The sequence below is a fragment of the Barbus barbus genome, assembly GCF_936440315.1.
Source record: "Barbus barbus genome assembly, chromosome: 2".
In the NCBI taxonomy this organism is placed as follows: Eukaryota; Metazoa; Chordata; class Actinopteri; order Cypriniformes; family Cyprinidae; genus Barbus; species Barbus barbus.
In genome coordinates, this window is record NC_136730.1 from 5,400,698 (window position 1) to 5,544,876 (window position 144,179).

Sequence of the window (144,179 nt, forward strand, 5' to 3'; positions counted from 1 at the left end):
AGCGTACCAGGATCGGGTTCTTCCCTTCGGCCTAGCACTCTCACCCCGCTCGCTCGATCGGAGCGCTTGGCGATTCGGCATTGAGATGTCGCTCTCGCCCATTTAAAAGACTTGGGGTTAAGACTAAACGCCAGGAAAAGTGTGCTTTCTCCGGCTCAGAGAACCACTTATCTAGGCGTGGTGTGGGTTTCGACGAGTCGATCCTCACGACAGTCAGAGAGTGCGAGAGGGCCAGCCATTCACTGTCAAGCAGTTTCAGAGACTGCTCGGGCTCATGGCAGCTGCGTCCAGCGTGATACCTTCTGGCCTGCTGTACATGAGGCCCCTACAGTGGTGGCTCAAGACCAAGGGGGTTTTCTTGAGGGAAAACTCGCTCCACGCTGTCAAAGTGTCACGCCGTTGTCCGTGCCTTAGACATGTGGAGGAAACCTTGGTTCTTGTCTCAGGGCCCGGTGCTGGGAGCTCCTTGTCGCCGCGTCTCGCTAGCGACAGGCGCTTCCCTCACCGGTTGGGGTGCGGTCATGAGTGGCCACCCTGCCCGCGGTCTGTGGAGTGGTCGCCACCTGATGTGGCATATCAACCAGCTAGCGATCCTAGCTGTGTTCCGTGCGCTCAAGCACTTCCTCCCGGACCTGGGAGATCACCACGTGCTGGTCCGCACCGACAGTACGGCAGTGGTCTCTTACATCAACCACCAAGGAGGTCTGCGGTCGCGCCCCTTGTAGAAGCTGGCACACCAGATCCTTGTGTGGTCCCAGGGCAAGCTCCTGTCACTGAGAGCTGTGCACATTCCTGGGCATCTTTATATGGGAGCAGGCGTCCTGTCGAGACAGGGGCCGAGGCCCGGGGAATGGATGCTTCACCCCGAGGGGTGAAGCAGATGTGGAAGGTTTTTTGGCCAGGCACAGGTGGACCTCTTCGCCACTCGAGAGTCAGCGCAATGTCCCCTCTGGTTCATCCAGCTCCTCCGGGACTGGACGCTATGGTACAGACGTGGCCGAGGCTCCGTCTGTACGCCTTCCCCCCGATCGCTCTGCTCCCGGGAGTTTTGGCGAGAGTGCGCCGGGACGCGGTAAGCCTACTGTTAGTAGCGCCGTTCTGGCCGGGCCGAGTATGGGTCTCGGACCTGATTTCGTTCCTCGACGGCGCCCCGTGGCCGGCGCCGATCAGGAGCGATCTCCTCTCACAGGAGATGTGGAAGCTGTGGGTATGGCCCCTGAGCGGGCGCAACTCATAGCGTCCGGTCTGTCAACCGAGGTTGTCAAGACCCTCCTCCAATCCAGAGCTCCCTCCACGAGGAAACTGTACGCCTTGAAGTGGAAACTCTTCACTTCTTGGTGCGGGGACCGCAAGCTCGACCCAGTCAACTGCCCGATTCCCGCAGTTCTGGAGTTCCTGCAGGCCCATTTCTCCGCAGGGTTAACCCACTCCACTATTAAGGTCTATGTGGCAGCTATCTCTTCGTACCACACCCTTATTGGTGGCCAGTCAGTGGGTAAACACACCCTGGTTACACGTTTCCTCCGCGGTGCGCTGAGGCTGAAGCCGTCTGTACGACCCCGTGTCCCCACGTGGGACCTGGCTGTGGTACTGGAAGCTCGGTGCAGAGCACCTTTGAGCCTCCCGAGGAGATAACAGATAGACTCCTCACCATCGAGACCGTCTTCTTGTTGGCCATCACTCCTCTGAGGAGGGTGAGTGACCTTCAGGCCCTTTCTGTGGCCCCTTCGTGCATTGACTTAGCGCCCGGTTCGGCGAAAGTCTTTTTCTACCCCCGTGTGGGGTACGTACCGAAGGTTCCGACGGTCATATCACAGCCGGTCGTACTCCAGGCCTTCCGTCCTCCTCCCTTCTGGGAGCACGACCAGGAAAGGCACAACTGTATGTGTCCAGGGCGATCACTGGACGCATACATCCACAGAGCTGCCCTGTGGAGAAAGACGGACCAACTGCTCGAGTGCTTCGGTCCGCCTAAGAGGGGTCTTCCGGCTTCGAAGCCCACTCTTAGTAGGTGGATAGTGGATGCCATCAATCTGGCGTACGAGACCTCTGACCTTCCCCCGCCGTTGGGAGTCAGAGCACACTCGACCCGAGGTGTGGCGGCCTCCAAGGCCTTCTGGGCAGGTGTCTCCATGCAAGACATCTGCAACGCTGCTGGGTGGTCCACGCCCCTGACATTCGCCAGGTTCTACAGCCTCGACATCAGAGCCACTCCAGGCTCCTCTGTCCTTTCAGCCTGACACCAGGCAGGGACTTGTCAGTCTGGCGGCGTTGGCATTGCGTTCCCATAACGTCTTCGGACGTAGCTCGAAGTTCCTGGAAGGGAACGTACCAGGTTACGTATGTAACCCAGGTTCCCTGAAGGGAACGAGAGCTACGTCCCGAGCCACACTTCCGGCATCCCTGCCAGCGCTTGCTTCATGACTTGAAGCTGATGCCGGCTCCGCCGCACGTGCTTATATAACTTCCTGGTCGTGACGTCACCCCGCCCGTGACGCCTCGCCCATCCTTTAGACTGTTGTATAAAATATTCAGAGCGCCGGTTACGCTGATGGCGTTCCCATAACGTCTTCGGACGTAGCTCTCGTTCCCTTCAGGGAACCTGGGTTACATACGTAACCTGGTACGTTAGCGTGTCTCTAATAAGATCGGTCACAAACATGATCCCTGCACGATCTAATGTGTAGCGTCTTATTAACTCACTGTCATGCATTGTGTGCAACACATTTCTTCTCCCTCTTCATGTTTCGTCCATTTTCTCCACTGCTAAAAAACTCTTAAGCCCTTTAAAAGTCCTCGTCCGTACTCCTAACAATTTTGGACCTTAAGACCTCTTTTAAGGGTTAAGATACTTTCTGAATTACTTTTTTCTTTACTAGCATCTTTTCTTTAATTTCAAGAGGAACAGGCCCAGTTATGCATATTACAAGAATATTAGCCATTTATTAGTAGTAATTAAGCACATATTAATGCCTTATTCTACATGATCTTATTCCACATCCCTAATCCCACCCAATACCTAAATTTAACTACCTTACTAACTATTAATAAGCAGCTCATTAGGAATTTATTAAGGGAACATTCGTAGTTAATAGTGTATAAGTGTTCCCTATTCTAAAGTGTTACCATGCTCGCATTTGCAGTGCACTGTTCTTATCAGAAAAGGTTCAATAAAGTATAGTCTTTTGTTTTTATGAGTGCGTCTAAAGATTTCTTATGCATCTCACTATGTCGTGTATGAAATAATATCTGTGTGCATGTGTGTAAAACAACAAACGATTTATATGCTTAATCATATGTAATCACATTGTTGTGATTAATTGTGGCTGGAATAATAATGTAGCTGTAAAAATAGTTGCCTGCTGAAATTGAAATATATATACACATCTTCATGACTAGATAGACACGGTGAGTTTGTCTTAACTATACACGTTAGATGTGAGTCACTCAACCGAAGGGAATGCTGTCCGATCGACCATCCTTTGAGTAAAAGTGTGTACGGGTCGGCCAATCTGGTTTCATCCATTAAAGTTAACCTTTTCAAATAACAATCGCGGTCTGGGACAGTGCATCTATACCTTACATATGCAGGTAAAATCAGAATTTATCCAGTTATTATTAAAAAAACAAGCTAAACAGACTTCATAGCTAGCGTTAGTGAAGCAGTCAGTGGAATCTTTCTGCCTCCACCTAAGCTCCACCCACAGAAAAACATCACAATGTTTACTAACAGAAAAACAAAGGGTCTATATTACACTTAATATTTTTGGGTAGTTTTTAAGGCTTGGTCTTTTAATGGAATCTACCTGAATAAATCATGTAAAATCTCCTAAATTAATTAATCTATGACACAATGAATTTAATGTAATTTGTGAAATGTGCTCAGTGAGGCCTGTTTGTATTTGAATTTGAGTTATTTTGTACATTTAAAAGACATACAGCCAAACGGATCAAGTAGGAACATAGAAATACTGGAAAGTACTGCACTAGCACTAGCAGAGCTACTGCTCATTGAACAAGTATTAATGCATTATAGAAGTACTGCACTAGCACTAGCAGAGCTACAGCTCATTGAACAAGACTCAATGCATTATAGAAGTACTGCACTAGCACTAGCAGAGCTACAGCTCATTGAACAAATATTAATGCATTATAGAAGTACTGCACTAGCACTAGCAGAGCTACAGCTCATTGAACAAGTATTAATGCATTATAGAAGTACTACACTAACACTAGCAGCGCTACAGCTCATTGAACAAGTATTAATGCATTATAGAAGTACTGCACTAGCACTAGCAGAGCTACAGCTCATTGAACAAATATTAATGCATTATAGAAGTACTGCACTAACACTAGCAGAGCTACAGCTCATTGAACAAGTATTAATGCATTATAGAAGTACTGCACTAACACTAGCAGAGCTACAGCTCATTGAACAAGTATTAATGCATTATAGAAGTACTGCACTAGCACTAGCAGAGCTACAGCTCATTGAACAAGTATTAATGCATTATAGAAGTACTGCACTAACACTAGCAGAGCTACAGCTCATTGAACAAGACTCAATGCATTATAGAAGTACTGCACTAGCACTAGCAGAGCTACTGCTCATTGAACAAGTATTAATGAATTATAGAAGTACTGCACTAACACTAGCAGAGCTACAGCTCATTGAACAAGTATTAATGCATTATAGAAGTACTGCACTAACACTAGCAGAGCTACAGATCATTGAACAAGTATTAATGCATTATAGAAGTACTGCACTAACACTAGCAGAGCTACTGCTCATTGAACAAGTATTAATGAATTATAGAAGTACTGCACTAACACTAGCAGAGCTACAGCTCATTGAACAAGACTCAATGCATTATAGAAGTACTGCACTAGCACTAGCAGAGCTACTGCTCATTGAACAAGTATTAATGAATTATAGAAGTACTGCACTAACACTAGCAGAGCTACAGCTCATTGAACAAGTATTAATGCATTATAGAAGTACTGCACTAACACTAGCAGAGCTACAGATCATTGAACAAGTATTAATGCATTATAGAAGTACTGCACTAACACTAGCAGAGATACAGCTCATTGAACAAGACTCAATGCATTATAGAAGTACTGCACTAGCACTAGCAGAGCTACAGCTCATTGAACAAGTATTAATACATTATAGAAGTAGTATCCATAACCATACGATCTTCTCTTCTGCACAATGGAAACTTCAATGTAACAGAAACTCTTTTAAATGTCAAACATAACTGAACATTAAACATTAATAGATGTTTCCCTTCACTCAAAAATACATAAAATTGCATTTAATTTCAAAATTTACTCTCCATATCCAGCCATATGCAAAGCATGCTGGGAACTAACAATCACCTCTAAAATAAAACCGCAAAACTGAGCTAATTCTCTTTACTTTTTTTTTTTTTTCAATCAGTTCCTCAATTCAAGCCTCAAAACTGCTCAAGTTTCCTTTAAAGTTTCCACCTCTTGGTTTTATTAGTAAGAAGTCCTCAATATTTTCTATACAACACTGAATCACAATTTATTTAATGAAATATACTCACTATTTTTAATTATCACCTTCATTTTTAAATGAAAATTACAAGACCCATAATTCATTTTTTGCAGTGTATTGTGGCTTTAGCAACTCGTCACATATTGAAGCTTGGTCAGGACCACTTGGCGTCGCTTTTAGACACACAAAGTAACCCTTTAGCAGAGGCGGACAGTAACTAAGTACATTTACTTGAGTACTGTACTTAAGTACACTTTTTGAGTATCTGTTCTTTACTTGAGTATTATTTTTTCTACTTATGAGTTTAATTTCACTACATTTGAAAGACAAATATTGTATTTTTCACTCCACTACATTTTTATCAAGGTCCTCGAAGTAGAAAGTCTATGTAGCAGGTTTGTAAGTCAGTGGGTAATTTTTTTTTCTTCTCTAAAACGTGACTTTCTTGTTTTCAGACAGTTTATCAGTAATCACTCTTGTAGGGATACATGAAGTGATTTCCCAGCATTTTCTGAACACTGACCAGTTGCAAATGTGATATTTATTTACAACTATTCAATAATAAGAAGTTAATATTGTGGTATATATTAGACTGATTTTGCTAAATTGTGTATGTGAAAATATTACCTATAAAGCCACAGAAGAACTGTTGTGCGTCTCCTAATAAAACACAATACGTGTTGGACTTGATACAGCACTGCACAGACCGTTCTGTGTGTGACATCAAAATACTGAGAGAGCGATTAGACAACATTTTTAAAATATATGTTTTGATGTCAAATAAGTCTTGCTGTTTTGTTAAAGCAGTGTTGCTGTTGTAAAGTTATACAGCTACAGTTGTGTTGCTGGGTTTTAAAGCAGGGTGTTTACTTTTCTTACTTATCACTTATCACACAGGATTTCACTGCCCACTCTGTTTAAATGTGGATGAATGGCTCCACATAGATGTGTGCACACACTGTCAGAGCTGTGTGAGATCACTACCATCCTGCTTTTGTGCTATTCATTTAATGTAATGTTTAACATTCTAAAAGCTCTTTTATTCCAAAGATCCTGCAAGCTAGTCGGTGTATTCAGGAGGTGTAATGTATAGTAAGTTGAGGTATTGCAAGTATTACATACAGCAAATAAAAACAGTGCATTGACATAAAAAAGGAAATAAGTACTTTTAAAAGCAAGTACTTCCGTACATTTACTTAAGTAACAATCTGTCTTTATAACTTTCACTTGTAATGGAGTAATATTTGACCAGCAGTATCTGTACTTTCACTCAAGTAATGTAGTGTACTTTGTCTGCCTCTGCCCTTTAGCATCATTTTGCAACTTCTGATGCTTTAAATAAGAAACCCTTGGCGTCAATATGCCGACGCGAAAAGTACTGGGAATGTTATTGTCATGATTAAATTATATATTGGGTAATGATATTTCCATTATTGCATATATGTTGGGGTGTGATTTTTCTATGTAAACAGTCACAACAGTTTTATTTATATTACATTATTTACACATTTAAGAGCATGTAACCCAACCCCTGCCCCTAAACCTACCATTTTTCAATAAAACACAACATATAACAGCCAGATACAACTACCGTCATAATTTACTCAAAAAGTATTAATATTACAAGTCTCGATTCCCAGCCCCAGGAGTATGCTTTAGAATGAGATGTGTTAATGGAGCAGGATCATTTTCAGCGATTAAAACCTTATGTTTTACACTCTTCTCTGCATCAGAAGACTTGGAATGCAACACGACTTGTTTGTAATGCTTTTATACTGCTTGTTTATGGTCCGTTTTTGCAATAAATACCTGTGACTGCACTTATATTTGCCCGTTACATGTTTTATATTGTTCAGAAGTGGGCAGGTTTAGGGTAGAGGTGGGGTTAGGTGCTCCAATGAAAGTATATACATTTATATAAAATTATTTCTATTTTTTACAAATGCATGCAAACCATTAAACTAAGACAAGCAACTGAAAACAACGAAGGACTCTGGATTTTACATGGACTCTGACATTTGGGCTGTTACCAGGCAAATTAAATCAGTATCAACAAAATATATCTTTGCAATGCAGAGGAAACCCAGAAGCTTCATCTGAAGTGGCATTTAGATGTATTTACACACTGTTTAATGCAGGACATGAATGCATTTAACACCAAGTCACTGTTCATAAGTGAGTCATTGCGACTGAACTGAATCATTTAGTTGATTCATTCAGGAACGAAACACCGTCATGTTGCTCAGAGACACAAAACCGTGCTGTGGCTGTGTTTGGGAATATTTTTGTTGTCGAAATAGAGCAAAAACAGGCAATATAGTGTCTAAAACGCGTATCTTTATTAATTTCTTGTTTATTGAACTGTAATATGCTGAATATGTAATCATGCTGATTTTTGGAGAAAAACGGCACTCTTCGTGTGATATTGATTTACTATATGAAATAATATATGAATATACATTTTCTGCACCTATATCTTCAATGTTGTGATCATTTAAAATGCATTTTAACACACTCTAAATGCGTGTATGCACTAGTCTAATCTACTAGACTTCACACACGGTGGAGGAGTGTTTTGTTTGGTTGTCAAACCCTGCACCACTGTCTTTTTGGCTAAATTGTGCAAAACCTTTTGCTAAACTGCCAAAGCTTCATTTTAACCTCCAATGCAATGATGCAAGTATTAATAAATAGTAATAATAATAATAATAATTCTGCTGATACCTTGTATATGGTGAAATAAAATTACTTCCTTCATATTGTATATATTTGTGTATTGAAAATATTTTTGAATGACGATTAGACTCCTATCTGATTTTATTACAAAAAAATATATAAAAATTGGGCTAGTTAAATTAATTTCCGGGCTACCAAAATCTGAAGAGTACCTGTCCGAAGAGCTACCAGGGATTTTTAAATGTTGTGAGCCCTGTTACATGTTTGCTGCATGTCTTCGTTGCTCAGATAGCGGTGACGCTTCCCCCAAAAACATGGTATATATACATATACTATTAACATGTTGTTTTAAACTTGCTGCTGCTCGGGGTGTATGCTTCCCCCTTTATGATCAGATAATTTGCTATAAGCAGTTTAAAGCAACACGCCTCGTTAATCAGCTCGGGGTGACACTTCCCCAAAAAATATGGTACACGTATACTAGGGTTGTCACCATAACATAAAAATGTCTTACTATGCTATACCAGCTGAAGTATCACGATACCATGCAGTATTGTGTTAATTTAAAATTCAATTCTACAAAATGAATCAATGTCATAAATAGATGTAAATGAAAACAGACAATATGTTTCTCTGAATACTTAATTAATGTGAATGAATGACTATTGACTATATGGCTATTGTTATCCATGAGATGATCTAAACAAAACTTATCTTAGCACAAAAGCTGCATGTGGCATTTATACATTTAGACTGTATTTATAATTGCATAAAAAATGCTATGAGATGAATGTTTTAAATACTAAATTCTGAATATAGAAATATGTTGGAAAATAATATAATATGCCTACTTTTAAATGGGAAACTTAAAACGGCCAGCAAGTGGCAGAAGTTCGTGATTGAATCACTGAGCCATTCCTTCAGAACGGCTGAATCCTTCAGGAGCGAATCAAAGGACTGTTTTTAAGAAAGTTTTAGTGAATCAGTGATTGGTCCAAGCCGACGCTGATTTGGATTCAAACACAGAAACGAAACAAAAACAGCACTCTTGCTCGTGTCATATTGCCGAACTGTCAGGAGCATTTTTTGCTCTCATATCTTGAAGTTTCCAAGTTAGCAGCATGCATATTAAAACATAACATTATAAATGAATTAAAAATAATAATAATATAATTATTATATAATGATTGATAAGAACCAGGTGCAAAGCTGCTATGTTGATGAATGGAATTGCATTCGTGATCACAAAGATGGTTCCAGAAAGAAACTATTACACCTGTTCTAGAAGTGGTCAAGTGAATAAAACTGTGAGAATACTTTCTTGTAAGATATTATGATGCTGAATAAGGGATGCTTGAGCTGCTGTTTTTTAAAATGACAACTATAGTGTCACGTTCCCTCTCGGGATACAAGGAGCGAGGAGACGTAGGAGTTCCAATAATCACATTTATTATAATCCAGCAGACAAACAGGGATCATGGGGAGAGACGAACACATCTGACGTGGTGACCGGACACAGGGGCTAGGAAACACAGGGCTTATAAACACTAGGAAAACAAGGAACAGGTGTGGACTAATCAAACACAGGGCTAGGGACTAATTAAACTAATGAAGACAAACGAGGACAGGAACAGGAAGGCCAAATATGGGCACGGGAGGAGGGGAAACACAAGACGAGGACTGACATATAGGGTGTATTTTCCTATTTTTAAACGAGATTTAAATAATCAAATAATAAATAGGATTATACAGCAAATCGTACATATTTTACGAGGTGGCTAATTCGTATGAATTTGTACGAATGACCTACACCTAACCCCGCCCTTAAACCCTTATACCCGTCACTGGGGTTTAGACAAATCGTACGAGTGAGGTCGTATGAATTCGTACGAATTAGCCACCTCGTAAAATACGTACGAATTGCCGTGAGATAGCGTTGGATTATACATTATAAAATATGCTTGAAATAATAAGAATATATTTTAAAGTATTTTTAAATACATTTTACACAATCAGAAGAATAAATTAATTTTATTTACAGCACATAATCATGTGGCTGACCACGTGAGCAGCACGTTCTCGGGTTCGTAGGATCACAGAACTCGCTCCTCCCCTGTGAATAAATCACTGTCCGAATCCATGAGTTTTATCACTGAGGTGATATGTAAATTAATTTTATGAGAAACAATTACCGTCCGAATCAGGCTTATGGCTCATCTGCTGTTCATTAAACTTATCCGTCTATTATTTTCCACAAGCTGTGTTTAAGTCAGCGATATGCTGTTGCTTAAGCTATAGTGCATTGGTAACGTGCTCCATACTCAACGTGCAGTATGTAGATTTTGCTACTACAGGTTGTTGTTTATGCTAATGATTATCTGGATAAGGGCAATATGCCTGTTGCCTAGATTTGGGTATACACAAATGCTGTACTGCACAAAGGGGCATGCTGCACTTCTCAGCTGCTTTTTAAAGAAGAGTACCCCTTCACTAATGCTCTCCTTCTGTAAGGGCATGCTGCCCCAGTCTTTACTATTCAGAAGGTCTTGCTAAAGCTATCAGGGTATTGGGATTTTGCTGCTTGTTAAGGCTTATCTAGTGTTCAGTATCATGTTTGTGTTAGAACTGCTAGGTGGCTTAAGCGATTGGTTGTTACTGCAAGTGCTGGTACCCGGTAAACTTTAACAGTAAGAAGCTAATGTTAAGCTGTTGTTTAAGGAATATGATTGTTCCCGAAATGGCTCATCTGGTATTGGGAATGCTATTTCTAATTTCTTTGATTATTTCAACACGCTGTGATTAAGCAAGCATCAAGCTTGTTGCATAAGCATCGAGCGTATTGAAAAGGAATTTGTCTACGCTCACGTGGGTTTTAGTTTGTGGACACGTGACACAATGAGCGCAAATGACCTGTAACTGGAGAATTGATTTATTGATTCATTATGTGCTGTTGTTATAGTTTAAATGGATTCTGAAGCTTTAAGTCAGGTTGAATCTGTGATTAGAACCAAAGCATTCGCTCGCTCTATGGCTGCAGTGCGTTTCCTGCAAACTAGTCCGCCAATTCTAGTGGGTTTTCTGCATCTTTAATCTTTTTCAGGTGCTGCATTAAAGAGGCTTGCTGCTCTTCTTAAGCTGCTTATAAAGAGCACCTCTTCACTGCTGCCCCAGTCTCTGTTATTCCAGAAGGACATGCTTCTTACAGATTGCCATAAGTTGTGGTTTGTGGGGTTCTGGCATATCGTTTGTGTTGGGGGGTTATTATTGCTCCCCTCCCTGCTCATTCATGACAGGCTGCATGGATGGGCAGGGTGTTTTTGCCCAGAACAGAACCATACCCCCAAACCAAACTGTATGCTAAGTGTCTATTATTGACGATAGTGGTCCTGACAGAACTAATAATAATTTACTGAAGTTAGCTACACAATCCCTTAAACAAGCTGGGAAGATGTAAATAAACTAAGAGAGGAAAAGCAAAGTAAGGGCTACAAAAGCACATACAGTCAGGTCCATAAATATTGGGACATCGACACAATTCTAACATTTTTGGCTCTATACACCACCACAATGTATTTCAAATGAAACGAACAAGATGTGCTTTAACTGCAGACTGTCAGCTTTAATTTGAGGGTATTTACATCCAAATCAGGTGAACGGTGTAGGAATTACAATAGTTTGCATATGTGCCTCCCACTTGTTAAGGGACCAAAAGTAATGGGACAGAATAATAATCATAAATCAAACTTTTACTTTTTAATACTTGGTTGCAAATCCTTTGCAGTCAATTACAGCCTGAAGTCTGGAACGCATAGACATCACCAGACGCTGGGTTTCATCCCTGGTGATGCTCTGCCAGGCCTCTACTGCAATCGTCTTCAGTTCCTGCTTGTTCTTGGGGCATTTTCCCTTCAGTTTTGTCTTCAGCAAGTGAAATGCATGCTCCATCGGATTCAGGTCAGGTGATTGACTTGGCCATTGCATAACAGTCCACTTCTTTTCCTTCAAAAACTCTTTGGTTGCTTTTGCAGTATGCTTTGGGTCATTGTCCATCTGCACTGTGAAGCGCCGTCCAGTGAGTTCTGAAGCATTTGGCTGAATATGAGCAGATAATATTGCCCGAAACACTTCAGAATTCATCCTGCTGCTTTTGTCAGCAGTCACATCATCAATAAATACAAGAGAACCAGTTTCACTGGCAGCCATACATGCCCACGCCATGACACTACCACCACCATGCTTCACTGATGAGGTGGTATGCTTAGGATCATGAGCAGTTCCTTTCCTTCTCCATACTCTTCTCTTCTCATCACTCTGGTACAAGTTGATCTTGGTCTCATCTGTCCATAGGATGTTGTTCCAGAACTGTGAAGGCTTTTTTAGATGTCGTTTGGCAAACTCTAATCTGGCCTTCCTGTTTTTGAGGCTCACCAATGGTTTACATCTTGTGGTGAACCCTCTGTATTCACTCTGGTGAAGTCTTCTCTTGATTGTTGACTTTGACACACATACACCTACCTCCTGGAGAGTGTTCTTGATCTGGCCAACTGTTGTGAAGGGTGTTTTCTTCCCCAGGGAAAGAATTCTTCGGTCATCCACCACAGTTGGTTTCCGTGGTCTTCCGGGTCTTTTGGTGTTGCTGAGCTCACCGGTGTGTTCCTTCTTTTTAAGAATGTTCCAAACAGTTGTTTTGGCCACGCCTAATGTTTTTGCTATCTCTCTGATGGGTTTGTTTTGTTTTTTCAGCCTAATGATGGCTTGCTTCACTGATAGTGACAGCTCTTTGGATCTTATCTTGACAGTTGACAGCAACAGATTCCAAATGCAAATAGCACACTTGAAATGAACTCTGGACCTTTTATCTGCTCATTGTAATTGGGATAATGAGGGAATAACACACACCTGGCCATGGAACAGCTGAGAAGCCAATTGTCCCATTACTTTTGGTCCCTTAACAAGTGGGAGGCACATATGCAAACTGTTGTAATTCCTACACCGTTCACCTGATTTGGATGTAAATACCCTCAAATTAAAGCTGACAGTCTGCAGTTAAAGCACATCTTGTTTGTTTCATTTGAAATCCATTGTGGTGGTGTATAGAGCCAAAAATTTTAGAATTGTGTCGATGTCCCAATATTTATGGACCTGACTGTACTTGGTGTGTTGGGGCCCAATACCTGGAATTTGTTTAGGACCTCCAAATTACTAGGTCTGCCCCTGCATCCACTAAAAAGGACATTGACACAAACTGGATTGAACAAAATAATAATTTAAATAGTGTCTCAGAAAAGAGAAATTGGTTCTGAGAAAAGCCTGAGCATCATTTCCTGGCAGATTTAACTTGTTTTGACACATTGTGTTTAATGCAATGAAATTCACCCCTTTTAAAGTATATGATTTAAGTGTCCAAAAATATTATTGGGCCGTTATATGGACAATTCATTTTCAATAATTGGGGCAGAGACAATGAAACACGATAGAGAAACTTGCATGTTTTGTCACCGTTCTCAAACTCTCTGAGCCTCTAATGGAGAGTCTATTTAAAGATGCAATATCATATAACACCACACTCATAATAACACAAAAATATGTCTGATTTAATTGAACTGCATAACATCAGAAGAATAGCAAAACAAACCAAGCAAAAGCACGTGTCCACCTTTCACATGCAGCACAGATAAATGTTCTCTGAAACTGTATCTGATCCACACATAACATATCATCACATTACATTTGAACAATAAATAAAACAATAAGCACCGAGACCCTCCTACGCACAGGACAACCATTATTTTATCTTAAGCTGAATAAATTGTATAAACAGCAGAAAAAAAGGGTGTAAAAATATAGTAGAAATACTCACATAGTATGAGAGGCAGCGCACCGGACCCCATACTGACACATTAATAGACTGTTTTAACAGTGCTGTGTGCGCTGAAACAGAAACTTCCTGTGTTTAAACAATTTCACACTTCAAGAAGAGATGAGGGAGGAGACAAAACTCTACACGGAAATAGAGAGAAAAAGACATCCATTGTAAGATATTAATTATTTTAGTGCATACAAGTTGTTAGAGCTCAGTTTCTCTCCTTGAAAAAATAGTTTCAAAATTCTTCTGGTAATTGTTCTTGAACTGTGTTATTTTTGTCGTTCACAATGCCACAACCACATGCATAACGGACAGATCATAATAAATTGGAATCACAATGTGACATCGAATGTAGGCCTGTTCAAGTAAGGCAAGATCTTTTTGAGTTACTCCCTTATCAATAATTTATAAATAAACTGTATATAGAACACATGACTGAAATTGGACACACACACATATATATATATATTGATTCAGATTAACTAATGATCCACCACAACAAAATATAAAATATTAATTTCTTCCTCTTTAAAAGAAATGCAGTTTCATGACAGCGGTTACTTTTAGAAGTGAGAAGTGGTGCTTCATTCAGGCCTTCCTGAACACAGACAGATGGAAATATAATAAGGGGAAGTCAATGAAAATGAAATGCACGTTTCTGTGAATCTTTTGCTCTTCTGATAGTATGTTGAGGTTTATGAAACTAAAGATGCAGAAAAAGCACAAATATCTTCCCCACTCTGGTTAAAACCACAGAGCAGAAAGAGAGCAGAAAGTCAAACCACAACCATCGGCTCAAATCAACTCTTTATTCGGACCTTTTAAACTAAAGACATTTTCTGTCATTGTCTCGCTAGAAGCAGCTTCTGAAGATAGAAATTCACAAACAACAATGTGTCTTCAGTGATGAGCTGGAAGAAGCCGGTTCAACATGTGAATATATGTGATGTGTTTGCTGTTACTATGAGCTGTCATTAGGCCCACTATGGCTACTTTTAGAAACAACCCACAAAATGCTGTGACTTCCACTTCAACCTACATCTGCTACCAAACCACACAAACTGAGAGAAGTGCCTGCAAAACTCGCTTTGACATTGAACACTGGGGAAAAAAATAATAAATAGAATACTTAAATAGAGGTACTAAACCTAACCATAGTGTTCAGTGTCGGTTCACCAAAACAACTCCAGATTCTCAATACATCATCAAATAGAAATATTAGTGTCAAATGCCAACACGAGGCTGAAAAGAACACAGAATAAGCAAGGAAACTGATTTTTTGAAATGCGTATGTTGATGAAAATAAAATACAAAATTCTACATGATGTTTGTGATATAGCTGACCAATATTAGATCACAGTAAACTCACACTAAACTAACAGAATGAGATTTTAACAATGATGTGGTCTCACATAGTGACCACTAGCACACAGTTAGTAGGCTGTGCTACGCTGTGAGGTTACACTTTTAGCTCACTGTGACTTCACATTGTGATCGTCATGAGTTTCCTCGGAGCTCATTATGAAAACTATCTGCTGTCTGGGTTCCTTGTCCAGTGTCTGCACTATTTCTCTGTAAAAGGTACGAGTGATAAAAATGTCTTTGTACTCGTTTGCACTAGTGTTACAGGTATCTTTTAATTACCTCCGATTTACTGGAGCACATGGGAAACACACCAAAAGCCAATGAAACAGCACTACCTGATTAAACCACACAGCACATAATAATAATAATAAGTTTTACGCTGAACAAAATTATAAACGCAACACTTTTGTTTTTTGATGAGCTTGTCTGAGACGGTTTCGGACAGTTTGTGCAGAAATTCTTTGGTTATGCAAACCGATTGTTGCAGCAGCTGTCCGGGTGGCTGGTCTCAGACGATCTTGGAGGTGAAGATGCTGGATGTGGAGGTCCTGGGCTGGTGTGGTTACATCCCGTACATCCAACCGGTCTGCGGTTGCGAGGCCGGTTGTATGTACTGCCAAATTCTCTGAAATGCCTTTGGAGACGGCTTATGGTAGAGAAATGAACATTCAATTCACGGGCGACAGCTCTGGTGGACATTTCTGCAGTCAGGATGCCAATTGCACGCTCCCTCAAAACTTGCAACATCTGTGGTATTGCGCTGTGTGATAAAACAGCACATTGTAGAGTGACCTTTTATTGTGGCCAGCCTAAGGCACACCTGTGTAATAATCATGCTGTCTAATCAGCATCTTGATAAGCCACACCTGTGAGGTGGATGGATTATCTCGGCAAAGGAGAAGTGCTCACTAACACAGATTTAGACAGATTTGTGAACAATATTTGAGAGAAATGGGCCTTTTGTGTACATAGAAAAAGTCTTAGATCTTTGAGTTCAGCTCATTAAAGATGGGAGCAAAAACAAAAGTGTTGCGTTTATAATTTTGTTCAGTGTATTTATATGGCGCCTTCCCAGGGCTCAAGGATGCTTTACAATATACATGCAACAAAGAAGGGAAAAAAAACAAAAAAACACCGAAAGGGTAGACAATGATGACAAACAGTAATTAGTAGAAACAGCAAAATAGCATTATATAGACAGGGCAGCATACGGCAAAGCAGAATGAAAAAACAACTTAACGTAAGAACACACCGGTGTCTCCTGCACAGAGATGATGAGCTTACCACCTTCGCAGCACCATTGAAGTGATAACCAGACAGCGCTTGATCCATTTAAATTCAACACGACATTTATAACATTATATGTGAACCGTAAAGGCTCTTAAACCAGATTAAATGGCTCTGATCATGTAAACTGAATTATCGAGGTAAGCGGTACAAAAGGGTAAATACATTTGAATACACACAGCACCAATATTTACCATGCTAAAGCTGTAGAGAGATGGCATTATGGTATTTATTATAGTGCTGTCAAACGATTAATCGCGATTAATCGCATCCAAAATACAAGTTTTTGTTTACAGAATATATGTATATGTGCTGTGTATATATAAACACACACATGCATGTATATATTTCAGAAAAATATATTATGTTTATATATAAAATATATTTATTTATAATATAAATTATATGAATATAAATATACACATGTAATAACATTTTCAAAATACATACTGTATGTGTGTGTAGCCTATTTATATGCATAATAAATATACACACAACACATTATGCAAACCAAAACCTTTATTTTGTATGCGATTAATGATGATTAATCGTTTGACAGCACTAATTTATTATTAATGTCACTGCTATTACAGGCTACTTATATTTGTCAGTCCTGTGTCTTGTTTCCCCCTCCTCTTGTGTCTCTGTTGGACCTTCCCCGTTTCCCTGTAATTATCAGTTCATTCGTTTCAGGTGTTTGTGTTAATTATCTAGTTTAGTCTGCCTTTTATAAACCCTGTGGTTCCCTGCTTTTGTGTCGGTCCTTGAATTGTCTTCCTGTCAGTTATGTGTAATCCTCTGGACATTAAAGACCCGTGTGTGAATTCCTCGTCTCCTGGCTTCCGTGTTTCCCGTGAAACGTGACAGAAGGACCGACCCAAAACAGTAAGCAGCGCTTCTCCTCCCCCGTTTTGTTTTCCGGTTTTGAAAAGTTTTTGTTTGTCCTGTTTGTTTTTCCCCCTCCACGGCGATGGAGTTCGCCGCCCGACTCCGCGCCCTTCTCCTGCGCAATCTCCCGTTTGTGGAGTACGCCGGGGAGTTCTGCGGGCTTGCCGCGGTGACGGGGCTGCATGACGCGGCCATCCTCCACCTCGGGGCCTGTTGCAACTACCCCATGGACCTTCCAGGCCCGAGCCAGAACCAGCCCGTCATCGTCCGCGACTCCCCCAAGCCCACCGCTCGCGCTTCCAGAGTGCCCCCGCGAATCCGCGCTTCCAGAGCGCCCCTGAGACTCCGCGCTTCCAAAGCACCCCCGCGAATCCGCGCTTCCAGAGCGCCCTCCTGTGTCTATGCTGGTGCCGTCCAGCTCTCCTGCGTCTGGTGCCGTCCAGCTCAGCTCCTCAAGAGCGCCCCCAAGTGTCTGCGCTTCCAGAGCGCCCCCAAGTGCCGGCTCCTCGCACGTGCCCTCCCGCGTCTCCGCTGGTTCCGTCCAGTTCCGCGCTGCAAGAGCGCCCCACAGAGTCCTCGCGGCAAGAGCGCCCCACAGAGTCCTCGCGGCAAGAGCGCCCCACAGAGTCCGCGCGGCAAGAGCGCCCCACAGAGTCCGCGCTGTGAGAGCGCCCCACAGAGTCCGCGCTGTGAGAGCGCCCCACAGAGTCCGCGCTGCAAGAGCGCCCCACAGAGTCCGCTCCGCAGTGGCTCCCAGGGGGGGACTTCCCCAAGAAAATTTTGGGGAGTTGGGGGGGGGGGGGGGGGGGGTAATAGGGTCACGGCCTGTGTGGCCGGGCCAAGGGCCAAGGCCACAGAACACCTCGGGCGGCCCAAAAAAGTAAGGCCGTGGCCTCCCGAGTCCCCTGACCCGCCATGGCCTCCCGAGTCTCCCGTCCCACCATGGCTCCTGGAACGGGCCCCGCTCTGGAGGCAGGTTGCCCTGCCCCCTGATCCCTGGAGGCCTCCAGAGCGCCCACCCCACCTCCCCATTGGATGGTGTATGGCGTGGGGACACGCCTTCCGGAGGGGGGGGCGTAATGTCAGTCCTGTGTCTTGTTTCCCCCTCCTCTCGTGTTTCTGTTGGACCTTCCCCGTTTCCCTGTAATTATCAGTTCATTCGTTCCAGGTGTTTGTGTTAATTATCTAGTTTAGTCTGCCCTTTATAAACCCTGTGGTTCCCTGCTTTTGTGTCGGTCCTTGAATTGTCTTCCTGTCAGTTATGTGTAATCTTCTGGACATTAAAGACATTTGTTGTTGTTATCTACCTTATTTTTCAACACAAAAGTAAGCCATTTTCTGTGAATGTATGAGACTTCTGGTTCATCAGACACTGTAGAGAAATTACAAGAAGAACAATGAAGTGCAGTAAAAGGTAAAAGTGTTTGCGCTAAACCAGTGTGTTCATAATTAAGATAATACATTAAAATAATATGGTACTACACACCAGTTTGCAATATCAAGCAACAAAACAAGCTGTCTTTTACAGCTAAAACTAGCTGGACACTGGAAGCCAGTCCCATAAAATGTACAAATGTCCATGCCCAGGTGGATAGAAACCATAAAACCACGGTAATGAGGAGGAATGTTTTTGCCTGATTCATGGTCGTACCTTTGGGAAGTCGTGGCCTAATGGTTAAAGAGTCGGACTCGTAATCCATAGGTTGCGGGTTCGAGTCTCTGGTCGGCAGGAATTGTAGGTGGGGGGAGTGAATGTCCAGCGCTCTCTCCACCCTCAATACCACGACTGAGGTGCCCTTGAGCAAGGCACCAAACCCCCAACTGCTCCCCGGGCGCTGCAGCATAAAATGGCTGCCCACTGCTCCGGGTGTGTGTTCACGGTGTGTGTGTTCACTGCTGTGTGTGTGCACGTGGGTGGGTTAAATGCAGAGCACGAATTCCGAGTATGGGTCACCATATTGGCTGAATGTCACTTCACACACTACCTTTAACTTTGGATCCAAGGCATAACATTAGCTTCTCATTAGGACAATTCATTTTGTAGTTCTAATTAACTTTAATTGAAATAAAATATTAATTAAAAAATTTAGAGCCTGTAATATAGATGAATATTACTTTTTTTTCTTTTTTTAAAATGCATTTGCAGTATATTAAAGGGATAGTTCACCAAAATAGCTCCATGACAAGCATATAGACAGCAAGGGTCCTACCATGATCAAGGTACCAAGAACATCGACAAAATGGTTAATCTGACATCAGTGTTTCAACCATATGAAGGAGTGTATTGCAGATTGACAAAGGCCCTCATAATAATGTGACATCAGTGTTTCAACCATAATTTTATGAAGCTACGAGAATACTTTTTGTGCACAAAGAAAACAAAAATAAAGAATGTATTCAACAATTATTCTGCATAAACCAGATGTGTTCTATGTCAGCAGCATTTCATGCATGCTTTGTTTGCGTGCAGATCAAAGCAATACAATTACGCCTTAACCACTGTTGTCACTATCTTGCAAATGTTCTTGGTACCTTTCTGGGCCTTAAATGTGGTGCTGTCTATGGAGGGTCAGAAAACTCTCAGATTTCATCAACAATATCTTAATTTGTGGTCCGAAAATTAACAAGGGTCTTACGGGTATGGGTGAGTATTAATGACAGAATTTTAATTTTTGAGTGAACTATCCCTTTAAAAAAATCTATTAATTGTTTCCATCTTTTATTTATTAATAAATAAATAATTTATTCCAATTTCCCTAACCCAGCAAAATGTTTATGGGGAATGTGTGGGCCAGATGGGCTCTAGGGACAGAACGAAGACCTTCTAATAATAAAATTAAAGTAAACTCCTTAAAGCAGTCACATGTGCAAAAGTTGTTGCTGTGTTCTTTGACCTCAATGCATTTGTGCTTTTAATGTGTTGCATCCAGGACTATTTAGTATGTATATTTTCATTGTATCACTGTGTTTGAAATTTGATTGGATTAAAAAAAAAAAAAAAAAAATATATATATATATATATATATATATATATATATATATATATATATATATTTATTAATTGTTCCTGTGGTAGAAATCATTGTGGCACCAAGATAGGCTATATATGAATGTGGGCCCTTGAGTTTGCTGTAGCCCCACGGCCCTATGGCACTGTCCCAAATTGCTCCCTAAACGCTTGCAGCCTTCCTCATGAAAGTCCACACTTTCATGACTGTTGGAGCCATTTTAATGCAATTATGTGTTTCCCCATTGGGTGGTGCATTGGAAATAGTATGTTAGGGCAGTTGGTAAATGAGACAACAGGTGTGTATTGGTAGTAGGGAAGCACACAGTTTTTGACCGTTTTGGACGGGCCTGGATCGTGCTTCATCGTGCCAAATTATTGGATTATGTGTTTGGACTGAGCTGAATAGTCTACTTTGTCTACACAAGGTATGGAGTTTCGTATCCTGTGGAGCAGACAAAATAACACCACAGGAAGCTAATTGCAAGCAATATTTATTCATTGGAGCACAATAAAGAAAGACGCTGTTGCATTTTACTTCAGTTTTGCATGGATTTATCTTTACGCATCAATTACTTGCTCGCTCCTATTATCAATACTAGCGCCTTAGTGGAAGCTGCTACAATGACGTAATGCCACTTTGACTGTCCGGTTGAAGTCTTCATGAAAACTACAAGTGCACATGAAAGTGTCCCATTTGGGACAATTCACAAACGCACATTTCAGCTGTTTCACTTGATAATTAGGCTAATTAATATAATTAATAAAATAAATTCATTCAAATAAATGTGATCTTACTGCACTACATTTATTTCAATAAATGTAAATTCGCCCAGTATCAGAGTGCAGAACCCTGTTACTGTAAGTCACAGCCTTTGGGTTAAAGTCGTCCTGGAAACAAAACAAAGAGCATAACTGTGACAACGTCTCGAATGTGTAAAACCACATGCCATGAGGCAGCAACAGCTTCACAGTACTTAGAAATCTTCAGAAAATAGCAGACACTGTCAAACAAGCAGATGGCAAACATCTTGCAGAAAAATAGAAGGAAAAAAAATATGTGTTAACTTCATCTTTCAGCCATAAAGCAGGACTGGAGAAGCAGCAGTGACTGGAGATGAAGAGCTGTAACACCAAGTGTCTCATGCTTCAAGCTCCCCAAAATAACTTGGGAATGTTTTGCTGTCTAAATAAAATGGAGTACCTCTACTCAGTGTGTGTGTGTATATGGAAGCCCGTTCCCACCACCTTAAGAAAAAATATAATTCTGTAAGTCATAATAATGAGATACTTTCTCATAATAATGACTTTCTCGTAAGAATGACTTACTCCGCGCATGCGCAATGCATGAGTGGCGGCACGCTAGCGACATCTGCTGGTCAAAGCCATGCAGGAACACCGCAAACATTGCTTGTTCTGTAATCTAAAACTGTATAATCTATCATTAAATAACGATTTCAGATAAATGACTAATTCAGCATACAGTATTATTGATCATGCATACAGGCAAGCATAAGAACCCAGAATTTGAACACAACACCCAAAGTTGCATGTTAAGCATTTTCCCATAGAAAACCGTTACAGAAAATGCTACATAAGAGTTGTTGTTTTGCGTTGCATTCATATTTTGGGTCCACCTAAATGCCTGTATATACAGCATGCATGATCATTAAGTTATGTATTGAATTTGGTTCAATCTGTCTTTGTACTTCAAGCCACGTTAAGCATTTTTCAGGTTAAGCGTTTGTCCTGCAAGAAGCGGTGTGGGATGCTGAAGACCAAGCGGTTGCCGTGGTAACGAACAATGATGCTTTGTGCTTTAGAAATGAGATGGCTTACTGTATGAAGCATGTGATGCATGAAAGAGACAGCTAATAAAACTAATAGATCAATGAAATAGACATCTATAAATTAAGTTTATATGCGTAATGGCTTTCATTTCTTCATAAAATGCCTGTATTTCTTAACTGAAATATTAGTCTGGAATGTTTGAAGCCGTAACTATCTGGCAGAGTAACTTGCTGGTACGTGCTACAAATTAACAAGACTACAGGCAGATAATTGATCTGAAATCGTTATTTAATGACAGATTATACAGATTATAGATTAAATGAGAGTAAAAGAAACACAAACTCATGCAGGAGCACAGACTGACCACAAGATGGCATCCAAAACAGAATCCTGCTGATGTAAGATTCTTTAGTATTTATTATTTAATTGTTAAATTAAGGTTATACAGTATGTGTTAGTTTTCATGACAGATTTCAAAATACATAATTGCATTACTGCTGGAGTTTGCCAGTTACCTAAATGTCAAATTACCACGGGGTCCGGCCTAGATGTGACCTCTGACCTAGATAATACTAGTGATTATCGTCAATTTGATTTCACAGATACTATTTAAACTAAACTGAGCTAGACAATGACATCACTGAATTCAATAATGAAATGCCTTTAACTGAAAATTGAGTGTTTAATATTATTATATATTACTGACACTTTATCCTCTAATTTGATGTTAAGTGCTTTGACACAATCTGTATTGTTAGAAGCGTTATATAAATAAAGGTGACTTGACTTGTGGAAAAGCTCTTCTGTCTGAGAGCAATCACTTGTTCGTTGGCAAAAGACACGCAGCTCAGTGTTGGTGGGAGTAAGTCTGTTGTTAGTATAAGTATTTTTGGACCAATCAGCTCCCTATACTCCCAGTTGCTCAAAAAACAAAAAAAAAGTTGATGCACCTCATGTTTGCGGCTGAATGCAAAAGATCATAATAACTAATGGACAACTATGCCTGTGAACAGACATCAGAAATCCGGTGCCAAGAAAAAAATAAAATAAATAAAATTGCATGCGTCACTTTCAGTTAAGCTACATTCATAATCCTGTGAAACTTTTTTGGGTGTTGAGGTAAATAACGTGTTTTAATTTCACTACCACTGTGTCTGTTTCAGCCAATCAGAGAACTGATTATTAACAACCACTTGTAACATTTCACCGCTCCTGGAGTTGAAAACATGATGAAGAGCTCTAAATCCTACTGCAATTCCTGGAGTTGTGTGACCAAAACACTAAAACAAGTCTGTTCATCTTTGCTTTGTGAATTCCTATGTTGTCTTTCAATTATTGACTGATTATATATATATAAATAAAAAAAGTTCCATCTCTGCACACGCTCAAGCTTTATATGGGTAAGTCTTGTAACTTACTTTGTATTGCTCCTAATTCTTAAATTTTTTTACTTGTGATTTTTTTGTTTAAGTTTTACATAATTTATAAAAAATTTAAAAACTATACACCTGCATTATAAATTGTCGTTCCAAATAAATCTTCAACATCAGAAATAATTTAAAACAGTTGTTTTACTTTTTTTTTCTTTCTTTTTTTTGCGTTTTATATTTTTCTCATAGGTAGTGTTGTTTTTGGCGGCCTGTTTTAATTTTAGTTTTAGTCTAGTCTTTGTGTGAAGCTGTCATTTTAGTTTTTATTAGTTTTAGTCACGTTCATACTCTTTTTAGTCTAGTCAAGTTTCAGTCAACTAAAAGTCTGAGCATTTTAGTCTTATTTTAGTCAGAAATATCCATGACTATTTTCGTCTAGTTTTAGTCGACGTAAACTGATGACATTTAGTCTAGTTTTAGTCAATGAAAATTGCATTTTAGTCTCTTTTTAGTAATTCTATTTAACCTAGTCAATATAGTATAAGTACCTTGTAGCAGTGGCATACCGTGGGGTTTCAGTCAGGGCCTTCAGTAAGCAACTGTAAACTACATGCACACATCTTACCCATCTCTGTTACAGCTAACGCAGCTATATGCATATAATGCCCATATTATGACGAAAAGCTACTCATAGGCCTTTGTTAATAGGACTTATTTTCATTGACTTGCATTAGTTTGTTTTGTGCAGGGCATGAATGAAGCCTGTATCAATGAGGCCATTGAAGATACAACTGTTGGGATTTGTGTTCTCAAGCAACATGCTTCAGATGAACCAGAGGATGTTGGTGTTGACCTTAAAGGTGGGGTATGTATTTTTTCAAAAACGCTTTAGAAAACTGAGTCGGGCCAGTTCCAAAACAAACTTGTAGCCAATCAGCAGTAAGTTAAATGAGCCAGATCAGTACTATGCATCCCGGCCAGCAGCAGCAGCAGTGAAAGGGCTGCTGGATGCACCATCAGTGAGCGCAGGACCGCGCTGAAGCCATCTACAGTGGATTCAATCATTTTCCTCCACAAAAACATGTAGCCTAATCTTGATGAGTAAAGGTTTTCAAATTATAACTAAATATTGAGTCTTAAATGCATGATGTATACAGAGTAGTGTTGTCAAAAAAATACTCACCCCCATGTCATCCAAGATGTCCATGTCTTTTTTTCTTCAGTCGAAAAGAAATTAAGGTTTTTGATGAAAACCCGGACGTGAAAGAGAGCACGCACGTCACGTTAACGTCGGACGACACCAGCGTGAGAAGCCGCCATTTTCTCCGCCTGAAAGAAGCGAGAAGCGAGTGAAAGACGTTATGGTAAGTAAAGATTAAAAATATAAAGTCATAATTCATAGTTTGTGTCCGGGAGTATTTTGAGGTTTCATGGAAGGCGGAAATAGTCCGAAAAGAGCTTATATTTAAAAATACGCGGACGCGGTTTTCGCCTCAGAAACGGTCTTAACGGACTTTTTTTTAACTTACTGAACGGAAGAGATACTTTTAATATAACGTCCGTGAGTGTCTTATGTCATATTTACATACGATTTTACATTATCTGCACCTTTCGAGGTGTTAATAGACTGTTATTAACACATTTACATGTTAATTCGTTATCTTATTTTTCGCGGTTAAACTGAATGTAGTTTCCTAAAGGAAACGGCGTTATGTAATAAAGACTATCTTAATTATTTTGAGGCTGATGAAGTGATAATTGTCATAAGTAATGTTTTTCATGTAATATTTCAGACTTGTTGAGCTTGTGTCTTAATGCCCGCATTGGGAGTTAACGACACCGAGGCCTGTTCTTGTGAGGACGCGATATTCTCAACTTCTTCAGAAGAGAGGGAAAGATAAGGCAAGTAAACTTCATAATCCTATGTTATCAACATTTTTTTTGTTTGTTTTTTTTTAACTAAGAGTAAAATAATGTTTGTTTGTTTTTTTGTAGATGTTGAAAGCCAGAGGCATCATTCTTTTGAGATTGATGCAAGTTATTTTTTAGAAAATAAATGTTTCTGTTGTCTCCTGCCTGTTTATTTCACATTTGGATGCAACAACAGTGTGATTACGTGTTCATATTTTATGTAAACATTGATGTCTGTGTTTTTCATTGCAGAACTCAAACCAACTTTGGAGATGTCTGATTTGGAGAGTCATCATTCTTGGTCTTCCTTTCTTAAAGGAATAGTTCACACAAAACATCATTTACTTGCCCTCATGTCATTCCAAACCTATAAGACTTTTGTCTGTCTTTACAACACAAATGAATATATTTTTAATTTTCTCTCATAATTCTTTGTTAATCCATTGAGAGTCTAGAAAATCTGTATTTTCAAGATTCATAAATAGTTATTGTTGAAGTAATCCATTCCAATATTTATATATAAATAAACCTTAAATTATATGATAGCGAATGTCTGTTCAGAAGAAAATATTGGTCTCCCAGACTTGCAATGGAGGACAAAGCTTAAGAGAATATTAAATATATTTATTTGTGTTCCAAAAATTAGCAGAGTTTGTATGGGTCTGGAACAACATGGGGAGAGTAAATTATGACCATTTTCATTTTTTGTTGAACTAACCCTTTAAAGAGCAGCCCTCCACGTACATGGAAGACTGTGAGGTATGTGAATGTCATTCTGTTTTAATGTTTCAGTAAAGAAGTAGCTTTCTGAAAGCAATATATTTATTTAAACAATATTTCATGCCCTCACACTAGTGCTGCCACTATAGCATTCTACAGCGCTGTGGTAGACAGACATTAAACATCCACACAAAGCAGATTAAATTATAAAACAGACTATTTACCTATCCTTACTGATGTGGATGCACTTCTATCTGAAAATGGATAGTTTAATAAAATGTTTTATGTTTTCAAATGTTTTTCTCTTTTTAGGCCACTGATGGAGAACAGGCAGTGACTGGGATGAATGCTGGTCAAAGAGGAGAATGACATTTCCCCCAAACTGATGCAACAGTGGTATTAAAGGAGGACGCTGCCCTGGATGTTGTAAAAGATTTCACATGCTGTGCTGATGGGGCTTCTTCATGACTACATCAGTTATGCTAAAGAGATCATGAAAATTGACAGTGATGCATGATCTGTATTCATGGACTATGAAACAAACTGTAAGTGTATAATTTGTAAAAACAAAATGTTAAATGTGTTGTTTAGTAGAAGTGGAGTTTACACGCTGTCATTCACACACATGCTCAAATTCTGTCACACACATGCATCTGTTGAATGTTATAATATCAGTGTTAATCAGTGTTAATTTTGGCAGGCATTTTTGATTTAGTCTTAGTCTTTATCTTGAGACGAAAATGCTTAATAGTCTTAGTCACATTTTAGTCATTTGAGTCTATCATAGTTTTAGTCTAGTTTTAGTCATTTGAGTCTTTCATAGTTTTAGTCTAGTTTTAGTCGACGAAAAGTCATTGCATTTTTGTCAACTTTTAGTCAAACTGCAGTTACCAACATTTATTTTGGTAGCTATTTTATATGTAGTATTTAAACAAAAACAGCCATCAATTCTTCTCTCTTTAGACCAAATCAATTAAGCTTAGTTATGAGAAATTTGAATCAAGGATTGAATTTGGAAAAACTGGAATAAATTCTAATTTTTTGGTAGAAATATAAATTAAACTCATTTTTCAGATACAGTAGGTTAACTTAACAAGTATACATTTATTTAACATCTTTTGGTGGTTAACATTTATGACAGATAATTAGGAATGCTGTCCATTTAAGACGGAAGGTATGTATGTAATAGCCTACTGACACACATTCAGTTTTCACCCACCTGTTTAAGCTCACTTAAACCATAACGGACTGTATTTCCGTGAGATACTCTACATGAGAGACATGTGGACTGCTGTGTGTGTATTTGAGCACTGAGAACTGATCGCACGCTGTATGAGAACTGAAGAAGTGGAGCGCGCGAGAGAGAGCACTTCCATCAGTGCGTTTCCGCCTATCGCACCTTCACTGACTTTAAGTTAATTGACAATGAATTGTGACTCCCGGGAAAAACGGGACGTCTGGTCACCCACTCCCTAACCCTTCAGGTGCTGAGGCCATTGTTTCAGATCGCTAGTTCGCGTTTTGGTAGCCTATCCGTCCACCGCGGCTGCCATACTGAGACTAGATATGCAAACGCCCCTTATCCAATGACAGAGACGCACATTTTGAAAGACAAGACAGTTAACTTAGCCTATAGGATGTATTTTGAATGTCCGGTAGTCCTCAAATAACATTTTAGTCCCGTCTCGTCTTGTTAACGAAGACGCGCATAAATTTCGTCATAGTTTTTATCATCAGATATTAGTTTTAGCTCGTCAACGTCTCGTCTTAATCACAGAAAAAAGGTTCGTTGACGAATATTGTTCGTCGTCGTCTTAGTCAACGAAATTAACACTGGTGTTAATGTTGTGGTTTATTTGTGTCATGCCAGAATAGTTTGTAAAGGACTTAACTATTAACTAATTGTACAAATTGTATAATAGTGTTTTTGTATATTTTTATGTAATATATAAAATTTACCAAAAAAGTCCAATTTGATCAGAAGTTATATATAATAAATGTTAAATGCTTCATTTATAAACTCTGTAGCTGTTAATGCCATACTTTTCTGCATTTCTTCTTACATGCATGTTACTTTTTGACTGTTTTCTCTTGTTTTTAATAAATATCTACCTTTTGAAAGTCATTCTTTGTGTGATTTTAAAATGAACAAGATTTGTAGGTTTAATTTGGGATCATTTTAGCCTAGCAATGTAGTAATTTTAAACCATAAAAAAGCAACCCAGCATGCTGGGTTAAACATAATAACCCAACTTGCTGGGTTAAAATAACCCAGCGCTGGGTTCGTCCCTTTTTGAACCAGCGCTGGGTTGCCAAATAACCCAAATTGGGTTGTTTTTAACCCAGCAGTTTTTAGAGTGTATATTACTATTATTCAGTAGAATGTACATAATACTACTACTTACTACTACTGTTTTTTTTTTTTAAGAAATAATCACAAAATGTTTTTATTTTAATAGTAAATCCCCTTCATTTGCCAAAAATGTAAATGTTTAATTTTCATTAATTCAAATATAAATTAATTAAAATTGTTTTATGCCTTCATCTGATATCCAGTAAAATTTAAATACACAACACAGAATTTCTGAGGGGGAAAACACATTTCATAAGGCTACTGTAAGAATAAATACAAATTGTTTGTATGCATTTAAATAATAGACATGCTAAAACACAGAATTTGGTAACAATAAAACATAAGGTGAGAAAAAAATAAACATTTCATACGGCCCTAAACGTGTCATTTTTGTTACACTTTAAATAAATTATATGTTAAATTGTATGATTTTCATGATTTTAATGAATTAGACATGCTTTTAGATTAATAGCATTTAATTTGACCAGTAAAAAAAAAGAGTCCCGAAAAATTCAAACGGAAAAAAACGGAATCCAGAAAAATGAAAAAGTGAATGTAGAAAAAAATAAAACTGAATTTGGGGAAAAATCAAAGGATTTCATAGGGCCCTATATCTGGAAATATTTTGGTTATGAAGCAAATGAGAATATCAACAAATAGAACTTTGGATTTTAATTAGTACATGTATAAGTAAACGTTAGTTTCAATTAACATTTAACTAAGATTAATAAAAGATTAATAAATAAATCAACAAATGCAGTACCTCAAGACATTTTTTGTTCATGTAAAATATACCGCATGTTCTCGACTTGTTACATTTATCTTTAAATTAAAAAAATTACCCCCTTAATATTGTAGCAGTTTTTTTCACCGTGGTATCGAAAATGGTATCGAATATCGATATTTTTCAAGGAATCGTATCAAAGTTAGAAATTCCAGTATCGTGACAACACTAATACAGAGTATATGACGTCATACGATGCGAAAACAGACGTAAGTAATACGGCGTAAGTAATACATTGCTGTTTGTGTGTTGGTGTTTGATCGTTTATTTATTTGTGTATTTTTCTTTGATCGTGTATTTAAAACTAAACTTGTATGATTTACAACTGGGACTGTCTAGCTGTGCTTTTATCGTTTGTGTCTTTTTACTACAGTAAAAATAAAACAGTGTTTGTTTGTTTTTTAACACTACAGTATTATTTATTTATTTGTATTTTTGTAGTAAAACAATGGCTTAGTTTCGTAAGGGTAGCCTACTCCTAAACCTGAACTTTATTACTAAAGGAATGCAGAAAAATGTAGTCCCTGCTCATTTTCTCTATTGCATTATTCCTTCTCATGAAAGTGTTTGTTAGGGAGCAGAACAATTTCAGCAGTTTTGTTAAATCTGCCTAAATTACTCTTATGCTGATACCACAGAAAAGCTGTGACCTGAAGACCTTCTGCTTATAGTTTGACATTGAGCATATCAATAAAATGCCATATTAATTCAGCAGGGCTGCTAAAATCATACCCCCCTATATTAAATGCTTATTATTGCATCTTAACACTTTTTTGCAGGTATTCTACAGGATGAGATGTGTCTCCAGAATGACTTTTATGTGTCTCTGACCCAGTAAACTGGAAACCATGGAGGGAGTATGAATTTGAAAAAGAGAGAGCAAGAGAGAAACACGAGAACTACTTGTTTTTCTCTTTCCTTCAGTGATTCTGCTTGTCGACAGCAGCTGTTCATCAGTATCTGAATGTGTTTTCATGATCCCATTTTCAGCCGTAAGAAAAAATGTGTCTTAAAGTTTGTTGTTTTGTAGAAAATCAAAAATATTAAATATATGATATGAGAATAGTAAGGCCTGTAGATGATGAGTGTGTGTTAAGAAAAAATATAATCATATTTTCAGAATGATATTTTTTTCATACATAGTCCGTGGGATAAAACATGGCTTAATTACTGTACTTACTACTTTTTTCCCATCAAATTGATTCTAACTAGTTGGTTAAATAAATTATAATAATAAAAAATAATAACAATATTTGGACTTTAAATTAAAATATGACCTCAAGTTAGCATCAGGTAGCTAATTAGCTAATCTGTTAGAATCAGCTAACAATATTTTTCAAACTATTATAATTTTGTAATTCATAATTATTGATTATATTATTTTTAAGTTTAAAAGTTCAAATATAATAACATGAAAACTCTGGACATTTTGGTTTAATTGATGTCATTGTCACTAAAACTATTCTGGACACATCTAACTGTTTTACAGAAAGAAAGAAAATCAACAAATAAAGACAGTCTTCAGGGGTCGTTTCCTCCACTGTATGAATACTCTTTATGAATTATATTCCTGGATCTACTTTTGTGTGGGAATCACTCCCAGGTTTCAGTCAGGACACAGGAACCAGACCAATAACTGAATTGATGTTTAATCAACAGATGCAGCGACATACATTCATTTGGCTTGATCAGCACAAGAGTATATGTTTGTGTGTGGTTCTTAAACTAAACGAATAACACATTAATAACAGCATTATAAGTATCCATATACATTCATTCTGATTACTGAACAGTATCTAAACAAAGCAGTAACAGATCAATTAATCCACACAGAAGAATAAACTGACACGCCAACAGAAACATGACTGAATATAATGTGCATCACAGACACAGTTAGTAACAAATATTACTGATTAAACAATCCAAAGTATCCAATTCACAATACAGGAGGAGATATCTAGGCTAGACAGACAAAACAGTTAATTAGTATATTAGCAATAAAAGACAATAGAGCACACAAACACTATTATTAAATAGTAAATGAGGATAGAAAACTTACTATTTGGCATTGATGCACACAATATGACTATAAAAACTCCCCGAGCACTCGCTTCTGTTTCTTGAGTTCCTCTGCTGCTCATAACAGAGGCCTGCTGGGTGTGTTGCACACCAGAGTTGCGCAATTGTTATTCAGTTACATAACTTACATATGCTGCCTTTCTTACATAATAGGCAAGTTAAGTTTATTTATATGGCAATTGCACACATTGGTAGGCTAATTCAGATATATAATCTGACTGTTGTTTTGCACATTAAAAATTTGCCTATTAGCCTATTTGTGCCTAAAAAAAACAACAACAAAAACTATTTTATACAGTGCTTTTAACAACTGTGCAAAAGAGCAAATAAAAATCAAATTTTAATATAATACTTTTAAAAGTATGTATTTCCTTTATTATTCATTATGTACAAATCTGACTTTAATTGGAGAAAATTTTACTGAAAAAAAAAAAATATATATATATATATACAAACCCTGATTCCAAAAAAGTTGGGACACTGTACAAATTGTGAATAAAAACAGAATGCAATGATGTGGAAGTTTCAAATTTCAATATTTTATTCAGAATACAACATAGATGACATATCAAATGTTTAAACTGAGAAAATGTATCATTCATCCCTTAAGGGAAAAATAAGTTTATTTTTAATTTCATGGCATCAACACATCTCAAAAAAGTTGGGACAAGGCCATGTTTACCACTGTGTGGCATCCTCTCTTCTTTTTATAACAGTCTGCAAACGTCTGGGGACTGAGGAGACAAGTTGCTCAAGTTTAGGAATAGGAATGTTGTCCCATTCTTGTCTAATACAGGCTTCTAGTTGCTCAACTGTCTTAGGTCTTCTTTGTCGCATCTTCCTCTTTATGATGCACCAAATGTTTTCTATGGGTGAAAGATCTGGACTGCAGGCTGGCCATTTCAGTACCCGGATCCTCCTTCTACGCAGCCATGATGTTGTAATTGATGCAGTATGTGGTCTGGCATTGCCATGTTGGAAAATGCAAGGTCTTCCCTGAAAGAGACAACGTCTGGATGGGAGCATATGTTGTTCTAGAACTTGGATATACCTTTCAGCATTGATGGTGCCTTTCCAGATGTGTAAGCTGCCCATGCCACACGCACTCATGCAACCCCATACCATCAGAGATGCAGGCTTCTGAACTGAGCGCTGATAACAACTTGGGTTGTCCTTGTCCTCTTTAGTCCGGATGACATGGCGTCCCAATTTTCCAAAAAGAACTTCAAATTTTGATTCGTCTGACCACAGAACAGTTTTCTACTTTGCCACAGTCCATTTTAAATAAGCCTTGGCCCAGAGAAAACGCCTGCGCTTTTGGAACATGTTTAGATATGGCTTCTTTTTTGACCTATAGAGTTTTAGCCGGCAACGGCGAATGGCACGGTGGATTGTGTTCACCGACAATGTTTTCTGGAAGTATTCCTGAGCCCATGTTGTGATTTCCATTACAGTAGCATTCCTGTATGTGATGCAGTGCCGTCTAAGGGCCCGAAGATCACGGGCATCCAGTACGGTTTTCCGGCCTTGACCCTTACACACAGAGATTGTTCCAGATTCTCTGAATCTTTGGATGATATTATGCACTGTAGATGATGATAACTTCAAACTCTTTGCAATTTTTCTCTGAGAAACTCCTTTCTGATATTACTCCACTATTTTTCGCCGCAGCATTGGGGGAATTGGTGATCCTCTTGCCATCTTGACTTCTGAGAGACACTGCTACTCTGAGAGGCTCTTTTTATACCCAATCATGTTGCCAATTGACCTAATAAGTTGCAAATTGGTCCTCCAGCTGTTCCTTATATGTACATTTAACTTTTCCGGCCTCTTATTGCTACCTGTCCCAACTTTTTTGGAATGTGTAGCTCTCATGAAATCCAAAATGAGCCAATATTTGGCATGACATTTCAAAATGTCTCACTTTCAAAATTTGATATCTTATCTATATTCTATTGTGAATAAAATAAAAGTTTATGAGATTTGTAAATTATTGCATTCCTTTTTTATTCGTAATTTGTACAGTGTCCCAACTTTTTTGGAATCGGGTTTGTATATATATATAATACTGACACATTATGGCAATTTTCTTTAACTGTTAATTCATGATTTGTTAATGTTATGATACTTGTATGTTACTGATACAATAAGCAGAGGGTCTATGGGCTGAATGCAGAAGAAGCAGAAGCATCATCGTGACAGTGAGTGCTGCTCAATACTCAAACTGATGCTTGCTCATTTCCTCGCTCCTCTGTCCTCCAGCCCAGGACTCAAACACAGCTGTTCAATGAACAATGTTTAATGAAAGACAAATGCTTCTAACACTGACAGATCTCATCTAAAGCACATTACAATAGTTCCTTTATTACAGAAACTGGCATAGCTGGCTCGTGTTTTATGTGTTTTGTCTAAAAGTAATTTAATCTAAAAATTAGCATTATTAAAAAAAATAATAATAATTGTTCTGTGATAAAACAACAACAACAGCAAACATTGTTAGCAGTCGTATTTAAATATAACCTTTTCTCATTAATAATTAGAAGAGATGTCGGTGGAGGTCTGCTTTCTTCAAATAATGAACCTGGTGTTTCTCATATTTCAGATATTAGAGATGCCTCTTTCTCAGTTTTTACTGATAATCAAGTTAAAATAATCATGTTTGTGAGTAGAAACATCTCTGTGCTGATATTTCATCAGTCATGAAATAACTTCTCATTCATGGCCCTGCTAGAGAACTGCTTTAAAATGTGTTTATTATGTTTAAAAACATTCGATAGCTCACAATCAATTTAAATTATTCAATGCCTTCAGAATATTTAATTACAGGTTTATCATTCAATTATGGCTGACACTATTTATTACAATGCTCTTTGGAATACACATTAATTTCAACAGTAATTCACTCAAACAGAACGTGATAAAGAATAAAACTATATGCATGTTTGCTAATTACTCAAACAAGTCGTCTAAAACAGGAAACACTATCAAGCTTTCACTATAAGCCCAGACAAACATCACACATGATAAAGACACTAATCTAATTTAAAGCATATGAAATCAGAACAGACTACAATATTATCAAACCATATTTAAAGACAAGTTAAATAATGTATATAACAAATATGTTGATCATTATATATATATATATGAGTTACAGCTTACTAGCTCTTGTCTTCAGCAGACACATTTAACATTTTATTTTCCACATTTAAGACTCATGTTGGCTCAGAAAGCAAGAAAGTGTCCAGTTTGAGTCCCGGCTGAGCCAGGAGCTCTTTCTGTGTGGAGTTAGCATGTTCTCCATGTGTTTCTGTGGGTTTCATCTCGGTGCTCTGGTCCCCCCCACAATCAATCAGAGACACTAAATTATCTGTAAGTATGACTGAACCATCCATCCATCCAAGAAACCCGTGTCTTCAGCCCGAGACGCCGGGGATGATCAGCATGTGACTCTACAGAGGACAAGAGGATCGGTGGATGGATGAATATCAGTTTAAGTGTCTTCCTCTGTTACAGCGTACCGGCTTTGGTCTTCAGTGGATGAAACTGTGAAAAACACACAAAACATTTATTTCCAGAACGTATTTGGACACTTTATTATCTGTTTCCACTGCAGTTATTGTTTAAATGAATGATCTGATCATCTGTTGATACGGTATGTCTGTCAAAGAGGGAATGTGAATGATTTGAGAGACGGATCAGACAGATGTTTTACCTCTCGCTCTGTAGTATTTGAACAGCAGCACGACTGTCGACAGCAGATACGGACAAGCTGCCAGAAGAAAACTGAGGATGCTGAAGACAGAAATCTGACCTGATCGTGACACTGAAAAACAAGCACATTATTGAGCAACATTACGGAGCTCCTAAAGGCTTTCAAAATGTTTCTTGGGGAACCCAATGTTTTATGAGCAAACACAAAATCATTGAGATATAATTCTTTCCTCCATCTCATTTTTATTCCGCCACCATGCTCCTGTAGGAGCTCTGTATTAAAGGAATAGTTCCCCAAAATGAATATTCTGCCAAAAATTACTCACCCCTATGTCGTTCTAAACCTGTATGATTTTCTTTCTTCTCTGTGGAACACAAAAGATGTTTTGAAGCCTTTAAATGAATTTATTTTAATGTTTAATCTTTCTCACACCAAAATGTGCACTTGATACTGACCACATATGAGCACAAGTAGATTCATTCCTTGCTAATTTGAAATGAAATGAAATTAATTGAAATTAAATAAACTAAAATAAATAAATCATTCATGGATGTTGGTTATGGGCTGTTGATTATTTCACTATATTTCAGTATATTTTGTATGTAATTGGATAGGTATACTTGCATGTGAATTGTGTGAAATAATAAACAGCTGTCGATAATTATTTGTGTTCCATCAGAAATAAGAGCCAGAGATGGATAATAATCACATGGAGTTTGAACAAATGCACATGAATAAAACCTCCTCAGCTGACAGAGACTGAACTCCACTGACTCTCACCTCTGACTGAGATCCAGCTCTTGGGTGACTGTCCTCTCTCTGTTTTACAGGAGTAGAAACCCTCATGTGACTTTGAGACAGTCGTGATGTTCATCTCTCCTGTCGTCTGATTCTGGACGAGTGATCCGTCTTTATAGAAATCAGCTCTGAGGATCGGGGAGTTTGTAGATCGATGTAAACAGTGTAGAGTCAGAGTATCTCCCTCAATCACAGGATCAACAGAACTCTCCAGAATCACATCACCATCTACACAACACAAGAAACGTCTGCTTACTGCAAATAGTAAGAATATATCAAAATATTCACATCCTAAAAATGTGAACTTCTTATGAACTGAATTTTACTGAATGCTTCCTGTGCTTTAGTCCAACCCAAGCATAAAGGTCCATCTCTAAACCTGACCACCTGGGTAAAAAGATTGTACAAAAATATACAAATGAGATCGTACAGATTCATCTGGCCAAAAACTATCCATTTAAAATGGTAAGAGACTCTCTGATGAATGTGGACAGGTTTAATCCAACTATAATAGATAAAACTCATTCACAATGTTGTACAGCGGTGTCAGTCTGTGATTGGTTGTACAGAAAACAGTTAGAGGAAAATGTGTAGACTTTGTAATTAGGAATTAGATTAGAAAGTGTGTATCTGTTGTGATTAGAAACATGCCTCACCATGTACAGTGATGTTGAGAGGATGACGTTTCTCTCCAGATTCAGACTGACACCAGTAAACTCCAGAGTCAGATGTGCTGAGAGAGAAGATTCGACATGTAGATCCTGTTTGTTTTGAACAATCTTCTGTGTTTCTGTCTGTGTATCTCCTCACTGTCCATCCAGCAGAGTTACTCTGATCCTCACAGCTCAGAGAGAGAGAGTCAGACGAGAAGTGTTGACTTCTGCTGGGACGGACCTCCAGAGACACCTGGGACCATTTACCTGACAAGAAGAAAATCCCACTCAAAACTGACAGCACACACATGTGTAGTAAAATAATCTTTAATGAAGTAATGAAATACAAATAAGCTGAATTTAGCATTAAAGTTTGAAATAAAAGGGGCCTTATGCATATATTATGAGTGTGTATTAGCCCTCTATGGCAGGAATTTTTATTTTGGATGAAAAAAAAAAAAAATAATAATAATAAAAACAAAAAAGGTGAGCACACAAACCCAAACAGGGCTCAGGTGCAAATTGAAGCAAAATACAAAAGTAATGTCCGCACACTGATATAACTGCTCCATCCCCCAACTGTGTGTGTGTGTGTGTGTGTGTGCGCACGCACATTATGTGTACTATTAATGAAGATTGATATATTTTGCTAGAAAACAATATATTTAGCCAGTTTATGAGCTGATATGTTTGAGGGACAAAATTACATTTCCCATCATTCTCTGTGGCATAATAATAATAATAATAATAATAATGTAGGAAAATCTATTCTTAGACCTTTATATACTTTGTATAAACATGCTCTAAATGTATTCGATAGGAAACCTTGCAGGTCTCATCATTGTTTGATTATTGACAAGTACATTTTTTTTTTACTCTTGACAATTTTATTGTGTTTTATAATTGTTGTCAAATGTACAAAATTATTAACAATCTTGCACCTTCACCCTTGAAGGAATTAGTTTTTTTCTTGTACTGAAAATATAAGACAAACTAGAGCTTCGTCTAGAGGTGATTGTGCAGTGCATTTTAGAGCTACTGATTTTGGTCGTTCAGCTTTCTCTGTAAGGGCTGTTAATAACTGGAATAATTTACTAATTACTATAAGACAGCGTTCTACTTTAATTTGAAATCATGGTTAAAAACGAGTCAGGTGTGTGAGCATTGAGTATTTCTGTATTCTGAATGAAACTGAGTTGTAAAATGTTTATAATTGTTTGTAGGATGATGCTTTGTAGTATTTATAGGGGATATTTTGTAGAAATTTGGATTGTAGTTTCTATGTGAGGGATCATTGTTTTTATCTGTTAAATCTTGGAGGGATTTTACTGTAAATGGTATTATACTGATGTTTTTTGTCACATAATTGGTTTTGTATTTTCCTGCCCAGGGACAGCAGATGAAATTTAGCTCTGTAGCTAATTCTGGGGCAGTTTTCTGACTGTCAAATAATGAATTAAATAAATAAAAAATAATGCACATTCTTTGAGTTTTCTGAGCTTGTAAAAACTGCCCAGGAGGACATGAATGCATCATATTCCTGATTATGTATCTGAGCACATCTCCACCCTGTAGCATGATATTGCCTGAACAGAAGTGGTCTAACTGCACAATATTGCTCTGAGGCAACGAACAATAATACAGTTTTAGTATATAAATATGAATACAATAAGTCTTTCAACAATCAAATATACTTCCTTACATAATGCAAATGCATATATATTTTTTTATAAAGTTATTTCAATTTAAACATGTTAAAAAGTGATGTTTATCTTACCAATTTGTGTCCCATGTGGCTTTGCTTCCTGAAAGGATTGCCCCACACACACAATATATATTGATAATATTGATGACTGATAATGAAATATTGCATTAGAATTTATTCTGACTGACTCTGAAATCATTGACTCTAATTAATTGTGTCTATAACACAGCAAATCTGTGCTCAGGTTAGTAACGGACTAAAATGAGCTCCGGCTAACACATTGGCATTAGTTATGTAAACTTAGACTCTAGAGGCTATTGGGTTTTTCCATTTAGAACAACAGTGTGTTGTTGACCAACCTAAACCCGGGTCAGCCTCAACCTCTGGTTATTGTCGGTAACGAGACTCAAAGTGTTATATGAATAAGATTAATGAGATTCAATATGATTAAAGAGCAACATAGAATAATCAAATGTCAGAATAACAATAATTAGAAATGAACAAACAACCAATTGGCATTTCAACCTAAATTTGAAATCATAATAAAATGGAGGCAGATTAGAGTTTAATTAAAGAAGTTTGCGCACTGAAAAGACCGAACACACAGGAAACCTTCATCCACCATTGCATACCTCCGTTGGGCCAATTCATGGACCTTACATATTATATATATGTATATTTTTTATTGAAAAGAATTAAAGGGGTGAGAGGTTCAAAAAGGTAGTTTGTTGCCTGAGAGCAACACTATGCCAAAGAAGATTAGATAAAGCTTCTGATCTGGTTTAGACTGAGAATTGGAGGGAAGTGAGAGCAGGTTTTAGAGGTTTGCATTGGTCTCAGATGTTCTAGACCCCCTGTGCCAGAAACTGCGATGAAATACAAATACAGATGAACACAAGAATAAATGCTGTGACTCAGACTCACCAGTGATCCACAGTATCTGTGTGTTACTGTACTCTGTGTAATAGGCCGGTCGTCCTCTCTCTGCTCTGCACGTATAAACTCCTGTGTGCTGTAGAGCAGCAGGACTGAGAGTGTAAGAGCCTCCAGCTCCTCTGCTGCTGTCTGACAGACGATCATCATCTCTGAACCAGCTGAACGTCCAGCCTGTAGAGGAGCCTGTAACCTCACAGATCAGAGTCACTGAGTCTCCTTCAGTCAGCCACGGCTGTGGAGACACTCGCACTGCTGCCTGAGCTTCAGCTGAACAAAACATGACCAGTTATAGAGAGAGAAGCTGTTCACACTGATGATAATCAACAAACACACAAACTCACCTGATACAGTCAGAGTAACAGCATCACTGCGCTGAGAGCTTTGTGTTCCCGTCTGTCCTGTACAGCTGTAATTACCGCTGTGAACGTGATCAACACTGCTGATGTTCAACTCTTGTGCTGAGATATGGCTGACAGAGTTTTTATATCGGTAGTTTGTTCCCTCTATTTCCCATCTGTACGTCCACTCAGTGTCTCCTCCCCACGTTATATCACATCTGAGAGCGACTGTTTCTCCTCTGAACACTCGTTCATCAGGCCGGACCGTCACCACAGGTTTAGGACTCACTGCACAAACACAGATTATTGCATTTATGTTTGATTCAAAGTTTCAGAAGTTCTGTAGATATTGTCTCTGATCTGTGTGTTTCGTCACATACTCTGTTCTCTCTCACCTGTAACATTTACCCACAGTGCATCACTGTATTGTGTGTAGTAGACTGGTTTTCCTCTTCCAGCTCTACACCAGTACTGGCCTCCATCAGACACTGAATCAATCTTCACGCTGTAGGAGTTTGTTTCTGTCTTTGTCTCAGAGTTCAGTGTGTGTTTGTTCCAGTAAAAGTCCCATCCAGTGGCCGGATCCATGCGACAGGTCAAAGTCACTGTGTTTCCTGTCAGTGCAGCTCCTGCAGGATATGATGCGAGTTCAGGCTTCACATCTGCAGGAGAACAAGGACAGATTTACCAGTGTTAGACAAAACGTTGAGTATTTGTATGTATCAGAAAAGATAATTCTAACACTGACGCATCCATAACATTCTTCAATTAGTTTAATTTGACTAAAACAGAGGAATGTTTGTCCAGAAAAATAAGAAAAATATTAATTTTGAATACACAGGACACATCATTATGAGAGAAAATCTTTTTTCGTTCTGCTGCAGGTTGTGCATAATATGCATGAAATACTCAGGGGTGCAACTGTACATTTGCAGAGGGGTATGCAAGATCAGTATTGGCACCCCCCAGTATTCTATTAGCCCCCTAAAACTAACTCCTACAGAATATATATATATATATATATCAGTGGGGATTTCTTTAAGACTAATGTCAAATGTTCTATAATGACTAATGTTCTTTAATAATGTTTAAAAAAATGGTTAATTATGTACTATTGTGTTAACATTTTATTGACTAAAAATGCGTTAGAACACGTTCATCTCAGAGACGAGTTCGATCAGATTCAGTCACATATAGCAGGTGACTCGATTTGCTTCTCAGTGTATTTCCCTGTCGAAGCATAGCGTCCATTGACTTCAATGGGGCTGCCTTGAACAGTTTGTTTCAGTGCTTCGAATCTAGACGGTCATTGGATAAATGCTGCGATTATGTCCCGCCCCCGGACGCTCAGCGTCTCTGGGGGTCAGTGGAGGAGTGGGCGGGGCTGGACGCCGGGCTACTGCGTGATGATTGGAGGATCTGTCCAAAGACTGCATCTGCTTTTGATTGACAGCGATTGTGTAAGAAGTCGCTGAAGCTATTCGAGCTCAGTCTCATAGCGGATTTTGCAAGCGTAGTCGAAAGACAAATCTATTTCTTGGTATTTCCTTGGCGAAATTGCCAGTTTTCATCATAACAGGAGAAAGCTGTGATTACTTGGTGTTAACCCACCGGTGCAGAATGTCGCGTTTTTTCTTTGACGCGAAACAAACTAAAAATACTCCACGAGTTTTGATCGTGCAGATGAGAGTAAGGTATCATTTGAAACTGCAAAGGGTCTACTTTTATTTGTGTATAGTCATAATAACAACAAAACAATGTGCTTTTAAAAAATAGAGAAAGTAAACAGGGTGCGTTCTCTGCGGGCTCTCTTCTCTCTTCACAGACACGTAAATAAAACCTGAATCTCCGCGAATACTCGCCTCAAATACATGAGAAATATATGTATAGAAAGCTTGAAATATCTAATTTTAAATGAAAACGTCCAAAACAAAATATTTGACGTCCAAAACAAGTATTCTATGTTAAAGTAATCCGTATGAAACCAACGCGAGGTCCAGTTTCCTGTCTCAACTCATGATGCGGTCACGCGCCGCTCGCGCCTCATTCAAACATCCACCTGAGGCGCGCGCGTGAATGTAAACACATCGCCTCCGAGGAAACAAACAAGTTCATCCGGGCTACTTTCTGTTTCTGGAAGAAGATCTGCTGAGAGAAATAACCCAGAATTTCAAAATGTGTGTGTGTTTGTTTGTTTTTTCCCCTTCAGAGCACATAAACTATATACACTATGAAAATGCCAGGTTCAAAAGCTTGGAGTCAGTATATATAGCAATTAAAACTTGTATTAAGCACAGAAGTGATGATAAAGACATGTATCAAACGATGCAGTTCTTCTGAACTTTCTATGCATAAAAAAAAAAAATATTCATAGCTCTTTTCAACAACAACAATATATTTTTTTAGCAGCAAATCAGAATATTAGAATGATTTCTGAAGGATCATGTGACTGGAGTAATGATATATATATTTTTTTTTTGGAGTTTATGAAGAATATATTTAGCTATCACACAAAATAACTTGAGATTAACTCGTGAGTGCAGTTAAACATTTTAGGAACAATCAAAGCTGTCTTTCAAAGCTGACTTTTTAGCATATATATATTTTGTCCTCATATTCCGTCTTGTAACTCTTCCCTCTCAGTCACATACTAGACTAAATGGCTCATTATGAAGCTCATTATGAGGGCCTTTGTCTTCTCAGGTGTGAATGTGAAGGTTGACTTCTCACATAGACCCTTTTTACTCAAAAAGTGTCTTAGAAAATTTCAATCAATATATTGTTTTCTGTGAGCAAATAAACAAGATGATTTTCACGTTATTTTGAAGCAAAAATTCAAGGCTACAAGATCCATTTCTCAAAAGTCTCGTGAACAAATGTTCTGTATGTGTTCAACAAAATCAAGTACATAAATGCTGCTGTATTATTGTAGCCCAGTTTGTGCTGTTCACAGTGTTATTAGACAACTGGAAAAAGCACAAATGTCAGGGCATGTCAAAACTTCTCCAGGCCCCCAAAACACCCTCAGACCCCAGGGGGTTAAAGACATGGAGCTGGACAGTGTTCTTTACAAACTGTTCTCATTAGTGGCAACAATTGGAGCTACATCTGCAGGTGTAGAAAGGAGCTTCTCCTGTTTAAAGCGGCTCAAGTCCTGCACGCGTAACACAATGGGCCGAGGCCGTTTAAGTGGTCGAGTCACTGGAAAAGACGCCTAGTTGGTACGACAGGGTCACAGAGCATTTTCATGAAAAGGAACGTAGGGCAGAATTTACGTTAATTTAATGGACAATTTTTATGATGTAGGCCGAAAATGAGCTTCCCCTCTTTGAAAGACCAGCAGCCGCCACTGATATATATATATAATTAATTTGCCTCAATTTATTAATATTTTTGCACATTTTTATATAAAATGAAAACACTAAGTAAAATGTACTTTAAAGAATGTCTGCATTTTTTCATTTTTACTAAGAGAGAGTTCATGGAAAATGCTAAGTTGAAGATTTCTGCCAAGATCTCACCTGACAGAAAAACAAATAGGCCTACTATTAAAATGAATGTCATGATTTCCACTATGACCACTAGATGACAGCAGAATATCATTTATTGTCTCATTTACCATTTCTACTTTGTAATATAGTTCTTTTCACGTTTTCAAATGGATTTAGATTTAGACATAAAAAAAATATCACAATGATAGAATTTATAATTTTAATATTCAGCATTGTTTTGTATTGAAGTATGAAGTAGCAAGAGTTTTCAACTCCTCGGATCTACTTGAATCACGATGGACTACTTTGAATTCAAAACAGGTTTATTGCTCAGTAAGTTTGGTTCTGGGTCTCAACAGCCCAAAAGCTTGTTCTCCATCATTGCACAGGTCTACTCATGGATGAGACATGCAGATAGTTCAAAGTTTAGTCAACCTTCACTGAATTTTTATATAATCAATGAACTCTGAAAACACAAACAGTCAATGTTTAACACTATTATTTGTCCAAATTAATGAATTGCAACAGTTTTGTCAAACCTAAACCGACCTCTGTACAAAGGGGGAAAAAAATAAAAATAAAAATAAAGTTATCTTTTGAATCCCCATCTGCAATAATGTGAAAAGGGTGGAAGTCAACAGCTCATAAATGCTAGAATCTAGTTTATTTTACGCATTTAAATATAATTAAATTTTCGTACTTTACAAAGTACAAAGTCCAGCTGCCCTGTGCTCACATTTAGCCTAACCTGCATTAAATCACAAAATAAAATAAAAAATACATAGACTATCATCTTGCGCTCTATTGTGATCTCGAATTGCAGAATATTTCAGTGCATTTGAGAGACGTTTAAATGTAATGCATGTATATATGCATGCACTGTTTTGCAGCTTTAATTGTAATTTTGGTAATTTCATGACTTAACTGACGATGTAGTTTCTTGTGTGGGTTATTTATGATGAAGTGATATTTGCGTAACGTTACAGTTGAAGAGTGTGCGCCGTGAGCACGGCAAAATGGGACAGGACAGGTTTAACAAGTTTATAACAAATACTTTTTTGTACTAATTAAAAATATTTAAAAAGAAACGTTTCATTTGATTATTTTTAACAACTATTAAACAAGATTTTCACAATGATTTCGGCACTATGGCGCCCCCCTATATTTTGTGAATAATCACCCAAGAGTGACCCCTACTGGACACGTACATAATTCAAAGTAAAGACCAAAATGGCTCTTTCAGTAATCGTATGTTTATGGTCTTCATGTTTTATCAAACATCTCTATCTGCATTTTATTTGGTGATAGCATGCATTTGTCCATATTATTACATTTACTGCACGAGGCCTTAAACCTTTCTATCGGGTCATGCTGCAGTTTTCTGTAAAATATATTAATAACAATCATTATCAATAATTATTATTTTGTTTAACATTTTTATTTAATAACAATAATCAGAATTATTAGTAGTCATATTGATATAGGCCTACAAAAACAATATTTTTGGCCAAATTGTGCAGCCCTACAAACAGACACAACAAACTTGGTATTCTTTAGAAATGTATGACAAATAAAGAAAAGGTGCATCTTGGTTCAGTTCAGATTTTGTAATTCACTGGATATTGCCTCAGAATAGTCTCTCATAACATCATTTAGTCTCCTTATACATTGATGCTATCTTTAATGAACTTGAAATGAAAGAATGATAGAGAGCATGGATTCTAATACAAACTCTTCTGATTGGCCGCTGTTTTCAAGAAATCATGTGACAGTTTGAACTGTTTATTGTTGCATGATGTGATCTGTTTCACATAATATTAAGAAATAGACAGAATACATCATTGTGCTGAATTCATTCTGAACAAAACCACAGTCTCTCAGTTAAATATGTATATCACAGTAGAGTGAATGTAACAGAAAATGGTATTCAACTCACCTTTCACAGAGAGATAAACAGAGATTGATTGTGATGATTGTGGTCTTTCATCTCTCTGTCCTTTACACCAGTACTGACCCTCATCAGATGTAATAGCTTTTACAATACTAAGAGTGTCTCCATTTACAGTGTAACGATCAGACGACTGTAACATTACTCTGTCTTTATACCACTCATATCTCCAGTTACTGTGAGACTCAATCACACACTTCAGATTGACTCTCTCTCCAGTGAATACAGGTCTGTCTGGAGTCACAGTCAGAGTAGATCTGGGTAAATCTGTGAAGAAACACAAAAACATTAAATGACTCAAACAGCTTTTTCAGTGGAATTAATTACTTGTATTAATAAAAATAAATAATAAATGTATTTTTTATTCTTTCTTTCAACTTGTGTGCTTTTCAAGTCAAGTCGAACTGAACTGTTATGCTAATACATACACATACATAATTCATATACACAGGTCAGTTATTATTAAGATTGAAAACTGCATATTATAACTGAAGTGACTTAAACCTCAGGACTGACGTCCACATTAACCAGGGTCGTGCACAGACATCCTGAGGCAGTGACCCAAACCAAAAGAGGGGCACTAAGGGGGTGGGTGCTGGTTAATACATGGCTGTGGCTGCCTCACTCTCCATATCTTCTGCTTCTGTCTCTGTCTCTTCCCTCTCTGTCTCATAATCTCTCTGTATTGCCTTTCTTTCTCAATCTGAACATGTTCTGTCTCTGGATCAGTTCCAAGACCTTCACTTTTACTTTGTTGAGTTGACTCTGGGGCAGTTTCATCTTAATATAGAGAGTGAATAACAAACCTTTTACAGTCATATTGTACAGTTGTTAGGCTATAGTGCTAACTGTACCTTTTCCTGTTATAATATGCAATCTTAATAAAAAACTGACCTGAGTATAAATCTGACGTATTTATTTTTCTAAAACAAGTTTTAAAATCACATAATGTGACTATGAGTGGTTTGATCTTTTTAGGCAGATCTATAGAAAGGGCTGTCATTATGATTATCTCTGTCAGCTTCAGACTCTAGACCCCGCACACGGGGGGTTAACTGCTCTCCTGAAGGAAGCATTGAGTCTAGCGCCGCGAAACGGCCTCTGTCACGCCTCCGAACACCCCGTTTAGCTCATCGTGTCGACGGCAATGTGTTTGTGTACATACTGTTGTGAACTGGGCCCGTTCAAATAGCGCACACACAGACGATCACTACTATAGTGAGGAAAGTAAAACAAACATTTTCAAAGGAGTAATTTTCTCTTAACAGGTGTGTCGAGTCCCCACACGGCGACTCACCACCCAAATTAATTCCAACACCCTTGCCACATGGGCCGAGGCCTGGCGGGCCATCCCCGGAGTGTCTCATTGGGTTCTGGGTATTATAGAATGAGGTTATTCACTTCAATTCACTCAAAGACCTTTCCTTGCCGCTGTTGCCTCTGGCTTGCTTAGTTGGGGAAACTTCATTTCCAGCGATATCGTCGACTTGATTTGGCACAGAGACTATTTAAACTGAACTGAGCTGGACGATGACATCACTGAATTCAATAAGGAAATTCCTTTAACTGAAAATTGAGTGTTTAATCTTAAAATTTTACATTATTGACACGCTATTTTCCTATTTTGATATTGGAAAGTTGCTTTGACACAATCGGCATTGCTAAAAGCACTATATAAATAAAGGTGACTTGACTTGACCGTTTAAATTTAGTTTTCAGTGTAGGGGTGAGAGCCAGAAGGGCATAAGTGGCATTTTGGGTGAAATGGGGAGATATATATATATGTATATGCAAGTATTTAAAGAAAATGCAATTGAAACGTCTTAAGTGTAATTGTCTGTGCATTTAAGAAAAAAAAAGACATTCCAATCACTATTTTGCTGCCCTTTTGCTGAACCTTTGGCTCAGAATGCATTCAGAAATTCTCACTGCATTTTGCTACAATTATCACGCGGTATTATGATGAAAAGGCAATACCAAGTGTCCTATCCATAAGTCTAAATGCATTTAGAAAAACAGCATTGAAATTATATTTTGCAACAGTTTTTGCTTGGACATGCTAAGCATATCAAATTAATTTGGGTAATACATTTAAGTTTTAATTTGCAACTTATAAAACCCTAAAATATGTTTTTAATTTGCATATTAAAACTAGTGTAGGAAATCGTAAATGTAAATTATATAATTTCATTTTCACCTTGCACTAAACATTGCACACATGTATGGGAAACTGTAAGTTTCTGTTCTTGGTTAATTAGCTCCACACTCCTGTTTCTGTTCTTGGTTAATTAGCTCCACACTCCTGTTTCTGTTCTTGGTTAATTAGCTCCACACTCCTGTTTCTGTTCTTCATGATTACACTCCTATTTAAGCTCTTAGTTTCTCCAGCTCTTTGTTCAGGTCTCAGTTGGTGTTTGTAATCTTATCCCTGAGTTTCCGGTTCCTATTGGATTCACTTATTAAATGTTTCTTGAACTTTCTAGCATCATGATCCTCATCACAATTTATGTTCACTAAACTAATTGAAACACTTATTTGACAAAGCTTACAAAACAAAGCGGCTCAAACAGAAAACATGACGAAACATTAAAAAAGGGCTCCATGCTTATACAAGAAAGATGTAAAGAGTGGAGAGTATAATACACTTCTGTTTTTGTTTTCCTTGATGATAGGATGAATGTTAGGTTTATAAATGCAACACAGTGCACACAATACAACACAATTTTAAAGATATCAATACATTTTAAATCCTTTAACCTTCAGAATGGAATTATCTGTAAATTGTTGGTGGGCTGCAGTCATCTACTAAAAGCTTGCATTGCTTTTGTTTTCTTTCTTTCTATTTGTATTTCTGCTTAGATCTGGACTAATGCCCCAATAATGGATTTGCTATTTCTGTATTTATAGGGACACAGTTAAGCAATATCACACAAGCAAAGGTTTTTCCCTGAATACCAACACTTTGCAAATATTGTATTTGATTTTATAGAACAACTGACTAAACAAGAAGTTAATATCCAAAGAAAGCCACGTCAGGATCTTTGCTCCTCTGAGCACTGTATTTGGTTGCTGAATGCAATGCTCCCTCTAACCTGCACACGCACGCGCAGAAGTAATGTGATTGATTCATTGAATTCTAGTAAAAGCAAAAGAATTGCCATGCTCGGGCAAACCGCTGTAGAGTTGATATCTCTATAGAGTTAGAACCGATGAATGCGGTTCACAGGTTTCATAGAAAGAGAATGATGTGCGCCGAATGACTCGCTGGTTGCTGATAAAACAGCTCTAATCGAGAGCCAACCCAAACACAATGAGCTGAGAAATAAATAATCATCATGTATTAAAGAAGAGTGGCTTGATTAAGTGCTGGAAATAACGGATGATGGGCACAGAACGGTAACAAACTCAGAGACATTTACAGTCACACACAGGTGTTTTGTGCAAACTGTACTTCATAGACATGTTTAGATAGCTATATAAGAACTCACGTTCACTTTTTTTATATATTTAACTTACAGATCAGTTTGCATGCTTCAAAATGCTTAATTTTGTCTTCTATTCTATTCTGTTCCATTCTATATCAGTTTAAGTGTTTCAGTTTGTTTTGATATATTATATTATACACTTCAAAAGTTTGTGATCAGTAAGTTTTTTTATTTTACTTTATTTTTTTTTTCATTATTTTTTTTATTTTTTTTAATGGAGTCTTTTATGCTCATCAAAATTATTTGATCAATAAAACAATAATACTGTGAAATATTACTGCAATGGTTTTATAAATATATTTATATTTACAAATAGTAAATAGTAATAAGAGGAATGTGCAAAAAGTTGTACAGGGTATTGAAAAGCAGCAATATGAGGTAGAAAAAATTATGAATAGCAATTGATATGGTGATATTTACATGGAGTCATGTGATGTTATGACACAGAGTTAGAGTTTAGGAGCCTGATGGCCTGGGGGAAGAAGCTCCTCCTAAGTCTCTCAGTTTTTGCCATCAGGCTACGGAAGCGCTTACCAGATGGAAACAAAGTGAATAGTCGGTTACCAGGGTGATTTGAGTGATTGATTATTTTGACAGCTCTATTTTTGCAGCGTTTGAGGTAGATGTCCTGCAGAGAGGGGAGAGCAGACCCTGAGATGCGCTCAGCTAAGCGTACAACTCTCTGTAGGGCTTTGCAGTCCTGATTGGAGCTGTTTCCATACCACACTGAGATGCACTGAGTCAATACACTTTCTATGGTCCCTGAATAGAAAGTTTTCAGGATTGCTGGTGAGACCCTGAATTTCCTCAGCTGTCACAGATGGTACAGTCTTTGCCTGGCTTTCTTAACCTGTGTTTGGATGTGTGTAGTCCAAGTCAGGTTCTCTGAGATGTTCACACCGAGGTACTTGAAGTTACGCACCCTCTCCACAGGGGTCCCACTGATCATAAGAGGAGTGTAGGGCTGCTGCTGTCTCTTCCTAAAGTCCATGTTCAGCTCTTTAGTTTTGCTCACATTCAGAGAGAGACAGTTGTCCTGGCACCATGATGTGAGTCTCTCTACCTTGTCCAAGTAAGCGGTCTCATTGTTGTTGGAAATGAGGCCCAGAACCACAGTATCATCAGCGAATTTGACAATAGATCTGTGAGAGGACACGCAGTCATGCGTGTAGAGAGAGTAGAGCAGGGGACTCAGGACACAGCCCTGTGGGGCTCCTACGTTCAGGGTGATGGAGTTTGAGGTGAACTGGCCAACTTTCACCACTTGAGGTCTGCCGGTAAGGAAGTCTTGAATCCAGTCACAGAGGGAGGAGTTTAGGCCGAGGTCTGTGAGTTTAGAAGCCACCTTGATGGGGACTATAGTGTTGAAAGCTGAGCTATAGTCAATGAAAAGCAGCCTTACATAATTGCCATTGTTGCTGTCCAAGTGTGTGAGGGAAGAGTGGAGGACGTGAGAGATGGCAACGTGAGAGATGGTCCAAAGTATCAGGGGTGGAGGAGCAAATGTGGCTCTTTACAAGTCTCTCAAAAACCTTCATGACTATAGATGTGAGGGCAACTGGGCGATAGTCATTCAGGCAAGAGTGTTTATTGTTCTTTGGCACAGGGATTATGACAGATTTTTTGAATGAGGTGGGAACCATGGAGGTGGCAAGGGACTCATTAAAGATAGAAGTGAACAAACCAGTGAGCTCATCGGCGCAGGACCTCAGAACACGGCCGGTTATCCCATCAGGTCCGGCTGCTTTCCTGACGTTCACTTTCTTTAGCGCCCTCCCAACCTCATACTCTGACACGGTGATTACAGTATCATCACTGCTCTGCCTGCTGCTTCCTGACGCGCTGGTCGGCAGAGACTAACTCTGTTTAACTCTTCGGCCAGCAACGGATCTGCTCTCACCTCCGCGGAGGATTTGTTTCCAAAGGCACAGATGGTCCTCAGTCCCTGCCACATCCGTCGGGAGTCATTGAGCTGGAAATGAGACTCAATAATCTCTTTGTATCGGTGTTTGGCGGCTCTTACTGCATGTCGGAGAGCATAGCACGATGCTTTGTACTTGCTCATATTCCCGGTCAGAAGAGCCTCATTGTAAGCGGCAGTGCGTGTGTTAACCGCAGCACGGATTGTTCTGTCCACCCACGGTTTCTGATTGGAGAATGTCCTTATAGTTATTGTTTCTGTAGCTTGCTCGGTTAGCGTGTTTACAAAGCTTAATGCTACATCCGTGAACTCGCTGACGTCAGATGAACTCACCCGGAACATGTCCCAATCGACGTCATCAAGAGCCGCCTGCAGCATGAGCGGGAGGACCAGCGCGTCACTACTCTCTGCACCGGAGGTTCCTGAACGAGCCTTTGTGTGTATTCCGGTGTTAGAAAAATGGCGGCATGGTCCGATTTGCCAAAAGCCGGTAGTGAGCGGGCTTTGTAGGCATTCTTGAACTGAGTGTAGCAGTGATCCAGTGTGTTTGGTCCTCTAGTTGGACAGGATACGTGTTGATGGAAGTTCGGCATGACCTGTCTGAGGTTGGCTTTGTTAAAGTCCCCCGCGATGATGAAGGCAGCGTCAGGATGTTTGTTAGTGTAGCCGCTGAGCACATCGTGAAGTTTAGACAAAGCCAAGCCGGTGTCTGCCTGTGATGGAATGTACACAGCAGTAACAACAATCGACGAAAACTCCCGGGGCAGATAAAATGGGTGGCAAATAATGGAAAGATGTTCCAGATGAGGCGAGCAGGAACGCGACAGAATGGAGATATTCCTGGGATCACACCATTTCTTGTTAATCATGAAACACACTCCTCCACCCCTGGATTTACCGGCCTCTGCTGTTCTGTCCGTCCGAAAAACAGAAAAGTTATCACTGGGCATTACAGCAGTGTCCGGGACCGAGGACGAAAGCCACGTTTCTGACAAACAAAGGATGTTACAGTCCCTTATGTCCCGCTGGAAACTAATCCTGGCTCTAAGATTGTCCATCTTATTTTCCAAGGATTGGACATTTGCGAGCAGAATGCTCGGGAGAGGAGGACTGTGAGCCCTTTTCCGGAGTCTCTCTCGAATTCCAGCGCGTTTCCCGCGGTGTTTCTTGATCCGTTGCCTCAGGGGGATATTGTTAGTCTCCGCGTTCCGAAGAATCTCCAGAGGCCATGAAGGATTAATGGATAAAGTGTCCTGAAACAGGTTGGTGTAGCGGTTTCCAATGTCCAAAAGCGTTTCTATGTTGTAGGTGATCAGTGCCGACGTGAAATGTGTAAAAAGAAAAAGTAAAAGTAAAAAAGTAAGTTAAAGCAAAATCTCAGCGGAGCGGCCTGAACGGTGTCCGAACACAGCGGCGCCATTTTTATCCTAAAATGTTTTTGCTCAGGTGGCCGAAATGTCTGCCCAATAGAGAAAAGTTTTGCTCAGCAAGAAAAAAAAAAAAAAGCTAAAATAAATGAAAATAAAAAATTAGAGGGAACATTGGCTGAATGAATCAGTGTTTTTTAATGAATTGATTCAATGACTCAATAATGTTACTTGCTGCCACTGGCTGGATTCCACAGTTCAAGTGTGTAAGTGAAGCACCCCCTTTTTTAAATGAATTATTGTTTTTGTCCTGCTGCTATTAAGGCTTATTGTATGATAGACAGTGTAAAATATCTGAATACAAAGTAAATTGTGTAATATGTACTAACCTTAATTTCTGTGTTATGACAGAATAATATCACTGCAGGGCTTGACATTAACTTGTTTTGCTCACCATCCACTGCGGCTAATGGTTTTCCAGAATTACTAGCTACTCAGAATTTTCACCGGCCATAATTGTGTTGCTGGAAGATTACATTTTATATGATTAAAGTTCACGACTGCATACAAAAAATTAGCTTAAATGGATTTCCAGGTCATTTTTGCCTACATAGTCTTTTTACTAACCTTATTATATGTATGCATAATTTTTCATATCAAACAGTTAAAAACAGTTTACTAATAATTACAGTTATTATAGCGAGATAATTTAGGACTGTTCCCAATCAAATGAAATCAGAATCAACAAAACAGATCTCTCTGCAGAATAAAGTGAAGCAGCTGAAGTGGCATTTAGATGCATGTTTACACAGACAAATGTAATGAATCTCAAACGCAGCATGCCATGAATCAATTTACACTGCAAAATTACAACAGCATAAATAAAGATGTTTAAAATTACAATTTATAAAATAATAAAAGTGTTTATTAATTTGATTGATTGATTAATTCGATACACTGAATCGTTTAGTAATGCGTGTGTTGCTCAGACGTGTGTGACTAATGACTAATGTCTGGTTGGGCAAGAAAAATTATCCTTCACTTGCCCCTTCAAAAAATCCACTTGTCCCAGACAAGCATTAATATCAAGCTCTGTTGCAGTGTATAAAATTCAGGCCGCCGAAGTGGCTAGGAGTGACCGTGTTACCCCCCACTGATGAAATGTACTGTGTGCTCCAGTGTTCTCTGTGCTTGTTTTGTTGTGCTTTGTGGTGTTAACACATTTTTACATGAGGCTATTTCTTTATATACTTCTATATATTTCTATACACCCCTAACACTTCAGCACCTTCCTGTGGTCCTTTATGATGTATTAAATTGATTAAATGCATTTACGTTTATATGATGACAAAATGATGTCTTTACCCTGATTCTGTAAGTCCTGTACAAGGTTACTAAAGGGGTCGCGTGAGTATTTGACACCTCAGAGTGAGAACATTGAATATTCACAATAACCAGAACATCCACTTTCTGTTACTGTGAATGTGAAAGTTTGGTAAACAATGACAAATGGTTGGGTGGGGTGGACGGTCCTTGGAGATTACTGCCCGCAGGGCTGGATGTAGGGGTGGGCGATATGGAAAAAAATGTACCACTTTTTTTTTTTTGAAATATCACAATTCACGGTTTGATCACGATTCTTTGTCATGTTGGTTTTACAAGTTGTCTGAGCATTACAGCCAAAATAGAAAGACAAAGCCTTTCAAGGTAAAAAAAAACAAAACATGGCAGATATTTAGGCCAAAGTGGGCGAAGATAGAAATCTTCGTCATTGTTTTATCTTTCTTATTAAAAAATAAGAACAAAGATGCACATTACAAATACACATAATTTACAAATAAAACAAACAGTGCTTTATTTTCAGGTACAATAGGTGTATTTAGCAGAGCATTCAATGAAATTGAATGAACAAATATAAAAACAAAACACTACATAGACTGATTCCTAAAGCAACTGTATTCAAGTTTTTCAGTCAAGAATAGTGTGATTTTTCTCTTTGCGTTTTGTTGTTTTGTTATGTTGAGGACCAAATAAATTAACCATGAATGAATGAATGAATAAATAAATATATTAATGAATAAATAGATAAATAAATGTGATAATAGGAAAATAAATAAATGAACGACTTGATAAAATAAATATGATTAATTTCTAATAAAATAAGTTTCCCCCCCCCCTTAGTTTATTTTCTGCTTTTATACATTTATAAAAAAAAAAGAATTTAACTTTTATTTTTTCACTAATTCCTTTTTAATGTATTTTTATTATTTATACATTTATTTTGAGACTTATTTATATATAGTCAGAGTCAGACACCCAGAGGATGGTTGGTTTCTAGTCTAATAACTGGGTGTCATCACCCTAGGGTCTGACGTCGATGGTTCCAGGCTTCAGCATTGTTTTTATTTCTGGAAAATATTTGAAATATTTCGGCACGAATGCGAATAACGTTTGGTGAAAATAACTTACAACTCTCCAGGTGATCTGCCACATCCCATAGCAAACTGGACAACGAATTACTACTCACCGCTATTTTCTTTGAAAACTCTCATCTCTATCGCTTAGCTGGCCTGACGATGCGACGCGTGAGCTCTCAACCAATGATGCACTGAAGCTGCACAAGCACCACCTTCCTCATTTACATGTTACACACGGAAAAGTACAAATAAATAAATAAATCTAAACATAAATACATGTGGGAATAAATCATTCTCAAAAAAATGAATGCATAAATATATAAATATATCTAAAAATAAATGTATAAATAATAAATTACATTAAAAAGAATTAATGAAAAAATAAGTTAAAAATTTTTTTATAAATGTATAAAAGCAGAAAATAAATTAAGGGGGGGGGTGATTTTATTACAAATTAATCATATTTATTTTATCAAATCGTTTATTCATTTATTTATTTTCCTAATATTACATTTATTTATCTATTTATTCATTAATATATTTATTTATTCATATTTAATTTATGCAGGTTTGGTCCTCCATATTGTTAACGTTATATGAATAGTTCCCCCAAAAATAAATATTCTGTCATCTGTCTGTCAATTCTGTCGTGATGTTTTATTTTTATACCATCATTTACTCAAAAGTTGTTTTAAACCTGAATGAGTTTCTTTCTTCTGCTGAACATAAATGCTATTTTGAAGAAGGTGGAAAACCAAACAGTTGCTGGTCCTCAGTGACTTCCATAGGATTTTTCTTTCCTATCAAAGTCAATGTGGACCAGCAACTGTTTGGTTACCCTCATTCTGCAAAATATCTTATTTTGGGTTCAGCACAAGAAATTAATAGAGGTTTGGAACAACATGTGAGTGGGTAAATAATGACAGAAATTACATTTTAGGGTGAACTATCCCTTTAATGACAGTCGACAGCATGTTTAGTGTCCTGTCCCTTTAAGAGCTGCACGCATCTAATATACAGACACCCATCTGTTTCTCTCTTAACTATTTACTTTCATTTTAGAGATAACCAACTGAATCTGTATGTAAACCTTTTGTGTTTTGACAGTATTAGCGCAAAAGATAAGTTAGTTGAGTAATCAGACGGAGGCCAGAACTGTATTTGACATAATGTGCTCTGTAGCACGATACTACGATAGTTCATCAAAAGCAGATCGTGGAGACATTATCGTCCACGATCAAAAATCGTCATATCGCACACCCCTAACTGGATGTAATGAATTTGTTAGATCTGATGAACACACTCACCTGATACTGTCAGTGTAACTCCGTCACTCATCTGTGAGTATGTTGGTGCTTCTGACTGAGATCCTCTACAGCTGTACACACCACCATGAGACGGAGCCACAGATGAGATTATATAGTTCTGGTCTCGTCTTCTGCTGTAAACTTGTCTGTTGTCTTTATTCCAGCTGTACTGCCAGTCTCCTGTCTGCTGTATGTCACATGTGAGAGTGACTCTCTCTCCTCTGAACACACGTCTATCAGGATCAACATCAACTACAGGTTTGGGTCTCTCTGTGAAATGAACAAACACTTCACGTTTGATCAAAATTTGATTTTTAATTAAATTTTAAACAAATTAAAATGGCTCTGACCTCTTACTGTTATATCAGCTGCATTACTGTACTCGCTGTAGTAGTTTCCTCGTTCTGCTCTACACCAGTATGTTCCTCCATCAGAGACGCTCACAGACCTGATTGTTTTAGTTGCATCACCCGCGGATTCAGTGTTTGAGTCTTTTCTCCAGTGAATTGTCCATCCAGTTAACTGTCCCACATCACAGCTCAGAGTAACTGTGTCTCCAGTGAACACTGAACTCTCAGGATCTACAGTCAGAGACGGCTGAGGTTTATCTGGAAGTGAACAGTGATGCGGTGCTGAGGTCACTTATTAGCTGTTATTGGTCATTCTGTCTTCATTTCTCATGTTTATTTTTTAATTTGTATTTATATATTTTGTTTTGCACAGAAAATTTTTTATTTTTATTTCTAGAAGGAAATCCCAGCTTACAAGTTTGCAAAGTAAGTCTCAGGTTTAAGGTTTTGGTTCTGTCACTTTGCCATTGCTGGCTATAGATTGTCAATTATTTGTAAAAAAAGGACAAACCCATCACATCTCATATTTGCAGACAAATACCAAAACTGAATAGATCAGATGCAAGTGGTAATCATTTTAAACGCTGAAATTAATTTGAGTTTTTCAGCACTAAACCTTACATTTCTTGTAAAACACTTCTGAAAATGTACAGTATATCACACAACATAAAGTTGAAAGTATTAGTAAAAGAGTAAACAGATGCTATTGGAGCTTCAGTGAGATCATTAATGAAGACAAAACATCTCTTTTCTATGTAACTTCTCATTTACTACAACACTAGATCCCTTTTACTTGTCTCTGTCTACATGCATGTAATACTGTAGTCTATTTGAAAACATATTCTGCACATTTAGACTCAATGTTGAGACTGAAGCTCTCACCTGATACTGTCAGTGTAACTCCGTCACTCATCTGTGAGTATGTTGGTGCTTCTGACTGAGATCCTTCACAGCTGTACACACCACTATGAGACGGATCCACAGATGAGATTATATAGTTCTGGTCTCGTCCTGTTCTGTAATATTGTCTGTTGTCTTTATTCCAGCTGTACTGCCAGTCTCCTGTCTGCTGTATGTGACATGTGAGAGTGACCGTCTCTCCTCTGAACACACGTCTATCAGGATCAACATCAACTACAGGTTTGGGTCTCTCTGTGAAATGAAAAAACAACACAATTCATGTGTCTGAAAATATTTCAGATGATCTGTGCTGATTAAATTATTATTATTATTATTTGACATTTAACTGACATCAGTTTGTTAATGACAGTAATTATCATGTTTCTAACAATTAAAATTTTTTTTTTTAAAATGTACAGAAAGTAAATCAGCTCTTACCTCTTACTGTTATCTCAGCTTCATTACTGTACTCGCTGTAGTAGTTTCCTCGTTCTGCTCTGCACCAGTATGTTCCTCCATCAGAGACTCTCACAGACCTGATTGTTTTAGTTGCATCACCCGTGGATTCAGGGTTTGAGTATTTGATCCAGTGAATTGTCCATCCAGTTAACTGTCCCACATCACAGCTCAGAGTAACTGTGTCTCCAGTGAACACTGAACTCTCAGGATCTACAGTCAGAGACGGCTGAGGTTTATCTGGAAGTGATAAGTAGTTTAAAAATTGTGTACTTTTACTTGAGTACATTTTAAGTGATGTATCGGTATTTTTACTCCGCTATTTTCCTCCGTTTGTGGGCGTTACATGCTTATTTTAATGTTATTGTTATCCATTAATGTGATTGGATAGAGAGATAGTAATCAAATTGTGCATAGAAAACTTTAACCGCCAACTTCTGTTTATCATGCATGATGGAAGTGCATTCTTCAAGCATCGATTCAGTCGCATCTTCCTCTAATAAAATAGATTTCTGCTTACTAAATGATATGCTTGCCTATCTACACGGCCTGTGTTAACTCCCGCAAGAGCCACGTTTGTTAAATTCACTCACTTATGAGACACGCGATCTGTGCTGCCTCGTCTCTCACGCGTGCGTTCTGCTGCAGTCACTTGGATAAGTTGTTGTTGCTTTGGTGAACTTGTTGGCTTTTGATGAGTTTGTGAAAAAGTGTGTTGGAAACACTGTAAAACGATTTGAAATAATGTACTCAAATTGAGGAGCAATCTGCACCTTATTGATGACCCGTGGCGTTAATACACTGTATCTGTGTCAGCGTGTGATGTAATAAAGCTGCAGCTCATTAATACAAGTTTTTTTTATTATGTATTTATTTGTATCCATTTTATACAATCTGCCTTCATTTAGCAAGTGCACTCGCGCATAAAAGTCTTCAAGTTCAACATTTGTGTTCAACATTGAGTTGTGGATGCAGCTGATCCACCGAGACCGCCGCGTGCGTTTGTGTTTTCTTTTGAAAAAGATTCCCCAGAAATACTTGGATATTTAATGCAGTTTTCCTTACAAATTGTTTTTTCAACATAACAATTTGAGTAAATGTATAAAAGGTATGGCATGATGTCATCCTTCTAGAACAATTTGCATTTATGTTAAAATTGTAACAAATGATCAAGTTTAGTTTTTCTTATTTCTTTATTGTAAAAAACTGGCTCCGTTTTGGAGAGAAATGAGCTCTCATTTGAACCCATATCATGGTGTGTGATGCTGAATTATGAGTTTCTAATAGTGTTTGTATTTGCACTGTTCTAAACATATTTTATGTGCAACAACAGCCATATCACCCTGTAGCCCAAGACTGGTTGCTCACTGAAGCTAAGCAGGGTTGAGCCTGGTCAGTACCTGGATGGGAGACCTCCGGTGAAAACTAGGTTGCTGTTGTAAGAGGTGTTAGTGAGGCCAGCAGGGGGTGCTCACCCTGCGGTCTTGTGTGGGTCCTAACGCCCCAGTATAGTGTTGGGGACACTATACTGTAAAAAGCACCGTCCTTCGGATGAGACGTTAAACTGAGGTCCTGACTCTCTGTGGTCATAAAACATCCCAGGATGTCCTTCGATAAAGAGTAGGGGTGTAACCCCGGCATCCTGGACAAATTTGCCCATTGGCCTCTGACCATCATGGCCTCCTAACCATCCCCATATCTACTGATTGGCTTCAAATGTCTTTTAAATGTACAAAATAACTCAAATTCAAATACAAACAGGCCTCACTGAGCACATTTCACAAATTACATTAAATTCATTGTGTCATAGATTCATTAATTTAGGAGATTTTACATGATTTATTCAGGTAGATTCCATTAAAAGACCAAGCCTTAAAAACTACTCAAAAATATTAAGTGTAATATAGACCCTTTGTTTTTCTGTTAGTAAACATTGTGATGTTTTTCTGTGGGTGGAGCTTAGGTGGAGGCAGAAAGATTCCACTGACTGCTTCACTAAGGCTAGCTATGAAGTCTATTTAGCTTGTTTTTTTTAATAATAACTGGATAAATTCTGATTTTACCTGCATATGTAAGGTATAGATGCACTGTCCCAGACCGCGATTGTTATTTGAAAAGGTTAACTTTAATGGATGAAACCAGATTGGCCGACCCGTACACACTTTTACTCAAAGGATGGTCGATCGGACAGCATTCCCTTCGGTTGAGTGACTCACATCTAACGTGTATAGTTAAGACAAACTCACCGTGTCTATCTAGTCATGCAGATGTATATATATTTCAATTTCAGCAGGCAACTATTTTTACAGCTACATTATTATTCCAGCCACAATTAATCACAACAATGTGATTACATATGATTAAGCATATAAATCGTTTGTTGTTTTACACACATGCACACAGACATTATTTCATACACGACATAGTGAGATGCATAAGAAATCTTTAGACACACTCATAACAACAAAAGACTATACTTTATTGAACCTTTTCTGATAAGAACAGTGCACTGCAAATGCGAGCATGGTAACACTTTAGAATAGGGAACACTTATACACTATTAACTACGAATGTTCCCTTAATAAATTCCTAATGAGCTGCTTATTAATAGTTAGTAAGGTAGTTAAATTTAGGTATTGGGTGGGATTAGGGATGTGGAATAAGATCATGTAGAATAAGGCATTAATATGTGCTTAATTACTACTAATAAATGGCTAATATTCTAGTAATATGCATAACTGGGCCTGTTCCTCTTGAAATTAAAGAAAAGATGCTAGTAAAGAAAAAAGTAATTCAGAAAGTATCTTAACCCTTAAAAGAGGTCTTAAGGTCCAAAATTGTTAGGAGTACGGACGAGGACTTTTAAAGGGCTTAAGAGTTTTTTAGCAGTGGAGAAAATGGACGAAACATGAAGAGGGAGAAGAAATGTGTTGCACACAATGCATGACAGTGAGTTAATAAGACGCTACACATCAGATCGTGCAGGGATCATGTTTGTGACCGATCTTATTAGAGACATGCTAAAATCTCAGACACCGCGCAGAAATGCCATTAGCGCCAGAAATCACTACATTAACATATTTGGCAACTGGAAAAATGCATCTATGCAGCAGTGATGATTTGCGTCTGTTACAGACTGTAAATACGTTAAGTATGACAGCATAAATAAAAAAATAAAGAATATATATACATATATAATGTGTGTGTGTGAGAGAGAGACAGAGAGCGAGAGAGGAAAAATTACGCCTGTAATTTCAAACTGAAGGCTTATAATAAACACTACTATTACAAGCGCTCTTTTATTTCCTTCTTGGACAACCAACCAATCACAGTCTTCAAAAGACTGTGTCATAGCTAGCAACAGGGTCAGCCCCGCCTCCTCACTAAGATAAAAGTTTTTGTCTTTTCCTTGCTCAGAGTTGCTCTCAGATTGGACCTGAATCACTTTTAAACTAAGACTCCAAGTTAGAATTTTTTAAGCTAAATTAGGAGCTCTCTAAAAGGATTCTTAGAATTTTTAGGAATACGGGCCCTGATCTCTTCTGGAAGCTGGTTCCAACTGTGGGCGGCATAATCGCTAAAAACAGACTCCCCTTGTTTTGTGTGAACCCTTGGTATTTCTAACTGACTCGATACTAATGATCTGAGTGGTCTGTTAGGTTTATATTCAGTGAGTATATCTGCACTGTATTTAGGTCCTAGGCCATTGAGTGACTTATGAATGAGTAAAAGTACTGTAAGAACAACCCTAAATGTAACTGGAAGCCGGCGTAAGGACCTGAGGACTGGTGTGATATGCTCAGATTTTCTGGTTCTAGTCAGAATCCTGGCAGCAGCGTTCTGGATGAGACCATTACAGTAATCCACCCAGCTGGTGATAAAGGCATGAACAAGTTTCTCCAAGTCTTGACTGGAAACAAAACATCTAATTCTTGCAATGTTTTTGAGATGATACTATGCCGATTTAGTTACTGCTTTGACATGACTACTGAAACTAAGGTCTGTCTCCAGAATCACCCTGAGATTTCTGACTTGATTTTTAGTTGTGTGACCCCTAGAGTCAAGGTATGCATTCACCTTGAGAACTTCATCTTTGTTTCCAAATGCAATGACTTCAGTTTTCTCCTTGTTTAACTGAAGAAAGTTTTGGCACATCCAACTGTTAATTTCATCAATGCATTGGCAGAGGGAGTCAATGGGGCTATAGTCATTTGGAGATAAGGCTAGGTAAATCTGGGTAGTAGCATAGGCAATTTGGTTCTTCCTCATTATCTGACTTAAGGGAGCATATACAGGCTAAACAAGAGCAGTGCAAGAATTGAGCCTTGTGGGACTCCGCATGTCATGGACGTCCACTTAGACTAATGCTCTCCTATACTCACATAATAACCTCTCGCTTCTAAGTATAACCTGAACCATTTGAGTGCCATCCCAGAAAGCCCGACCCAGTTTTGCAGTCTCTCTAGAAGTATGTTATGATCGACAGTGTCAAATGCAGTGCTAAGATCTAGTAGTACCAGCACTGATATTTTGCCAGAATCAGCATTAAAATGAATATCATTTATTATCTTAATGAGTGCTGTCTCTGTGCTATGATGCACACTGAAACCAGATTGAAAATTGTCCAGGTATCCATTTGAGTTTAAGTAGTTGTTCAGCTGAATAAAAACGACCTTTTCAATAATTTTGCCTATGAAAGGAAGATTTGATATTGGTTTATAGTTGCTCAATATGGTGTTACCAAGATTGCACTTTTTCAGAAGGGGCTTAACAACTGCAGTTTTAAGGGAGTTAACCCTCAAGGAGAGGATTTGTCATTATTTGTTATTATATAATTCATAACTAACCATCTACATGCTTCCCAATAGTTGGGAATAGCAATATGTTGATGTGGTGGCGATACGTTTTATAACGAAAGAGGAACTAATTAAATAAAATCTGAATATATACAAGTAAATCAGAATATATATAATTATGAATGTATATTTATAAATCTGAATATATATTTATAAGTCTGAATAAATAGCGATGGCCAAAATGATTAGAACAATAGTATTTTTAACACCTAAAATGGTTTAAAGTCAGTTATTTCCATCTTTTTCTGTAGTGTGTCAGTAGGAAATATTAGTTAACATTTCCAAACATTTATTTTGTGATTAATTGTAAAGATAATAATAGTAAAGTGAGATTTGTATCTGACAAGCTCCACACAGAGATCTGATCTGATCATTATCAGTCTGTCTGGGATGGCATGAAGAAACAGAACAAACTGAGACTAAATCCAGAAGAACTGTGCAACGTCTCCAAGATGCTTCAAGAAACCTAGTCAAAATAATACATTCACAATTTTCAATATATTCACAATTTACATTTATATATTCAAACATCTAAATCTATATTTTCAAATGTTCTTCTATTTACTTATACTTTTAACTATATAATCAGATTTACTTCTATATATTCTGGTTTAGTCAAATCAAGTCAAGTCAGCTTTATTTATATAGCTCTTTTAACAATACAGATTGTGTCAAAGCACTTAACATCCAATTAGAGGATAAAGTGTCAGTAATTTATAATAATAAGATTAAACACTCAATTTTCAGTTAAAGGTATTTCATTATTGAATTCAGAGATATCATTGTCTAGATCAGTTTAGTTTAAATAGTATCTGTGAAATCAAATTGACGATAATCGCTTATATATAGTTTACTTCTATATATTCAGATTTAATTCTATATATTCACATTTTATATTTATATTTTCAGATAATTATTTCCTGTTTGGCAGGTATATATATATATATAAAGAATAATTAAATGTGATTAGATTCTGGAAAATGTGTACATATCCCAAAGGAAATCCCAATAATCACTCACCTGATACAGTCAGAGAAACAGCAGCACTGGTGTCTGATCTCTTTGCTTCACAGCTGTATTGACTGCTGTTAGACTCATCTGATGTGATGCTGTAGACTCTCTCAGTGATGTCTCTGATGACTGAACCATCTTTAAACCAGCTGTATCTCCACTGAGTGTTTCCATCTCCCTGTATATCACATGTGAGAGTGACTGTCTCTCCTCTGAACACATGCTGATCTGGAGTCACCTTCACTACAGCTTTTACTGATAAACAAAAGAAAAATACTGATTGAAATGACATCACAGTATCACTGTGATGAACTCACAACATAGTTAGGTGAAAAATGCTGCATTATATATAAGATCTGGTTTGCTTGTAGTTTGTGTTGACTACATCAGAATGTTTGTAATTAATGGTAAAAACTAAAATATATATATATATATTTTTTAATATTTAAAAATTTTTAAATAAGGCTATGCTATTCTGTATTCACAGATCAATCAATAAAAACATCATGCATTCATGACCTCCAGACTGGACTATTGTAATGCACTATTAGATGGTTATGTATCTTCAGTAAACAAATACAGCTGCTAGAGTGCTTAGCAAGTCAAGAAAATATGATCATATTACCCCAATTTTACAATCTTTACACTGACTAATTATTAAGTTCTGTATCAGTTATAAAATACTGCTAATTATAAGGCCCTGTTTAACCAGTCTTCTCATGATACTATCCATCACGCTCCTTAAAGAGCACCTATTATGCCTCTTTTTACAAGATGTAATATTGGTCTTTGGTGTCCCCAGAATGTGTCTGTGACGTTTCAGCTCAAAATATCCCACAGATCATTAATTATAACATGTGGGAAAAGTCTTTTTTGGGTGCATCACTTTAAATGTGAATGAGCTGCATATTCCTGCCTTTTTTCAGAAGAGGGCGTAGCATACATCTCTGCTTTGCATTTTGCAGAGAACCGGTATGTAGGATACATTTATGTACTTGTAGAGTTTCCGCAGCCCATTTGCAACGACAGATATGTAACACATATAAATATCTTCAACAACATTCACTATGCGCTTTAACAAAACGACACACGCACACAAATAAAGTTAAAACATTAACTAAGCACTAAAGCAACATTACTTTGAGGTGCAATGCCTTCAAAAATAAAAGTCATCCACTGAGTCCTCAGTGGCTCAGATGTTGGGAGAAAATAAAGACACTTATGTTCAGTCTTACATCCAAACACAGAACACAGGGATTGCTTGCGAGACATTGTTGACATTACAGCTGCTCGAGCGCGGAGAAAATGGAGGACAGCGTACAACCAAACACAACTCGCTGAAACTATGCCAATGCAGGACTGTCAGTCAGTGGTTGTGGGCGGGGCCTAAACGATGTGATGTCACACTGATTTGAGAATCAAAACAGCAGGTGTTTTTATGGTGCCTTTCTGTTGGTCATATATGAGTATTTGTCCTTTTGCAGGAGCTTGACATCTATCATTTTAAGGAATGGAGCTCCAGTTGTGGAAAAGAGTATACAAATTATTTTGATAATGAAAAAATACAGTAAACAGTACTGTGACATATATAATGTTACAATTTAATATAGCTGTCTTTTATGAGAATATATAATAAAATAGAATTGATTGCTGTGATCAAAGCTGAATTTTCAGCATCATTTCTCTTCAGTGTCACATGATCCTTCAGAAATCATTCTAATATGCTGATTTACTGCTCAAGAAACGTTTCTGATTATTATGAATGTTGAAAACTTTTGTGCTGAAAACATTATAAATATATATTTTTCTTCAACAAGGTTGCATTAAATTGATTTAAGTGACAGTAAATATATTTACACTTATTACGAAGTACTTATATTTAAAATAAATGCTGTTCTTTAACCGAGAACCATTAATAAAATGATTGGTTATTGGCATTTTATTATACCAATAATAAAAACCATTATTAAGAATTGATCACAAATAATAACTGATAATAATTAAGCAGCATTAAAATGATTTCTGAAGGGACACTGAAGACTGGAGTAATGATGCTGAAAATTCAGCTTTGATCACAGGAATAAATTACATTTTTAAATATCCTAAATAGAAAACCACTATTTTAAGTGTAATATTTCATAATAGTATTGTTTTTACTGTACTTTTGATCTAATAAATGCAATATTCTTTCAAATGAATAAATAAATAAAAAGCCTTAATTATTTCAAACTGTTAACCATATAAAATAATGCATGTTAATTAATTATGAAATTATATTGTTATTAGGCTTATAATATAAATCACTTTCCTATGCACAGCACTCGAAAGCAAAAGTCTTCAGATTTACAATGTTCTAGAGTAAGATGGCGAATGATTTTGATAGATTTTTTAAACATTTTCTTAGACACGTGAAATCACGGAAGAAAGCCTATACAGCGATATTAAATGAACTCTTATCTCATGTCTACTGAAAACTGCTATATTGTGTAGGCTACATTGTGACGAATAACGCTCTCGGTTACTCACGTAACCTCGGTTCCCCGAAATGAGGGAACGAGACATTGCTTTGGGAAATACATTTTCCTCGAATATTACTGAAGCCTTATTGAATCACGCCAGTGAAACTGGCCAATGGCGTTCAAGCGCGCGAAATATGAGGGGGCTCGTCACTATATAAAGCAGCGCTTGTACGTCATCCATTCAGAATCTTTGACTGAAGCAACTAAGCATTGTAAGATCCTGAGCTCGGTGACACGGCAATAAGAGCAATGTCTCGTTCCCTCATTTCGGGGAACCGAGGTTACGTGAGTAACCGAGAGCGTTCCCCTTCAATTCGGTCACTCTACATTGCTTTGGGAACGTATAAAATCCCGCCGTGTCACAGCGATGGAGCCAAGCTCGACTAAGTATGTCAAGTTTCACATTCGGAGCCGTAATGAGAACGGCAATGATATTGGCGCTCTTAGTAAACACAGCTCAGGTCTACAGGACCTAGTCGAAACCATGTAAAGTCAGGGGCGCGGCAGCTAGACGATGCCGCGTCACATCAGGGGCGGAGTTAACTCCGGTGAAACAAAGAATGTGAAATGGCGGCGGCTTCGGTGCTTTCACAAATAGATTAGTTGAAATTGTTTAATTTCAATGAAATCATGTTATAATGGACAGCCGTACCGGTATGATGGTGACCAAGTCCTAAAAGACGTGGTGAACTATATCATAATACTGTGATAAACTGATAGGGACAGCATTGAATTGGTGGTGCGTCTATACAGGGTGTATACGACTTAGTCGAAACCATTGATACACATCTCAGATCATGGCTGAGTAAGCGCGTGCGCTGCTCGCACTGACAGCACATGCGAGGCAAGCGACGACACATCTAGGTTATAAAACCTCGCGAAAGTGCTGGGTGACGACCAGCCTGCCGCCGTACAAATGTCCTGAATAGATATGTCATTTGCCCAGGCCCAGGATGATGCGAGGCCACGGGTTGAGTGGGCACGAACCCCTATCGGACATTCCACACCTTTAGAGCTGTAAGCCAAAGCAATTGCGATCATCGATCCAGTGTGACAGCCTTTGCTTGGACACAGGCAGTCCTTTTGTACGTCCACCGAAACATACGAATAGCTGCTCCGAGAGTCTGAACTGTCTAGAGCGCTCGATATAGGTACGCACCACTCGTACAGGGCACAGCAGTGTATTAAGCGGCTCTGTCCCGGTTGGTGTTTCGGGGCGGAAAGCAGATAGTGATATGACCTGCGCTTTAAATGGAGTCGAAAGCACTTTAGGCACATAACCTTTTCTAGGCTTCAAGGTCTGCAATCACCTGGCCCGAATTCAATACACGAGTCGTCAATTGAAAGCGCTTGTAGGTCTCCCACTCGCTTAACAGAGGCCAGCGCGAGCAGGAGCGCTGTCTTGAGAGAGAGCGCTCGCAAGCTCGCTAATTGTATGGGCTCGAACGGGGGTCCCGTGAGAGAGCGTCAAGCACTAGCGCCAAGTCCCAAGTGGGTAGAGTAGAAGGGCGAGGAGGGTTCAGCCTTCTTGCTCCTTTTAAAAACCGTATGATCAGGTCATTTCTGCCGATCGGGCGATTTTCGACGTGCGCGTGAAAGGCTGTTATAGCGGCCACATACACTTTCAATGTGGATGGCATACGACCGCTATCAAATCGCTCTTGAAGGAAGACAAGGATTATTGATATTGGGCAGCTGATTGGGTCTTCGCCCGCGATACGCACCAACTTGAAAAAACTCTCCATTTATGTGCGTAGAGACGCCTTGTGGAGGGAGCCCTAGCCTCAGATATAGTGTTCAGCACGCGCTGAGGAAGCGCATCTGTTACTGGCAAGCTCCGTCGAGCGGCCAGACATGAAGGCTCCATGACTCCGGATTTGGGTGCCAAATCATCCCTTGTGCTTGAGAGAGAAGGTCCCTCTTCAGTGGGATAGTCCACGGGGGGGCTACCAGCATCTCCACCAGTTCTGGGAACCACGGCTGATTGGGCCATTTCGGTGCCACTAGCAGAACAGATTCCTTTTCCTCTCTGATTTTGCAAAGCACGCGAGGCAGAAGTTTCACTGGAGGAAAGGCATACTTGCGTACTTTCGGCCAGCTGTGAGCTAGTGCATCCACTCCCAGGGGAGAGTGCGTCAGTGAATAAAACAGCGGGCAGTGAGTGTTCTCCGCTGATGCGAAGAGATCCACCTCCGCCCTGCCGAATACACTCCAAATCATTTTGACTGTCAAAGGGTGTAATCTCCACTCCCTGTGGATTATCCCGCCCCTCGACAGTAAATCCGCGCCGTAGTTCAGGCGTCCGGGGACATGTACTGCCCGGATGGAGAGGAGGTGTCGATCTGCCCACAGAAGGAGGTCTCTCGCCAGTTGCAGCAGTGGTCGTGAGTTCACACCGCCTTGGTGATTTATAAACGCTACCACTGTCATGCTGTCCGTCCTGATGAGAATGTGACGGCGAAGAATGTCTGGGAGAAAGCACTCGAGCGCTAGGTGCACAGCACGGAGCTCCAGACAGTTTATGTGCCATGACTTCTCCGTTTCTGACCACGTCCCGAAGGCTGGTCTGCCATCGCATACGGCTCCCCAACCCGTACTCGATGCATCTGTCGTGACATTCTTTCTCCTGATCACTTGGCCAATACGAACACCCCGGCGATATAGAGTCATATCGCGCCAAGGGTTCAGCGTATGCAAACAGTCGCGCGTCACTTTGATGCGCAAGGTGCCCGTGCGCCATGCGTTCTGTGGCACCCGGCTCTTTAGCCAGAGCTGAAGCGGACGCATATGTAGGAGCCCTAGATTGCACACTGTCGAGGCGGCAGCCATCTGGCCGAGCGTCCTCTGAAAGCATTTCAGCGGGGGAGAACGCCCTAGTTTGAAGACTGTGAGAGAACTGATCAGTTTTCGTGAGCGCTCCTCTGACAGACGCGCTCGCATTTTGATTGAGTTCAGCTCTACTCCTAAAAAGGAGATGTTCTGGCTCGGTACCAGCATGCTCTTTTGCATATTTACAGTCAGTCCTAAGCTCTGAACGTGAGCGAGGAGTCTGAGTTTGTCGCTGAGCAGCGCGCTCTCTGACTGGGATAACACTAGCCAGTCGTCGAGATAGTTTAGGATGCGCATTCCGCTCTGCTTCAGAGGAGAGAGAGCAGCATTCATGCATTTCGTAAACGTACGAGGGGCCAGACATAAGCCAAAGGGCAGGACCGTGAATTGGTACGCTATCCCTTCGAATACAAATCTCAGCAAGCGCCTGTGACGGGGGGCTACCTGAATGTGAAAATAAGCATCCTTTAAATCCACGGAGATACACCAATCTCCCGTTCTGATATGTGAGAGGATTTGTCTCAGCGTAATCATTTTGAACGAGCGCTTTGAAAGCGCGCGATTCAGCGGTCTCAGGTCCAAGATTGGGCGGAGCCCGTCGTCTTTCTTTGGCACCAGAAAATAGCGACTGTAGAAGCCGCTCTCGCGGTCTGTGAGGGGGACTGCCTCTACAGCGCGCTTTGCGAGAAGGTTGTGAATTTCCTCTCGCAGAACTGAGACATTCTGCTCCCGTACAGTGGACATTAACACACCGTTGAAACGGGGCGGTCTGCGGAAGAACTGAAGCGTGTAGCCGTTCTTTATTGATTTCATAACCCACTCTGATACCCCTGGCAGTGCCTGCCACGCTTCTGTGAACTGTGACAGCGGGCGAGGCGGACTGCACACCGTGAGGGATAACTCGCCGTTGGGGGGCGGGGAGTTTAATACCACACGAGTGTGAGAGTGAGTGATGGGGGAGAGGGGAGTGAGAGGAGGAAAATTGCCCTGATATTGAGGTGATTTTGTATTTTTTTTCTTTATTGCACTGCACTGTGGAACAGTCAAAACACCAACATGACAATCGTTCTCGCCGCCCGCCACAGGCAAGGGGGCGTGGTGAACACACACAGCGGAGCGAGCAGACTTTCTCAGTGGCTCGTCTTCGGCGCTGAGTGTAGCTTTCCTCCTCCGAGAGACAACATCAGGAACGCGGCTTTAATTCCGTAGCCGGTGGCCTGCTGTCTCTGTCAGGGCGGGTTCTCTGGCCCTTCGAGCCCTGGCGGCGCTTCGGCCAAGGTTGTCTCGGCCTCACCGCCGGCTCATGCTCGCGCCGAACCGCAGTAGGAGGGGCGAACGGTCTTCCCGCGCGCTGCGCTGAGGATGAGCGGGAACGCGCAGGAGGGATCGCGCCAGCGCGCTCTGGTAAGAAGTGGCTAATGGCCTTCGATTGCTTCTGCGCTTCAACGAAGCGCTCCGTGAACGTCTCTACCGCCTAGAAAGCCTTGCCAGCGAAGTTTGCGGTGGCGCGGCTAGGTTTAGAGGGGAGAGACGCGTTGTTTCTCACCCTCCAGTTCGCCGCGGCTGCAGGACAGAGGTGGGCAGCAACGGCTTCCTCCACGGGGGGAAGTTTGACATACCCTGCTCGGTCGGCGCCGTCCACTGACGACAGAAGGGAGGATCCTGGATTGTGCACCCGACTGGTGAGCGGTGCGTTCCACGACTTCGATATCTCGTCGTGCACCTCCGGGAAAAAGGGGCCGGGTCTCCGCGGGGTGTCCTTTCGGCCGCGGTCCGACTGGAGGAACCACTCGTCCAGACGGCTTCTGGCCGGCTTGGTAGGAGGCGCCCACTCCAGACCGAGCTCATCAACCGCCTTGGTCAGGACGCGTAGGAGCTCAACATCACTGTGATGGAGGTCCCCAGCGTCACTGCCGGGCGCAGTGTAATCCAGTGGGCTGTTGGACCACTCCTCTCTCGCAGACGCTGCCACCGAGATGGCATCATCCTCATCCTCCTCCATGGCTCCGAAAGACACCACATCTTGCGCGCTGGGGGAGGGGCGGAGATCAGCGGCCATGAAGCGCACTGGGAGGGGACCTGCAGCAGGGGGGTGAGAAGCGTGTGGGCACTGAGCCGGCACGGTCTCGTCACCCGACCCGGACAGATCCGCATTAGAAACTCGCGGCACTTTACTCTTTGGCTCAGAGGAAGAGCGCGGCAGAGCTAGTTGGGCGAGTACATCGCCTTGGACGATGGCCACACGGAGCCTGAGAGTCCGGAGACTCATATCTCCGCAGTGGGGGCAGTCCGACCCCCCAAGCGCCGCCTCTGCGTGGGCGCGACCCAGGCAGAAGACGCACGAGTCGTGGCCATCGGAGGGTTCGATTGGCTCTACACAGGAGAGGCAATCGCGAGAAGTCATCATTGTTCGTCCGAAGCTCACTTACACAGCAGGGGAAGAAGGCGTGTCCGCTGCAGCGTGTAGATCACGGTGAGTGGTAGATTCTTTGATAGGCTTCTTGCTGAAGGAAAAAATTCTGAATGGATGACGTACAAGCACTGCTTTATATAGTGACGAGCCCCCTCATATTTTGTGCGCTTGAACGCCATTGGCCAGTTTCACTGGCGTGATTCAATAAGGCTTCAGTAATATTCGAGGAAAATGTATTTCCCAAAGCAATGTAGACCGAATTGAAGGGGAGCGTAAATGGCACTGAAATCTGAGAAATTTGAAAAGGCCAGGAATAGTTTTCATTCCTGAAAATGATTGTCTTTCATTTAACTTTTTTTTATTTAGTTTTTTTTATCGTAAACAGTTGGCAAATATTGCTGAATTGTCTCGTCATGTTTAGGGGCTTACTTACCTCAGTTTGCATTCAAGTCGCGCGCAGGTCAGCGTCTGTGAACAGAAAATCCCGCCTTCTTCGATTTGATTGGCTATTTCAAACATTTTGACATTGACCAGTGCTTTTGAGCCGCTGCACTAAACCTGAACACAATCAATCAGGTGGGCCGCGCGGGGCATTCGTCTGGGCCGATGGAAGAATAGCCTATATGTACATTTACTACAATTCAGTTTTTATATATATTTACGTAAAGGGCCGGCCCACATTATACAGCGGCCCACCGGGAAAACTCCCGGTGCTCCAGATGGCCAGTCCGCCACTGAGCAGGTCTAATGAGACTGATCTGGTTTAATGGGGATTTATTTTTATTTATTTTTTAAAGAAGTGAGTGTGTTTTTGTCATTATCATTGTAAGGTGGTTAAGTTCACACACTGCTAACAAATATTTATGTCCAAACACCATGTAAAAGTGGATTTTGCATAATAGGTGCCCTTTAAGGTCGCAAAACTCTGGACTTCTAGTAGTACCTAGAATAGCGAAGTCCACTAAAGGAGGTACAGCATTGTCACATTACACTCTGCAATAGCCTTCCTGATAACGTTTGGAGTTCAGACACATTCTTTCTGTTTAAATATAGATTAAAGACACATCTCTTTAGCCAAGCATTCACAAAATGCGTCTCATAATCTTGGAGTCCAATTATATCTGATCAAATACACATTATCATTCTTTGCTTTAAATGTTTTGAACAGCAGCTCTGCTGGTTATTCTCTGTTTGCTTTTCTGTTTCTGCCACTGGATGGGCATCCCGAGGTAACTAGAGATTACACAAGCTTCAGTCTGGATCCAGCCTCTTATTAAGATCTGAGATGACCGAAAACCTGAGCAGAGATGACACCTCCCCCACCCTTTTCAGATAAAGACAACAATAAACCAACATAAAAACTACCAAGTTTCTATGATTTGTCTGATAAACACAATGAGCTCAAATAATATCAATAGTGTGGGGAAGTCGTGGCCTAATGGTTAGAGAGTCGGACTCGTAATCGAAAGGTTGCGGGTTCGAGTCCCCGGCCGGCAGGAATTGTAGGTGGGGGGAGTGAATGTCCAGCGCTCTCTCCACCCTCAATACCACGACTGAGGTGCCCTTGAGCAAGGCACCGAACCCCCAACTGCTCCCCGGGCGCTGCAGCATGGCTGCCCACTGCTCCGGGTGTGTGTTCACGGTGTGTGTGTGTGTGTGCATTTGTTCACTACTCACTGCTGTGTGTGTGCACTTGGATGGGTTAAACGCAGAGCACCAATTTCGAGTATGGGTCACCATACTTGACAATACGTCACGACTTTACTTTACTTTTTTACTTTACTTTACTTTTATTCCATGTGTTCTGTTTCACATGAAAGAAAAAATACAGCAGAATAAGGCATCTAAACATAATAATGACTACAAGTCCTCTTCTAAGATCAGATGTGGCTGATACTGAGGGGTATAAAAAAAGTGTTGAACTACAAATACTGATGTTAAATGAGTATTAAACAGATGTGAATATGATCCCTCACCTGATACAGTCAGTGTAACAGCAGCACTGATGTCTGATCTCTGTGAGTCTGATCTCTCTCCTCTACAGCTGTATTCACCACTATCAGACACAGATGTGATGCTGTAGACTCTCTCAGTGATGTCTCTGATGACTGAACCATCTTTAAACCAGCTGTATGTCCACTGAGTGTTTCCTGCTCTCTGTATGTCACATGTGAGAGTGACTTGGGTCGACTTCACTATAGGTTTTACTGATAAACACAGAAGTAAATATTTAAAAAATAATAATAAATATCACATATTACACATTGTGAATGCAATTCGTTTATTCATTCATTCATTCATTGATCATCTGGTGACTCTGGGTTTCTGAAGCTCTGAGATCTAAACCTGCATGAAGGTTTTTTGCTTTAGTTTGTGAATGATATTCAGCTGTTGACCTGCTGGTCAGCACTAGTGAAGACTGATGCTTCACAAACAGAACACATTTTAAAGGAGATATAATACCATTCAGACTTTTTTCTCAGACTCAGGAGAAGCAGCTCACTGCAGCTTTAAAGCTTTAGTATTTATATCTGTTGAACAGTTCCTGTTCTCACCGGTAGATGGGACTGTTTTCAATAGGCAGGATTTAAAAAGCATAAGAATTTGAGAGTATTTTAAGTTCTCAGAGTTTTGTCTGCATCAAGCCTTCAAAACAAACCCATATTGAATGAATGTAGTTTCACAAGCTCTTAATGGCACAGTCATTATTTACAGTGAAAACTGCTGCATTAAACTACAATGAGCTTATTTCCTTATATTTAACTTTGAAAGTAAAGTAAAATAATACAATTCTAAAATTAAATATGCAAATCTAATGAGTGAGCTGGTCATTTTTACTTTCTACAGTTCAAGAAAGAAAAGTAATTTACAGTGAATTATGATTTTTTTTTAGAAGAACGCCCGACTGAATTTTCAACTGAATGAATGAATGAAAAACTGCAGAAGCCACAGTATTTTAGCCTATCATTCTGTGTGAAGATATATAACAGCATAATATGAACATAAAACATCAGTAAAGACACTAAATGTTGTCTCCTGATGTAACCATGTAGACAAATACAACAACACTATTAACATTTTCAATGAAGTAAATCAAATTTGCTGCAGTACAGCACAGTAGCTTCAGAGGCTTCAGAATCAGCCGTTTCACCTTCAGTTTGTCCAGCTTCATCTTCAGGGTGTTTAGCTTCACCTTGACTGAGTCCAGAGTGGATGAAGGACATCAGCACTACAAGCAGAAGAAAAACAGATATGAAGCATTTTCATTGATTCAACACAATGCTAAATACACACTGAAACATGTCCAGAGTTTATCCTACATCAGTCACACACAATCCCATGGCTCCCATGACTGTGAGAGTTGATTTTCTGATGGTTTCACTACTCACCTGACACCAGACAAAGCAGCAGTTTGAACCACTGAGGTCCAGAACCGCGTTTGTTTCTTAAGATTTGAATAAGTTTTGCTATTTGCATTTTGCTTTTCTATTAGCTTAATTATTCATGTTCTATATACAATTTTGTATTGTTCTCTCTGTTTGTGTTTGCAAAAGTTTTGTATAAAGCATGAAATACTTTATTAGAATATATATAATCCTGCACGTTCCTTAAAGGATTTAAGTTTACTACTAGACTAAAAGCAGCTAAAGTTAGCAGGTGCATCAGATCGCGCTACATCCCACTTCAAAACACAACATTTTTACACTTTTATGAATAATCACCTGTCGGGGTCTTTGAGAAAGAAATGAAAGCCAATATGTTTACTGTCACACTGATAGTTTTTGCAGTGGATTGCCCGACATCGCGTTCTTTTATTCCACTTTGACTTCTCTTTCGTTGTCATTGTCTATTTCTGTATCTGTGTTGTTGTCCAGGTGGAATTTTTACCCCAAAATGTTGACCACGCTACTGAAGCCCACCTAGTGGCTGATACCCAAAAAGCATCAGAGTCTCGCCTCTTGGGCTTCTATACTCTTTGGTTCCCCAATAGATTCCAGCAAAACTCCGCTGGTGCACACAGTGGTTGGTTTTGTGATTTGCAGTCGTTCTCTCTCAAATATTACAAGAACACACACATTTTTTTTTTTAATGACATACATACAAGGGCCATTCTTCAGTTAAACAAGGAGAAAACTGAAGTCATTGCATTTGGAAACAAAGATGAAGTTCTCAAGGTGAATGCATACCTTGACTCTAGGGGTCAAACAACTAAAAATCAAGTCAAAAATCTTGGGGTGATTCTGGAGACAGACCTTAGTTTCAGTAGTCATGTCAAAGCAGTAACTAAATCAGCATACTATCATCTCAAACACATTGCAAGAATTAGATGTTTTGTTTCCAGTCAAGACTTGGAGAAACTTGTTCAAGCCTTTATCACCAGCAGGGTGGATTACTGTAATGGTCTCATCCAGAACGCTGCTGCCAGGATTCTGACTAGAACCAGAAAATCTGAGCATATCACACCAGTCCTCAGGTCCTTACGCCGGCTTCCAGTTACATTTAGGGTTGTTCTTACAGTACTTTTACTCATTCATAAGTCACTCAATGGCCTAGGACCTAAATACATCGCAGATATACTCACTGAATATAAACCTAACAGACCACTCAGATCATTAGGATCGAGTCAGTTAGAAATACCAAGGGTTCACACAAAACAAGGGGAGTCTGTTTTTAGCGATTATGCCGCCCACAGTTGGAACCAGCTTCCAGAAGAGATCAGGGCCCGTATTCCTAAAAATTCTAAGAATCCTTTTAGAGAGCTCCTAATTTAGCTTAAAAAATTCTAACTTGGAGTCTTAGTTTAAAAGTGATTCAGGTCCAATCTGAGAGCAACTCTGAGCAAGGAAAAGACAAAAACTTTTATTTTAGTGAGGAGGCGGGGCTGACCCTGTTGCTAGCTGTGACACAGTCTTTTGAAGACTGTGATTGGTTGGTTGTCCAAGAAGGAAATAAAAGAGAGCTTGTAAGAGTAGTGTTTATTATAAGCCTTCAGTTTGAAATTACAGGCGTAATTTTTTCTCTCTCTCTCTCACACATTTCCTCTCCCTCTTCATGTTTCGTCCATTTTCTCCACTGCTAAAAAACCTCTTAAGCCCCTTAAAAGTCCTCGTCCGTAATCCTAACAATTTTGGACCATAAGACCTTTTAAGGGTTAAGATACTTTCTGAATTACTTTTTTCTTTACTAGCATATTTTCTTTAATCTCAAGAGGAAACGCCCCATTTCTAAGCATTTTCTTAAAATGTTGTTACTAGGAGCAACTCTTAGCACTAAGATTTTTCATGAATACAGGCCCAGATGTGCTAAAACATTAGCCACTTTTAAATCCGGACTCAAAACTCATCTGTTTAGCTGTGCATTTGTTGAATGAGCACTGTGATATGTCCGAACTGACTGCACTGTATTTTATGTATAATCATCTTCTCTTAACTGTTTTAAATTCATTTTAAATCAATTTCTATATCATTTTAAAATTCCTTGTTTTTATAATTATTTTTTATTCCTTGTTTTTATTGTTGTGATATTATTTTTCACTTTCTTTTATGTAAAGCACTTTGAATTACCACTGTGTATGAAATGTGCTATATAAATAAACTTGCCTTGCCTATATTAACAAGTCAATTTATATTGTCACTGTTTTTAAGTTACATTGTCTGGAGAGTTTTGCAGTTTTTCAGTGTCCAAATGTTGTTTGTATTCTATTTATTATGAACGGGGAAAATTATTATCTATATAAAATGAAAACATTTACATGTGTGGAGATTTAATTTATTGCATAAAGTTTGAGTAAACAGGAATATATTCTATGCAACATGTTTAAGTTTATTGAATTGAATATTTCAATGTTTTAAAATATATTTACTTTTATAGAAATCTAATATATTTACATGTACAGAAACGAAATATGTTAACAAATATTAGAAATTAATATATGGACATTTTTGCAAATTAATATATTTACATAGTCTGATATATATCTAAATGTATTTACATATAACATAAATAAATATATGTAAATATTTCTGATAAAAATATATGTACATATATTTAATATGTGAAAAATGTTAAAAAGTGGCCAAAATCAAATATTTAAATAATTTTTAATATATATTTTGAAATATATTTACATACATTGTATACAATATATTTTTCTATTTGAATTTAAGATATTTAAATATATGAAAATCTATTTATTATTAATATATTTCAATCTATGCGACTTCTGTATGGCTCCCCAGCGTGGTGACGGTATTGCAGGGGGGCACCAATTAATAAAGATAATGTTGTTAATATATGTTGAAATGTCAATTCTTTATATAATTAAATAACAAAACATAAATATGAAACTATGTTTGATTTAAGAATAACCACCAGTTTATTTACCAAGCTTTTGCCGCATACAGTAACTGTAGGCTTCAACAGATAAACATGATAAACGGTTAGCAAAAGGGTCACTGAAAAGGACAAATACAGATGTTTCTTCATTTACACGTAAGAATAAATCTTAAGCAATGACACTGAAAAGACAAAAAAATTGTAATAGGAATTTATTAAGGGAACATTCGTAGTTAATAGTGTATAAGTGTTCTCTATTCTAAAGTGTTACCATGCTCGCATTTGCAGCGCACTGTTCTTATCAGAAAAGGTTCAATAAAGTATAGTCTTTTGTTGTTATGAGTGTGTCTAAAGATTTCTTATGCATCTCACTATGTCGTGTATGAAATAATGTCTGTGTGCATGTGTGTAAAACAACAAACGATTTATATGCTTAATCATATGTAATCACATTGTTGTGATTAATTGTGGCTGGAATAATAATGTAGCTGTAAAAATAGTTGCCTGCTGAAATTGAAATATATATACATCTGCATGACTAGATAGACACGGTGAGTTTGTCTTAACTATACACGTTAGATGTGAGTCACTCAACCGGAGGGAATCCTGTCCGATCGACCATCCTTTGAGTAAAAGTGTGTACGGGTCGGCCAATCTGGTTTCATCCATTAAAGTTAACCTTTTCGAATAACAATCCCGGTCTGGGACAGTGCATCTATACCTTACATATGCAGGTAAAATCAGAATTTATCCAGTTATTATAAAAAAAACAAGCTAAACAGACTTCATAGCTAGCGTTAGTGAAGCAGTCAGTGGAATATTTCTGCCTCCACCTAAGCTCCACCCACAGAAAAACATCACAATGTTTACTAACAGAAAAACAAAGGGTCTATATTACACTTAATATTTTTGAGTAGTTTTTAAGGCTTGGTCTTTTAATGGAATCTACCTGAATAAATCATGTAAAATCTCCTAAATTAATTAATCTATGACACAATGAATTTAATGTAATTTGTGAAATGTGCTCAGTGAGGTCTGTTTGTATTTGAATTTGAGTTATTTTGTACATTTAAAAGACATAAAGCCAAACGGATCAAGTAGGAACATAGAAATACTGGAAAGTACTGCACTAACACTAGCAGAGCTACAGCTCATTGAACAAGTATTAATGCATTATAGAAGTACTGCACTAGCACTAGCAGAGCTACTGCTCATTGAACAAGTATTAATGCATTATAGAAGTACTGCACTAACACTAGCAGAGCTACAGCTCATTGAACAAGTATTAATGCATTATAGAAGTACTGCACTAGCACTAGCAGAGCTACAGCTCATTGAACAAGTATTAATGCATTATAGAAGTACTGCACTAACACTAGCAGAGCTACTGCTCATTGAACAAGTATTAATGCATTATAGAAGTACTGCACTAACACTAGCAGAGCTACTGCTCATTGAACAAGTATTAATGCATTATAGAAGTACTGCACTAGCACTAGCAGAGCTACAGCTCATTGAACAAGTATTAATGCATTATAGAAGTACTGCACTAACACTAGCAGAGCTACAGCTCATTGAACAAGTATTAATGCATTATAGAAGTACTGCACTAACACTAGCAGAGCTACTGCTCATTGAACAAGTATTAATGCATTATAGAAGTACTGCACTAACACTAGCAGAGATACAGCTCATTGAACAAGTATTAATGCATTATAGAAGTACTGCACTAACACTAGCAGAGCTACAGCTCATTGAACAAGTATTAATGCATTATAAAAGTACTGCACTAACACTAGCAGAGCTACAGCTCATTGAACAAGTATTAATGCATTATAGAAGTACTGCACTAGCACTAGCAGAGCTACAGCTCATTGAACAAGTATTAATGCATTATAGAAGTACTGCACTAGCACTAGCAGAGCTACAGCTCATTGAACAAGTATTAATGCATTATAGAAGTACTGCACTAACACTAGCAGAGCTACAGCTCATTGAACAAGTATTAATGCATTATAGAAGTACTGCACTAACACTAGCAGAGCTACAGCTCATTGAACAAGTATTAATGCATTATAGAAGTACTGCACTAACACTAGCAGAGATACAGCTCATTGAACAAGTATTAATGCATTATAGAAGTACTGCACTAACACTAGCAGAGCTACAGCTCATTGAACAAGTATTAATGCATTATAGAAGTACTGCACTAGCACTAGCAGAGCTACAGCTCATTGAACAAGTATTAATGCATTATAGAAGTACTGCACTAACACTAGCAGAGCTACAGCTCATTGAACAAGTATTAATGCATTATAGAAGTACTGCACTAACACTAGCAGAGCTACAGCTCATTGAACAAGTATTAATGCATTATAGAAGTACTGCACTAACACTAGCAGAGCTACTGCTCATTGAACAAGTATTAATGCATTATAGAAGTACTGCACTAACACTAGCAGAGCTACTGCTCATTGAACAAGTATTAATGCATTATAGAAGTACTGCACTAACACTAGCAGAGCTACAGCTCATTGAACAAGTATTAATGCATTATAAAAGTACTGCACTAACACTAGCAGAGCTACAGCTCATTGAACAAGTATTAATGCATTATAGAAGTACTGCACTAACACTAGCAGAGCTACTGCTCATTGAACAAATATTAATGCATTATAGAAGTACTGCACTAACACTAGCAGAGCTACAGCTCATTGAACAAGTATTAATGCATTATAGAAGTACTGCACTAACACTAGCAGAGCTACTGCTCATTGAACAAATATTAATGCATTATAGAAGTACTGCACTAGCACTAGCAGAGCTACAGCTCATTGAACAAGACTCAATGCATTATAGAAGTACTGCACTAGCACTAGCAGAGCTACAGCTCATTGAACAAGTATTAATGCATTATAGAAGTACTGCACTAGCACTAGCAGAGCTACAGCTCATTGAACAAATATTAATGCATTATAGAAGTACTGCACTAGCACTAGCAGAGCTACTGCTCATTGAACAAGACTCAATGCATTATAGAAGTACTGCACTAACACTAGCAGAGCTACTGCTCATTGAACAAATATTAATGCATTATAGAAGTACTGCACTAGCACTAGCAGAGCTACAGCTCATTGAACAAGACTCAATGCATTATAGAAGTACTGCACTAGCACTAGCAGAGCTACAGCTCATTGAACAAGTATTAATGCATTATAGAAGTACTGCACTAACACTAGCAGAGCTACAGCTCATTGAACATGTATTAATGCATTATAGAAGTACTGCACTAACACTAGCAGAGCTACTGCTCATTGAACATGTATTAATACATTATAGAAGTAGTATCCATAACCATAAGATCTTCTCTTCTGCACAATGGAAACTTCAATGTAACAGAAACTCTTTTAAATGTCAAACATAACTGAACATTAAACATTAATAGATGTTTCCCTTCACTCAAAAACACATAAAATTGCATTTAATTTCAAAATTTACTCTCCATATCCAGCCATATGCAAAGCATGCTGGGAACTAACAATCACCTCTAAAATAAAACCGCAAAACTGAGCTAATTCTCTTTACTTTTTTTTTTTTTTTCAATCAGTTCCTCAATTCAAGCCTCAAAACTGCTCAAGTTTCCTTTAAAGTTTCCACCTCTTGGTTTTATTAGTAAGAAGTCCTCAATATTTTCTATACAACACTGAATCACAATTTATTAAATGAAATATACTCACTATTTTTAATTATCACCTTCATTTTTAAATGAAAATTACAAGAGCCATAATTCATTTTTTGCAGTGTATTGTGGCTTTAGCAACTCGTCACATATTGAAGCTTGGTCAGGACCACTTGGCGTCGCTTTTAGACACACAAGGTAACCCTTTAGCAGAGGCGGACAGTAACTAAGTACATTTACTTGAGTACTGTACTTAAGTACACTTTTTGAGTATCTGTCCTTTACTTGAGTATTATTTTTTCTACTTATGAGTTTAATTTCACTACATTTGAAAGACAAATATTGTATTTTTCACTCCACTACATTTTTATCAAGGTCCTCGAATTAGAAAGTCTATGTAGCAGGTTTGTAAGTCAGTGGGTAATTTTTTTTTCTTCTCTAAAACGTGACTTTCTTGTTTTCAGACAGTTTATCAGTAATCACTCTTGTAGGGATACATGAAGTGATTTCCCAGCATTTTCTGAACACTGACCAGTTGCAAATGTGATATTTATTTACAACTATTCAATAATAAGAAGTTAATATTTTGGTGTATATTAGACACAATATTGTCTGATTTTGCTAAATTGTGTATGTGGAAATATTACCTATAAAGCCACAGAAGAACTGTTGTGCGTCTCCTAATAAAACACAATACGTGTTGGACTTGATACAGCACTGCACAGACCGTTCTGTGTGTGACATCAAAATACTGCGAGAGCGATTAGACAACATTTTTAAAATATATGTTTTGATGTCAAATAAGTCTTGCTGTTTTGTTAAAGCAGTGTTGCTGTTGTAAAGTTATACAGCTACAGTTGTGTTGCTGGGTTTTAAAGCAGGGTGTTTACTTTTTTTTACTTATCACTTATCACACAGGATTTCACTGCCCACTCTGTTTAAATGTGGATGAATGGCTCCACATAGATGTGTGCACACACTGTCAGAGCTGTGTGAGATCACTACCATCCTGCTTTTGTGCTATTCATTTAATTTAATGTTTAACATTCTAAAAGCTCTTTTATTCCAAAGATCCTGCAAGCTAGTCGGTGTATTCAGGAGGTGTAATGTATAGTAAGTTGAGGTATTGCAAGTATTACATACAGCAAATAAAAACAGTGCATTGACATAAAAAAGGAAATAAGTACTTTTAAAAGCAAGCACTTCCGTACTTTTACTTAAGTAACAATCTGTCTTTATAACTTTCACTTGTAATGGAGTAATATTTGACCAGCAGTATCTGTACTTTCACTCAAGTAATGTAGTTGAGTACTTTGTCTGCCTCTGTCCTTTAGCATCATTTTGCAACTTCTCATGCTTTAAATAAGAAATCCTTGGCATCAATATGCCGACGCGAAAAGTACTGGGAACGTTATCGTCATGATTAAATTATATATTGGGTAATGATATTTCCATTATTGCATATATGTTGGGGTGTGATTTTTCTATGTAAACAGTCACAACAGTTTTATTTATATTACATTATTTACACATTTAAGAGCATGTAACCCAACCCCTGCCCCTAAACCTACCATTTGTCAATGAAACACAAGATATAGCAGCCAGATACAACTACGGTCATAATTCACTCAAAAAGTATTAATATTCCAAGTCTTGATTCCCAGCCCCAGGAGTATGCTTTAGAATGAGATGTGTTAATGGAGCAGGATCATTTTCAGCGATTAAAACCTTATGTTTTACACTCTTCTCTGCATCAGAAGACTTGGAATGCAACACGACTTGTTTGTAATGCTTTTATACTGCTTGTTTATGGTCAGTTTTTGCAATAAATACCTGTGACTGCACTTATATTTGCCCGTTACATGTATTGTTCAGAAGTGGGCAGGTTTAGGGTAGAGGTGGGGTTAGGTGCTCCAATGAAAGTATACATTTATATAAAATTATTTCTATTTTTTACAAATGCATGCAAACCATTAAACTAAGACAAACAACTGAAAACAACGAAGGACTCTGGATTTTACATGGACTCTGACATTTGGGCTGTTACCAGGCAAATTAAATCAGTAGCAACAAAATGTATCTTTACAATGCAGAGGAAACCCAGAAGCTTCATCTGAAGTGGCATTTAGATGTATTTACACAGTGTTTAATGCAGGACATGAATGCATTTAACACCAAGTCACTGTTAATAAGTGAGTCATTGCGACTGAACTGAATCATTTAGTTGATTCATTCAGGAACGAAACACCGTCATGTTGCTCAGAGACACAAAACCGTGCTGTGGCTGTGTTTGGGAATATTTTTGTTGTCGAAATAGAGCAAAAACAGGCAATATGGTGTCTAAAACGCGTATCTTTATTAATTTCTTGTTTATTGAACTGTAATATGCTGAATATGTAATCATGCTGATTTTTGGAGAAAAACGTCACTCTTCGTGTGATATTGATTTACTATATGAAATAATATATGAATATACATTTTCTGCACCTATATCTTCAATGTTGTGATCATTTAAAATGCATTTTAACACACTCTAAATGCGTGTACGCACTAGTCTAATCGACTAGACTTCACACACGGTGGAGGAGTGTTTTGTTTGGTTGTCAAACCCTGCACCACTGTCTTTATGGCTAATTTGTGCAAAACCTTTTGCTAAACTGCCAAAGCTTCATTTCAACCACCAATGCAATGATGCAAGTATTAATAAATAGTAATAATAATAATAATTCTGCTGATACCTTGTATATGGTGAAATAAAATTACTTCCTTCATATTGTATATATTTGTGTATTGAAAATATTTTTGAATGACGATTAGACTCCTATCTGATTTTATTAAAAAAAAAAAAAAAAAAAAAAAATTTGGCTAGTTAAATTAATTTCCGGGCTACCAAAATCTGAAGAGTACCTGCCCGAAGAGCTACCTGGGATTTTTAAATTTTGTGAGCCCTGTTACATGTTTGCTGCACATCCTCGTTGCTCAGATAGCGGTGACGCTTCCCCCAAAAACATGGTATATATACATATACTATTAACATGTTGTTTTAAACTTGCTGCTGCTAGGGGTGTATGCTTCCCCCTTTATGATCAGATAATTTGCTAAAAGCAGTTTAAAGCAACACGCCTCGTTAATCAGCTCGGGGTGACACTTCCCCAAAAAATATGGTACACGTATACTAGGGTTGTCACCATACCATAAAAATGTCTTACTATGCTATACCAGCTGAAGTATCACGATACCATGCAGTATTGTGTTAATTTAAAATTCAATTCTACAAAATGAATCAATGTCATAAATAGATGTAAATGAAAACAGACAATATTTTTCTCTGAATACTTAATTAATGTGAATGAATGACTATATGGCTATTGTTATCCATGAGATGATCTAAACAAAACTTATCTTAGCACAAAAGCTGCATGTGACATTTAGATGTGGCATTTATACATTTAGACTGTATTTATAATTGCATAAAAAATGCTATGAGATTAATGTTTTAAATACTAAATTCTGAATATAGAAATATGTTGGAAAATAATATAATATGCCTACTTTTAGATGGGAAACTTAAAACGGCCAGCAAGTGGCAGAAGTTTGTGATTGAATCACTGATTCATTCAAACGATTCTTTCAGAACGGCTGAATCCTTCAGGAGCGAATCAAAGGACTGTTTTTAAGAAAGTTTTAGTGAATCAGTGATTGGTCCAAGCCGACGCTGATTTGGATTCAAACACAGAAACGAAACAAAAACAGCACTCTTGCTCGTGTCATATTGCCGAACTGTCAGGAGCATTTTTTGCTCTCATATCTTGAAGTTTCCAAGTTAGCAGCATGCATATTAAAACATAACATTATAAATGAATTAAAAATAATAATAATATAATTATTATATAATGATTGATAAGAACCAGGTGCAAAGCTGCTTTGTTGATGAATGGAATTGCATTCGTGATCACAAAGATGCTTCCAGAAAGAAATTATTACACCTGTTCTAGAAGTGGTCAAGTGAATAAAACTGTGAGAATACTTTCTTGTAAGATATTATGATGCTGAATAAGGGATGCTCGAGCTGCTGTTTTTTAAAATGACAACTATAGGGTGTATTTTCCTATTTTTAAACGAGATTTAAATAATCAAATAATAAATAGGATTATACAGCAAATCGTACATATTTTACGAGGTGGCTAATTCGTATGAATTTGTACGAATGACCTACACCTAACCCCGCCCTTAAACCCTTATACCCGTCACTGGGGTTTAGACAAATCGTACGAGTGAGGTCGTATGAATTCGTACGAATTAGCCACCTCGTAAAATACGTACAAATTGCCGTGAGATAGCGTTGGATTATACATTATAAAATATGCTTGAAATAATAAGAATATATTTTACATAAGTATTTTTAAATACATTTTACACAATCAGAAGAATAAATTCATTTTATTTACAGCACATAATCATGTGGCTGATCACGTGAGCAGCACGTTCTCGGGTTCGTAGGATCAAAGAACTGCTCCTCCCCTGTGAATAAATCACCGTCCGAATCCATGAGTTTTATCACTGAGGTGATATGTAAATTAATTTTATAAAAAAAATTACCGTCCAAATCAGGCTTATGGCTGATCTGCTGTTCATTAAACTTATTCATCTATTATTTTCCACAAGCTGTGTTTAAGTCAGCGATATGCTGTTGCTTAAGCTATAGTGCATTGGTAACGTGCTCCATACTCAACGTGCAGTATGTAGATTTTGCTACTACAGGTTGTTGTTTATGCTAATGATTATCTGGATAAGGGCAATATGCCTGTTGCCTAGATTTGGGTATACACAAATGCTGTACTGCATAAAGGGGCATGCTGCACTTCTCAGCTGCTTATTAAAGAAGAGTACCCCTTCACTAATGCTCTCCTTCTGTAAGGGCATGCTGCCCCAGTCTTTGCTATTCAGAAGGTCTTGCTAAAGCTATCAGGGTATTGGGATTTTGCTGCTTGTTAAGGCTTATCTAGTGTTCAGTATCATGTTTGTGCTAGAACTGCTAGGTGGCTTAAGCGATTGGTTGTTACTGCAAGTGCTGGTACCCGGTAAACTTTAACAGTAAGAAGCTAATGTTAAGCTGTTGTTTAAGGAATATGATTGTTCCCGAAATACGCTTGCTGTTAATGGCTCGTCTGGTATTGGGAATGCTATTTCTAAGTTATTTGATTATTTCAACACGCCGTGATTAAGCAAGCATCAAGCTTGTTGCATAAGCATCGAGCGTATTGAAAAGGAATTTGTCTACGCTCACGTGGGTTTTAGTTTGTGGACACGTGACACAATGAGCGCAAATGACCTGTAACTGGAGAATTGATTTATTGATTCATTATGTGCTGTTGTTATAGTTTAAATGGATTCTGAAGCTTTAAGTCAGGTTGAATCTGTGATTAGAACCAAAGCATTCGCTCGCTCTATGGCTGCAGTGCGTTTCCTGCAAACTAGTCCGCCAATTCTAGTGGGTTTTCTGCATCTTTAATAGTTTTCAGGTGCTGCATTAAAGAGGCTTGCTGCTCTTCTTAAGCTGCTTATAAAGAGCACCTCTTCACTGCTGCCCCAGTCTCTGTTATTCCAGAAGGACATGCTTCTTACAGATTGCCATCAGTTGTGGTTTGGGGGGTTCTGGCATATCGTTTGTGTTGGGGGGTTATTATTGCTCCCCTCCCTGCTCATTCATGACAGGCTGCATGGATGGGCAGGGTGTTTTTGCCCAGAACAGAACCATACCCCCAAACCAAACTGTATGCTAAGTGTCTATTATTGACGATAGTGGTCCTGACAGAACTAATAATAATTTACTGAAGTTAGCTACACAATCCCTTAAACAAGCTGGGAAGATGTAAATAAACTAAGAGAGGAAAAGAAAAGTAAGGGCTACAAAAGCACATACAGTCAGGTCCATAAATATTGGGACATCGACACAATTCTAACATTTTTGGCTCTATACACCACCACAATGTATTTCAAATGAAACGAACAAGATGTGCTTTAACTGCAGACTGTCAGCTTTAATTTGAGTTTTACATCCAAATCAGGTGAACGGTGTAGGAATTACAACAGTTTGCGTATGTGCCTCCCACTTGTTAAGGGACCAAAAGTAATGGGACAGAATAATAATCATAAATCAAACTTTTACTTTTTAATACTTGGTTGCAAATCCTTTGCAGTCAATTAGAGCCTGAAGTGTGGAATGCATAGACATCACCAGACGCTGGGTTTCATCCCTGGTGATGCTCTGCCAGGCCTCTACTGCAATCGTCTTGCGTTCCTGCTTGTTCTCGGGGCATTTTCCCTTCAGTTTTGTCTTCAGCAAGTGAAATGCATGCTCAATCGGATTCAGGTCAGGTGATTGACTTGGCCATTGCATAACAGTCCACTTCTTTTCCTTCAAAAACTCTTTGGTTGCTTTTGCAGTATGCTTTGGGTCATTGTCCATCTGGACTGTGAAGCGCCGTCCAGGGAGTTCTGAAGCATTTGGCTGAATATGAGCAGGTAATATTGCCCGAAACACTTCAGAATTCATCCTGCTGCTTTTGTCAGCAGTCAAATCATCAATAAATACAAGAGAACCAGTTCCACTGGCAGCCATACATGCCCACGCCATGACACTACCACCACCATGCTTCACTGATGAGGTGGTATGCTTAGGATCATGAGCAGTTCCTTTCCTTCTCCATACTCTTCTCTTCTCATCACTCTGGTACAAGTTGATCTTGGTCTCATCTGTCCATAGGATGTTGTTCCAGAACTGTGAAGGCTTTTTTAGATGTCGTTTGGCAAACTCTAATCTGGCCTTTCTGTTTTTGAGGCTCACCAATAGTTTACATCTTGTGGTGAACCCTCTGTATTCACTCTGGTGAAGTCTTCGCTTGATTGTTGACTTTGACACACATACACCTACCTCCTGGAGAGTGCTCTTGATCTGGGCAACTGTTGTGAAGGGTGTTTTCTTCACCAGGGAAAGAATTCTTCGGTCATCCACCACAGTTGGTTTCCGTGGTCTTCCGGGTCTTTTGGTGTTGCTGAGCTCACCGGTGTGTTCCTTCTTTTTAAGAATGTTCCAAACAGTTGTTTTGGCCACGCCTAATGTTTTTGCTATCTCTCTGATGGGTTTGTTTTGTTTTTTCAGCCTAATGATGGCTTGCTTCACTGATAGTGACAGCTCTTTGGATCTTATCTTGACAGTTGACAGCAACAGATTCCAAATGCAAATAGCACACTTGAAATGAACTCTGGACATTTTATCTGCTCATTGTAATTGGGATAATGAGGGAATAACACACACCTGGCCATGGAACAGCTGAGAAGCCAATTGTCCCATTACTTTTGGTCCCTTAACAAGTGGGAGGCACATATGCAAACTGTTGTAATTCCTACACCGTTCACCTGATTTGGATGTAAATACCCTCAAATTAAAGCAAATCCATTGTGGTGGTGTATAGAGCCAAAAATGTTAGAATTGTGTCGATGTCCCAATATTTATGGACATGACTGTACTTGGTGTGTTGGGGCCCAATACCTGGAATTTGTTTAGGACCTCCAAATTACTAGGTCTGCCCCTGCATCTACTAAAAAGGACATTGACACAAACTGGATAAAAAAAAAAATAATAATAATTGAAAAAGTGTCTCAGAAAAGAGAAATTGGTTCTGAGAAAAGCCTGAGCATCATTTCCTGGCAGATTTAACTTGTTTTGACACATTGTGTTTAATGCAATTAAATTCAGCCATTTTAAAGTATATGATTTAAGTGACCAAAAATATTATTGGGCCGTTATATGGACAATTCATTTTCAATAATTGGGGCAGAGACAATGAAACATGATAGAGAAACTTGCATGTTTTGTCACCGTTCTCAAACTCTCTGAGCCTCTAATGGAGAGTCTATTTAAAGATGCAATATCATATAACACCACACTCATAATAACACAAAAATATGTCTGATTTAATTGAACTGCATAACATCAGAAGAATAGCAAAACAAACCAAGCAAAAGCACGTGTCCACCTTTCACATGCAGCACAGATAAATGCATGTTCTCTGAAACTGTATCTGATCCACACATAACATATCATCACATTACATTTGAACAATAAATAAAACAATAAGCACCGAGACCCTCCTACGCACAGGACAAACATTATTTTATCTTAAGCTGAATAAATTGTATAAACAGCAGAAAAAAAGGGTATAAAAATATAGTAGAAATACTCACATAGTATGAGAGGCAGCGCACCGGACCCCATACTGACACATTAATAGACTGTTTTAACAGTGCTGTGTGCGCTGAAACAGAAACTTCCTGTGTTTAAACAATTTCACACTTCAAGAAGAGATGAGGGAGGAGACAAAACTCTACACGGAAATAGAGAGAAAAAGACATCCATTGTAAGATATTAACTGTTTTAGTGCATACAAGTTGTTAGAGCTCAGTTTCTCTCCTTGAAAAAATAGTTTCAAAATTCTTCTGGTAATTGTTCTTGAACTGTGTTATTTTTTTGTCGTTCACAATGCCACAACCACATGCATAACGGACAGATCATAATAAAGTGGAATCACAATGTGACATCGAATGTAGGCCTGTTCAAGTAAGGCAAGCTCTTTTTGAGTTACTCTCTTATCAATAATTGCAACTGTATATAGAGCACATGACTGAAATTGGACATATACATACTTATACATACAATATATATATTGATTCAGATTAACTAATGATCCACCACAACAAAATATAAAATATTAATTTCTTCCTCTTTAAAAGAAATGCAGTTTCATGACAGGGGTTACTTTTAGAAGTGAGAAGTGGTGCTTCATTCAGGCCTTCCTGAACACAGACAGATGGAAATATAATAAGGGGAAGTCAATGAAAATGAAATGCACATGTTTCTGTGAATCTTTTGCTCTTCTGATAGTATGTTGAGGTTTATGAAACTAAAGATGCAGAAAAAGCACAAATATCTTCCCCACTCTGGTTAAAACCACAGAGCAGAAAGAGAGCAGAAAGTCAAACCACAACCATCGGCTCAAATCAACTCTTTATTCAGACCTTTTAAACTAAAGACATTTTCTGTCATTGTCTCGCTAGAAGCAGCTTCTGAAGATAGAAATTCACAAACAACAATGTGTCTTCAGTGATGAGCTGGAAGCAGCCGGTGCAACATGTGAATATATGTGATGTGTTTGCTGTTACTATGAGCTGTCATTAGGCCCACTATGGCTACTTTTAGAAACAACCCACAAAATGCTGTGACTTCCACTTCAACCTACATCTGCTACCAAACCACACAAACTGAGAGAAGTGCCAGCAAAACTCGCTTTGACATTGAACACTGGGAAAAAAAATTATAAATAGAATACTTAAATAGAGGTACTAAACCTAACCATAGTGTTCAGTGTCGGTTCACCAAAACAACTCCAGATTCTGAATACATCATCAAATAGAAATATTAGTGTCAAATGCCAACACGAGGCTGAAAAGAACACAAAATAAGCAAGGAAACTGATTTTTTGAAATGCGTATGTTGATGAAAATAAAATACAAAATTCTACATGATGTTTGTGATATAGCTGACCAATATTAGATCACAGTAAACTCACACTAAACTAACAGAAAGAGATTTTAACAATGATGTGGTCTCACATAATGACCACTAGCACACAGTTAGTAGGCTGTGCTACGCTGAGGTTACACTTTTAGCTCACTGTGACTTCACATTGTGATCGTCATGAGTTTCCTCGGAGCTCATTATGAAATCTAACTGCTGTCTGGGTTCCTTGTCCAGTGTCTGCACTATTTCTCTGTAAAAGGTACGAGTGATAAAAATGTCTTTGTACTCGTTTGCACTAGTGTTACAAGTATCTTTTAATTACCTCCGATTTACTGGAGCACATGGGAAACACACCAAAAGCCAATGAAATAGCACTACCTGATTAAACCACACAGCACGTAATAATAATAAGTTTTACGCTGAACAAAATTATAAACGCAACACTTTTGTTTTTTGATGAGCTTGTCTGAGACGGTTTCGGACAGTTTGTGCAGAAATGCTTTGGTTATGCAAACCGATTGTTGCAGCAGCTGTCCGGGTGGCTGGTCTCAGACGATCTTGGAGGTGAAAATGCTGGATGTGGAGGTCCTGGGCTGGTGTGGTTACATCCAGTACATCCAACCGGTCTGCGGTTGCGAGGCCGGTTGTATGTACTGCCAAATTCTCTGAAATGCCTTTGGAGACGGCTTATGGTAGAGAAATGAACATTCAATTCACGGGCGACAGCTCTGGTGGACATTTCTGCAGTCAGCATGCCAATTGCACGCTCCCTCAAAACTTGCAACATCTGTGGTATTGCGCTTTGTGATAAAACAGCACATTGTAGAGTGACCTTTTATTGTGGCCAGCCTAAGGCACACCTGTGCAATAATCATGCTGTCTAATCAGCATCTTGATAAGCCACACCTGTGAGGTGGATGGATTATCTCGGCAAAGGAGAAGTGCTCACTAACACAGATTTAGACAGATTTGTGAACAATATTTGTGAGAAATGGGCCTTTTGTGTACATAGAAAAAGTCTTAGATCTTTGAGTTCAGCTCATGAAAAATGGTACAAAAACAAAAGTGTTGCGTTTATAATTTTGTTCAGTGTATTTATATGGCGCCTTCCCAGGGCTCAAGGATGCTTTACAATATACATGCAACAAAAAAGGGAAAAAAACAAAAAAACACCGAAAGGGTAGACAATGATGACAAACAGTAATTAGTAGAAACAGCAAAATAACATTATATAGACAGGGCAGCATACGGCAAAGCAGAATGAAAAAACAACTTAACGTAAGAACACACCGGTGTCTCCTGCACAGAGATGATGAGCTTACCACCTTCGCAGCACCATTGAAGTGATAACCAGGCAGCGCTTGATCCATTTAAATTCAACACGACATTTATAACATTATATGTGAACCGTAAAGGCTCTTAAACCAGATTAAATGGCTCTGATCATGTAAACTGAATTATCGAGGTAAGCTGTACAAAAGGGTAAAAACATTTGAATACACACAGCACCAATATTTACCATGCTAAAGCTGTAGAGAGATGGCATTATGGTATTTATTATAGTGCTGTCAAACGATTAATCGCGATTAATCGCATCCAAAATACAAGTTTTTGTTTACAGAATATATGTATATGTGCTGTGTATATATAAACACACACATGCATGTATATATTTCAGAAAAATATATTATATTTATATATAAAATATATTTATTTATAATATAAATTATATGAATATAAATATACACATGTAATAACATATTTTCAAAATACATACTGTATGTGTGTGTAGCCTATTTATATGAATAATAAATATACACACAACACATTATGCAAACAAAAACTTTTATTTTGTATGCGATTAAGCATGATTAATCGTTTGACAGCACTAATTTGTTATTAATGTCACTGCTATTACAGGCTACTTATATTTGTCAGTCCTGTGTCTTGTTTCCCCCTCCTCTCGTGTCTCTGTTGGACCTTCCCCGTTTCCCTGTAATTATCAGTTCATTTGTTCCAGGTGTTTGTGTTAATTATCTAGTTTAGTCTGCCTTTTATAAACCCTGTGGTTCCCTGCTTTTGTGTCGGTCCTTGAATTGTCTTCCTGTCAGTTATGTGTAATCTTCTGGACATTAAAGACCCGTGTGTGGATTCCTCGTCTCCTGGCTTCCGTGTTTCCCGTGAAACGTGACAGAAGGACCGACCCAAAACAGTAAGCAGCGCTTCTCCTCCCCCGTTTTGTTTTCCGGTTTTGAAAAGTTTTTGTTTGTTCCTGTTTGTTTTTTCCCCCTCCACGGCGATGGAGTTCGGCGCCCGCCTCCGCGCCTTTCTCCTGCGCAATCTCCCTTTTGTGGAGTACGCCGGGGAGTTCTGCGGGCTTGCCGCGGTGACGGGGCTGCATGACGCGGCCATCCTCCACCTCGGGGCCTGTTACAACTACCCCATGGACCTCCCATGTCTGGGAGACTTCCGGGCCCGAGCCAGAACCAGCCCGTCATCGTCCGCGACTTCCAGAGCGCCCCCGCGAATCCGCGCTTCCAGAGCGCCCCCGCGAATCTGCGCTTCCAGAGTGCCCTCCTGTGTCTACGCTGGTGCCGTCCAGCTCTCCTGCGTCTCCACTGGTCCCGTCCAGCTCAGCTCCTCAAGAGCGGCCCCAAGTGTCTGCGCTTCCAGAGCGCCCCCAAGTGCCGGCTCCTCGCACGTGCCCTCCCGCGTCTCCGCTGGTTCCGTCCAGTTCCGCGCTGCAAGAGCGCCCCACAGAGTCCTCGCTGCAAGAGCGCCCCACAGAGTCCGCACGGTAAGAGCTCCTCACAGAGTCCGCTCGGCAATAGCTCCCCACAGAGTCCGCGCTGCGAGAGCGCCCCACAGAGTCCGTGCTGCAAGAGCGCCCCACAGAGTCCGCTCCGCAGTGGCTCCCAGGGGGGGACTTCCCCAAGAATTTTTTGGGGGGGTAATAGTGTCACGGCCTGTGTGGCCGGGCCAAGGGCCAAGGCCACAGAACACCTCGGGCGGCCCAAAAAAGGCCGTGGCCTCCGGAGTCCCCTGACCCGCCATGGCCTCCCGAGTCTTCAGTCCCACCATGGCTCCTGGAACGGGCCCCGCTCTGGAAGCAGGTTGCCCTGCCCCCTGATCCCTGGAGGCCTCCAGAGCGCCCACCCCCCCTCCCCATTGGATGGTGTATGGCGTGGGGACACGCCTTCCGGAGGGGGGCGTAATGTCAGTCCTGTGTCTTGTTTCCCCCTCCTCTCGTGTCTCTGTTGGACCTTCCCCGTTTCCCTGTAATTATCAGTTCATTTGTTCCAGGTGTTTGTGTTAATTATCTAGTTTAGTCTGCCCTTTATAAACCCTGTGGTTCCCTGCTTTTGTGTCGGTCCTTGAATTGTCTTCCTGTCAGTTATGTGTAATCTTCTGGACATTAAAGACCCGTGTGGGCTTCCGTGTTTCCCGTGAAACGTGACAATATTAAATATTGGGTAATTTAAAGGCAATAACTTTTAAATAACTTTTGTCACTTTTACAGAGGTTGCTTTATGTGTTTAAGATGTTTTTCATTATAAATACCATAGTTTTCTTCTTCTTAGCTTTGTTGTTGTTATCTACCTTATTTTTCAACACAAAAGTAAGCCATTTTCTGTGAATGTATGAGACTTCTGGTTCATCAGCCGCTGTAGAGAAATTACAAGAAGAACAATGAAGTGCAGTAAAAGGTAAAAGTGTTTGCGCTAAACCAGTGTGTTCATAATTAAGATAATACATTAAAATAATATGGTACTACACACCAGTTTGCAATATCAAGCAACAATAACAAGCTGTCTTTTACAGCTAAAACTAGCTGGACACCGGAAGCCAGTCCCATAAAATTTACAAATGTCCATGCCCAGGTGGATAGAAACCATAAAACCACGGTAATGAGGAGGGATGTTTTTGCCTGATTCATGGTCGTACCTTTGGGAAGTCGTGGCCTAATGGTTAGAGAGTCGGACTTGTAATCCAAAGGTTGCGGGTTCGAGTCTCTGGCCGGCAGGAATTGTAGGTGGGGGGAGTGAATGTACAGCGCTCTCTCCACCCTCAATACCACGACTGAGGTGCCCTTGAGCAAGGCACCGAACCCCCAACTGCTCCCTGGGCGCTGCAGCATAAAATGGCTGCCCACTGCTCCGGGTGTGTGTTCACGGTGTGTGTGTGTGTTCACTGCTGTGTGTGTGTGCACGTTGGATGGGTTAAATGCAGAGCACGAATTCCGAGTATGGGTCACCATACTTGGCTGAATGTCACTTCACACACTACCTTTAACTTTGGATCCAAGGCATAACATTAGCTTGTCATTAGGACAATAGGAATTTTGTAGTTCTAATTAACTTTAATTGAAATAAAATATTAATTAAAAAATGTAGAGCCTGTAATATAGATGAATATTACTTTTTTTCTTTTTTTTAAATGCATTTGCAGTATATTAAAGGGATAGTTCACCAAAATAGCTCCATGACAAGCATATAGACAGCAAGGGTCCTACCATGATCAAGGTACCAAGAACATTGACAAAATGGTTAATCTGACATCAGTGTTTCAACCATATGAAGGAGTGTATTGCAGATTGACAAAGGCCCTCATAATAATGTGACATCAGTGTTTCAACCATAATTTTATGAAGCTACGAGAATACTTTTTGTGCGCAAAGAAAAGAAAAATAAAGAATGTATTCAACAATTCTTGTCTACAAGGTATGGAGTTTCGTATCCTGTGGAGCAGACAAAATAACACCACAGGAAGCAAATTGCAAGCAATATTTATTCATTGGAGCACAATAAAGAAAGACGCTGTTGCATTTTACTTCTGTTTTGCATGGACTTATCTTTACGCATCAATTACTTGCTCGCTCCTATTATCAATACTAGCATCTTGGTGGAAGCTGCTACAATGACGTAATGCCACTTTGACTGTCGGGTTGAAGTCTTCATGAAAACTACAAGTGCACATGAAAGTGTCCCATTTGGGACAATTCACAAACGCACATTTCAGCTGTTTCACTTGATAATTAGGCTAATTAATATAATTAATCAAATAAATTCATTCAAATAAATGTGATCTTACTGCACTACATTTATTTCAATAAATGTAAATTCGCCCAGTATCAGAGTGCAGAACCCTGTAACTGTAAGTCACAGCCTTTGGGTTAAAGTCGTCCTGGAAACAAAACAAAGAGCATAACTGTGACAACGTCTCGAATGTGTAAAACCACATGCCATGAGGCAGCAACAGCTTCACAGTACTTAGAAATCTTCAGAAAATAGCAGACACTGTCAAACAAGCAGATGGCAAACATCTTGCAGAAAAATAGAAGGAAAAAAAATATGTGTTAACTTCATCTTTCAGCCATAAAGCAGGACTGAAGAGCTGTAACACCAAGTGTCTCATGCTTCAAGCTCCCCAAAATAACTTGGGAATGTTTTGCTGTCTAAATAAAATGGAGTACCTCTACTCAGTGTGTGTGTATATGGAAGCCCGTTCCCACCACCTTAAGAAAAAATATAATTCTGTAAGTCATAATAATGAGATACTTTCTCATAATAATGACTTTCTCGTAATAATGAGAAACTTTCTCGTAATAATGACTTACTCCGCGCATGCGCAATGCATGAGTGGCGGCACGCTAGCGACATCTGCTGGTCAAAGCCATGCAGGAACACCGCAAACATTGCTTGTTCTGTAATCTAAAACTGTATAATCTATCATTAAATAACGATTTCAGATAAATGACTAATTCAGCATACAGTATTATTGATCATGCATACAGGCAAGCATAAGAGCCCAGAATTTGAACACAACACCCAAAGTTGCATGTTAAGCATTTTCCCATAGTAAACCGTTACAGAAAATGCTGCATAAGAGTTGCTGTTTTGCGTTGCATTCATATTTTGGGTCCACCTGAATGCCTGTATATACAGTATGCATGATCATTAAGTTATGTATTGAATTTGGTTCAATCTGTCTTTGTACTTCAAGCCACGTTAAGCATTTTTCAGGTTAAGCGTTTGTCCTGCAAGAAGCGGTGTGGGATGCTGAAGACCAAGCGGTTGCCGTGGTAACGAACAATGATGCTTTGTGCTTTAGAAATGAGATGGCTTGCTGTATGAAGCATGTGATGCATGAAAGGGACAGCTAATAAAACTAATAGATCAATGAAATAGACATCTATAAATTAAGTTTATATGCGTAATGGCTTTCATTTCTTCATAAGATGCCTGTATTTCTTAACTGAAATATTAGTCTGGAATGTTTGAAGCCGTAACTATCTGGCAGAGTAACTTGCTGGTACGTGCTACAAATTAACAAGACTACAGGCAGATAATTGATCTGAAATCGATATTTAATGACAGATTATACAGATTATAGATTAAATGAGAGTAAAAGAAACACAAACTCATGCAGGAGCACAGACTGACCACAAGATGGCATCCAAAACAGAATCCTGCAGATGTAAGATTCTTTATCATTTATTATTTAATTGTTAAATTGAGGTTATACAGTATGTGTTAGTTTTCATGACAGATTTCAAAATACATAATTGCATTACTGCTGGAGCTTGCCAGTTACCTAAGTGTCAAATTACCACGGGGTCCGGCCTAGATGTGACCTCTGACCTAGATAATACTAGTGATTATCGTCAATTTGATTTCACAGATACTATTTAAACTAAACTGAGCTAGACAAAGACATCTCTGAATTCAATAATGAAATGCCTTTAACTGAAAATTGAGTGTTTAATATTATTATACATTACTGACACTTTATCCTCTAATTTGATGTTAAGTGCTTTGACACAATCTGTATTGTTAGAAGCGTTATATAAATAAAGATGACTTGACTTGTGGAAAAGCTCTTCTGTCTGAGAGCAATCACTTGTTCATTGGCAAAAGACACGCAGCTCAGTGTAGGTGGGAGTAAGTATTTTAGGACCAATCAGCTCCCTATACGCAGAGTATGCAGTTTGCGTAGGGCACCAACTCCTAGTTGCTCAAAAAACAACAAAAAAGTTGACGCACCATTCCCGCATCCGCTCACACCTCATGTTTGCGGCTGAATGCAAATGATCATAACTAATGGACAACTATGCCTGTGAACAGACATCAGAAATCCGGTGCCAAGAAAAAAATAAAAAAAATAAAAAGAAGACCCTATTGCATGCGTCACTTTCAGTTAAGCTACATTCATAATCCTGTGAAACTTTTTTGGGTGTTGAGGTAAATAACGTGTTTTAATTTCACTACCACTGTGTCTGTTTCAACCAATCAGAGAACTGATTATTAACAACCACTTGTAACATTTCACCGCTCCTGGAGTTGAAAACATGATGAAGAGCTCTAAATCCTACTGCAATTCCTGGAGTTGTGTGACCAAAACACTAAAACAAGTCTGTTCATCTTTGCTTTGTGAATTCCTATGTTGTCTTTCAATTATTGACTGATTATATATATATAAATAAAAAAAGGTCCATCTCTGCACACGCTCAAGCTTTATATGGGTAAGTCTTGTAACTTACTTTGTATTGCTCCTAATTCTTTTATTTTTTTACTTGTGATTTTTTTGTTTAAGTTTTACATAATTTATAAAACATTTAAAAACTATACACCTGCATTATAAATTGTCGTTCCAAATAAATCTTCAACATCAGAAATAATTTAAAACAGTTGTTTTACTTTTTTTTTTTCTTTCTTTTTTTTGCGTTTTATATTTTTCTCATAGGTAGTGTTGTTTTTGGCGGCCTGTTTTAATTTTAGTTTTAGTCTAGTCTTTGTGTGAAGCTGTCATTTTAGTTTTTATTAGTTTTAGTCACGTTCATACTCTTTTAAGTCTAGTCAAGTTTCAGTCAACTAAAGGTCTGAGCATTTTAGTCTTATTTTAGTCAGAAATATCCATGACTATTTTCGTCTAGTTTTAGTCGACGTAAACTGATGACATTTAGTCTAGTTTTAGTCAATGAAAATTGCATTTTAGTCTCTTTTTAGTAATTCTATTTAACCCAGTCAATAAGTACCTATAAGCAGTGGCATACCGTGGGGTTTTAGTCAGGGCCTTCAGTAAGCAACTGTAAACTACATGCACACATCTTACCCATCTCTGTTACAGCTAACGCAGCTATATGCATATAATGCCCATATTATGACGAAAAGCTACTCATAGGCCTTTGTTAATAGGACTTATTTTCATTGACTTGCATTAGTTTGTTTTGTGCAGGGCATGAATGAAGCCCGTATCAATGAGGCCATTGAAGATGCCACTGTTGGGATTTGTGTTCTCAAGCAACATGCTTCAGATGAACCAGAGGATGTTGGTGTTGACTTTAAAGGTGGGGTATGTATTTTTTCAAAAACGCTTTAGAAAACTGAGTCGGGCCAGTTCCAAAACAAACTTGTAGCCAATCAGCAGTAAGTTAAATGAGCCAGATCAGTACTATGCATCCCGGCCAGCAGCAGCAGCAGTGAAAGGGCTGCTGGATGCACCATCAGTGAGCGCAGGACCGCGCTGAAGCCATCTACAGTGCATTCAATCATTTTCCTCCACAAAAACATGTAGCCTAATCTTGATGAGTAAAGGTTTTCAAATTATAACTAAATATTGAGTCTTAAATGCATGATGTATACAGAGTAGTGTTGTCAAAAATATCGATATTCGCGGAATCCAGTCATAAAAACGGAATTTAGTTTAACGCGGAATGTCACGGAATTTGTCAAAGTTTGGATGAATTAATCAAAAGTAGGTCATTACTCTTAAATCAAATTGCGTATTACGTGACGTCATGAACGCGCATCACAGAACAGAGCAAGGCGAGCATTTGTGCTTATAAAACTTCAACTTTTTTATTTATTTTTGAAATGACCGATCGTTTCGCTAGATAAGACTCTTATCAGGGCTCCAGACAAAAAAATCGAGTAAGGAGCCATTGGCTCCTATAAAAGAAAAACTTAGGCGCCAAATTATTTTTTTAGGTGCCACAGAATAAAAGTGGTTTATTTTATTATTATCATTTTATTTTTCCCCCCTATTTTAACATTTCAATCATTTTGTCATGTGTTTATGTCTTATCTTTTCTAGGCTTTATCAGCATTTTAATCCATCTTGTAGATGATCAGGTCGACCGGGGGACTAAGGCTCACTTAAAGTGTGAATTAAATGTCTTTTACAACTTGAAATATACAGTCACAAAGAATTGTTCGTTACACAGAATCTGTACCAATATCATGGACCATAAGCATCACTTGGCAACTGAGTGCAGTGCATCCTATAAATGTTGTCACGTCTTTCACACATTCAGTCTGTTTTTCTTCATTAGTAAAATGCAATTTTATAGGAGGAGTTGAATCATGTACAACAGAATAAGTAAAAATATTAATATGCAACAGCGCATAAATATAGCAAAACGCTCCTCTTTATAGTTATTTTTCTAGCTGACTGATGAGTTTATGGACACTGAGTGGTTAATCTGAGGTAAATGTATTACAATGCAATGTTTACAAGCTTTATACATTTCCTCAGTTTGAAACAATGAATGAGCTTTTACATAAAACATTTCTTATTGCCTACCAGGGGCGGAGCCAGACGATGTAAACATTGGGGGTTTAGCCCAAACCTAGGGGGGTCCGGGGGCATGCTCCCCCGGGGAGATTTTTTTTCCCATTTACGTCAGCTAAATGCACTATTTTTCAGGCTGTTTGAGATAATAGAATGCCTAAAAATCTATACACTATATGGGAAAATTATGAATGTTACTCAATAAAATAAAAAAAATCACCCAGTAGAGCCTATAACCTATTTTGTATTTAATTGTTCTCCAACTGTAGTGAATCCAAAACACCAAAAATGTTAAGGATGACTCATTTTCATCCAATTATAATTATAAACGCAGGGCTCTATACACTTATATTTTTGAAGGAGCACTTACACAGCACTTACAAATTGCATAAATAATCTTATGAGGCTAATGTATCAAATATAAAATTTGGAATACAGAAATATGAAATGATGAAAAAAATTAGAATGGTACTTTGCCACTAGGTGGCGGCAAGCCACTGCCTTAATGAGTGAGTCAGTCAGTCATTTAATCAATCGATTCGTTCGAAACAGATGATTCATTCGGAAAAAAAGTAAGCAACTGTTTTTATGAATGGGTCAGTGAATCATTTACTCACGCAAATTTATTCAGTAAACACCGCTGTGTGTTGCTGCAGAGCACAACAACATGCTTTGTTTGGAACCATTTCCTTAGCGAAATATGTCTTTTTTTATTATCTTGTTTATTGAATTGTTGCCCTGACACGAAAAGTCTGCCACAGACCATGCTAACCCAACATTATAACCGCTCTGTCTGTGTGTGTGTGTGTGTGTGTGTGTGTGTGTGTGTGTGTGTGTGTGTGAGTGTGTGTGTGTCCTAAAGACTGTGCTGCGCAACCGTTAACTGTTAGATGTTCAAAATGTAACATTAAATCAGACACAATTTAAAACCGAATAAGAAATATAATACTATGATTAAAAGTTACAGATACCTGAAGCTGTTGTATCTTGGCGTTCAAGTGTTGGCTGGGGGTGTTTTACTTCCTTTTTTTTGAAGAATTTTGAAATATCCATTTTATTTTTCAAATAAATTGATCTAGTAAAATACTACACGCCAACAAATGGCCTGGCTCCAAAAGATCTAATTTGATTGGCTGGATCGTACAGACGCTCATCGATGGTTGGCCAGTTTACATGTCAGTCAGAAGCACTAGACTCTAGAGTGGGCGGTTTTTGTCGGGTGTGAATGACAACGCGTAAATTGACAGACACTGTAGACGTGAGAGTCGAGAGATATTTATTTATTTGTTTATTTATTTATTTAAATTCTAATATAAATTACTTTATTGCGCATGGAAACTCATTGATGGCATAGTAATAAAAACATTCGGGGCTTTACTGAAAACATTCGGGGCTCCAGCCCCCTTAGCCCACCCCTAACGCCGCCCCTGTTGCCTACCTTTTGATCATGTTCATTTCATACTATAGTAGTAAATCGAAATATATAATGGGTTCACTTGCTGCTTTAACTGAGGTGCTAAAGAGATCGCGCCTGAGCATTAAGTGCGATACTCTCCGCTCGCGCGATCCGGACGCATACACGGACCGTGTGGACGCGGGGTACTGCTGTTTATATTATCACCTTTCAGGTCTCTCTCACTGCGTTCAGCAGACTGTGTGCGGCAGAGACGAGGACTGTTTGAAACTCTTTTCCAGTAAAACTTTGATGCGCATCGTCTTATGTAAGTTTAATACGTGAACATAACAAAAGATGTGAGCGCAAAACAATCGGGAAAAAAGTCCTTTCATGCAAATTATATATAGTCGCCAGTGGCAACCTCAGCAAAAACTTCACTCGCAAATTAATATTTTTGGTCGCAGTTTGGAGCCCTGCTTATTCATCGTCTGGTATCGTTTAAAGCCCTTTGAAGCTGCACTGAAACTGTCATTTGGACCTTGAACCGTTTGGGTCCCATTGAAGTTCATTTTATGGAGAAATGTTTTCATCAAAAACCTTAATTTCTTTTCGACTGAAGAAAGAAAGACATGGACATCTTGGATGACATGGGGGTGAGTAAATTATCAGCAAAAGTTTTTTTTTAAGTGAACTAATCCTTTAAAGACGTGCCAGAAATAGGCTATATTACTATTATTTAGTAGAATGTACATAATACTACTACATACTACTACTGTTTTTTTTTTTTTTAAAGAAATAATCACAAAATATTTTTATTTTCATCTTTTTTCATTTTTATCATTAATTCAAATATAAATTAATTAAAATAGTTTTATGCCTTCATCTGATATCCAGTAAAATTTAAATACACAACACAGAATTTCTGAGGGGGAAAACACATTTCATAAGGCTACTGTAAGAATAAATAAAAATAGTTTGTATTCATTTAAATAATAGACATGCTAAAACACAGAATTTGGTAACAATAAAACATAAGTTGAGAAAAAAATAAAACATTTCATACGGCCCTAAACATGTCATTTGTGTTACACTTTAAATAAATTATATGTTAAATTGTATAATTGTCATGATTTTAATGAATTAGACATGCTTTTAGATTAATAGCATTTAATTTGACCAGTAAAAAAAAGAGTCCCGAAAAAATTCAAACGGAAAAAAACGGAATCCAGAAAAATGAAAAAGTGAATGTAGAAAAAAATAAAACTGAATTTGGGGAAAAATAAAAGGATTTCATAGGGCCCTATATCTGGAAATATTTTGGTTATGAAGCAAATGAGAATATCAACAAATACAACTTTGGATTTTAATTAGTAGCTACATGTATTAGTAAACGTTAGTTTCAATTAACATTTAACTAAGATTAATAAAAGATTAATAAATAAATCAACAAATGCAGTACCTCAAGACATTTTTTTGTTCATGTAAAATATACCGCATGTTCTCGACTTGTTACATTTATCTTTAAATTAAAAAAATTACTCCCTTAATATTGTAGCAGTTTTTTTCACCGTGGTATCGAAAATGGTATCGAGTATCGATATTTTTCAAGGAATCGTATCAAAGTTAGAAATTCCAGTATCGTGACAACACTAATACAGAGTATATGACGTCATACGATGCGAAAACTGACGTAAGTAATACGGCGTAAGTAATACATTGCTATTTGTGTGTTGGTGTTTGAACGTGTATTTATTTGTGTATTTTTCTTTGATCGTGTATTTAACTAAACTTGTATGATTTACAACTGGGACTGTCTAGCTGTGCTTTTATCGTTTGTGTGTTTTTACTACAGTAAAAATAAAACAGTGTTTGTTTGTTTTTTAACACTACAGTATTATTTATTTATTTTTATTTTTGTAGTAAAACAGTGGTTTAGTTTCGTAAGGGTAGCCTACTCCTAAACCTGAACTTTATTACTAAAGGAATGCAGAAAAATGTAGTCCCTGCTCATTTTCTCTATTGCATTATTCCTTCTCATGAAAGTGTTTGTTAGGGAGCAGAACAATTTCAGCAGTTTTGTTAAATCTGCCTAAATTACTCTTATGCTGATACCACAGAAAAGCTGTGACCTGAAGACCTTCTGCTTATAGTTTGACATTGAGCATATCAATAAAATGCCATATTAATTCAGCAGGGCTGCTAAAATCATACCCCCCTATATTAAATGCTTATTATTGCATCTTAACACTTGTGCTTTTTTGCAGGTATTCTACAGGATGAGATGTGTCTCCAGAATGACTTTTATGTGTCTCTGACCCAGTAAACTGGAAACCATGGAGGGGGTATGAATTTGAAAAAGAGAGAGCAAGAGAGAAACACGAGAACTACTTGTTTTTCTCTTTTCTTCAGTGATTCTGCTTGTCGACAGCAGCTGTTCATCAGTATCTGAATGTGTTTTCATGATCCCATTTTCAGCCGTAAGAAAAAATGTGTTTTAAAGTTTGTTGTTTTGTAGAAAATCAAAAATATTAAATATATGATATGAGAATAGTAAGGCCTGTAGATGATGAGTGTGTGTTAAGAAAAATATAATCATATTTTCAGAATGATATTTTTTTCATACATAGTCCGAGGGGTAAAACATGGCTTAATTACTGTACTTACTACTTTTTTCCCATCAAATTGATTCTAACTAGTTGGTTAAATAAATGATAATAATAAAAAATAATAACAATATTTGGACTTTAAAATATGACCTCAAGTTAGCATCAGGTAGCTAATTAGCTAATCTGTTAGCATCAGCTAACAATATTTTTTAAACTATTATAATTTTGTAATTCATAATTATTGATTATATTATTTTTAAGTTTAAAAGTTCAAATATAATAACATGAAAACTCTGGACATTTTGGTTTAATTTATGTCATTGTCACTAAAACTATGATAACTATTCTGGACACATCTAACTGTAGAAAGAAAGAAAATCAACAAATAAAGACAGTCTTCAGGGGTCGTTTCCCCCACTGTATGAATACTCTTTATGAATTATATTCCTGGATCTACTTTTGTGTGGGAATCACTCCCAGGTTTCAGTCAGGACACAGGAACCAGACCAATAACTGAATTGATGTTTAATCAACAGATGCAGCGACATACATTCATTTGGCTTGATCTGCACAAGAGTATATGTTTGTGTGTGGTTCTTAAACTAAACGAATAACACATTAATAACAGCATTATAAGTATCCATATACATTCATTCTGATTACTGAACAGTATCTAAACAAAGCAGTAACAGATCAATTAATCCACACAGAAGAATAAACTGACACGCCAACAGAAACATGACTGAATATAATGTGCATCACAGACACAGTTAGTAACAAATATTACTGATTAAACAATCCAAAGTATCCAATTCACAATACAGGAGCAGATGTCTAGGCTAGACAGACAAAACAGTTAATTAGTATATTAGCAATAAAAGACAATAGAGCACACAAACACTATTATTAAATAGTAAATGAGGATAGAAAACTTACTATTTGGCATTGATGCACACAATATGACTATAAAAACTCCCCGAGCACTCGCTTCTGTTTCTTGAGTTCCTCTGCTGCTCATAACAGAGGCCTGCTGGGTGTGTTGCACACCAGAGTTGCGCAATTGTTATTCAGTTACATAACTTACATATGCTGTCTTTCTTACATAATAGGCAAGTTAAGTTTATTTATATAGCAATTGCACACATTGGTAGGCTAATTCAGATATATAATCTGACTGTTGTTTTGCACATTAAAATTTGCCTATTAGCCTATTTGTGCCTAAAAAAAACTATTTTATACAGTGCTTTTAACAACTGTGCAAAATAGCAAATAAAAATCTAATTTTAATATAATACTTTTAAAAGTATGTATTTCCTTTATTATTCATTATGTACAAATTTGACTTGAATTGGAGAATTTAACTGAAAAAAAAAAAAAATATATATATATATATATATATATACAAACCAGATTCCAAAAAAGTTGGGACACTGTACAAATTGTGAATAAAAACAGAATGCAATGATGTGGAAGTTTCAAATTTCAATATTTTATTCAGAATACAACATAGATGACATATCAAATGTTTAAACTGAGAAAATGTATCATTTTAAGGGAAAAATAAGTTTATTTTTAATTTCATGGCATCAACACATCTCAAAAAAGTTGGGACAAGGCCATGTTTACCACTGTGTGGCATCCCCTCTTCTTTTTATAACAGTCAGCAAATGTCTGGGGACTGAGGAGACAAGTTGCTCAAGTTTAGGAATAGGAATGTTGTCCCATTCTTGTCTAATACAGGCTTCTAGTTGCTCAACTGTCTTAGGTCTTCTTTGTCGCATCTTCCTCTTTATGATGCGCCAAATGTTTTCTATGGGTGAAAGATCTGGACTGCAGGCTGGCCATTTCAGTACCCGGATCCTCCTTCTACGCAGCCATGATGTTGTAATTGATGCAGTATGTGGTCTGGCATTGCCATGTTGGAAAATGCAAGGTCTTCCCTGAAAGAGACAACGTCTGGATGGGAGCATATGTTGTTCTAGAACTTGGATATACCTTTCAGCATTGATGGTGCCTTTCCAGATGTGTAAGCTGCCCATGCCACACGCACTCATGCAACCCCATACCATCAGAGATGCAGACTTCTGAACTGAGCGCTGATAACAACTTGGGTTGTCCTTGTCCTCTTTAGTCCGGATGACATGGCGTCCCAATTTTCCAAAAAGAACTTCAAATTTTGATTCGTCTGACCACAGAACAGTTTTCCACTTTGCCACAGTCCATTTTAAATAAGCCTTGGCCCAGAGAAAACGCCTGCGCTTCTGGAACATGTTTAGATATGGCTTCTTTTTTGACCTATAGAGATTTAGCCGGCAACGGCGAATGGCACGGTGGATTGTGTTCACCGACAATGTTTTCTGGAAGTATTCCTGAGCCCATGTTGTGATTTCCATTACAGTAGCATTCCTGTATGTGATGCAGTGCCGTCTAAGGGCCCGAAGATCACGGGCATCCAGTATGGTTTTCCGGCCTTGACCCTTACGCACAGAGATTGTTCCAGATTCTCTGAATCTTTGGATGATATTATGCACTGTAGATGATGATAACTTCAAACTCTTTGCAACTTTTCTCTGAGAAACTCCTTTCTGATATTGCTCCACTATTTTTCGCCGCAGCATTGGGGGAATTGGTGATCCTCTTGCCATCTTGACTTCTGAGAGACACTGCCACTCTGAGAGGCTCTTTTTATACCCAATCATGTTGCCAATTGACCTAATAAGTTGCAAATTGGACCTCCAGCTGTTCCTTATATGTACATTTAACTTTTCCGGCCTCTTATTGCTACCTGTCCCAACTTTTTTGGAATGTGTAGCTCTCGTGAAATCCAAAATGAGCCAATATTTGGCATGACATTTCAAAATGTCTCACTTTCAAAATTTGATATCTTATCTATATTCTATTGTGAATAAAATATAAGTTTATGAGATTTGTAAATTATTGCATTCCTTTTTAATTCGTAATTTGTACAGTGTCCCAAATTTTTTGGAAACGGGTTTGTATATATATATAATACTGACACATTATGGCAATTTTCTTTAACTGTTAATTCATGATTTGTTAATGTTATGATACTTGTATGTTACTGATACAATAAGCACAGGGTCTATGGGCTGAATGCAGAAGAAGCAGAAGCATCATCGTGACAGTGAGTGCTGCTCAATACTCAAACTGATGCTTGCTCATTTCCTCGCTCCTCTGTCCTCCAGCCCAGGACTCAAACACAGCTGTTCAATGAACAATGTTTAATGAAAGACAAATGCTTCTAACACTGACAGATCTCATCTAAAGCACATTACAATAGTTCCTTTATTACAGAAACTGGCATAGCTGGCTCGTGTTTTATGTGTTTTGTCTAAAAGTAATTTAATCTAAACAAAATAATAATAATTGTTCTGTGATATAACAACAACAGCAAACATTGTTAACAGTCGTATTTAAATATAAAATGTTCTCTAATTAGAAGAGATGTTGGTGGAGGTCTGCTTTCTTCAAATAATGAACCTGGTGTTTCTCATATTTCAGATATTAGAGATGCCTCTTTCTCAGTTTTTACTGATAATCAAGTTAAAATAATCATGTTTGTGAGTAGAAACATCTCTGTGCTGATATTTCATCAGTCATGAAAGAACTTCTCATTCATGGCCCTGCTAGAGAACTGCTTTAAAATGTGTTTATTATGTTTAAAAACATTCGATAGCTCACAATCAATTTAAATTATTAAATGCCTTCAGAATATTTAATTACAGGTTTATCATTCAATTATGGCTGACACTATTTATTACAATGCTCTTTGGAATACATATTAATTTCAACAGTAATTCACTCAAACAGAACGCGATAAAGAATAAAACTATATGCATGTTTGCTAATTACTCAAAGTCGTCTAAAACAGGAAACACTATCAAGCTTTCACTATAAGCCCAGACAAACATCACACATGATAAAGACACTAATCTAATGTAAAGCATATGAAATCAAAACAGACTACAATATTATCAAACCATATTTAAAGACAAGTTAAATAATGTATATAACAAATATGTTGATCATGACAGATATATATATATATATATATATATATATATATATATATATATATATATATATATATATATATATATATATATATATATGAGTTACAGCTTACTAGCTCTGGTCTTCAGCAGACACATTTAACATTTTATTTTCCACATTTAAGACTCATGTTGGCTCAGAAAGCAAGAAAGTGTCCAGTTTGAGTCCCGGCTGAGCCAGGAGCTCTTTCTGTGTGGAGTTAGCATGTTCTCCATGTGTTTCTGTGGGTTTCATCTCGGTGCTCCGGTTCCCCCCACAATCAATCAGAGACACTAAATTATCTGTAAGTATGACTGAACCATCCATCCATCCAAGAAACCCGTGTCTTCAGCCCGAGACGCCGGGGATGATCAGCATGTGACTCTACAGAGGACAAGAGGATGGATGGAATATCAGTTTAAGTGTCTTCCTCTGTTACAGCGTACCGGCTTTGGTCTTCAGTGGATGAAACTGTGAAAAACACACAAAACATTTATTTCCAGAACGTATTTGGACACTTTATTATCTGTTTCCACTGCAGTTATTGTTTAAATGATCTGATCATCTGTTGATACGGTATGTCTGTCAAAGAGGGAATGTGAAAGATTTGAGAGACGGATCAGACAGATGTTTTACCTCTCGCTCTGTAGTATTTGAACAGCAGCACGACTGTCGACAGCAGATACGGACAAGCTGCCAGAAGAAAACTGAGGATGCTGAAGACAGAAATCTGACCTGATCGTGACACTGAAAAACAAGCACATTATTGAGCAACATTACGGAGCTCCTAAAGGCTTTCAAAATGTTTCTTGGGGAACCCAATGTTTTATGAGCAAACGCAAAATCATTGAGATATAATTCTTTCCTCCATCTCATTTTTATTCCGCCACCATGCTCCTGTAGGAGCTCTGTATTAAAGGAATAGTTCCCCAAAATGAATATTCTGCCAAAAATTACTCACCCCCATGTCGTTCTAAACCTGTATGATTTTCTTTCTTCTCTGTGGAACACAAAAGATGCTTTGAAGCCTTTAAATGAATTTATTTTAATGTTTAATCTTTCTCACACCAAAATGTGCACTTGATACTGACCACATATGAGCACAAGTAGATTCATTCCTTGCTAATTTGAAATGAAATGAAATACTATTTAACTAAACTATTTAATTTGATAGGTATACTTGCATGTGAATTGTGTGAAATAATAAACAGCTGTCGATAATTATTTGTGTTCCATCAGAAATAAGAGCCAGAGATAGATAATAATCACATGGAGTTTGAACAAATGCGCATGAATAAAATCTCCTCAGCTGACAGAGACTGAACTCCACTGACTCTCACCTCTGACTGAGATCCAGCTCTTGGGTGACTGTCCTCTCTCTGTTTTACAGGAGTAGAAACCCTCATGTGACTTTGAGACAGTCGTGATGTTCATCTCTCCTGTCGTCTGATTCTGGACGAGTGATCCGTCTTTATAGAAATCAGCTCTGAGGATCGGGGAGTTTGTAGATCGATGTAAACAGTGTAGAGTCAGAGTATCTCCCTCAATCACAGGATCAACAGAACTCTCCAGAATCACATCACCATCTACACAACACAAGAAACATCTGCTAACTGCAAGAACATATCAAAACAACATCACAACAATTCATAAGCAAAAATACTCAAATTTTGAATTCAACTGAAATACAGTTCAAAACATTTTTATGAGTTGTTTATAGTTAGCCCAAACCAATTGTAAGTAAAAATGTGATTTCATATGAATTTGTACAACGTGATTTGTATAAATACATTTGATTTTAGAAAAAAGTAGATCCACTCCTAAACCTAATCATCAGAAAATATACAACTGAAATAGTAATTTATTCAAATTAGCCAGAAATTCATCAAAATTTAAAACTCACAAATTTTAGTAAGAGTGTGTTGTGTACTCATACTTAATCAAAATCAAGTCCACTTTGCAGTTTAATTAGACTAAAAACTGCTCATTTAGATAGAAGAGCTTAGATAGTTTTGTTTTTAAGTGGCATTTAATGGCACGTTTATCAAAAATCACAATAATAGATATGTGTCGAAAAAATGGACCTTACATATTATATATGTATATTTTTTATTGAAAAGAATTAAAGGGGTGAGAGGTTCAAAAAGGTTGTTTGTTGCCTGAGAGCAACACTATGCCATAGAAGGATAGATAGCGCTTCTGATCTGGTTTAGACTGAGAATTGGAGGGAAGTGAGAGCAGGTTTTAGAGGTTTGCATTGGACTGAGATGTTCTAGCCTGTCTCCTTCAGTCAGCCACGGCTGTGGAGACACTCGCACTGCTGCCTGAGCTTCAGCTGAACAAAACATGACCAGTTATAGAGAGAGAAGCTGTTCACACTGATGATAATCAACAAACACACAAACTCACCTGATACAGTCAGAGTAACAGCATCACTGCGCTGAGAGCTTTGTGTTCCCGTCTGTCCTGTACAGCTGTATTTACCACTGTGAACGTGATCAACACTGCTGATGTTCAACTCTTGTGTTTTATATGGGTAGTTTGTTCCATCTATTTCCCATCTGTACGTCCACTCAGTGCCTCCTCCCCACTTTATATCACATCTGAGAGCGACTGTTTCTCCTCTGAACACTCGTTCATCAGGCCGCACCGTCACCACAGCTTTAGGAAACACTACAAACAGAGATAATTGCTTTTAATTTAAATTCAGATAATTATTTCTGATTTCAGAAGTTCTGCAGATATTGTCTCTGATCTGTGCGTTTCGTCACATACTCTGTTCTCTCTCACCTGTAACATTTACCCACAGTGCATCACTGTATTGTGTGTAGTAGACTGGGTTTCCTCTTCCAGCTCTACACCAGTACTGGCCTCCATCAGACACTGAATCAATCTTCACTCTGTAGGAGTTTGTTTTTGTCTTTGTCTCAGAGTTCAGTGTGTGTTTGTTCCAGTAAAAGTCCCATCCAGTGGCCGGATTCATGCGACAGGTCAAAGTCACTGTGTTTCCTGTCAGTGCAGCTCCTGCAGGATATGATGTGAGTTCAGGCTTTGGCTTCAGATCTGCAGGAGAACAAGGACAGATTTACCAGTGTTAGACAAATCAGTGAGTATTTGTATGTATCAGAAAATATAATTTTAACACTGACACATCCATAACATTCTTCAATGAGTTTAATTTGACTAAAACAGAGGAATGTTTGTCCAGAAAAATAAGAAAAAGATTAATTTTGAATACACAGGACACATCATTATGACAGAAAATCCTTTTTTTTTTTTTCGTTCTGCTGCAGGTTGTGCATAATATTCATGAAATACTCAGGGGTGCAACTGCTTTTGCAGAGGGGTATGCAAGATCAGTATTGGCACCCCCCAGTATTCTAGTAGCCCCCTAAAACTAACTCCTACAGAAAAGTTTATATATTATTTTTCATTTGCCTATAAAATGCAAACACTTTAAAGAATGTCTGCATTTTTTCATTTTTACTAAGAGAGAGTTCATGGAAAATTGGCCATGCTAAGTTGAAGATTTCTGCCAAGATCTCACCTGGCAGAAAAACAAATAGGCCTACTATTAAAATGAATGTCATGATTTCCACTATGACCACTAGATGACAGCAAAATATCATTTATTGTCTCATTTACCATTTCCACTTTGTAATATATGTAGTTCTTTTCACGTTTTGCAAATGGATTTATATTTAGACATCAAAATCTCCTCTTTGTCAAAATGCAGCATTGTTTTGTATTGAAGTATGAAGTGGCAAGAGTTTTCATCTCCTCGGATCTACTTGAATCACGATGGACTACTTTGAATTCAAAGCAGCAATTTTCAGTGAAAGGTGGCTAGTTTGCATTGTCAGTTTGTCTCAAATGCAAATCAAAGGCACATTCGCAAACATGTGTTTTTTTCAGTCAACATTGTGTTTGAGCAATAGAGATACTCATAAATGAACTGATATTTGCCCTCTTCGGCAGTGGCCAGGATGTTTTCATAGGGGTGGCACAGAAATCTTCATTATTTCAATATAGAAATGTAGCCTATTTCACTATACTAGACTGTTTTAGTGCCTAAAACACAACTGAATACAGTTCAATTGTACGTAATTGTAATTGAGAATTTGTGTGAATTAGATCAGGTAATTAAGTGAATGTGACCATTCTTCTATTATTTCTGTATTTTAATAAAAGGGCTTACTCTAGGTTTATTGCTCAGTAAGTTTGGTTCTGGGTCTCAACAGCCCAAAAGCTTGTTCTCCATCATTGCACAGGTCTACTCATGGATGAGACATGCAGATAGTTCAAAGTTTAGTCAACCTTCACTGAATTTTTATATAATCAATGAACTCTGAAAACACAAACAGTCAATGTTTAACACTATTATTTGTCCAAATTAATTAATTGCAACAGTTTTGTCAAACCTAAACCGACCTCTGTACAAAGGGAAAAAAATATATATCTTTTGAATCCCCAACAGCAATAATGTGAAAAGGGTGGAAGTCAACAGCTCATAAATGCTAGAATCTAGTTTATTTTATGCATTTAAATATAATTGAATTTTCGTACTTTACAAAGTACAAAGTCCAGCTGCCCTGTGCTCACATTTAGCCTAACCTGCATTCAATTACAAAATAATAAAAAATACATAGGCTATCATCTTGCGCCGTATTGTGATCTCGAATTGCAGAATATTTCAGTGCATTTGAGAGATGTTTAAATGTAATGCATGTATATATGCATGCACAGTTTTGCAGCTTTAATCGCAATTTTGGTAATTTCATGACTTAACTGACGATGTAGTTTCTTGTGTGGGACAGTTTGAACTGTTTATTGTTGCATGATGTGATCTGTTTCACGTAATATTAAGAAATAGACAGAATACATCATTGTGCTGAATTCATTCTGAACAAAACCACAGTCTCTCAGTTAAATATGTATATCACAGTAGAGTGAATGTAACAGAAAATGGTATTTAACTCACCTTTCACAGAGAGAGAAACAGTAGAGCTTGATTGTGATGATTGTGGTCTTTCATCTCTCTGTCCTTTACACCAATACTGACCCTCATCAGATGTAATAGCTTTTACAATACTAAGAGTGTCTCCATTCACAGTGTAACGCTTAGACGACTTTAACATTGCACTGTCTTTATACCACTCATATCTCCAGTCAGGTGTCCGGCCAGATCGCCTGTCATAAGGCAGGCCATTTCTCCATATCCATTCCCTGTAAGACTTAATCACACAGGTCAGATTGACTCTCTCTCCAGTGAATACAGATCTGTCTGGTGTCACAGTCAGTGTAGATGTGGGTAAATCTGTGAAGAAAGACAAATTTGACTTTAATTTTTATTAAAATTTAAATTTTATTTTTATTTGACTAATTATGTGTTTTTTATGATTGGTGCAATGCTGCAAACGCTGTAAAATCTCAGTTCAACATTATCTTTATTCTTATTTTAAGGGTTCTGATACATACGTGTTAAAATAAAAGACGTTACAAAAGAGTTACGGAAAAATACACTGAAAATAAATAAGTGCATGTTTGTCCAGGCAGCTTTTTATTTCTCCATATAATGAACATCAAAATGCTAATTATTCAACAAGAGCAATAGGCAGAGTCGCTCAACATTGTGCAACACTGTTCGGATACCACATGACAACTTACGCTGCTTGACTTCTTCCTAAAAAACGAGTGAAGAGACAGCGCGGGACCGCGGGCGCGAGCCTGCATGTCGTGACGTCACAAACTGAGTGACTGATTACCATGGAAACGTAAACGTCATGTATAAACTCTCTTGTCTCTTTTAATTTTAAATCATTCTGCATTTATATACATTGCTCCATTAAAACCTCAACATGTCGAGAACACAACTGTCCAATGAAAAAGTGCGGGGGACGAATTTACTCTTTATAAAAAGTGGGGGGGACACGTCCCCCGCGTAATCTAAGCCCTTGGTATTGAGCTACAAATATATGGACTTATTTTTGTGTCTTTATTATTCAAACAAAAATTCTGTATTTGAGAGCAAAACGAATTATTTTGTAATTAAAAAAGAAAAGTTTTCTAAAGGTTCAAAATTAAAGTAATTGAAAACAAAATAATTTGCAGTGCGTGTAAATCTTTAAAAAATATATATTTTTCTTTGTGCACTTCAAAAACTTTTCATCACTAATCCACAAATGTTGCTCTCTTTCCTTCCTTCTTTTTTTGCGGGTCTAAAACATTTGTTTGCGAGTTGAAAAGTTTTGCTTGCGAGTGAAGCTGTGTGTCAGTGGGCGGTCTCTACGCACCAGGATGAAATGAAAGGCCCTTTTCTATTGGTCACTCTCGATTGAAGTGACAGGTTGACCACGCCCACTACGCTTTCCCGCCACTGACGCCAGTCTGACAGAAGACTGAAAAGTTTTTGAAGTGCACAAAGAAAAATATATATGTTTTTAAGATTTACACGCACTGCAAATTATTTTGTTTTCAATGACTTTAATGTTGAAACTTAAGAAGACTTTTTTTGCAAACTTTTATTTTTTAATTACAAAATAATTAGTTTTGCTCTCAAATACAGAATTTGTGTTTGAATAATAAAGACACAAAAATAATTCCATACAAATATCGATTTAAATTTGAATGCTCATTTAAATAGATTTGTTGCTAAACACAGTTTATCTGTACTGCAGTTTTGTCAGATATGAATATGATCCCTCACCTGATACAGTCAGTGTAACAGCAGCACTGATGTCTGATCTCTGTGAGTCTGATCTCTCTCCTCTACAGCTGTATTCACCATCAATGTGATACAAAGAATGAGCTATGAAACTGTACTCTGCTGTTGTTGTTGTAAGTGGATGCTGAAAGTATCCATCTTTAAAAAACCAGCTGTATGTCCACTGAGTGTTTCCTGCTCCCTGTATGTCACATGTGAGAGTGACTGTCTCGCCGCTGAACACACGCTGATCTGGAGTCACCTTCACTACAGGTTTTACTGATAAACATAGAAGTAAATATATATTATTAATTAAAACATTACAGTGTGATCACTGTTATGAACTCAAAATCTCCCTGAGAAAAACACTGCATTAAATTTAAGATAGAGTTTGCTTTCTGTCAAATATTAGATCATTGTTAATATTTATTATCAAAATAAAACATTGATATTAACAGTCTAATTATATTCCCAATTACATCTTGTACAACATTTATAATATGTTTAGTGTAAAAGTTAAGAGTAAAAAAGAGTGCTGATATAAAATGACAATGTGATGAGGTCATGTGACAGTTTGAACTGTTTATTGTTGCATGATGTGATCTGTTTCACATAATATTAAGAAATAGACAGAATACATCATTGTGCTGAATTCATTCTGAACAAAACCACAGTCTCTCAGTTAAATATGTATATCACAGTAGAGTGAATGTAACAGAAAATGGTATTTAACTCACCTTTCACAGAGAGATAAACAGTAGAGCTTGATTGTGATGATTGTGGTCTTTCATCTCTCTGTCCTCTACACCAGTACTGACCCTCATCAGATGTAATAGCTTTTACAATACTAAGAGTGTCTCCATTTACAGTGTAACGATCAGGCGACTGTAACTTTACTCTGTCTTTATACCACTCATATCTCCAGTTACTGTGAGACTCGATCACACACTTCAGATTGACTCTCTCTCCAGTGAATACAGATCTGTCTGGAGTCACAGTCAGAGTAGATCTGGGTAAATCTGTGAAGAAACACAAAAACATTAAATGACTCAAACAGATGTTTCAGTGGAAATAATTATTTTGTATAAATAAAAATAAATAATATATATATTTTTTTTCTTTCAACTTGTGTGCTTTTCAAGTCAAGTCGAACTGAACTGCTATGCTAATACATACGCATACATAATTCATATACACAGGTCAGTTATTATTAAGATTGACTGCTGCATATTATAACTGAAGTGGCTTAAACCTCAGGACTCACGTCCACATTAACCAGGGCCGTGCACAGACATCCTGAGGCAGTGACCCAAACCAAAAGAGGGGCACTAAGGGGGTGGGTGCTTGTTAATACATGGCTGTGACTGCCTCACTCTCCATATCTTCCAGTTCTGTCTCTGTCTCTTCCCTCTCTGTCTCATAATCTCTCTGTATTGCCTTTCTTTCTCAATCTGAACATGTTCTGTCTCTGGATCAGTTCCAAGACCTTCACTTTTACTTTGTTGAGTTGACTCTGGGGCAGTTTCATCTTAATATAGAGAGTGAATAACAAACCTTTTACAGTCATATTGTACAGTTGTTAGGCTATAGTGCTACCTGTACCTTTACTTGTTATAATATGCTGTTGTCAATCTTAATAAAAAAAAATGACCTGTGTATAAATCTGACTTATTTTTCTAAAACAAGTTTTAAAATCACAGATAACACAGCATCTGTCCTATAAAGAAGGATTTGGGGGCTGGAGCAGGGGCAGGACAGGGAGGAGACAAGGGAAGCCTCCAGGGCGGATCAGGAGACTTGGGAGGCCATGGCGGATCAGGGAGCTTGGACGACCACGGTGAGACAGGAGACTCGAGAGACCATGGCGGGACAGGAGACTCCGTGGCCTTGGCCCAGCCACACAGGCAGTGACTATATGCCCCCCCCCCCCCCCAACAAAATTTTCTTGGGGAGGTTTTAGGAGAAGCGGGCTCTTGGGGGCGCTCTGGAAGCACGGAGCTGGACGGAACCAGCGGTTTCCACAGAGAGCTGGATGGGACCAGCGGAGACGAAGGAGAGCTGGACGGGACCAGCGGAGACGAAGGAGAGCTGGACGGGACCAGCGGATTCATAGGAGTGCTCGTGCGAGGAGCAGGCACTGGAGGGCACTTGCGAGGAGCAGAAACTGGAGGCCAAGACATCCCTTCATTGATAACCAATAGCCCCAAAGGTACGTGAGCCTCCGTTAGTGGGCTTGCCATAATCTCTGCAGGCGGGCTTGTCTTGGGAGCCGCGGATGGTGGCGACGATCTCCCGCAAATGGCGGGTCTGGGAGAGTCGTGGTGGCGGGCTTGAGAGAGCCGCAGGTGGCAGACTTGCGTTGGCCGCTGACGGCGGCTGTCTTGCGTTGGCCACGGGCGGCTGTTGGCTGACGTTCCACGGGCAAACTTTGCGGGGAACTAACCTCAGCCTCTGGTTTGGTCTGAGTTTCTGTTACGGATTGTGGTTGTAGACGAAAGAACAAACGATCAGGAGAACAAAGTAGAATCAACTCACTTAAATCGATTTATTAACATCAAACTCAGACAAAGAAAAGGACAGAACTGAGGACTTAAAAAGGAAATGGAACAAAGGAGTAAACAAGATGATTAATACAAAACAGGTGGATATAATAAATGATGATTAACTAATGACAGGAAAACCAAATAAGGGCAAACAGGAACTAAACAGAAACCAACACGTGGCATTCTCGATGAGCTCTTTCTACTGCGAAAATGACAAGTGAATTCATAATAATTTTGGAGTTATTCATTAGAAACCAAAATACTTAACACTGAACATACTAAGCCAGTTGGTACTGCACCTACGCCCCTTTGTCAGTGAGAAATGTATTGTGGGTAAAGCCTGTGGATAGCACTTGAGTCAAAATGGCTGACACCACTTTGTAAGCCAGGTATGTCAACCATGGGAAGAAAACTGTTTTTTACTGCTGAAGATATATTATTAATCTTATTTTGTGACAAAGAGCTGGATGATGAGGAAGAAAATTAAATATCCAGAATTAATTGTCAGTGAGGTGTAGCTAGCTAGCGGGTAGTAACCAACAACTTACAGTACATTCTGATGTTATGTCCCTAGTGAAAAATAAATGTACTAAACTGTATTTGAAATGCATACATTTCATGCTAAATATATTACAGATACATTTAATTATTTATGTACTTAATAAAAATACCCTGCAATTGTACATTTAGTATGCTAAACTGGTATACTTAAAGTCTGCTAAATTGGAGAAATTTAAAATTTTGCTCTTAATGCACTTTAATTGTGCTGAAATAGTGCTGAAGTCCAACTAAAGATACACTGAAGCATATTTTATTGTGCTAAAGTGGAACTATTGCAAGTATACTTCAGGTACACTTTAAAAAAAATTGCATTTGATGACCAATATTATTCAAAGATCATACGATCATCATAAATAGTGAAATTAAAACACATTCTGGGCTTAATATTGAGAAATGTGCATAGTGCACAAGTAGTAGTCCAAATAAAGTTTAATTATATATATATATATATTTTTAAATCAGTATGTCTTGAGCAATATGTCAGTAAATATATTAATAGAGTTTAACTATACTTGGTATGAAATAAATGTATTTTGAATATATAATTTTATTTTACTATGGCTGTTATCATACAGGCACTCAGTTACTGCTTAGCTACAAGACAGAAGAGACAGACAGACATAGACAAAGGAGATGACAGAGGAAAAGATACAAGAAATGCAGTGAGTGAAACTTTATAGAGATGTCCAGCTGGGATCACTGCTGTGAAAAAGAAAGACTTATGTACTCTGCACAAATGGACACCAAGTCTTATATGGACACTGAGATTTACGAGTCAGCGAGTCAGAGCAGGCTACTATTTCATGTACAATTCACAATTCCATCTGAAACTTTCTTTATGACACACATTCATACTAGTTCAAATCTATTAACATTTTATTTACTTTATTTATTGTCTATTTACTGACAAATCACTCAATACTTACTGATATGAAAATTATGATTAAACTTTATTTGGAATTCTACTTGTGCACTATGCACCTTTCTCAATATTAAGTTTTAATTTCACTATCAGTGCCGTATCTACCATTGAGGACACCGAGGTCATGTCCTCGGTATTTTTTCCCGAAATTTCAAATTAGTCAATCCAGCAGTGATGATCAATGCCAAACACAGAACCCGGTCCGTGTCCGAATCCATATATGTCGTCTGTATTTTCTCCCAATTAAATTCACATTCTCCGTCTAATCTCTCAGGTGAAATCTCCGCCTCTATCTGTCTTTGCAGGCAGCGGCACTTGACGTCACGTTACCTAGGCTACAGATTCAGAGAGGCGGGAAAGCCGTATGTTTTTTCACGTAAGCTAGTACATCGATCGTAGTGTGGTCTTGAGCGAAATGCAGACATGAAGAGGAACTTGCATCAAACTAAATTAAGTTTTAAAAAGCCAACAACAGAAGGGCAGGGAAAGAGTAGGAGAGAAGGTGCGCCTGTGTGTGTCAGTGGCAGACTGTTCAGCACTGTCAAGCGCTAAGTTTCATTTGTCATTAGAATCCACTGATCTATAATAGAGAACTGGATAGCTCATGACGTCATAAAAGTGAAGCCACCGCACCGGTGTGTGTGTGTGTGTGTGTGTGTGTGTGTGTGTGTGGGGGGGGGGGGGGGGGGGGGGGGTTAGATTTTTTTTCCTGATTTCTAAATTTCTTTTTTGGTTTGTGGACATTTACTCCCTATTTTCTGACTGGTGGATTCTGAATGTTATATATATGCTGTGATGCCAGTTAGGGATTTATTTTTTTATTTTCTATTTGCATATATTATTGATCTGAATAATCATGGTCCTCTTTATGTTATATTTGTATCAGACTGAACCTGTAAGTAGCCTTTTTTGGTCATTTTATATATATTTTTTTCCTTTTCTTTTACTTTCAAAGTATTGATCATTCTATGTTTTTGTTTTCTTTTTATGTTTTTATTTGTGTATTTAAGTGTGTTGTTTTGCAGCTCTTACCCTTATATTACCCTAATCGATTCTACAACTTATTTTCAATTATTAATTTATTAATTAACTTAGTGTTTGAATTATAGATTTAGTTAAGGGCTTAAAAATTGTCCATTTGAATATTAGAAGTCTTCTCCCTAAAATGTATATTTTAAGAGCCTGGGTTTCTCTTTATAAACCTCATATTGTTACTATTTCTGAAACATGGCTACATGATCAAATTAGGGATGATGATATTAAAATTGAAAATTTAGTTTTATTCAGAGCTGACAGGCCTTCTAGAGGTGGTGGTGTTGCTATATATGTTGCTGCTCATTTGAATTCTGTGTGTGTAACTCCGTTAATACCACCAGTCAATTTTGAATGTTTATTTATTCATATTTCTTTTCATGATAACAAACAGTTATATATAGGTTGTTTTTACAGACCACCATCTGCTTCTGTTGATTCTACAAAGTGTATTTTGTCAACTATTAACTCTTTAGGTAGGCATACTGAACTTATTATTTTGGGGGACTTTAATTGTAATTGGTTGGATCGTGCTTTCTCTAATGATAAATATTTATTTAGCAGCATTAATCTTACTCAGTTAATTAATGAGCCTACCAGAGTTAGTCATAACTCATCATCTTTGTTGGACTGGATATTGGTCACTAATCCAGAAAGAATTCTTAAATCAGGTGTAATGTCTGATTGTTTAAGTGACCATTCTGCTATATTTTGTGTCTGGAAAATACAAATTCCTCGCCTTCCTCCAAAATATATTACAATTAGGCAATACAAAAATATTAATTATGATTGTTTCATTCATGACTTAGTGTCCATTAATTGGAATAGGCTTGAGTTAATTCCTTCAGTTGATGATGCTTGGAATTTTTTTTATTCTGAAGTCACTAATGTAATCAATAAGCATGCTTCTCTGAAAACAATAAGAGTTAAATGCAGTCATCTTCCTTGGATTAACTCAGATCTGATTCCTTTTTATAAACAAAGGGACAAGGCTTGGACCGTATATTGTAAAACCGAATTACCAGAAGACTGGGAATCTTATAGACATTTTAGGAATATTTGTAAAACTAAGACAAGGAACGCAAAATCTAATTACTATAATGATTGTTTTTCTCAAGATTTTCGTAACCCCAGACATTTTTGGAACCATTTAAATAACGTTTTAAATAAGAAAAATTAAATCTCTATAAAAGAGTTAATAATAAATAATGAACATATCACTGATCCCTTACAGATATCGTATGCATTTAATAAGTACTTCACATCCTTAGGTACTTATTCTACTATTAAATATTCTGACACTCACTGTTCCAGCAGCTGTTTAAATCAATCTTTTTCTTTTAGTAAAATTTCTCCTTCTGATACATTTACATTTATTCATTTAGCTGACACTTTTATCCAAAGCGACTTACAATTGCTATATATGTCAGAGGTCGCACGCCTCTGGAGCAACTAGGGGTTAAGTGTCTTGCTCAGGGACACATTGGTGTCTCACAGTGGATTCGAACCCGGGTCTCTCACACCAAAGGCATGTGTCTTATCCACTGCGCCATCAACACCCCTATACTTTTAACTTAATATGTGGGTTAAAAGAATATAGTTCGCCCGGTCCGGATGGCTTGGAAGCTAAATTTGTTAAACTTGCTTCTCACGTTTTAATGTATGCTTTGACTGATTTGTTTAACTAGTCTTTGTCTTCCTGTTCAATACCATCCATATGGAAATGTGCTAAGACTATTCCTCTTTTCACAAGTGGTGACCCATCTGATTTAAACAATTACCGTCCAATTTCTATTATTTGCACTGTAGCAAAGGTTTTTGAGAAATGAATTTTTAATGAAATATCCAACTATATTAATCAGTTTAATATTTTGTCTCCATTTCAGTCAGGTTTTAGACCTAACTTCTCCACTACCACAGCTTTAATGAAATTTACCAGTGATTTGTTTATTTCTTTTGATAAATGTCAACCTACTGGTGCTATTTTTATCGATCTTTTAAAGCATTTGATATGGTGGACCATTATCTTCTGCTTGATAAGTTACACTCTTTAGGCTTTGATCAAAATTCTCTTCTTTGGTTTAATTCCTATCTTCATAACAGACAACATGTTTCTTTTCAAGGCTCGAACTCGGATTATCTGATAAGGGTGTTCCCCAAGGATCAACACTTGGTCCTTTGCCCTTTTGTTTATTTATTAATGACCTTCCTAAAACTTGTTTACACTGTTCTATTCAGCTTTATGCAGATGATACTGTTATTTATTCTACTCATTCTGATATTTCACTTATTCAGTCCTCTCTGCAGTTAGACTTTAACTCCTTAAAGGATTGGTTTTACAAAAACAAACTCGTTATTAATAAAAAGAAGTCCTGTAGTATGGTGTTCTTTAAAAGATTTCATCGTCCTCACTCTTTTGATTTAGATATTAGTTTTGAAGATGGGTCACTTCTATCTAAAGTTGTCCTATTTAAATATCTTGGTCTTTGGCTCGATCCTAAATTGTCTTTTAAGCATCACATTGATTGTATTATTAAAAAATCATATGGGTGTCTAAGTTCTCTTTATCGCTCAATTAACTGTTTTTCATTTCAAGTAAGGAAAAGATTAATCTCCCAATTAATTTTTCCTATTATTGATTATGCAGATATTATTTATCAATATACTTTTGATACCAATTTAAAACCTTTAAATACTCTTTGTAATTCTTTATGTAGGTTTGTTTTAAGATGTCCCTATAGAACTCATCATTGTATGTTGTATGAAGCTCTCGATTGGCTTCAACCTAAATCCAGAAGGCAATATCACTGGTTTCAGTTTCTCTTTAAATGTATTTATTTTAATTATCCTCCTTATTTAAAACAGTTTCTGGTTCCATCTTCATCTACTTACTCCGTTCAACATATGCAGTATCCGCATTTTCTTGTTCCCAGAATCTTTACTGAAGTCGGTTGTAGGTCTTTTCGATATAAAGCTCCATTTGACTGGAACAATCTCCCTTCTTCTCTTAGATCAATTACATCTTTCCGTCTCTTTAGGATCAATTTACTATCTCATTTGAAAATAACCTGCTTATGTTTTTAATTTTGGGTTGAGAATTGTCTTTTAAGTTATATTAATTCTTGTTTATTATTTTTCTATATTTGTATATTGTTTGTATATCTGTATATTTGTTTTTTATGCTTGTACTAAAATATGTTTTCTTGTATGTATATGCTTTTGTTTATAGTTGTAGACTGTGGGTGGGTGAATAGGGTAGTGAGCTGTTGGTTTTTTTTTTTTTTTTTTTTTTTTTGGTGCATTATTTGTGTGCTGTTTTGTATTGTTTTTTTGTGTGTGCTATTGGGTCCCCCTTGAAAATGAGATGTAGCATCTCAAGGGGCTTTCCCTTAATACATTCAAATTCAATTCAAATTAATTTGACCAAATTGTTAAGTGGCTGAGATGACTATTTCAGTAAAATTAAGCACGTTCAATTAACTAATATGAAGGGCTTTTTTATCTGATGTTTTATTTTATCACAATGGATTATTTATTTTAAACTCATTAATGTAATGTTTTGTTAATATTGTCAGCAGATACACCCATGTTTTTATATACAAAATTGAATAAAACATTGGTGCCAAAAAGGAAACTATGGTCAATTTTTGTTTGGGACCTCCTGTAAAGTTGGTGAAATGTCACTTACACGCTTCTGGTTCTCACCCCTTCTGTTCCTGTTTCCTGTGTTCCCTGCTACGTTTCGGTTACATATGTAACCCTCGTTCCCTGAAGAAGGGAACGGAGACGTCACCTCGGTGACCGACGAATTGGGATCTCGCTTAGAGAGACCAATCCCCTACGAGAGTATCTAAACAAGCCAATGCATATTGGCATGCGATTATTGCATCCAGCTGCCACTAATCACAGCGTGAGTATAAGTAGGCAGCGGGTGCAAAGCATATTCAGGTTTTCGCTGAGGAGCCGAGCCGGAGACCCGGCCGCTGGTCTGAGATCCTGAAGCTTTGTGTCCTGTCAACGTAGCATATCAACGCTCGGACGGGACAAAGCAAAACAAAGGCTGGGTCTGCCTCCTCCGAGGGCAGCGCTTGCAGGCTCACCACCTGGTCCCTGAAGGGAGTAGTGGGAACCTTGGGCACATAGACAGGCCGGGGCCTCAGGATTACCTGGGAGTCAGCCGGCCCAAACTCTAGGCACGAATCGTCGACCGAAAATGCGTGCAGGTCCCCTACCCTCTTGATGGAGGCCAATGCAAGCAGGAGCAGAGTCTTCATTGAAAGAAACTGCAGCTCAACTGACTGCAAAGGCTCGAATGGGTCCTGCTGTAGTGCTTCGAGCACTAGAGACAGGTCCCAAGAGGGTATAGAGGGGGGTCGTGGAGGATTTAACCTTCTTGCCCCCCTAAGGAACCTGATGACCAAGTCATGCTTACCCACCGACTTCCCTTCCACGGGGTCGTGGTTGGCAGCAATCGCAGCCACATAGACTTTAAGGGTGGAGGGAGAAAGCCTTCGCTCCAGCCCCTGCTGCAAAAAGGAAAGCACAACTCTGATCGGGCACTTCTGGGGGTCTTCTCGGTGAGAACCAAGTCAGAGTGGGCCAGTACGGCGCCATGAGCAGGACCTGCTCCTCGTCCTCCCTGATCGTGCATAGTGTCTGTGCGAGAAGGCTCACTGGGGGAAGCGCATACTTGCGTAGGCCCCGCGGCCAGCTGTGTGCCAGTGCACCCGTGCCGAGTGTTCCCTCAGTCAGGGAGTAAAACAACTGGCAATGAGAGGTTTCTAAAGACGCAAACAGGTCTACCTGAGCGGGTCCGAAACGTCTTCAAATCAGCTGGACCGTCTGGGGATGGAGTCTCCACTCTCCGACGTGACTGCCGCTGCAGCTGCCATATGCCCCAGGAGCCTCTGAAATTGTTTCAGTGGGGCCGCTGTCCTGCTCTTGAACGTATTCAAGCAGTTCAACACCGACTGAGCACGTTCCCGCGTGAGGCATGCTATCTGACTGACCGAATCCAACTCCATACCGAGAAAAGTGATCCTCTGCATCGGGGAGAGTTTGTTCTTTTCCCAGTTGACCTGAAGGCCCAACTGGCTGAGGTGTGATAGCACCAAATCCCTGTGTTCGCACAACTGGTCCTGAGACTGAGCCAGTATGAGCCAGTCGTCGAGGTAGTTGAGAATACGAACGCCCTGTTCTCTCATGGGAACTAGGGCTGCCTCCTCAACTTTCGTGAAGACACGGGGCGACAGGGACAGCCCGAAGGGCAGGACCTTGTACTGATATGCCCATCCTTTGAACGCAAACCGCAGGAATGGCCTGTGGTGCAGAAGGATCAACACATGGAAGTACGCGTCCTTCAGGTCGATCGCTACAAACCAATCTCGGGGGACGGACGCACCCGAAGATGCGTTTCTGCGTGAGCATCTTGAACGGAAGCTTGTGAAGGGCCCGGTTCAAGAGACGCAGATCCAAGATCGGTCTCAACCCACCGCCTTTCTTGGTTACAATGAAGTAGGGGCTGTAAAACCCCGACCTCATATTGGCTGGAGGGACCGGCTCTATCGCATCCTTCACCAGGAGGACTGCAATCTCTGCGTGCAAGACAGGAGCATCTAACGCTTTCACTGAAGTGAAGTGGACGCCCCTGAACTTGGGAGGACGCCGGGCGAACTGAATCGCATAGCCGAGTCTGATGGTCTGGCGGGGCCAAGGAGACAGACTGGGAAGCCCTAACCAGGCCCCCAGAAACCGTACAAGTGGCACCAGTGGAACCACTGACGTACCCGCGGCGGGGCAGCGAGGAGGAACGCAGGGACCGTGCTCCTGCGTTTTGGCTGAGGGTGCGTGGGTAGTACGGTTGACCGCACTCCCGAACCGCCCACAGCTGCTCACTGGCGAGAGAGGCAGGATAGTGTGAATCAAGACTGACTCGTCCACAACTCCCCGTCCCCTCGGGGGACACAGAGATAGAGGAAACAGCTCTTTTGTCCAGTTTTTTGGGGGAAAAAAGAAACAAAAGATTCTCCGCCCGGCCCTCCTCCGGGGGAGGGTTCACCATCTCCCGAAGAGCATCCTCCTCCATCTCCAGGTCGCCAGTCTCAGGGCCGCTTGCTCTTACGCTTGCCACCAGGTTTGGCGGGGGCCTGCATGGACGGGGCGGCTGCCCTGCGGCCGGCTCCACGGTGCTGCTTTGCTGGAGGCTGCTGCGTTTGCTGCGCGGGAGCCGGGGCGGCGGCAGGTGGCCGCCCTCGGCGACGAGCAGGCTGAGGCGCTGCCACCGGCGGCCGGGTGGAGGCAGCAGCTGCACGCCAGGGCAGGATGTACCTGATGGCCTCAGTCTGCCTCTGTGCAGCGGAGAACTGCTGGGCAAAGCTCTCCACCGCGTCTCCATCGTATCTTTTCAGCATCCCTCATGTCGGCCAGACACAGCCAGAAATGGCGTTCCTGGACCAGCATAGTGGACATCGCACGGCCCAGAGATCGCGCCGTAACCTTCGTCGCTCTTAGCGCGAGGTCAGTGGCGGTACGAAGTTCTCTGAGATCTTCTGGGTCGTGGCCACCCTCGTGCAGGTCTCTCAGTGCCTTGGCCTGATGAACCTGCAACAATGCCATAGCGTGTAGGGCGGAGGCAGCTTCACCACAGGCCGTATACGCACTGCCGGTCAGGGCCGACGAGTGCCTACAGGCCCAGGAGTGGAGCAACGGGTTCCCACGCCAAGTGGTAACGGCATTTGGACAAAATTGCATCGCAACCGACCGCTCCACCGGCGGGACACCCGCATAACCCCGCGCTGCCCCACCATCAAGGGTGGTGAGGGAGGACGAGCCACCAGATTGGTTTCGGGCAGTGAAAGGTGCCGTCCATGATCTAGTGAGCTCATCATGCACTTCCGGGAAGAAAGGCACCCGGGTGGGGCCCTGAGAACCAGCGCGAGCCTCCGCGAGAAACCAATCGTCCAACTTAGAGGGTTCGGGATGCGGTGGAGGATTACACTCGAGCCCGACCCTTTCGGCGGCCCGGGCAAGCATAGCCACCATCTCTGGATCCGTATCCGGAATCGCTGGCCGCCCAGAAGGGGGCAGCGGTGCCGAATCATCATCTACAGAGAGGTCTGACTCACCCTCCGATGCAGCGATCGACAGCTGGTCGTCGAGGGGAGCACCAAAGGATACAGCTGGTACTCCATGAGAGGGTCTAGCATGTTCCCTCGGCAGCTCCACAGGCTGCGAAGTGCCGGCGGAAGGAGGAGCCCTCCTCGGAGGGGAATTCCTCACCGTCACCGTAAGACCAGTCAGAAGTAGTGGTCCCCTGGCTGCCGCCAGGAGGAGCCCTATATCTAGGCAGAGGCATGGGCACTCCGCCCCTTTGCAGGAAACAGAGTCTGGTCCGTAACTCCGCGACGGTCATTTTTCCGCAGTGGGAGCATGACTCGTCCACGAAAGCCACCTCAGCGTGATTAGTGCCCAGACACGAGAGGCAATGATCGTGACCATCACCCGGCGCCAGGTAACGACCGCATCCAGAAACGCACGGGTGGAAAGGCATCTTGAAAAAGACGCGTCTTTAAAAAGACGTTCCACCCGTGAATGCTCTTTCAGAGAAAATCACTCTTTTAGTGTGCTGAAGCACACAGGGGAGATGGCTGCTTTGCAACACAATCATAGGGTAGTGCAATCCGATGTGTGCAATCCACTCGACAGGAAGGAACCACCGCTGCTGAAGCGCTGTGTCACCAGCACAAGAATGCCTCGAAGAGCTCACTGTCTTGCAGATCTTTCGTAGGAAGGTCAGGAGCAGAACGACACACGCTCGGCTCTGAAGCGAAAAGCTGAATATGCGCTGCACCCGCTGCCTACATATACTCACGCTGTGATTAGTGGCAGCTGGATGCAATAATCGCATGACAATATGCATTGGCTTGTTTAGATACTCTCGTAGGGGATTGGTCTCTCTAAGCGAGATCCCAATTCGTCGGTCACCGACGTGACTCGGAGTGACCGACTGATAGGGAACTTGAGTTCTCTATTAGTCTTCTTGGTTAGTTAGTTCCACACTCATGTTTCTGTTCTTCATGATTACACTCCTATTTAAGCCCTTAGTTTCCCCAGTTCTTTGTTCACGTCTCAGTTGGTGTTTGTAATCTTATCCCTGTGTTTCCGGTTCCTATTGGATTCACTTGGATTCCCATCATGTTCCTCATCACAATTTATGTTCACTAAACTAATTGAAACAGTTATTTGACAAAGCTTACAAAACAAAGCGGCTCAAACAGAAAACATGACGAAACATTAAAAAAGGGCTCCATGCTTATACAAGAAAGTTTCTGTTCTTCATGATTACACTCCTATTTAAGCCCTTAGTTTCCCCAGTTCTTTGTTCACGTCTCAGTTGGTGTTTGTAATCTTATCCCTGTGTTTTCCTATTGGATTCACTTGGATCACAAATTTTTTTTTAATATTCAGCTTACAGATCAGTTTAAATGCTTCATTTTTTTATTCTCTTATGTTCAGTTTAAGTGCTTTGTTTTGATATTATATTATATTATGTAATGTTAGGCCTATATTATAAACCTTATAAATAATTGACCTCAAAAAGGGAATTCATGAGCAATATCTGCTTCATTTTTTTTTTTCTAATTATATTATTTTATATTATAGTATACACTTCAAAAGTTTGGGATCAGTAAGTTTTTTTTTATTTTACTTTATTTTATTTACTTATGTTTAATTGAGTCAAAATTATTTGATCAAAAATGCCGAAAAAATATAATATTGTGAAATATAATTGCAATTTCTAATACTGGTTTGCTATTTTAATATATTTTTAAAATGTAATTTATTTCTGTGAAGCGTAGCTGAATTTTCAGCATCATTACTCCAGTCTTCAGTGTCACAGGATCCACATCCTAATAGGCTGATTTATTATCAGTGATGAACGTGTTGTGCTTATTTATTTATTTATTTATTTATTTTTGGAACTTGTGATACTGTTTTCTTTGGTGATACTTTAGTCTTTGATAAATAAAAGTTAATTAGAACAGAATTTATTCAATTTAGAAATATTTTCTAACAATATAAGTTCCTGAATAAAAATATTAATATCTTTAAAAAAGCAAGAAAGAAAGAATTTACTGACCCCAAACTTTTGAACAGTAGTGTATTGTAACACAAAATACTGTTCTTTATAACTATTTATTTATCAAAGAATCCTGAAAAAAGTATCACAGGTTCCAGAAAAAATTAAGCAGCACAACTGTTTCCAACATTAGACTGATTTCTGAAGGATCATGAGACACTGAAGACTGGAGTAATGATGCTGAAAATACAGCTTTACTTCATAGGTGTAAGCTGTTTTATCTCCTGATCTGAATGCTTCTTCTCTGGTCTTTAGCAGCCTACGAACCTCTGCTGTCATCCATGGCTTCTGGTTTGCACGTGTGGTGATGGTCTTGGTGACTGTCACATCATCAGTGCACTTTGTGATGTAAGCAGTCACAGTTTCAGTGTACTCATTCAGGTCTGTGTGGTTGTTGTAGGTGGCTGCCTCTTTAAACATGTTCCAGTCTGTGTCCTGGAAGCAGTCCTGCAATGCTGAGGTGGCATTGTCTGGCCATACTGTGATCTGTTTTTGAACCGGTTTGGCGAGTTTGAGAAGTGGTCTATATGCTGGGATTAGCATAACAGTGATCTGGTCCGAGTACCCGATGTGGGGGCGGGGTTCAGCTTGTAAGCGTTTTTTACTGTTGTATAAACAAAGTCCAGTGTGTTGTTTCCCCTTGTTGCAAAGTTCACATGTTGGTAGAACTTTGGTAAAACTGTCTTTAGGTTTGCGTGGTTGAAGTCACCGGCTATGATGAAAAAGCCGTCTGGGTTATTTGTTTGTTGTTCAATGATGGCGCTATACAGTTCACGAAGCGCGTCCTTAGCGTTTGCACACGGGGGGATGTAAACCGCGACAATAACAATGACCGTGAACTCCCGCGGCAGATAGAACGGTCGACACTTCACAAACATAAACTCCACCAGCGATGAACAGTGTTTTGATAATACCGCAGCATTGTTACACCAGTCTTTGTTGATATACACACACAAGCCACCTCCGCGGGTCTTACCAGATAGTGATGAATCTCTATCCGCTCGGGAGCAGGTTAGCCCGTGCTGCTGAATGGCGGAGTCCGGGATGTTGTCGTTTAGCCATGTTTCGGTGAAAACAAACACACAACAGTCCCTTGCCTCATGCTGTGTAGACCGACTGAGTTGAATTAAGTCCAGTTTGTTTTCCAGAGAGCGAACGTTTGAGAGCATGAGTGTTGGAAGAGCCGGTCTTGTGGGGTTAGCTCTTAGCCTAGCTCGTATACCTCCACGCTTACCATGCTTCCGTCCTCTCTCACACCGCTTGCGACGCTGCCTTGTGCGGGTAGCATCAGTAGGCGAGGCCGTGGCCTTGAGGTCCGGCTCCAGCAGTAAACAAAGGCCTCGTAGCTTCTCAGTAGCCGCCCGGGGACCCGGAGCAGCCGCTGTGTCTGATCGCGCCGCCATCTTGGATCTCACACTAAGCTAATACTTTCTAGTTTAGTCTTGTGTTCATAGTTTCTAGTCTAGTCTTGGATTCTCGCCTGTGTATCTTGGATTAACCCTTTGCCTTGCCGTTCGGACTCTGTTTGTACCTCGTTTGGACTATTGCTCATGTTATTGGACTATCCCTCTTCTCAAGCCCTCTGGATATTGTTCGCCGTTCAAAGACCCACGCTTGCCCCTAGTGATATAGAGATTACTCTTTGTCTTGCCTGTGTTGTACCTGTTTGCTGATGTTCTGATCCTGCCTGTGTTTTTGACCACGTCTTGGAATAAAGCTTGCAAACGGATCCGCATGTCTCGTTCGCCCCGAAACACCAGCATTTTTACCGGCCATGTGTGTGTATTTGTTGTGTGTCCATGTTTTGCATCAGTGCTGGTCCTCCCTATACGCAAAGTTTGCATGTTTCTTAGGGCCCTTAGGGCCAATTAGGGTCTCAAAGATAATTTAATGACTAGGGCTGCTGTGTGATTAATAGAATTTTAGTTTCTGCTTAAAGGGACAAATACACAGAATACAGAAAGAGTTACAGTCAGATGTAACAATGCCACTCACTCACTCACTCATTCATTCTTTCATTCATTGATCATCTGGTCACTCTGGGTTTCTGAAGCTCTGAGATCTAAACCTGAATGAAGGTTTTTTTGCTTTAGTTTGTGAATGATATTCAGCTGTTGACCTGCTGGTCAGCACTAGTGAAGACTGATGCTTCACAAACAGTAAGTATTTTAAAGGAGATATAATACCATTCAGACTTTTTTTCTCAGACTCAGGAGAAGCAGCTCACTGCAGCTTTAAAGCTTTAGTATTTATATCTGTTGAACAGTTCCTGTTCTCACCGGTAGATGGGACTGTTTTCAATAGGCAGGTTTTAAAAAGCATAAGAATTTGAGAGTATTTTAAGTTCTCAGACTTTTGTCTGCATCAAGCCTTCAAAACAAACCCATATTGAATGAATGTAGTTTCACAAGCTCTTAATGGCACAGTCATTATTTACAGTGAAAACTGCTGCATTAAACTACAATTAGCTTATTTTCCTATATTTAACTTTAACTTTGAAAGTAAAGTAAAATAATACAATTCTAAAATTAAATATGCAAATCTAATGAGTGACCTGGTGATTTTTTTTAATACTTTTTACAGTTCAAGAAAAAAAAAAAAAGTAATTTACAGTGAATTATGATCTTTTGAGAAGAACGCCCGACTGAATTTTCAACTGAATTAATCAATGAATGAATGAATGGCAAACTGCAGAAGCCACAGTATTTTGGTAGCATGAGGGCCTATCATTCTGTGTGAAGATATATGACAGCATAATATGAACATAAAACATCAGTAAAGACACTAAATGTTGTCTCCTGATGTAACCATGTAGACAAATACAACAACACAATTCACATTTTCAATGAAGTAAATCAAATTTGCTGCAGTAAAGCACAGTGGCTTCAGAGGCTTCAGAATCACCTGTTTCACCTTCAGTGTGTCCAGCTTCACCTTGAATGAGTCCAGAGTGGATGAAGGACATCAGCACTACAAGCAGAAGAAAAACAGATATGAAGCATTTTCATTGATTCAACACAATGCTAAATACACACTGAAACATGTCCAGAGTTTAACCATCAGTCACACAATGAGGTCCCATGACTGTGAGAGTCGATTTTCTGATGGTTTCACTACTCACCTGACACCAGACAAAGCAGCAGTTTGAACCACTGAGGTCCAGAACCGCGTTTGTTTCCTAAGATTTGTATTAGTTTTGCTCCCTCTATTTGCATTTTGCATTTCTATTATCTTAATTATTCATGTTCTATATACAATTTTGTATTGTTCTCTCTGTTTGTTTCCCGTTTGTGTTTGCAAAATGTTTATAAAGCATGAAATATTAGAATATAGCCTAAATAATATATAGAATCATGCTTGTTGAGTGTTTCATTAAGACCTTTTTACCTTCCTCGGGAGTTTCCACAGTTGTTTTTTTACCGTGGTCTATATCCATCCTCAAACAAACTCAGCTAAGGTCTGGATGTGTTAAATCAACTCGCACAAAGATTGGACTCTTTGTCTCCTGATGCTCCAAAATTTATTTTAGGAGATTTTAATAACTGCTCCTTAAAAAACAGTTTGAGGATTTATTATCAGTATGTAAATGTTTGCACCAGGAAAAATAAGATACTGGACAAGTGTTACGGCAATGTTAAAGATGTTTTTTTCCGCCTCCACATTGCCACCATTGGGAGGATCTGATGATGATCTGACACAATGTTGTTAATCTTTGACCTAAATATCAAAGACTTCTTGAAAGGGAGAAACCTTGGGTAAAGACTGTAAAATTTGGAATGAGGAGAGTATATGTGCCTTCAAGGTTGTTTTGAGTGTACTTTGTGGGAAACTTTTGACTGTCCAGAACTGGATACTAATACAATTGTGGTTTCAGACTATATAAAATTGTGCGTGGAATCAGTTATACCCACAAAAAACGTATAAAATATTTCCCAATAATAAGCCATGGGTATCAAAGAAATGAAACAACTCTTTTTCATCAGTCATGTTCATATGTATGTTTTCCTTTCCTTTTCTCTTATGTGGAACACTGATCATCTTTCTAACGCCTTCCCATTCCTGTTTAGCGTTTCCCCGTGACATTTTAGCTTCAATTTTTTGTTTATATAAGGCCTTATACACCTTAATTTGCCTTTTTATTTCTCTTTGAATATCTCTTTTAGCTAAAATATCATGACTATAATAAGCATGATATTTTAGCTAAAAGAAATTAGGTTGTTTCATTAACAATGTGACACACACACACAAAAAAAAAAAATCCACTGTTTTCTCTTCTTCAGAGAAGGGTTAATAAATAATTTATTGTCTCTCCATTCTCTCCCTGCTTTTCTGTGCTCTTCTCTCCTCTGTCTCTCTCTGGAGTTTGATGTCCTCCCTGAGTAGCTCCACCAGCTTCCACACACCCCCTCACCTGTCCCGGGACATCTGCAATCCTAAGGCAGAGCAAATAAACCATGCCTGTGAACAACAACAGCACAATGAATTTCAGCAAAACTCTGCCTATTAACTTGCTTACTTTGTATTTTTAAGTCCTTCCCCAGCAGGCTCATCTCATTCATCTCTCCAGAATAGTTGTAAAACAAGAGAAAATGGAAACACTTATGAGAAATATTTAGACAGTGGTGCAGACTTTGAAAATATGTACAACATATTTAAACATATGTAAAAATTGGTGCAACAGTAGAAAATATGACACAGCAGCACATGCATACAAAATAGTGCTCAAGTTTGGTTAAAACGTCTGGACATATCTTGCATAACAGCACTACAAACGCACAACGAAGGGAAAGACTATATATTGCCTTATACACTGGTTGACTTATTGTTTTTGTGCTTTGTGTTAAAAAAAAAAAAAAAAAAATCATTGGCTTTTAGCACTTTCGCTAGGTATTTGAGTAAATGAAAACACAATACTTACATTTCAATGTGAATTCCCCCACATAACTCTGATATCTGCCGTGTTCTTTGAATATAAATTCCATCATCATCTGCGCACAAGTGATTCTGGGCTATGGTAGGGTGCGAAGTGTCCATCAGATGTAGCCTACACTTCATTTTCCTGGGAAACGGAGGGTGCATTTGAAGTCGCTTCATCGCGGCGCGGTGACGCAGGCTGTGTCCAAATTCAGGGTCTGCATCCTTCGGAGTACTCATTTGAAGGATGTTACGTCACAGCGCCGCGACGAAGGCTGTCCAAATTCGTAGGATCCTTCAAATGCGGCCCACAAATACGTCCTCCTTTTCCCCGAATTGGAAGGATGGGTGTGGTGGATCCTTTCCCGTCCTACCTATCCCATAATTCTTTTCGGCAGAGCGTAATGGCGGACGAAGCGAGCGGTAGCGGAGTGGGAGAGGAGTTTCTCTGACAAAACAAACTAAAGTTTATGCTTCGGCTCAATGAATTTGTAGGATAAATTAGTAGAATACTTAAAAACAAATAAAAATAGGCTATAATGGCTTACCTGGATGTGTCTTGTAGTCTGATATAAAAAACTCTCCGACAACGAGCAAAGAAAGTATTTAATTTATTTAATTGCTTTATTTCTTCCAAAAGAATTAAAATGAGGAGAATAACTTTTTGTTTGTCCATTTTCCCGCTTCTTGCTTGGCGCTGTCACGGTTGCTAGGCGACAGGATATGAGCAACGGGTAAGGGAGGGAACTGAAAGAAGGGTAGGCTGTCCAAATTCACAAACACCGACTTCCGGGTTTTGCGGACTTCGGAGGATCCCTCCTCCTTCAACCGGGTAGGAAGGATCCTAAGGAGGATGCAGACCCTGAATTTGGACACAAAATCATACTTCAAACGCGCACTCCGGAGTCTGCACACTCCACATTGGAACAGGCTTCGTCGCGCCGCTGTGACGCATTACACTCCGAAGTGCGTACACTAAACTTTAGGACACAGCTTAGATTTCTTTAGGAAGATTGTGTCGTTTAGCGTAAACCCTTCATGGTTAAAGATGTTTTATAACTCTTTTATTGAAAGTGTATTGACCTTTTGTATTATCAGCTCAGAAAAATTGGTCAGAAACATTTTAAGTACTGCGAGTAAATTACTTGGTATCCCTGTGATGGGTTTACATCAAATTTATCAGACTAGATGTCTTGGTAAAGCTATGAAAATGATATATGACAATAGACACCCACTGCATAATGAGTTTCAGCTTTTGTCTTCTGGTAGAAGATTTAGGATACCAGGGCTTTTTAAAAATAGGGGGAAAAAGTATTTTATATCACAGGCAGTGAAGTTTTTAAATAAAAGATGGGTAAGAAGATACAGTGCCCTCCGAACGCATTGGAACAGTAAAGACAAAATTGCTCTGTTGGCTGTGGAGTCAATATATTTACAAATATGATTAAAAGATGAATATGAGACAAAACTACAGAATGTCACATTTTATTATTGTGTGATTCAACACATAGATGTTGCCTCACAGGTCTTTCTAAGTGATCAGCTGTGTCCTGTTGCATTAATTCTTCAGATATTAAAAGCAGGGAATGTGTTTTATCAGTTATATCCATTACTTCTGTATTCTGAATCCTGCATTTGATGATGACAGACACAAACCAGGATGAAGACGAGGGAGCTGACTTTGAGAGAAAAGCAAGCAATTTGGATGCTAAAAGAAAAGAGGAAGTCAGTTAGAGCTATAGCAAAAACAAAAGGCATGGAGAAATCAAGAGTTTGGAAACCACCAGCAACCAACATTGACCTGATCGGTATTTGATGAAAGACAAAACAGAAAAGCTGTGAAAATGAATCCTAAAAGACGTGTCTGTAAAATCACCAACAACTTCCAGAAAGCTGGGGTGATGCTCTGACAATCTACTGTCCTCAGGAGACTTTGACACAGAATTACAGATGCTACACAGCAAGATGCAAACCTCTGACCAGCACCAAAAATAGAAAGGAAAGATTAGAGTTTGCAAAAAAGGTGAGCCAGAAGAGTTTTGGAACTGTGTTTATGGAACGATGAGACAAAGATGAACCTTTATCTAAGTGATGGGAAAGCAAAAATGTGGAGGAAAAAAGGGAACTGCAATGATCCCAAGCATACAGCCTCATCTGTAAAGCATGGTGGAGGTGGTGTCATGGCATGGGCATGCATGGCTGTCTCTGGAACAGGCCCTCTCAACTTTACTGATGACTTAATGTATGATGACAGTAGCAGAATGAATTTGGAAGGGTACAAAACCATCTTGCCTACCAATATTCAAGAAAATGCCACCAGATTCATTGGGAAGTGCTTCATATTGCATCAGGACAATGACCCAAAACAGCCTGCCAGTTCAGTCAAGGAGTTTATAAGAGCAAAGAAATGGAAAGTCTTAGATTGCCCAAGTCAGTCTCCAGATTTAAGTCTGATTGAACATGAATTTCACCAGCTGAAGAGGAGAGTAAAGGCAGAAACTCCCCAAAACAAGCAACAGCTGGAATCGGCTGCATTAAAGGCTGGGAAAAGTATTTCAAAGGATGAGACCAAGAGTCTGGTGATGTCTATGGGTCACAGACTCACTGCTGTGATTGTGTGCAAGGGATCTGCAACTAAATAATAGCTTTTAATCTTTTATATCTGCCTTATGTTCAACTGTCCCAATACTTATGCTCACATCAATGAGTGGGATGTTTTACCAAATAAAACATGTATGTGTTGAAACGCAGTGTTGGGGAGAAGTTAACTACAAGTAGCGACGCTACTAACTTAACTACATTTTTCAGTAGCTTGGCAGTAGCTCAATTGCTTTTTAAACAGTGTAGCTTTTCCAGTAGCTAACTACTTTTTGCAGCAAGTAGCGGTGTAGCGCGAGCAAAAGCTACATTGCGTTTTGTCGAGCCTGCGCAAATCAGCGCGATGCAAGGATCTTCTTCTTGTTAGATTACAAACTCATTTTTTGCCATTACCGCCACCTGTTGTTTAATCACGCATCTTGCGGCTAACGGTTCACTGACGTACAGAAGTGGGTTGACACACCCATATTATCCATGATGGAGCAAGACGTGGCGGCAGATTTGGAGGATGGAGAAACAACTAACGTTAATTACCCATGGCCTTATTTGTCCAAGTTCATGTCTCTCAAAGAAACGACAAGTAAAGGTTACACTTTTTGTAACAGTCTGAGATATTTGAGTGTTGTGTGTAATAAAACAATACTCTTTGAAATCATAATTGTATTGCATTGTTTTAAACACTAAATATTTTACTTAAAACATTCCTCAGACACTTATTCAGTTATTTATAATATACGTTGTTCAAAAAAATCTAAAGTAGTTTCAATGTAGCTAGCTACTTTTTGATAGTAACTTGTAGTGTAGCTAACTACTTTTCCAAAAGGCAAGGCAAGGCAAGGCAAGTTTATTTATATAGCACATTTCATACACGGTGGTAATTCAAAGTGCTTTACATAAAATAAAGTGAAATAGACATTAAAATCAATAAAAACATGGAAATAAGAATAATAAAAACAAGGAATTTTAAAATGATATAGAAAATGATTTAAAATAAATTTAAAGAAAATGATTATACATAAAATTCATTGCAGTCAGTTCGGACATATAGCACAGTGCTCATTCAAATGCACAGTTAAACAGATGAGTTTTGAGTCTTGATTTAAATGTGGCTAATGTTTTAGCACATCTGATCTCTTCTGAAAGCTGGTTCCAGCTGCGGGCCGCATAATAGCTAAACGCAGACTCCCCTTGTTTTGTGTGAACTCTTGGTATTTCTAACTGACTCGATCCTAATGATCTGAGTGGTCTGTTTGGTTTATATTCAGTGAGCATATCAGCAATATATTTAGGTCCTAGGCCATTGAGTGACTTATAAACGAGTAAAAGTACTTTAAAATCAATCCTAAATGTAACTGGAAGCCAGTGTAAGGACCTGAGGACTGGTGTGATATGCTCAGATTTTCTGGTTCTAGTCAGAATCCTGGCAGCAGCGTTCTGGATGAGCTGCAGTTGTCTAATGGTCTTCTTGGGAAGGCCGGTGAGGAGACCATTACAGTAATCCACCCTGCTGGTGATAAAGGCATGAACAAGTTTCTCCAAGTCTTGATTGGAGACAAAACATCTAATTCTTGCAATGTTTTTGAGATGATAGTATGCTGATTTAGTTACTGCTTTGACATGACTACTGAAACTAAGGTCTGTCTCCAGAATCACCCCAAGATTTCTGACTTGATTTTTAGTTGTTTGACCCCTAGAGTCAAGATATGCATTCACCTTGAGAACTTCATCTTTGTTTCCAAATGCAATGATTTCAGTTTTCTCCTTGTTTAACTGAAGAAAGTTCTGGCACATCCAACTGTTAATTTCATCAATGCATTGGCAGAGGGAGTCAATGGGGCTGTAGTCATTTGGAGATAAGGCTAGGTAAATCTGGGTATCATCAGCATAGCTGTGATAGGCAATTTGGTTCTTCCTCATTATCTGACTTAGTGGGAGCATATACAGGTTAAACAAGAGCGGTGCAAGAATTGAGCCTTGTGGGACTCCACATGTCATGGCCGTCCACTTAGACTTATGCTCTCCTATACTCACATAATAACCTCTCCCTTCTAAGTATGACCTGAACCATTTGAGTGCCATCCCAGAAAGCCCGACCCAGTTTTCCAGTCTCTCTAAAAGTATGTTATGATCGACAGTGTCAAACGCAGCACTAAGATCTAGTAGTACCAGCACTGATATTTTGCCAGAATCAGAATTGACGCGAATATCATTTATTATCTTAATGAGTGCTGTCTCTGTGCTGTGATGTGCTCGGAAACCAGATTGAAAATTGTCCAGGTATCCATTTGAGTTTAAGTAGTTGTTCAGCTGATTAAAAACTACCTTTTCAATAATCTTACCTATGAAAGGAAGATTTGATATAGGTCTATAGTTGCTCAACATGGTGTTATCAAGATTGCGCTTTTTCAGAAGGGGCTTAACAACTGCAGTTTTAAGGGAGTTTGGAAAAGTCCCAGAAAGAAGTGAGGCGTTCACCACTTCTAAGAGATCAGCTTCTAAACAGTTAAGCACATTTTTGAAAAAGGATGTGGGAAGTGTGTCAAGATAGCAGGTTGAAGATTTAAGGTGCTGTACTATTTCTTCCAAAATTTTGTTATCAATTTCTTTAAAAACACACATGGTCACTTCTTTTTGAAATTGCGGTTGAATCTGTGTGACCTCTGCATAACTTGAGGATGTGCCAATCTCCTTTCTGATATTATTGATCTTCTCAGAAAAGAAGGAAGCAAACTCATTGCATTTGCTGTCGGAGAGCATTTCACTGGGAATCTGACTTGGGGGGTTTGTCAGTCTCTCAACAGTCGCAAAAAGAGTGCGGGTGTTGTTGTTACTGTTTATAAGGTTTGAAAAGAAAGTCTGTCTAGCTGTGGCTAGTTCCACATTGAAAGCATGAAGGCTGTCTTTATAGATGCTATAGTGAATTTCGAGTTTCGTCTTCCGCCACATCCGCTCAGCTTTTCTACATTGTCTTTTCATGCTCTGAACTGCTGTTGATTTTCTCCAAATTGATTTCTGTTTCCCCGTCTTCTTGCTGACCTTTATCGGGGCAATATCATCAATAACATCCTTAATTTTTGAGTTAAATGACTCCAGGAGAAGATCAACAGAGTCTGCAGAAATGCTTGGTGTTAATGATATTGCCTCCATAAATAGCGCACTAGTGTTCTCGTTAATGCATCTCTTTCTGATAGAGACAGATCTAGATTCAGTGGTGACCGAGATCAATATATCAAAGAAAATACAGAAGTGATCAGATAGTGCTACATCCTTGATTACAATGGATGAGATGTTTAGACCTCTACTGATGAGTAGATCTAGGGTGTGTCCACGATTGTGTGTGGGTCCGTGCACATGCTGACTCAGGTCAAAAGTGTTTAAAACAGTTATAATTTCTTTTGTAGTTTTGATTTCTGCATTATCTATGTGAATATTAAAATCCCCTGCAATAGCAAAACAGTCAAACTCTGAGGAAATCATTGATAACAGTTCAGTGAAATCATCAACAAAGGCTGGAGAATATTTTGGAGGCCTGTAAATAATGATAAACAGGGTGCGTGGAGCACCTTTCAGCACAATACCTAGGTATTCAAAAGATGAATACTGACCAAATGACATTTGCTTGCACTGATAAACATCTTTAAACAGAGCAGCTACACCTCCACCTCTCCTAACAGTCCTGCAGACACTTATAAAATTAAAGTTAGGAGGGGCTGTTTCATGAAGGACTGTTGCACTGCAGCTGTCTTCTAACCATGTTTCATTTAAAAACATAAAATCCAGGTTGTTTGTGGTTATTAAATCGTTGATCAGAAATGATTTATTTTTAAGTGAGCGAATGTTTAAAAATGCTAACTTGATGGAATTACATTTTGTCTCTACAGCAATCTTAGATTGATGCATTATAGGCCGCAGGTTAGATGGGTCAGCCGTACGGCTTGAGAAGGCCTTAGACTTTCTATTGCTTAATAAAACAGAAATAGAGGAGGCTACAGGCACACTGGGTTCCCGCTTGTTCTATAAACATTTGTGAATGTTGCTGCTAATATAGCGGGGACCCGACACATATCACTGAGAGCTGTTATCAGTTGTTTTTGGTTCACCTACACCAGATGGAGAGGGGTTTGGGCCCTGACGTTGTGGCAGCGGCCGGAGAGCTCTCGCAGGAGGAGGAGGGTGAGCTGGGCCTGCAGTCTTTGGTGGTTGTGGGGCCCGCCGTTTTTTAGTTGATATCTGGGGGCTTGAAGCGAAAGAGTGGGAGAGTTTGGTCCCAGCATACACCAGTTCCTCCATTTTCTGTGAGAAGCTTAGAAGTGGAGATTCTGGGGAGAGTGATAGTGTATCTGGTGAGCAGGGCTCTGGCTCTGGTGTTTCCGCTGGCTGTGAGATGTCGTTCTGGCTTCCCTGGCTGTTTTCCAGAAGGTCGTCCTTGGGTGCTGAGTCTTGGAGCTGTTGTAGTACGTCACAGTCTGCATGTGATGAGCTCTGTGGGGAGGGCTCAGCTGGGATGTCCATGAGCAGTGCTTGTTGTGGCTGCGTGGTGTTATCAGTATCCTTGTGGGATGTGTCAACCACATGTTGACTCAAAAGCTGACATGAAGTCCTGTGGTCACTCATATTCTGTCCAGGTGTGTGTGTGCCATTCAGGCCGAGTAGATTGGCACACACCGCTGAAGGATGACGGAGGGAGAAATAGATATTGTCTTTTAGCACTCTTGCACCGAGTCTGTTTAGGTGGAGGCCATCCGGTTTAAACAGTTGTCTGTGGCCCCAGAAAAGGTTGAAGTTGTCGATGAAGTTGACTCCTTTTATACTGCAGGTTCTTTGTAGCCATGTATTCAGCCCAAGCAACCGTGAGAACATGTTAGTTCCCCTTGCTGGGAGTGGTCCACTGATGAACGACTGAACTTCAAGACTTTGAAGCGTTTCAAAGAGTTCACTGAAATCCTTCTTAAGGAGTTCTGACTGCTCCTTCCGAATATCATTCTTCCCCACATGGATGATGACTCGATTTGCAGTCTTGTGCTTCATCAGAATGTTCCGAAGTTCTTTGTTCACATCAGAGACATTTGCTTGAGGAAGGCAGTAGGTAGTTGTAGTCCTGCTACTGATGTTTCTGATAATAGCATCACCCACTATCAGAGTCCTGGGCACGACTGCGCTCTGAGCTGAAAGCCGCTGTCTGCTCGACCTTGAGCGCCTGTTAGTAGCGATGTTAGCTGCTGGCTGATTCGATCCGTGTTTAGTCACATTTGCAGATTTCTCACCCACATTCATTAATGCTTCAAATCTGTTCTCAAGATGTATAGGGGGTGGTAGAATGCCAGTGTTTACAAGTCTTGTCATAGCCGTATCTGGGGTAGAGGATGCTACAGCAGCAATACGAGATACTCGTGATAATCTGATGTCTCGATTGCCTTTGGGTCTCGCTCCCTGTTTGTGCCATCGATTTGTCTGTCGATCTGTTTCGGCTTTTTCCTCTACACTTTGTATAAACTTTTGAGATTCAGAGGACTCACCAGCTGTATGCTGAGGGGGTCCGTGATGACTGTCTGCTGTGTGTTCCGCCTGTTTTGGAAGTCCAGTAAGTAACTTTGTTTCAAGAACCGCAATCCTTTGGAGAAGTTTGTGGCAGTTCATGCAGCAAGTAGATTCCACGAGAGGCATTTTCTCTAGTCTGTTTAAATGTAGACAGCTGTGTTTTTCCGTCTCTGGAATGTAAACTGCTGGGAGAAAGTCTTAAGTTTCCCCCCCAAAAAAAAAATGTGTTGTCTGAGCACTGTGCTGATCTGCTGAAGTTAAAGTTAAAATCTTGGAGAGATATGAGAAAAATGCAAAAATAGGGAGCAAAGCGGAGAGCAATAAGCAAGAGCGTCCGAACAGTAGCAAAGCCGGAAGTGGCCGAAAGGGTAGCTTGACTGTAGTTTAACTACTTTAACTTACGAGTAGCTTGTAGCTTGTCAAACTACAGTTTCAGAGTAGCTTCCCCAACACTGTTGAAACGGCTAATAATAAAATGTGACATTCTGTAGTTTTGTCTCATATTCATCTTTTAATCATATTTGCAAATGTCTTGACTCCACAGCCAACAGAGCAATTTTGTCTTTACTGTTACAGTACTTTTGGAGGGCACTGTAGTTTTTATTAATTAATTAATTTTATTTTTAAACTAAGTGTTGTGGATTTGTAATGTCCTACTGTGTAATTTATGTTGTATTTGTCTTTTGTGAGAAACCACATATGGAAACAAGTCACTGAAACAAAATTTCCCCAAGGGGATGAATACTACGACGACGACTACTGCTACTACTACTACCCTTTTCATGCCACCACAGTACATAAAATTCCACTTTTTGTATTAAGACACACATACACACATTACAAGCAAACATTAACATTAAAGTGATTAACATGATGTCACACCACTGTTTGTTCACTGTGAAAAAAAAAAAACCTCCAAACAAAATTAGGCCAAAGTGTTTAAGAAACACAGCCTCACTTCCTGTTTGACGTTGGCAACATTTACCTGATTGTGAGTTACAGTGGCCACAAAAAGAATGTAGACAATTAAGGTGTTTTCACAAAAAGTATATTTTAAGTGAATCAAACCCAGTTCAGTGAAAGCAGTGGTTTTCAACCTGCTGGCCAGGAATGTTATGTAGAAATGTCATAATTCATTATATAATTAAATAAAACATAAATATGAAACTATTTCTGTGTAGCTGATCGTTTGATTTAAGAATAACCACCAGTTTATTTACCAAGCTTTTGCTGCATACAGTATAAAAAAAAAAAAAAAAAAAAGCGAGAACGAGAGCATCTTCAGTCAAAGTTGTTATAATAGGTGTATCGGCTACTCTTGCCAAAAGCGAGATGGTCCTCACTGCAGAACACAAGATCCAGGGGGCAAGGTTGGATCCAGATCCAACTCCTCCCACCTTACATATACCTAAACCTACCACTCTCCAAACCCTGATTTTGCGACGCAGCGATAAAATATCAATGAGGCAAAAATACTTATAGTTGTTCTTCTATATTGCTCAGTGTTATGAGCCTTAGTCATTTGTGTGTTGTTTCCTTTATGCCTTCTTGTGTTCTCTCTGTGTATGTTTGTGTTTCAGATGGGCGGTTCCCTGAAATAATTTGCTGGAGGCTGCATTTGGTTCTCCTCCTCACCTGACCCAGAGATAAGGATTGCCCCAAACACTCAATCTCAGCCATTATTGTTCCATCGTGTGTGAATCTGTAGTTTTGCCTTTGTGCGTTGCCGTCGTTATTCGTTTAAATCTTTGAGTGTCTTACCAGAGAGATAGTGTGTGGGTGCTTGAGATTGTGATTGTAATTCTGTAATAGTTTAGTTTTTTTTTTATTTTCCATTTTGTGATATTCCTTGTTAACTTGACCCATGCCTGATTGACTACAATTTTGGATTCCAATTGTGAATTGTTTGCTGTTAACTTATATATATATTTTATAAATATTTTGTAAATAAGGTTTGGTAATTTAAGGGTTGT

The 144,179-nt window shown here is 38.8% G+C and overlaps 1 protein-coding gene across 1 annotated transcript; it reads right to left on the reverse strand.

Moving 5' to 3' along the window:
- Positions 1-34,350: 34,350 nt before the first annotated feature.
- On the reverse strand, positions 34,351-105,261 carry LOC306888676 (Fc receptor-like protein 5). Its single transcript, XM_079447099.1, has 17 exons — positions 105,140-105,261; positions 89,299-89,438; positions 74,188-74,265; positions 73,013-73,243; positions 63,285-63,530; positions 57,391-57,648; positions 56,935-57,204; positions 56,053-56,310; positions 55,703-55,972; positions 40,162-40,428; positions 39,770-40,054; positions 39,417-39,695; positions 36,791-37,054; positions 36,117-36,362; positions 35,662-35,700; positions 35,337-35,447; positions 34,351-35,167 (listed from the first exon to the last, which is right to left on the reverse strand). Exons 2-17 carry the CDS (start codon positions 89,327-89,329, stop codon positions 35,115-35,117), a joined length of 3,186 nt encoding a protein of 1,061 aa, XP_079303225.1. The 5' UTR covers positions 89,330-89,438; positions 105,140-105,261; the 3' UTR covers positions 34,351-35,114.
- Between the last annotated feature and the right edge of the window lie 38,918 nt (positions 105,262-144,179).

Excerpts from the sequence above, each read along its gene's own strand:
- LOC306888676 (XM_079447099.1), bottom strand. The coding sequence starts at position 89,329 with ATGGGGTCCGGTGCGCTGCCTCTCATACTAT. Across the intron at positions 74,266-89,298 it reads TGCGCTGCCTCTCATACTAT|TGCTGATGTCCTTCATCCAC; the intron begins GTGAGTATTTCT and ends TTCTGCTTGTAG. Across the intron at positions 36,363-36,790 it reads TCTCAACATCACTGTACATG|ATGGTGATGTGATTCTGGAG; the intron begins GTGAGGCATGTT and ends TGTGTTGTGTAG.